The sequence below is a fragment of the Oryctolagus cuniculus genome, chromosome 15 (assembly GCF_964237555.1).
Source record: "Oryctolagus cuniculus chromosome 15, mOryCun1.1, whole genome shotgun sequence".
Taxonomy (NCBI): domain Eukaryota; kingdom Metazoa; phylum Chordata; class Mammalia; order Lagomorpha; family Leporidae; genus Oryctolagus; species Oryctolagus cuniculus.
Window position 1 is genome coordinate 34,902,255 of NC_091446.1, and position 117,430 is coordinate 35,019,684.

Sequence of the window (117,430 nt, forward strand, 5' to 3'; positions counted from 1 at the left end):
ATGTGCTGTACATTGTGATTTAAAGCTATAACTAGTACTCAAACAGTATTTTTCACTTGTGTTTCTATGTGGGTGCAAACTGTTGAAATCTTTACTTAATATATGCTAAACTGATCTTCTGTATATAAAGAGAATTGAAAATGAATCTTGATGTGAATGGAATGGGGGAGGGAGAGGGAAAGGGGAGGGTTGCAGGTGGGAGGGAAGTATTGGGGGGTGGGAAGCCATTGTAATCCATAAGCTGTACTTTGGAAATTTATATTCTTTAATTAAAAGTTAAAAAAAAAAGAAAGATAATACGTAAAAAATCAAAAATCAAAGTTTCAAAGAATTTGGACTCTGAAATTTCCAGTACATTTTGGACTTCGGTTTTTCCAGTTCGGGCCCAACTGAAAAAATTGAAGGACCTATGTCTCTCATCTTATAGAGACACCAACTAATCAGGCTATTTGGATTATATTGTAAGTACTGTCAAGATGTGAAGTGGTGCTATTATATAAAATTGCACTAATACAAACGTCTGAGAATTAAAAAGTCTAATAATCTTGTGTTACTAGACATAATGGTTATCTTAATGAGAAAGCCCCAGAGGCCTAAAAGTGTTACGTGCTTTGTAAAATCCTTCAGGTGCTTTCAGAAATACTGTGTGCAGTAAGCAAATGCCTCTTGTTGGTTAATGAGTTTATAATTTTAAATGTGGCAACTTAAAGTCTTTTGTCATGTACAGTTTGGTATATCAGATTTGTTGCTCATAAAACTAAAGCATTGTTGGTTCTGTGGGTAGCTGTCTTCCTGTAGGTTCTGACGAACTTTTTCCAGGCACATGTATTGTATTCAGTACTTTGGGATGACTCTGTAAACAGATGAGGCCAATAATATATTAAAGGTACCAACTGTGAGAAATTATGGTTAGCTGAGGTTACTAAAACAAAAAGTAATTCGAATCAATTGGTAATTTACAAACAGGAGTTAGGTTTTTAAAAAAGCTATTAAAATTGCTTTATTTGAGTACTCGTTATAGCATTAAATCTCAATGTACAGCACATTAAGGACAGAGATCCTACATGAGGAGTAAGTGCACAGTGACTCCTGTTGTTGACTTTACCAACTGACACTCCTGTCTATGGCATCAGCAATCCCCCTATGCTCCAGTCATGAGTTTCCAAGGCTATGGAAGCCGAGTACTCAAACAATATATTTCACTTTGTGTTTCTATGGGTGTGCAAACTGTTGAAATCTTTACTTAATGCATACTAAACTGATCCTCTGGAAAAAAAAAAGAAAAGAAACTATCAACTCCCAACTTGACTCTCACTGGGATTAAACATGACAATAGGTCTGATCTGATTTCATCATCATTAAAAAAAAATCATCCATTATTTTTCACTTTATGTTTCTGTGTGGGAGCAAACTGTTGAAATCCTTACTTAATGTATACTAAGCTGATCTTCTGTATATTAAGATAATCGAAAATGAATCTTGATGTGAATGGAAGGGGAGAGGGAGTGGGAAAGGGGAGGGTTGTGGGTGGGAGGGACGGTATGGGGGGGAAGCCATAGTAATCCATTATTCGTACTTTGGAAACTTATATTCATTAAATAAAAGTTAAAAAAAATTGCTTTATTGTTCTATCTGTTATGTTGTATGTGTATACATATTGTATGTCCACATGGGAAAATTTACTAAGAATTTTATTTTAATTGGCTTATAGATAAGATTGTCCATAAATTTAAACAGCTAAAATAATTCTAAGATATATTTTAATTTGTGTGACCTGAATCTCTGTATCATATGTTTTAAACTTGTTGATAGAAAGAAACTAAAAACATTTTATATGCTTGTGCTGAAATTTGCTGGTTAAACAAGCAACATCATGTTAGATATTTAAGAGATGTTTCAAGATATATGTATTAATATTTATGGAAGGCATTGGGCCTTCTGGTAAATGTTTTCTTAAGTTGTTTTCTAATGGTTAAAACTGCTAAGTTTTCATGTGATATTGCTATTGTCAGTAAGTGATCTGGGCCTGGCTCCCCCATTTCTCTATTCTAAGCCCAACTTGTTCTCTCATTTCTCTATTCTCTTCAAGGTAGGAAACTAATTCTATTATGAAGGAATCTCCAAGATGCAAAATTTGATTTTAGATCTTATAAAAGAGATGGCTAACACATTTCTGTAATAGCTTAGCCAAAATAAGAGCTTAAATTATAATTTCTTAGTTAGATTTACTTCACCATCAGCGAGGTGAACAGTAAACAGGAAAGACCTCCCTTTCAGAACAAAGGGAAAGAAAGTTTTAAAGTGAGAATATAGTTTTCCTCATGGGCATTGTCTGCCTCAACATAAACTACTATGGAACATGCCTGTGACTACAGACTTCTAGTTTAGGCTACTGAAGATTAGAGATGGGACTTGAGCACCCCCTTGACTTGCATCCTCTGGTCTGTTTTAACAAAAACCAGGAGGAAAAAAAAGCTAAGCATCAGAAGCAATGGGTGGCAGGCCTGTTAATGGCTGCTCTGTACAGTGATCTGCCCTCAAGGAAACCCAATAGGCCAGTCCACTGCAGCGGTTTCAATGTGGTAAGTCTGGGCTTCAGCAGAAGTCAGCTTGTGAAGAGCCCTGGCAGCTCTGCCAAGAGTTGGATCACTGGAAATGGACCTGCCCTGGAGTTGAAGGACGCCCAGGTCAGAGACACAGATCTTATTGGCTCTAAGCTGAAAAGCCCTTCACTCAGCCCAGCTTCCAAAGTGACCACTGCAGCTGAGGGGATGGCCAAGTAGGGTCAGCAACACTGCAGGCAGAGCTGTAAATTTCCTGTTAGAGATGCCACCTGCCTTTACCTGGCCAGCTCTCCTCCCAGGCCAGCTAGGTAATGGAAGTCAACAGGGTGCCTTCCCCAAGGAGGTTCACACCTCCCTTAGGATGTACCCTATGTGAAGAGATATAGGTCTGGGCCTAAAGCCCACCAGATTATTACCAAGCCCCTTCTGTCAGGTTCTATTTGCCTCTCAATCAGAAAACTTATTTGTAGCTTAGACAGCACCTTTCTTAGATCCTCTAATAACAACTCCGTCCTCTGTATCTAGCCCACTTGAGCCTCATTCCTTTGTAACCATAGCCTCTACTCTACCACCAATGGCTCTACTCCAACCTGTGTGTACTGATGGTCCTCTTCCCCACTTAATGTTGTGTGATTGTTCAGAATTTGTCTACAGACCAACCCCACTACCTGCAAAAGTTAGTGGCCTTTCTCCCAGTCTTGGCTAGAATCAGCTTTAAGCTACATCCATCAAACTGTCCCCACAAGGGTCCAGAGACCCCCTCCATTTCCTCTCTATAAAATCCTCTTATTACCTGGTTAATGCTACTCTTAGGATCATTGGTTACTATTCTCACCCTGTCTTCTATACTGCAGTGTCTAAGTGTTTACAGCAGGCTATAATGGAACAAACAAAGGCCTTCAACAACCAGGCAGTCAACCAAATGCTGCTACAAAGATTTACTCAGCTCCCCACCCAGGAGACAACAACTTGAGACATCGCCCCATACCAGCAAAGAGTACATCATAGCCCCATGTCAGCAGGAAGTAGCTCTAAAGACAGATCATCATCCCTCTACCCCTCTTGGACTTTTGGGATTAATGTAATCCTATAGAAACCTTGCTTTATAAAAAACAAAAGGGGGGAATGTTAGGAAACTGGCACAGTTGTAGCCAGGTGGCTGCATGGCCCAGCTACCTGAGCCAGGCTCCACCCCCATCCTAATGGGATTCACTGCTCCTGCTTCCCTGCCCACCCTCAGGCAAAGTTTTAAAAGGGCCTGTTCCTGCACATGTGTTCTCTTGGCCCTTCTCTCCTGCTCTCTTTCAGTTCCTCTCTCTAGCCTCCTCCTCTGGGCTCTTGGCTCTTGGCCCTTCTCTCCTGCTCTCTCTCAGTCCATCTCTCTCCTGTGCCCTCTTGGCCTCTCTTGGCTTCTCTCCTCTCTCTTCTCCCTCCTCTGGCTCTCTCTCACAGTCTCCTTCTCTCTTTTTCCTTTGCCGTCCCTTCACTCTGGTCTGTAGGGTGTTCCCCAATAAATGCTTTCCCTTACTCCGGTGTCCGGTGTGCTTTGCGATGGCTAACATTAAGATATAACAGGTTCCAAGTTGTTTTTTTTTTTTTTTAAGATTTATTTAATTTTTTGAAAGTCAGATTTACGCAGAGAAGGAAAGGCAGAGAGAGAGGTCTTCCATCTGCTGGTTCACTCCCCTGCTGCCACAATGGCTGCAGCTGCCCCAATCTGAAGCCAGGAGCCAGGAGACTCTTCTGGTTCTCCCACACAGATGCAGGGGTACAAGGACTTGGGCCATCTTCTTCTGCTTTCCCAGGCCATAGCAGAGAGCTGGAATATAAGTAAAGCAGACAGGTCTTGAGCCAGTGCCCTTATGGGATGCTGGAACTGCAAGCAGTAGCTTTACCTGCTATACCACAGTACCGGCCCTCCACATTTTACTTTAGTTGAAAAAAATTATTTTTGCTTTTTCTATTTGATTTTTTATCAATAGGAAGAGGATATTAACATCTAAAAAGTAACATAAATTGCAAAACTTAATGTTCATCTTCATTTTAGCTGATCGTCTCAATATTTCACTACAGGTTTGAACAATTCCTAGAATAGTTTGTCTTTCAAAAGCAATGCCTCCAATAACTCTAGGTGACACCCAGATAAGACTCCTTTCTGCTTTCTTCCCTTTCATCCCTCTCTCTGCTTGTCATTATGAAGAGGTGTGTGGCCTCTTGGGATTCTATCTTCTTTCATTTCTTACTCACTTCCTGAATAAAAGAAGAGAATCCAGAGAACTGACCCTGCAAGTACTAATGTTTTTATTTAGAAGATGCAGAGGGGAAAATGGGTCTGTTCTTACCATTTTTTTCTGTTTTAGATTGATTAACATATGGTAAATTGGCAGTGATACAGTAGGGTCATGTCGGAATCACTCTAAATGTTGCAAATATAGGAACAGTAGATATTCTTACAAAATGACCCTATGAAACTACTTTAATGGAGGTTTAAGGGTTCATCTCACAAGGCCTGCATGCTGTTGGCATGGATGGGGAGATGGCGCTCTGTGTCAAAAACCACTTGAGACAAATTTCGGTGAAGACATCCACTTTATTAATGAACATGCACACTTTCTAAAGGGCAGGCAGAAGGGGTGTAACCGATTCAGGGCAGCACTAATTCTTTAGGATAGAGGCGATATTGGCACCGTTGTGCTTCTCCAGTCATCTTGAAGGTCACATAGGCTACGGTAGCTTTCCTGATGGGCCTGGGCCACACCTGGGAGCAGTTTACCTGACTGGCAGGAGTGGAGGATAATGTGCCTGGGAACTTCCAGCACATGCCAGCAGCCAGGCTGTGGGGTCCCTCCCAGGAGGCATGGCACGACCATGTCCTCTCTACCTCCTGCATGGTCAGGGCAGGCAGTCTCGGGGATCACCCACAGAAGTTAGGTTTTCACTATATCTTAAGGGAAAATAAGATGTGAGAAAAGTTAGAGAGGACATCTTGGAAGGGGTTAGGTGATGGGCGATGCCTCTGAAGATGGGGGATTGCAGATGACGGCACAGCTGAAGCCAGCCTGCCCCTTTTCAAACAGGAATGAAGCAGAGCTGGAACGAAGGTGGCACAGAAACAATTCCATTGACAACAGCAGTGATGTCCAGGTCCTTTGGCTCAACCAGAGATTGCAGTTTAAAGTTCTGCAAAATGGAGGTCAGGAACAAAAACAGCTCCATGCGAGCCAGGGCCTCTCCCACACATATCCGTTTTCCTGAAAATAACAGAGAGGGCATTCACTTCCAGTGTGTAACTGTGAATGTAACAAATACAGTATTTTTAACTGTAGAAAGAGAATGTATAGTAATGGATGGGTGGATAGATGAATGAAAATGTCCAGAAAAATGAACAAAAGTTGGACACACAACTGGCATCTGATCTTAACAACTATTTCCATTAACAAATATTTATTAAGCAGCATCTCCATGAGAACAACTTCATTGATTAGTACCACATTATAACTGTTCATTGTAGTTTTTTTTTTTTAAAGATTTATATATTTATTTGAAAGTCAGAGTTACATAGAGAGAGGAGAGGGCCGGCGCCGCGGCTCACTAGGCTAATCCTCCACCTTGCGGTGCCGGCACACTGGGTTCTAGTCCCGGTCGGGGCGCCGGATTCTGTCCCAGTTGCCCCTCTTCCAGCCCAGCTCTCTGCTGTGGCCAGGGAGTGCAGTGGAGGATGGCCCAAGTACTTGGACCCTGCACTCCATGGGAGACCAGGAGAAGCACCTGGCTCCTGCCATTGGATCAGCGTGATGCGCAGGCCGCAGCAGCCATTGGAGGGTGAACCAATGGCAAAGGAAGACCTTTCTCTCTGTCTCTCTCTCTCACTGTCCACTCTGCCTGTCAAAAGAGAGAGAGAGAGAGAGAGAGAGAGAGAGAGAGAGAGAGAAGAGAGGCAGATAGAGAGAGAGAGAGGTCCCCCAACTGATAGTTCACTCCCCAATTGGCCACAACGGCTGGAGCTGTGCTGATCTGAAACCAGGAGCCAGGAGCTTCTTCTGGGTCTCCCACATGGATGCAGGGGCCAAGCACTTAAGCCATCTTCTACTGCTTTCCCAGGCCATAGCAGAGAGATGGATCAAATGTGGGGCAGCCAGATCCCAAACCAACGTCCATATGGGATGCCGGCATCTCAGACCAGGGCGTTAACACACTGCACCATAGCAATGGCCCCTCCCCAACGCCATGTATTTTTCTTTAGAGATAAGTACATCTTTTGCTTTCCTATTCTCGATCTGATGTCCCGTTACCTTGCCTTCCCACTGTCTCTTCTTAGTTCTAGCTATGTACATTCTTCAACAATCTCCAAAGCACAATCAAGTTTCAAGTTTTGCATCATACTGCTCTTTCAAATAAAAAAAACCCCAATCTACTTATATTAAATTCAGAATCAAAGTCAAGTTCCCTTTGTACTTTATACACTTTAAATGACTAAAGATAAAAATTTATGCCCTCTATGTGGACTCATAGCATCATATTCTTAATTTCATTAAAGTATGAATCACCAGAAATCATAATTTGCTACATTTTTATATTGGCCTGACAAGTGAGTCTTGAAAATGTGTATCCTGCCAATATGGTATCTACAGTGTGTCATATATAAAGTAGACCTCAAAGGTCAATAAATAAAGGAAAGAGAGTCCTTGGCCAAGGAAACACATCCAACTTCCAAGACATGCAACAATTACTGGAAAACTAGAAGGGTGCTCTGGAGTCTTGCACAGTATCTTGACAAATTTCCACTGGTTCCACAAATCAATGGTTATTTGGCTGATCTTCTAACACCCTTCAACTAGAGTGACAATTCTGATTCTTTCATTCATTCTCCTTAATACTGTGCTACCATTCTCTTCTGTCCATTATGTCTGTTTCTTTTGGGGCAGACGACATTTCACCTTTACTATTAGTTTGTTGGGTACTCCATTCCATGCCTCACAGTTCAGTCTGAGAGAGCAAGAACCAGACATCTTCTCTCCACATGCTTCCTCTCTAACCCCTGCAGACTATGCATCATTTTCTCACAGCACTAAAAATAATGCATTCCATTTATTTTTACTCAGCTTGTTGCAGCTTGCTGTGAGGTCTCTGAGTATGTTCTGTGCTTGCTTATACTATTATCTCCATGCATGACACTGCACAGTGAAGGACACCACATAGAAGAATTTCAATAAAGTTGTGGAGTTAAATATCTATCATGGTGTGTGAGGAAATTCTAAATCAGTTTTAGCTTCTAGGAAGAACTCTTAGGTACCACCAGTATGCATCTAGAGGAAGAAATCAGTCAACCTATAACTTAGATTTCTCAGTGTGGAAGAAATGTGTTAACAACCCAGAGCCCCAGTAACCTTGTCAATAGTGAGGATGTATTGTGAGCAGGGAAAGTTCATGGACATTGGGAGTGGTGTTCCTGATCACATACAAAGAGGAAATATACCAGCTCCAGTGGATGAACTATGTAGTTCCAGCTGATACCAAATAGCTATCGAGTTCTTGGGGAAGGCATTGTGGCACTGCATGTTAACCCACCACCTAAGAAGCTGGCATCACATATGTAAGTTGGTTTAGTCTTGGCTAAAATAGATGTAGAGAAAACATTAGGTAAAATAAAACACCATTCATGATAAAAACCCTAAGCAAATTGGGTATAGAAGGAACATTCTGTAAAACAATACGGAAATAAATGACAAACCCACAGTCAGAACCATATGAATGGGGAAAAGTTGGATGTATTTTGATTAAGATATGGAACCAGACAAGGAGGGGCAATTTGACCATTTCTATTCAATATAGTTTTGGAAATTTTAGAGCTATTAGGCAAGAAAAAGAAATCAAACAGATTCAAATTTGAAAGCAGGAACTCATATTATCCCTGTTTGCAGATGTCATGATTCTATATATAGGGAAACCAAGAGACTCCACTAGGAGACTATTAGAACTCATAAAAGAGTTTGGTAAAGTTACATGGTATAAAATCAACATATGTAAATCTGTAATATTGTGACACATACGAGGCCATAGTTGAGAAAGAACTTATAATATCAGTCCTATTCACAATAGCTACAAAAAATCTACATATCTCGGGATACATTTAACCAAGGATGTGAAATATTTCTACAATGAAAATTGCAAAACAAAAAGAAAAACAAACCACAAAAACATGGAAACCTTCCCATGTTCATTTATCATAAGAAGTAATATCAACAAGATGTCCATGCTACCCAAAGTAATTTTCAGATTTAAGGCAATCCCAATCAAAATACAAAAGGCATTCTTTCCAGATCTAGAAAAAAATGATCCTGAGATTCATATGGAAACAGAAAAGACCCTGAATAGCTAAAGCAATGTTATACAAAAAACAAACAAACAACAACAACAAAAAAACAAAGTTGAGGCATCACAATACCAGATTTCAAAGAATATTAGAATATTACAGGGCAGTTATAATAAAAAACACCCTTCTCAATGCAAAACAAAAACAAACAAAGAAAAAACAAAAACAGACATGTAGACCAATGGAACAAAAATAGAAACTACAAAAATCAGTCTATGAATCTACAACCAAATTATCTTTGACAAAGGAGCTAAAATCAATCCCTGGAGCAGACAGTCTCTCCAACAAGTGGTCCTGAGAACACTGGATCTCCACATGCAGTAGCATGAAACAAGATCCCTATCTTATACCTTACACAAAAATCCACTCAAAATGTGTCAAGAATATAAATCTATGACCTGATACCATAAAATTACTAGAGAGCATAGGGGAAAATCTACAAGAACTCAGATGCCCATCAATTAATAACCGGATAAAGGAAACGATATATATGTACACTGTGGAATACTACTCAAGCTGTAATAACAAAGCTTGAAATCCTGTCACTTGCAAGAAAATACATACAACTGGAAACCATTGTGTTTAGTGAAATAAGCCAGTCCTAGAGAGACAAATGTATGTTTTCCCTGATTTGTGTTAACAGAGTACCAAAAAAAAATGTAATGTATTTGAACAAAAATCACATTATGAGATTTTCTATTTGGTTTTTCTTCTATGGTTTTTCTATTTACTACTGGTTAAATTCTTTGTTCAGTTGAGGGTTAATCTTGTGAACATAAAATAAACTGAAAGTATGTCATTATAAAAATTAAAAGAAGAGTCAAGGAAGGAGTAGGGAGGGTGGGAGTATGGGAGGGACAGAATGTAGGGTGAGTAGTATCATTCTGCTGTTAAAACTGTACATATGGAATACATGAAATTTGTTCAACTTACATGAGCAAAAATTTTTAATTAAAAAGTTATCTTCTCCTCTGAAGTTGCGTGGAAATGAATTTTATTACCTGCTGAGAAAGGCATGAAGTAGTCACTCTTCTTGAAGTTGCCACTCTCATCCAGAAAGTGTCCAGGGTCAAATACCTTTGGGTTAGGAAATGCTTTTTCATCATGTAGCACGGATGTCAGTGATGTTATGATGTCCGTACCCTGGATAAAACAGACACAGATAATCCAAGTATAAAGAAGTCACTGAGCTGGGTGAAAAAAAAAAAAAAAAAACAGGTGAAATCACTTACGATAATCTTTTTTATGAATAGAAGAGGAAGCTCAAGTGCCAGGAAGGGCAGTGACATCTCCAGCCACAGAGACCAAGTAAAGAGCAGAGATGAGTTTGTGGCAGTAGCATTGATTTTGCTAAAATGCCCTGTGACAGCATTTGAAGATGTGAGCCTGTGAGTGGGTGGGTGCCAAAACCTGTGACTGTGCTCCTCATCAAGCTTGGACTCTGGTTCCTACTGCCACATGCTGCTGTCCTTCAGCTCAGTTTTCACACATCTCACATGTGTGGTTTCAGACAGAAGTTGGTTGGTTTGTGAAAGGCCCAGAAACCTGTTCACAGGATGTACGGAAATAAACATCTGACCTGCTTAAAAATCATCTCTTCTAAACTAAAAACAAGCTCAGTAGCAAGTAGAAACTCATGACTATTTATCATTGTAGAGCAGTTTGTTTGTCTTCATTTAAGAATGAAGGAGATCTTTACTATAGTTTAATCCTAACTCAGGATGATGAAATTAGAAACATCAAAATTTTGGAGCAATTCAGTGCAGGATTATCATTTCAAAAAGGATTATCAATACTAGCTAACATTGTTGAGGGAGACATTTAGGAAATTGCATTTTCATAACCAGTCCTAAGTTAACATGTCATAGATGAAGGTACAAGTGTCTTCAAAAAGTTCATGGAAAATGTACATTATCTTTTGCTTTCTTTTTCCACAAAGTTTTTGAAGTATATATATATATATATATACACACACATACATACATATATGTATATATTACAGTTTATAAAATAAAAAGTGAAGGTATAAAAATATTTTTAACAAATATTACTCAATTGGACATTTATAAAGTAAAAATGAAGCATAATCATTATACCATAAATATGAATCAATTTACTTCTAAACATAAGAGCTATAGCAATAAAAGTTCTACAGAAAGGTAAGGGTAAATCTTTGACACCTTGTACAGACAAACTTTCTTCAGCTAGGATGCAAATCCCCAAATAGACCACACATTATTGCAGATAGTTTTACTGGACAGTAATATCATGAACAATAACATTCACGAGTCCAGTCTCTCACCTGTTTTTTTTATGGTCTTATAGCTAAGACCGTTTAAATGGAAAAGAGGCAAAATAATACTTTTGATGCAAGAAAACTACATTAAACATAAATTTCACTTTCTATAAAAATTGAAAAACATCCTCATTCATTTACACATAGTCTTAGACTGCTTCCTTTCTATAAAGGCAGTCACAGAACCCCCACGGCCTGGAAAGTGGAGCATGTTTGCTATCTGGCCAATTACAAAAAGAGGTTTGCTAACTCCTCTCCTAGATCACTACCTCCACTGAGATCAGTGGCCCTAGCCCATGGTGGAAGAAATCACTCCACTGATTTGTCAGAGAATAGACTCATCCTCGCAATGTTGCAAATTTCTACACCACACTGCCCTGTGCAGAGGGAATAAGTGGCTTGGAGCACCCTTGGAGCACTAAGTCCTCTAAAGACATCAGGCACATAGTAAATATGAGGAATGGGTATCAGCCAGCCAGTACAATAACTTCAGTTACATGGTTTTTATTTTAAAAACTATATATCCTGAATTCAATAGAGTAGCTTGTAACATAGTAGCTAGAAAGCACAAAAATATACCCCCCCCCCCAAAAAAAAGCAGGTGTCAGAAGGCATTGTAAGGATGTTAAGGTGAAAATCACTCTCACGATTCCAGAAATATGTGAACCATAGAAAGATCAGCTAACACCTACCATTAATTTGCAACTGTGTTCATATCTCCTTAGGGCCTATGAATCAGGGCCAGAAGTGTTAGTTACATCATTCATACTACCTAGTAGGAGAGAGAAGATTTCTTTCTGGATAAAGGTAAACATTATCTGATATTCTGCACTTGTTCCTATATAAATATCTGCTATTCCACCAGAACTTCGTTATTACAAAGGTACAATTAAGTGTCCAAAACAACAAGATTGGAGCAGGCTGGGGTGGGGGCGGGGGAAGGTATGTGCGGCAATAATATTATACTACAGTAGTTTTATGATCTGTGATGACTCTAAAATATACACTATATTGGTGAAACGGTCATGTCCCCATTCAATTTTTGTTTATAGCCATTGTCTTTTCCACTAAATTAGGGTCTTTTCACTAGCTAAACTTATTTGCTAAAGTATTAAGCCTTTCATTGTAATGTAAATTTAAAATGTGTTATCTGAAAAACTAAAAAAGGGAGGAAGGAAGGAAGGAAGGAAGGAAGGAAGGGAAAAGGAAGGAGAGAGGGAGAGGGAGAGCTATGAAGGAAGGATAGAGGAAGGAAGGGGTATCATTATGTTCTTAGAATTGTATCTACAAATCACGTTGAATCTGTTAAAAACTAATTAAAATTTAAAAAATTTTAAAAAAGAACCATGTTAGAGAATATTTCTCACATAATTTTATAAGACTACCATTACATTGTTATAAAAAAATCTGAAAATTCTAAAGGAGGAAAATACAGAACAAAGTCTCTTATGAATATAAATACTGAAGTCCAAAACAATGTATAGTATTCAAATACAATTATGTGTATTTACTTGTATTAAAGATATTTGGTGAGGAAAATGAAGCCAATTATACATTTTCAATTTGGTAACATTTATATAAATATAAGAAAAAGACAAGCTTTCCCAATCTTATAAATACAATCTACCAACATCTAATTAAAACATCATTCTCAATACTAAGGACTTAAATCTCTACCCTTTCCTAAAAATCAGGGATGAATCAAGATTTTCTGCTATCAACAATTCTGATAAATGCTATCTTGGAATCCTAGATGGTGCATAATACGATGAGAAACTAAGACAACTGACAGCGGCTCAGCAGTTTAAGCCACCACCTGTCCTGGCTGTTCCAAGCTTCCAAATCCAGCTTCCTGCTAATGCACCTGAAAAGATAGCAAAAGGTGGCCTAAGTACTTGGACACTTGCCAACCACATGGGAGACCAGGGTGGAGTTCCTGGTACCACAGATAGCTGCTGTACCCAATTGAGCATGAGTATAATTTTTTCAATGGATGGAAAAATCTCTGTCACCCCTCATTCTCTGTCACTCTGATTTCAAACAAATAATTTTTTTAAAGAAAAGTTAAAGACACAAGAATTGGAAAATAACACATAAAAGCCATTAACCCAGATAGCAGGATAATATACAGATAAATTGCTAACAATGAATAGTGCTGGGTATAAGATCATCAGAATAAGAAAATCACATGATGTTGGCAGGGGACTGGAACCACACTGCGGGGGAGAAGTTTAAGAGCACTGAGGTTCAATGTAAAAGAAACAAGATTACCTTGGGGATAAAGTAGTTTCTGAATTTAATGTCTCGGGTCACTGCATGGGGCAGGTTAGTGGGAAGGAGGTTGATGAATCTCTGGATCTCATGTATCACAGCGTCTGTGTAGGGCATGCGGCTCCTGTCCTGCATGCAGGGGCTCCGGTGCCTGCCAATCACACGCTCAATCTCCTCCTGCACTTTAGCTGATAAGACACAAGTAAGAAATAACGGGGAAAATTAGAAAATTGGCAAGTTGACATAGCAATTTAGGGTTTCATGAACCTTAATGAAGGTATGTGAACAGAATTATAAGCTACAAGCCCAGAAATAAATACACATGGAAATATGAGTTACTATATTAAAATATACAGTGCACTCTCTTAAAAAGTACTATTATGACATATTGATACATAGAGGGCCATATAAATGGCACACATGAAACTGACATAAATAGAAGTAATTAAGTGCTCCCCCCAAATATTTCAGAATATAATTAAATCAAGAAAACACTGCCTTTGCAAAAATCAAAACAGAAATTAAATATAAATTTGTGAATGAATGGGGATTAAATTGAATTACATTAGGTGTGTCACTGTGTGTGTGTCTGTGTGTGTGTGTGTAAAATGGGTTATTTTTATTTTTTGGACTGTGTATATGTATTTGCATGTTTTGGAATGTGTGTTAATTTGCAACAGTACTCTTATAATACTCCTACGTCCCCAATGTAGCCATTTTGAGAATTCCTGCAATTTATAATCATGTATCTTAAAAATGTCTATTTCTTTTTTTTTTTTTTTTTGACAGGCAGAGTTAGTGAGAGAGACAGAGAGAAAGGTCCTCCCTCTGCTGCTTCACCCCACAAATGGCCACCACGGCCAGTGCGCTGAGCAGATCCGAAGTCGGGAGCCAGGGGCTTCCTCCTGGTCTCCCATGCGGGTGCAGGGCCCAAGCACTTGGGCCATCCTCCACTGCCTTCCCGGGCCTCAGCAGAGGGCTCGACTGGAAGAGGAGCAACCGGGACAGAACTGGCGCCCCAACCGGGACGAGAACCCAGGGTGCCGGCGCCACAGGCGGAGGATTAGCCTAGTGAGCCGCGGCGCCAGCCAAAATATCTATCTTTTTATTACTGATTTTAACATATAGTTAACTATTTCCTTGTAAGACAGATGGGAATTTTCACCTCCATCTCTCTCCCATATACGCACATGCCCATCATGAAAGGAACCCACAGCAGTCACTCCACTTAGCAGGATATATGCAGACCACAGATTTTTGTTATATCAACATTCATTTTTATCATCATACTGAGCACATAAATATAATTTCCTGGTGAGAAAATTCTTTTTGTTTGGATTTTATTACTTTCTGGATTCAAATTACCACTATTTTTTAATTCACAACTTTCTATATCATGGTTAGAATTATTTCACATGCTCAGATAGATGCTTCAAATCAATGATCTCTTCTATTCCAATTACTTTGGGTGCATCGTCTAGTTGAAAAGAAACATCTGTCTTATGCATCTAAACTTTTAAAAAGCTACTCAGACTAGCGTTACTTAAGAAAGCCTCACTGAATTTCAAGTAGGACTTTAGTAAGAAAAGTTTCCTTGTACTTTATGTGCATCAGAGCACTGAATTGTCAGAATGAGGAAAGGTAGCTGCTAGACTATACCTACTACTCAATGGGGTCTTTTTGTTATGAAGAGAAAATGCAATGCTGTGCCTGCCGCGCATCACTCCCAGGAGAGCCAGCACAGCCCCCGAACATCACTGCTCTTCCTCCCCATGCTGTCTCCACTGCTCTCCTCCTGCACTGTGCAACATTGGCCTGTTTTATTCCGATCACTGTTCTGGACAGAGTACAGTTGTTGGCACAGAGTTTTTAAGCAGTGAGACTCCTCTAGCACAAACCAGGGGAGGACAGTAGCCATGGCTCCCAAGCTTTTCTCCTGAATGCACTTTGCTCCTCCCTGAGTCGTACCTGCGACTTCGGGGTGCTTCATCAGGAGCAGGAGGGAGTATCTCAGCGTTGTGCTCGTTGTCTCAGTCCCAGCTCCAAACAAATCAAGCACAGTGATTACCAAGCCCTCAAGAGTGAACTCCAAATTGTTTTCCTAGGAGTGATTTGATGCAATTTGACAAATTACTTGCCAGTATATATTATTACACTAAATCCAGAATAATACATTATTTTTTAAAAAAGAAGAAAGACAACAGGGAAAACTGAAAGTGCCATATTAAGACGACATGCTGTTGGATATGGTAGACTACAGATAAGGTGACATCAAACTCATTGACTACCCACTTACTTACTTCATGCGTAATAATCCCATTATGAGACTCTTCAGTGAGGTATGTCATGAATAATTCACAAAAGGAGGCAAACAGAAGCCTGTTTTCTCCTTTGTGATCAAAACACTTTTGAACAAAACAGACATCATCTTGGGAGAGGAAGATTTAATTAATGAATGAAAGTCTATTTACAAAATATTCTATTATTGCCAGGCCCACTCATCTTGAGACAATTTGCATTTGAGGTAAAAGGACTCAATCTGTGGTTTAAACCATTATTAAGAAATTATCTCTTATTTGTACACAAGCACAGTCTTAATGAATAAATCTATTAGTATGTTAGGAGCATCATGAAATGTAGTATAAGCCCAAATAAGAGTTTGTGATTCTCTTCTCCTGTCAAAAACTGATATGGAATAAATGTTACTGGAAGATGCATTAACAAATCAAAATCGTGCAAAGCAGATATGGCAGCAAAACCTAGAATGATAATGGGTTCCTCAAGAAAAGATGAGGTCAGCACCACTGTGTCCAGAAGGGAGGCAACCGGCAAGATGGACTGGGGACACGTTCAGGAATGAATCAGGAGGCACGAGCTGAAGAGACACTGTGGTCATGAAGACAGATTGAGACATTCACTGTGCCCACAGATGAAGGAGAGAACAGGAGTAGTGCTGATGCCAGAGCTAAATGTCTAATTACATGGAGTTCTCACATACTGAGTGCTCCACTGCTAATGTGCCCAGGTTAGCAGTGGAAAATGGCATGAGTGGTTGGGCCCCTGCACCCACATGGGAGACCTAGATGAAACTCTTGTCTCCTGGCTTCTGCCTGGCTCAGCTCGGGCCATGACACCATGTTAGGAGTGAACCTACAGAAGAAGGATTTCTCTCTCTTTGCTTCTTCCTCTTCTTCCCTGTACCTCTGTCTTTCAAATCAATAAATAAATCTTTTTTAAGAAAAAGAAATTGGTGAAATGATCTATTTAAAGTTCTGACACGAAAATACTGTCAAGGATGAAGTCTGTACTGGTGTGTGTTCGGGGGGCGGATAACCTTCCATACAAAGCGGAAATTAAGACATTGCAGATTAAAACAATGTTAAAGGGATCTCTTCACAGATTTTTCATGCAAGAAATATTAAGGGGATTCAACTTTCACATTGAAAGAAATGGGCACAGGACAACAAGTAAAAGTCTTATTGAGAGATAAATATTCCTGTTAAGAATAACTATACAGGAAATGGTAAATTTAATATTGTTGGATTTTGAATATAAGTGCTTTGTTTCTATGTGATTTTTAAATAAAAATTATTATAGCAGAATCACAAATCTGTGTTACTGGAGATAATATTAAAAGATACAGTGTATAATAACAACATTATGCTAAATAGGAAAAGCCAGTCACTAAAATAGCCAAATTCCAGGAATCAGAAGGTAGAATGGTGGTTGGCAAAGACTGGGGTGTAAGTAATTACTATGTAATGGATATGAAGTTCTGCTTTGCAGCATAAAATAATTCTGGCATGAATGGTGCTGACAGTTACAAAACAAAATGAACGTGCTTAATGCCAGTTGACTTTACATTTAAAATAATTAATACAACTTTTCTGTTATGCATATTTTGCTGCACTTTGAGTCTCTTTATGGATTACACATCCTGATCAAGTGGAAATTATTCAAGAAATGTGTGGGTGGTTAAAAAAATCATTATAAAAGCAATATTTTTAGAATGGGAAAAATTATCTCAACAGCTTTTTTTAAAAAAGTAATTGCGGGGTCGTCTCTGTGGCACAGTAGGTTAAAGCCCCGGACTGCACTGCCAGCATCTCATATGGGCACAATTCTAGCTCTGGAGGCTGCATTTCCAATCCAGCAAAAATAAAGCAGTAGAATATGGCCCAAATCCTTGGGCACCTGCACCCACGTTGTAGATTCTGAGGACGTTTCCTGGCGTCTGGCTCCAGATTAGAACAGCTCTGGCCACTGCAGCCAATTGGGGATTGAACCAGTGGATGGAAGACTTCTCTCTCTCCCTTTTTGCCTCTCCTCCTCTCTCTCTGTGTAACTCTTTCAAATAAATAAATAAATAAATCTTTTAAAAAAAAGTACATGGAAAATTCAATGCTGTTCTTGATTTAAAAAACTCAGAAAATTATAAATAGAAGGAAGCTTCCTTATATTGATATGACATATTAAAAATTACAAAACTGAATCTTAATAATTTGTTAAAGCTTAAAAGCTTGCTCAATGAAATAATGGAGGAAAAAATCCACCAAGGAAGTGTACTTTTACTACTGTCTTTAAACATAGCTTTAGGAGGTTTAGACAGAAAAATTACATACAAAAAATGCAATAAAATAAAAAGGAAGCAAAATTGAAGGTGACAGAGCAGAAGAAAGTATACAGTCAAACCAAAGACACGAAGAGGAAATTAGAAATCTAAAAAATAAAATTGTTGCGAATCTGCAGGATACTACAATAAAACCCAACATTTGGGTTCTAGGAGTTCCTGAAGGCATGGAGAAAGAGAAAGTATTAGAAGGCCTTTTTAGTGAGATACTAGCAGAAGACTTCCTGGGTTTGGAGAAACAAAGAGAGGTCCAAGCACAGGAAGCACACAGAACTCCCAATAGACATGACGAGAAAATATCCTCACCAGGACACATTGTAATCAAACTCACCACGGTGAAATATAAAGAGAAGATTCTAAAATGTGCAAGAGAGAAATGCCAGATTACTTTCAGAAGATCTCCAGGACCGCCGGCGCCACGGCTCACTTTATTAATCCTTCGCCTGTGGCACCAGCACTCCGGGATCTAGTCCCAATTGGGGTGCTGGATTCTGTCCTGGTTGCTCCTCTTCCAGTCTAGCTCTATGCTGTGGCCTGGGAGTGCAGTGGAGGATGGCCCAGTTCCTTGGGCCCTGCACCCGCATGGGAGACCATGAGGAGGCACCTGACTCCTGGCTTCAGATAGGAGGCGCTCACAGGCCACAGCGCACTGGCCGTAGTGGCCATTTGAGGGGTGAACCAACGGAAAAAAGGGAGACCTTTCTCTCTGTGTCTCTATTTCTCTCACTGTCTAATCTACCTGTACAAAAAAAAAAAAAAACACAAAAACAAACAAACAAAAAAACAACTCACAGGAGATTTCTCTTCAGATACCCTGCAGGTTAGGAGAGAATGGCAAGATATAGCCTAAGTCCTAACAGAAAAAAAAAAAAAAAACTGTCATTCCAGAATATTATACCCTGAAATGCTTTCATTTGTGAATGAAGGTGAAATAAAGACTTTTCATAACAAATAGAAATTGCAAGAATTTGACACCACTTGTCCAGCCTTTCAAAAGATGCTTAAAGATGTGTTACACACAGAAACACAGAAACACCGTCATCAATACAATACAAAAGAAGGTAAAGGAAGAAAATCTCTCAGTAAAAGATCATAGGAAGTGGGACCAGATTGTGGTGCAGTAGGTTAATCCTCCACCTGCAGCGTCATCCCATATGGGCGCTGGTTCTAGTCCTGGCTGCTCCTCTTCCCATCTAGCTCTCTTCTATGGCCTGGGGAAGCAGTAGAAGATGGCCCAGGTCCTTAGGCCCCCACAACCACATGGGAGATCGGGAGGAGGTGCCTGGCTCCTGGCTCCTGGCTTTGGATCGGCATAGCTCTGGCCATTGTGGCCATTTGGTGAGTGAACCAATGGAGGGAAGACCTTTCTCTCTGTCTCTCCCTCTCACTGTCTGTAAATATACCTCTCAATTAGAAACAAATAAAATCTTAAAAAAAGATCACAGGAAGTTCAAAGTATAAATTAGAAATATCTTTGGGAAAATGGCAAGGCAAAGTCACTACTTATCAATAGTCACATTAAATATAAATGGCCTCAACTCTACAGTTAAAAGACACAGACTGGCTGAATGGATTCAAAAACAAAACCCATCTATTTGCTATTACAAGAAACACATCTTTCCAACAAAGATGCATGCAGACTGAAAGTGAAAGGTTGGAAAAAGATCTTCCATGCCAACAGAAACTAAAAAGAACGGGCATAGCCATCTTAATATCAGACAAAATAGATTTTAACAAAAATACTCTTAAGAGAAACAAAGAGGGGCACTATATAATGATTAAAGGATCAATTCAATAGGAAAATGTAACTATTATATATGTATATGCACTTAATTACAGGACACCAGGCTATATAAAAGATAAGTTAAGGGATTTAAAGGGAAATTTAGACTCCAATACAATAGTATTAAGGGACTTTAATACTACACTTTCAGCAATAGACAGATGAACCAGACAGAAAATCAACAAGGAAACAGCAGATTTAGTTGACACTATAGAACAAATGGGTCTAACAGATATGTACAGACCTTTTCATCCTACAGTTGCAGAATATACATTCTTCTCAGCAGTGCATGGCACTTTCTCTAGGATTGACCACATACTAGGCCATAAAGGAAGTCTCAGCAAATTCAAAATAATCGAAATCATGCCATGCATCTTCTTGGACCACAATGGAATGAAGCTGGAAATCAGCAACTCAGAAATCTCTAGAGAATATGCAAACACATGGAGACTGAACAACATGCTCCTGAATGAACAGGAGTCATAGAAGATATCAAAAGAGAAATCCAAAGTTTTCTGGAAGCAAATGAAGATAACAACACAACATACAGATAAAGCAAAAGCAGTGTTAAGGGGAAAGTTTATAGCAATAGGTGCCTACATCAAGAAATTGGAAAGACACCAAATAAATAAGCTATCAATGCACCTCAAGGATCTATAAAAACTACAACAAACCAAACCCAAAACTAGTAGGAGAAGAGAAATAATTAAAATTAGAGAAGAAATCAACAAAATTGAATAAAAAATTATAAAAGTTCAGCAAGACCAAGAGCCTGTTTTTTGAAAAAATAAACAAAATTGCCACACCATTGGCCCAACTAAGCAAAAAAAAGGAGAGAGAAAACCCAAATCAATAAAATTAGAGATGAAAAAGTGAATGTAACCACAGACACTGCAGAAATAAAAAGAGTCACAGAAATTACTGCAAAGAGTTGTATGCCAGCAAACAGGGAAATCTATCAGAAATGGATAGATTTGTGGACACAGACAACCTACCTAAATTGAACCATGAAGACACAGAATACGCAAAGAGACCCATAACCAGTCAGAAATTGAATCAGTAATAAAGGCCCTCCCAACAAAGAAAAGCCCAGGACCGGATGGATTCACTGCCAAATTCTACCAGACATTTAAAGAAGAACTAGGGGGCCGGCACCATGGCTCACTTTGTTAATCCTCCTCCTGCGGTGCTGGCATCCCATATGGGTGCCAGGTTCTAGTCCTGGTTGCTCCTCTTCCAGTCCAGCTCTCTGCTGTGGCCCAGGAGGGCAGTGGAGGATGGCCCATGTTCTTGGGCCCCTGCACCTGCATGGGAGACCAGGAGGAAGCACCTGGCTTCTGGCTTCAGATCAGCACAGCTCCAGGAGTGGCGGCCATTTGGGGAGTGAACCAATGAAAGGAAGACCTTTCTCTCTGTCTCTCTCTCTCTCACTAACTATAGCTGTCCAAAAAAAAAAAAAAGGGAAGTTTCCTTCAAGTAAATGTCCCAGATCCTCTTAAGGTGATTCTCATATCTTCCTATTCTTAATAAAAATAAATAAAGAAAAAAAACTAACTCCAATTCTTTTCAAGATATTGAAAACAATTGAAAGAGAGGGAATCCTCCCAAATTCATTCTACGAAGCCAGTATCATCTTAATTCCTATTGTGAAAAAGATCCATCATGAAAAGGTATTATATTTTATCAAATACCTTCTCTGCATCTATTGAGATAACCATATGGTTTTTCTTCTGCAATTTGTTAATGTGGTGTATCACCTTGACTGCTTTGCGAATGTTGAACCATTCCTGCATACCAGGGATAAATCCTACTTGGTCTGGGTAGATGATCTTTCTGGTGTATTGCTGGATTCTATTGGCTAGAATTTTATTGAGGATTTTTGCATCTATGTTCATCAATTAAATAGGTCAATGTAGTGGAACTGATAGCCCACAAACAAACTTAGATTTAGGTTCTGTGGGGAGCAACCCGGACTAGACTGTTACTGGAATTAAGACTTATTCTATGCATCTGCTCTCCCACAATATGGCGCTGGGAGAGAAGAAAACAGCTTCTACACAGCTGCCTCCAGTTCAGCCAATAAACTGTAGGACTTGCTCCTGATTGGAGGAGAGCAGCGAACTCGGCGTGTGGGTAGCCGAGTTGGGATTGGCAGAGGAGGACTATAAAGGAGGAGAGAGACGGCATGCACCAGGAACATCTAAGGGGAACATCTAAGGGGAACACCTGTGCAGCCCCCGAGAGAGCCGACCGGCGGTGTGCCGCTCCCCCGCGGAAGTGGGGAATGTGGCAGGGGGAACCGCCCTTCCACAGAGGTGGAAGGGACAGTAGCCAACCCGGGAAGAACCAGCAGCAAACCCGGGGAGGGCCGAGCAGACAAAAGAACAGCGCAGGGTCCTGTGTCGTTCCTCCACGAAGACAGGGAGCGACATAATGGTGCCGTGACTCGGATATGAAGCCTAGGCAGGGCTTAGTGTCGTTCCTCCATGAAGAGGGGGAGCGACAGGTTCAACTGACCTTTGGCCAGGGTGCCAAGGTAATGCAATAGGGAACAAATAGTCTTGTACACAAACAGCTCAGTGACAACATGACCCACACCTGCAGGTTGCCTCCTAGACACCAACCTCTCTCTCCACCTCTGCACAACTTACTGTGTTACAGTGAGCTAAGTCTTTGTCTTCCTTCCACCTACTCTTTCCCACTGCACACTGAACACCTCCACAGACACCACTCACTCCACCTGAAATTCCCTCTCCTGTCCTGCACTGCAAATTTCTAAAGACCTCCTTCAATGTGCAGCATATGCACAAATCCCTCCCAGGGTAAGTTATGTGCCCCTCTCCCTTACACTTCCTTAGCGATGATGTCATCTTCACACTACAGCATGATAGTCGGTGATTTTTATTTGTTGTAATTGTTTCCAATTCACCTGAGACGTGCACTATGTTCATCCTTGGGTAGATTCTTTTCATATAAAGAATTAATCACAGGTATTCTTTATTTATTCTTTTTTTTTTTTTTGACAGGCAGAGTTAGTGAGAGAGAGCGACAGAGAGAAAGGTCTTCTATCGATTGGTTAACCCCCCAAATGGCCGCTATGGCTGGCGTGCTGCACCGAGCTGAAGCAAGGAGCCAGGCACTTCCTCCTTGTCTCCTATGCGGGTGCAGGGCCCAAGCACTTGGGCCATCCTCCACTGCCTTCCTGGGCCACAGCAGAGAGCTGCACTGGAAGAGGAGCAACCAGGACAGAACTGGTGCCCTGACCAGGACTAGAACCCACGGTGCCGGCGCCGCAGGCAGAGGATTAGCCTAGTGAGACGCGGCGCCAGCCAAGTCCCAAGTATTCTAAACATTTAACAGTTTAATTTTACATTATGTGTCTTTAAAACATTTATGGAAATGTACATTATTTAAAAAATCACAATATTCCATTTTTACACCAATATAAACTTATCTTTTAATTCTTTATTTCCACAAACTTTATATGAAGTACACTAGTATTTTTCATGATAGTTGGAGTTCATTCTTACGATATGTAAAGTGCTTGTCAAACTAGCCTGACCATTTTAACATCCCTTGTGGATTCAGAGTTATTCAATAACCTCAAAATGTAAAAGAAATCAATTAAGGAACTGTTGTGAACGATTTACCTTCTCCATTTTGATCAAGAAACAATCAATAAAATCCCGAGGATCATTAACTTCCAGAGATTTTTGGTGTTCCTTCACTTTTTCAAATATAAAATTTTTCATATAATATTCTTTAGAATGGTCTTATGAATTCCTGGGAAATAATCCATAAGAGCAGGGAAATTATTGCTGACCTAAAACAGAAAATAATAATTTGTTAAATTTTATATATATATATATTTGTATATGTATATATACCCTATTTAGGAGTTATAGATATAAATATGAACAAAATAAGGTGTCCATTTTCAGGGGCAAACTTCTATTGTAAATCTGTGGTAGTTCTATATGCTTATAGACATATTGAGTGAGAGAAGTCTCACAAGAAAATCAAAGATGAAAGTCATTTCCCAAATTCATAATAATTTTCATAGTGTACAATCCTCTTTATATGAATCTTACTTTTTTACATAAATTCTTTGCTGCAAAATTGAAATATAATAGGAAATCCGAGCGTTGTGGTCCAGCAGGTAAAGCCACTGCAGTGAAAGCCAGCGTCCTACATTGTGTGCTCCATTGAGTCCCAGCTGTTCCACCTCCTGCCACTGGGCCTGAGAGGCAATCTGTGATGGCTCAAGTACTTATGTTCCTGCTTCCTCGCAGCTGCCTGGCCTAACCCTTGTTTTTGAGGAATTTAGAACGTGAACCAGCAGATGGAATATCTCTCTCTCTCTCTCTCTCTCTTTCTCTCCCTCTCTGTGATCTTGTCTTTCAAATAAATAAATATTTTACGAATAAAAGGACATGGATATTCTTTGATTGACAATGACATTCTTAGTCCAGTCATCAAAACAGCTTTATAGAAATAGGTCTTCGAGCTTAGTATAAAAATCACAGGACAAGGAGATAATGAACACAAACACTAGCCCAGTATTTGGACACTCGTTTTGCTGTGTGTAAATAAAAGTTTCCATCATCTCTCACAGTGTTCATCGACATCAACTCTGCTGACACTGTGCTGTCTGAACATTCTCTTCACATCTTGGTCCATGTAGATCTTTCCACCTGTCAGATAAAGGAACATAAATGGTTCCTCAGGAACAAAAGATCTCACTCTCACCTGCAACCATGGAGAGCTCAGAATCCTAACATTTTCATTTAATTTTTCCATCAGTTTAAGAAACTCCTCATCTTTATAATCAAAGCAATTATGGAAAATTATGGAGCAGATCACATTGCAGGGAGCACAGCCCAGGATAAAGGTGGGATCACAGGGTGAGGCTGAAGAATTGAAAATGATTTTAAAACACCATTAAAATATACAAATAAAGCACGTTATTTTTGTTCATGGTAATTTAGAAATAGTAAGAAATGTCTTGCCTACAAATTCCTATGTCAGTAAAAAAAATGGCACATATGAAATCAATACATCACTTTACTGTAAGCCTGAGTTGACCATTACAATCTAGCTGACTAAATAATGAGATTTCTTTAATACTCAATTCACATTTAATCTTTTTATGTTCACATTTTATCTGCTATTTGAGAAGGAAAATGAAAACCATTTTAACCTTAATAATTCAAGTTTTCAAACTAGAATCAGTTACCTGTGCAATGTCTATAGACAATAAAGCACGGAAATGGTGAGCAGAAAATAATGTGGGCCAGGAAACTTCTTATAGATAAAATAATGAATAGTCACAAGCAATGAAAAACGATGTGTTGTGTTGAACAAGTAGAGAAGAACTGAAGAGAGAGCTTGTGGGTAAATTCATGTATTTTAAAGAAAAAATGTCAAAGCATGCATATAATATGAGAAAAAAAACTAAAAAAATGAACAGTACAAGCAAGCTATTTCCCTAGTGCTTTTACCATTGAAGACGTCATGCATTCCAGATAGAGTGCTGGGTTCCACATTAGGCCCCACTCCTAACTCTACTTCCTGACAATTCAGACTCTTGGAGGGATCAGGTGATGGTTCAAGTAGCTGAGTTCACGCTACTCAAGAGGGAGATAGGTAGCGGCATTCAGGCTACGGGGAACATATTGCTCTTCAGTCCTTTCAGAAATTACACTCAAAGCTCATATTCATGATTTCTGATTGGAAATTATAGAAATCGACTTGGAACAGAAGAGTATTAAGTGAACTTTCACACCCGCACCAGACGCAGAACCAGGCTATACACACAGCACAGATCTGCACAAACTCCCGGCTTCTCTGCTCCAAACCGAACCTCCCACCATGGAAGAGGCAACCAGGCCTCAAGATGAAGGCTCCGCCCACCCTACCAGGTTTCCCAGGGCAGCATATTCAGGGTGCAGTGTTAAGGTCAGCGATGTGGGGTAAGGGTAACCCACCATTGGTTTCTCTCAGCTCCTCCACCAGGCAGCGGGCCTCCTCTTGAACTCGGTTCTCAATGCTCCTCTTCCCCATCCCGAAATTCCGCAGGGTCATGAGCGAGAAGCGTCGCATCTCCTTCCATGTGTTTGCATTGCTGAAAGTGATTCCTGCCAGAATGAGAAACAGAAACTAGGAGGGAGGGAGATCCCAGCAAGTAGGAAGAAACTGACATGAGGCAGCCACACAGATGGCCAAGTTCTGTCTCAGGAGCTTTTCAAGTCTCTGTTTTCTAACCACTCGATCTCATTACCACTGTTTAACATAGACACAGACACACACACACACACACACACACACACACATAAACACGTACACTTACCGAGTCCCTTATTAACTTTTTCAGCCATAGGGAAGCTGCCTCTTCCAGCAAAATCCTCTCCAAGATCAACCAGGGCCTCCTTCACTGCCTCATATCCATGCAGCACCACAGTGGGCTTCATGCCCAGAAACACGGTGCACACGGGGCCATAGCATTCTGAGAACTGGGAAATAAACAAATATCACCAAAGAAAGTATATGAAGGTCACATAGTGTGTCTGATTCAGATGGAAATTAGCATTGTCTATGTTATCTCTTTATTCTGCCATGGATTCAAATAGTTTTATTTATAACTAAATATGATAGTGATTATTATGGCTGCCACTCATGAATGACCTATGATGAGCCATACAATGTCCCAGGTAGTTGGTATGCAGTTTGCATTTAATTCTGAAATAATACACTCATCAAATTTATTTGCACTATTTTATAAATAAAGAAACTAAGACTGGAATTTTAAATTAATCTCAGTTTCCTATAGCCAGTAATCAGAGGCTATTTGCTGCTTTTTCAAACTCTATGGCTTGAAATTAATACCCAGCTGACTTCAGGATCACATGGCAAGCCCTTCTTATGAGGATCCTGACTCAGTAGACCTGTGATGACACTAGTGATGTATGTTCTTAAAAGACACCCCAAGTAAGTCTAAGGCCCAGCTGAGTTTGAAATCTACTGGCATTAAAAAGACACAAAGAGAACAACAAGAGGTCTTTTTCTGTGTGTCTCTTTCTGTCACTTTACCTTTCAAATAAATAAAATAAATCTTGTAAAAATAATCTGCCACCCACGTGGGAGACCCAGAAAGAGTTCCTGGCTCCTGGCTTCGACATGGCTCAGCCCTGATCATTGCAGCACTTGTGTAGTCAAACAGCAGATGAGATATCTCTCTTCTTAAAGGTTTATTTATTTGAAAGACAGAGTTATAGAGGCACAGTGAGACAGAGATAGTGAGAGAGGTCTTTCATTCACTGATTCACTTATCAAGTGGCTGCAATGGCTGGATCAGGGCCAATCTGAAGCCAGGAGATTCTTCTGGGTCATCCTCGCTGGTGAAAGGACCCAAGCACTTGGGCCATCTTCTGCTTTCCCAGGCCATAGTAGAGAGCTGGGTCAGAAGTGGAGTAACTGGGACTCGAACTGGAACCATCTGGGATGCCAGCACTGGAGGCTGCAGCTTTACCTGCTATGCCACAGCCCCAGCCTGGGATCTCTTTTTTATGTTTCTTTAATTAAAAAACAGAGTTACAGAAAATGGAGGTCAGAAACAGAAAGAGAGAGATTTTCAATCTGCTGTTTCACTACCCAAATGGCCACAATGCTAGGGGTGGGCCATGCTGATTCCAGAAGCCAGGAGCTACATCCAGTTTCCCACATGGGTGCAGGGGCCCAAGAAATTTCACAGTGCTCTGATGCTTTCCCAAGTGCATTGGCAGGTACCTGGATCAGATGTGGAGCAGCCTGGTCTTGAAAAGGTGCCCGTATCAGATACCAGCATCAAAAGAGGAGGCTCAAGCTGCTTTGCTGCAATACTGGGCAGGAGATCTCTTGCTTTGTCTGTCCTTAGTTTCTGTCACTCTGTCTTTTGATTAAATGAAATATATCTTGAAGAAGAATAAGAAGGAGGAGGAGGAGGAGAAGAAGATGATGATGGAGGAGGAGGGAAGAAGAGGAAAAGAAGAAAAGGAGGAGGAGGAGGGGGTACAAGGGAGAAGAGGGCATGAGAAGGAGGAGGAGGAGTAGGAGGAGGAAGAGAAGGAAGAGAGGAGAAGGAGTAGAAGAAGAAGAGGAAGAAGAAGAAACAGCAACAGCACCAGAGGCAGGGCCAGGACATTGCAAGCAGTGTCTCAGGGAGGAGCAGTTTCTTCCATCCTGTAGCATTCTGGGCCACACAGCAGGGTTTCACAGAATCTAAAAGAATTCTGATGCCACCAGGTGGCCACTGAATGTTTACTTCTTTCTTTCATTCACCTAGACTAATCCAGAACCCATAGTGATACCAGTTTTTATTGATTCTGCAAAGAAGTTCAATTTCCATGGATATTCTGAGAAAAGAAACCACATGTATAATACAATAGATGATTTCTTGAATGAAATTTCTATCAGAAGCTCTTCACTTATCACTCATGTTCAGACAAATGGCTAAAAGAAACAAAGGTCAGCAGTACTCCTGATTTTTGTCACTTAGTTATTTTGATTCTATCTGCAGGACCTAAATATTTCTTTACTCAAATCCTGAAATTGGTAGAAGAAGCATCAAAGCTTATAGGGAGCATTTTGATTTATAATCATCTGTTATAAGAGTGTGCATCCAGGAATAGATTTTATTTAAAAAAAAGTCAATCTGTTTACCCTTAGCATGCCACAGGAGGAGCATAATGAATACTTACCTTAGTTAGGGATTTGCTGATGTCCTTAGCATCTATCTGGAGAATATTTCCAATGATGGGGAAAGGAGTGGGGCCAGGAGGGAGCTTCCGCCTCCCAGAATTCTGCTTCCAGAGAGAAAGGAGAAGTAAACAGCAGAGCCCCAACACCAGGACCACAACTGGATCCATTCTCTTCTTCCTGGGATCCCTGTGAGCTGGGAAGCACAGGCTTTATACCACTCTTGCTAATATGCTTCTCTGACAGGTCAAGCAATGGTGCACTTTATCCTCTCTTCTGAGTGGACTTTGCCTCTACGACAGAGATGAAAACAACATATTATTTAGTCACATTGCATTCTTTCCTGTGTTCATTTGGGAAATGGTAATTTCATTGTACTGGGTTGGGCCCATGTATTTGTAACTGAAAACAAAACAAAACAAACAGTTGGTGTCAATGTGCAGTATGATAGAGATTTAATTATGATACAAGAAAATTATGCCAAATTCTATTTCTGTGTTATTATGACCACTTGAGAATTTATGACTAGAAGAAATGACAGTATGGTATGACTTTTATAATTTATTGTATATTATACATGCATATACAATATATATGTGAGTGTGTCTTGAAGCTACATCAAAAACTGAGACACTTTGTACTCAATGATGCCAGCTATTCAAACATTTAGTGTACTCTACTAATATTATAAATAACTAAACATTAGAAAGTAACCATAAACCATAAATATTGATTGACCAGAAATGACCAAGTCACTAGCTAAATCAATTGGCATGATTTTTGCCATTAAATTTTAAAAGGAAAAGTCGAGAAAGCAGAGAATATTAATTTTAATTTTCAAATGAATAGAGATTCATAGGAAATAGAGGACCTGGCCAGGGTCACAGGCTCACAAGTCACAGAAGGGAATTTGTGTTTTTATGTTCAATTTGGTTTGGAGAGTTGTTTTAAATAAAATTTAATTTAGCTTTAAAAACTTTATTTGTCTTTATTGGAAGGCAGAGAGTGGGAGAGCAAGAGAGTGAGAGAGAGAGAGAGAGAGAGAGAGAGAGGAGATATTAGAATATACAGGGTTAGAGAACCATTTCCTGTATCTTGCTTCCCTCCCCCAAATTCCACTGACAGCAAAAGACTGAGACAGGTCAAATCAGAAACCCAGAAGTCAATCCAAGTTACCACATGGGTGAAAGGGGCCCAAGAGCTGAGAAATCTTCTAGTGCCCCCAACTCCCCCCGTATAGCATTAACATAACCCAGTTCAAACAGTGAAACAAGGAATCAAACTCAATCTTCTGACATGGAATGCCTGTGTCAAAAGCAGCAGCTGAAGTTCTATGTCACAGTGTCTATTTTGGGGGATTTCTTTGAGATCTTCTGATGCCCATCTTGTGTACTGTGTCCTAAACACAGGCAACCTCCAGAGCAACTTCAACAAACAAAGGAAACCTAAAATATTAGTGACTCTCAATAAACAACAGACTATGTTCATAATGAAACAGACGTAACACCCAATAGGAACTCCTTTAATTGACTTCAAGGATAAAAAACTACATGTGCTCCCACGAACAGAAAAAGACAGGGTTCTTCCCATTGATTCACTGTAGAGGTAAAATTTAGTCAGTGTAACTAAAGAAAGAGACAATCCCAGAGAATTTGAGGGAAACTCTTGGGAAAGTGAAATTATCCTCACCTCATGTTCAACTCCAGCCGAGGCTGTTTCTGTTGGTTTGGGCCTGTCGTGGTCTGAAATTAAAAGTGAAATAATGCAGCAATTCAGGGAAATAATAGAAAGAATGCACTTGCAGATGAAACAGAGGAGGAGAGGAAGGGAAGTCATTCAATGGACCCACAGCTCAAAGAACCACAACTTGTTGACCTGAACAGGAGGAGACACTGTGTTCACAAGAAGGTAAACCTCAATGAAAGATAAACGTTACTACATCACCAATGACTATGCTATACAAAGGCATATTTTTACAGTATCATCAGATGTTTCTGTAAATTGGCTAGTGCTATTATTTCTGAACTGTATTTGTAAAAATTAAGTCTTGTCGAGAACAACTTAGAGAATGTTTTAGTGGCCATGTATAGAGAGATTCTGACAATTCAAAAAGAGTTTCACAACTTACACATTCTTCAGATTCTGTTACCTTTTCCTAAGGTAAAATCATTCAATTTGAGGGATGAGGAAACTTGTCCTGGAGATTCTGTTCCATATCTGAAGGCACACAAACTGCTGATGTTAGACTTCTGAACTGACATCTTGTGTCCCATGTCTTGCTGTCTTCCTCGAAACAAGGCCTTCAGTTTACCTGGATTCACCAACATTTTTAGAGTATGCTTTGATTCACTATTGTGTGATTCACTCTAACCTGTGGCTTTCAAAGTCAATATGAATTTGGTGAATAATTACCAAAATAATTGATCAAAATCAGGTTCAATACAGTTTAGAACTTGAACAGTTCCACTTCTTGATTCATGCAATCTTCAGGAGAAAGAGAAGAAATGTTCTGCCTAATTCACATAGTTCTAAACCCTTAACAGATCCACAGCAATTTGTTTTGAGTACAATTGTCGCTCTCTGTACAGCAAACACATTACTCCTTGAAGATAAGTGACCCTGCTCTGCTTCTCCTCCTTTCCCATGAGTTGACATCATGCCTGGACTGTTTATATACACATAGTGTTTATAAAAATCATGGATAATCTTTTTTGAAAAGTAGAGATGGACTGGGAAACAAAGAAGAGACAGAGAGACCTCCTATCTGCTGTTTCCCTACTCTAATGACCACAGTGCCTGGTGCTTTGTCATACTAAAATTGAGAGCTGAGAACTCAATGCAAGTCAACCACATAGGTAGCATGGGCCAAGAATGTGAGTTATTGCCTGCTTCCTCCCAGAGTTTGCATTATCAGGACGTTGGAATGGAGAGCAGCACTGAGACTGAAACTCAGGCCCTTCCAGGGAATGCAGGAATCCCAAATGGCTACATAAAACACTAGTCCCACGATCATATATAATCCAAATAAAAGTGATCTCTGAGATCAACTAGTCCAAATTTATTTTGATGTTTAGGGATGAGCAATTCATACCTCAGTGATATATAGTGTCACAAATACTTCAGTAAGTGAGATATTCTTAGAATCCCAGTTTTCCAGGCCCGGTACCATGTCATAGAGGGTAAAGCCACCACCCCCGCTAGGGCATTCATATTGGCTTTGGTTCAAGTCCCAGCTGCTTCATTCTGTGAGTTTGCCATATGGACTGCTTCCTATGTTGGAGCATTCACTCCTTTTTAATTCTATCCACTTTTATCGTGAAACACTTAATTCAATCTGTATGATCACTTTAATGCTTAATCCTATCCAAATGCTCACTTTATCTCTTAAAATGCTATTTTTACCACTGTGCTTTAAGGTATTTGGAAACCCATGGCAAGTTTTTAAACTGTACCCTTAGAAGTAAGTTTTTACAAATGTATGACGAAGTAACAGATTTACATTTATAAATTTCATACATTTCACAGTTACAACAGTGAGTACTTCCCACCATGCTGATCCTCTAACTCTTCGTTTTCTTCCCTCTCTTATTCCCACTCTTATTTTTACTAAAATCTATTTTCAATTAACTTTATGCACATATGATTATTTCTATGTTGAGCAAAGAGTTCAAAATAGTATGAAGGAAAAAAAAAAAAAACTGTTCCTCAACCTTAAAGACAAAGGCTGTTCAAAGTCATTGCTTCTCTGGCACTTTTTTTTTAATATAAGGAACACAGACTTCGTGCATTTCATACATACAAATTTAGGAACTGGTGATTCCACCACACTACCTTCTTTCTCCCAACAATTCATATTTTAATATGGAAACCTCCAGTGTTCCTCAGTTCCAGGTTTTCTATAATCTTGGAAGGTAATCAGCACTGTCTCCTGCAGTCCACCTTCCACCACGCTAGCCTTCTGCTCAGGATAATTGCTCCACAGCACCCAAGGTCCTGAGGCCGCTGCTCCAGTTCACTCACTTCCACCCCCAACAAACTCATGGCCAAGTACGGGGAACTCGATGTGACTGGCGCAAACAGTACACTGGAGTGTGTCTGGTCAATGTTTCTAAATATTTGCCACAGCAATGGGCTAAACTCCTGGAAGAGGTGAAGTTGAGAAACTGCGGATTGTTAAGAATCAAGGAAGGACTGTGGTGTCCTTTACTTTGGATGAAGATATTTCAAATATTCATGATTCTGATGCGAAACCAGCTATAGTCAGTGATCCTCAAGATCATCCCTGTGTCTGGAAAACTGCTGGATGGTAAACGGTATTTACTGAGAGCTCCTTGGAGAGGCTGTCTCTGGAAGGAGCTGGAATAAAGAGCTGAATGCCAACATGTGGCCAGTGAGAATTACATGAGATTGAAGAGATGGTAAACAGAGGACTCCCCCAAAGCAGTAAGACCATCCCAACAACTGGGTATAGTTGTAACAACCAACTACAAACCTGTTGCTAATCATCAATACAACATTGACTATGAAAGGAGAAACAAGATGGAAAACGAGCCTGAGCTGATGAAGAGCAAGTTTTAGCCAGGCTGTTTACAGCCTTTGAGAAGCACTGGTAGTCCAACCTTAGGGACCTGGTGGACATCACAAAACAGCCTGTGGGCTACCTGAAGGAAACCTTGAGAGAAGTTGGTATTCAGAATGTAAAAGAGATCCACAAACATATGTGGGGGCTCAGGCCAGAATACAGACACTAGAGGGGAAAAGAAAAGAAAGATTAAGCCAGTACCTGGGGAGCTGGCTGGTGGAACCCCTGCAGGGTGACACTGAGCCTCAGCCTTGATTCTGAACACTTGAGTGCCTGGGTCTGTAGCAGTAACATGGCTGGTACTGTTGTTTCTGATGGTCAGTTTTTTAAACCTGTAATCCTTACAAAGTTTTATAATTTTTCTTTGAGAAGAAAGAAATTGAGTAACAGATTTGTATCCAACCAGATTATCCATGAATAGGAAAGGGTTGGGGAATTAAAAGGGTTTTTCTTTTTAAAGGATTACCTTCTAAATGTAAAGCGAGGACATTCTTTTCAAGATTAAGACTTTGTCTTGCTCTGTCTCTTGAGGAGCAGAGGTAATGTGGATTCCAAGAGGGGAAAGTCAGCTACAGAAACTGTTAAGAATGAAAAGCCAAAGTTCCATACTCCGAAATTGCTGGAAAACCATTTTTTTTAAATGAGAAGGGGGGAGAAGGTGCCTGTGTTTCACGTTCAGATGCATTAATAAAGGGAATCATAAGTTTGTAGTGAAATGTCAGTTTTCATCCTCAGCTCATTGTACTCTGCTGATATTGATGTGAGAAATGAACAAATACCTGCTCAGTTAGGACTTCTTGGAGCCAGCCTTGTGGCATAGAAGGTAAAGCTGCCACCTGCAATGCAGAATTCCCATATGGGAACCTGTTCAAGGCCTGGCTGCTCTACTTCCAGTCGAGCTGCTTGCTAATGGCCTGAGGAAAGCATCCAAAGTGGTCCAAGTGCTGGGCCTATGCTACTCTCATAGGAGCCCTAGAAGAAGCTCCTAGCTCCTGGCTTCTGCCTAGCCCAGGGCTGACCAACCAGCCAACTAGGGAGTGAACCAGCTGATGGGAAGATCGATCTCTCCTTCTCTGTAACTCTGACTTTTAAATAAATAAATATTTAAAAAGAAACAAAATCATAACCTCCAAGGAGATGGTATTAGAAGATGGATTATGATAGATTTTAGATCATGAGCTTGGTGCCCACATATTTGAAATTTCTGCCTTCTATAAAAGACCCCAGAGAACCCCTTCATCCCTTCTGACACATGAAGACACAGCCAGAAGATGCCATCTGCACACCAGGAAGATCCACACCAGATAACAAATGTGCTGGAGCCTTAATCTTAGACATCCCAGCTTCCAGAAGTGTGAGAACTAAATTTCTGTTCTGTATAAGCCACCAATTCTATGACATTGTTTACATCAGTCTGAACAGACTGAGATTAAATTCCACATGAGTGTACTTAAAGAAATTCTCATGCTGAAAAATGGTCTATCATTTATAAAGGATTCCATCTAAATTCAAATTTACTGATTGATAGACAATCTATATGGGTAGTGGGAAGATAAGTAGGCTGATCTGATAAATAAAATTAACTAAAAGTCAAGTTAAAGATGATGTCTACTGCTCATATTATCCATATTCATATTCATCTGCTTTGTCTGCATAAGATCAGGAATCACAGACTTCTCTCTGCGACCTCCTACCCATAATTCCAAAACCCTAAGCCTGTAGTACTATTCCTCTGCCTTCCTCCTCCCCTGAACACCTTCAAGAATCAGGGGAAGTGCCAGGGACCTGGAGGCTCAGCAGGGATACAGATATCAGGACAGTTGAACTCCAGAAGCTGAACCCTCCCAGGGAGCGCTGTGGCCTCTGCACAGCTCTTTGAACCAGGAATGGAGAGCCTCAAGACTGTGGAAACCCTAAAGAGAGGACAGCTCTGGGAAGAAGATAGGTGGAGACAAGACACATTCATAATAAAGAGCTCTTCCACTCTGCCAGCCCTGGAATACTGGGTCTGATGGTGGGTATGAGAAGTTGCTGACTGTATCTGAGGAAGGGCCACCTTCTGGATGTGATGGTCATGAGTGCCAAGAATGTGAGTCTTCCTGTGGGGTTTGCCTCCATCTGACCTGAGCAAGGCTGTGTGATGCCTCACCATAGGGAAGCTGGAACTGACATAAGAGGGGTTTGGTAACCTCCAGCTTATGCGGTATTTCCTAATTCTAATAATACGATTTGAATCTGCTCACAACAAGCCCCTGTGTGCACCCACTTAACAATTTTTTACTGAACATTTGTGAATAGAAAGGAAAAATGGTGGGTGAGTGAAGGAGGGAAAAAGCAAAGATGAGACATAAAAACAGTCCAGCTCCGCGGCTCACTAGGCTAATCCTCTGCCTTGTGGCGCCAGCACACCGGGTTCTAGTCCCGTCGGGGCGCCGGATTCTGTCCCGGTTGCCCCTCTTCCAGGCCAGCTCTCTGCTGTGGCCAGGGAGTGCATTGGAGGATGGCCCAAGTACTTGGACCCTGCACCCCATGGGAGACCAGGAGAAGCACCTGGCTCCTACCATCGGATCAGCGCGGTGAGCTGGCCACAGTACACTGGCTGCGGCGGCCATTGGAGGGTGAACCAATGGCAAAAGGAAGACCTTTCTCTCTCTCTCTCTCTCACTGTCCACTCTGCCTGTCAAAAAAATAAATAAAAATAAAATAAAATAAAAAAACGGATAGCATGGCCAGCAGTGTGGCATAGCACGTTAACTTTCCTCCTGTAGTGCCTGCATCCCATATGGGTTCTGGTTCAAGTTCCGGCAGCTCCACTTTGATCCAGCTCTCTGCTATGGCCTGGGAAAGCAATAGAAGATGAGGCAAGCCCTTGGGCACCTGCACCTACTTGGGAGTCCCAGAAGAAACTCCTGCCTCATTGCTTTGGATTGACATAGCCCTGGCCATTATGGTCATCTGGGAAGTGAACCAGGAGATGGAAGATGTCTCTCTCTCTCTCTCTTTGTGTATGTGTCTCTCTCTGTCTCTCTCTGTCTCTCTCTCTCTCTCTGCCTCTCTGCAACTATGCCTTTCAAACTAAGAAACAGTTCTTAACTGTTTAAAAAAAAAAAAACACTGGATAGATTCCAAAGGAAGGCAATGGAACAAATGGGAGAAAGGCTTATGGTCAATGCACACAAGTCAGAGATAAGAGAATTTTAGTGGAAACAGGAATGCAAGCTGTGTATCACCTGTCCATGGTCTCAGGTCATGGGGACACAATCAGTTCGTACTAGGATTACTAGGTTAGGACAATGAGAATTCTGAGTAAGCAGCAAAGTCAGTGTCCGAGAATACTAAGAAGGGTTCTTTCCAGTTGTTCCTCTAGATTTTGAGTTGATTTCTTGTGGGACTGTATTCTAGCTCTTCAAACTCACTGCTTTGAAATCTCTGGTTTCAGATTGCCCTGTCTCTGGCTGCTCGTGGGGATCTGCCTTGTCAGACAGGAACTACAATATTCCTCTTTTGCTTTGATGAGACAGTCTTTTCATTTCTTTTCTCTGCAAGTTGTCACTCTGCTCTCTTGATGGATGCTTCCTCCAACTGGACATCTTTATGATGACCTCTAAGGTGCTATTTTCTCCTGTTCTTCAGTCCATGTCAGTGTGAGATGTGTTATTCTTGCACTTTGGAATGTCTAACTGCGCACTCGACTCTGTCCTCTTCCCTGGGTGGTCACATTCTCTACATCTCTTGCTTCTTCTTTTTTTTTAACTTTTATTTAATGCATATAAATTTCCAAAGTACAGAATATTGATTACAATGGCTTCCCCCCCATAACGTCCCTCCAACCTGCAACCCTAACCTTATACACTCCTTCTCCCCTTCCATTCATATCAAGATTCATTTTCGATTCTCTTTATATACAGAAGATCAGTTTAGCATACATTAAGTAAAGATTTCAACAGTTTGCTCCCACACAGAAACATAAAGTGAAAAATACTGTTTGAGTACTAGTTATAGCATTAGATCTCAATATACAGCACACTAAGGACAAAGATCCTACATGAGGAGTAAGTGCACAGTGACTCCTGTTGTTGATTTAACAAATTGACACTCTTGTTTATGGCATCAGTAATCACCCTAGGCTCTTGTCATGAGTTTCCAAGGCTATGGAAGCCCCCTGAGTTCACTGACTATGATCATATTTAAACAAGGCCATGGTCAAAGTTCTCTCCTCCCTTCAGAGAAAGGTACCTCCTTCTTTGATGACCCATTCTTTCCACTGGGATATCACTAGTAGAGATCTTCATTTAGGTTTTTTTTTCCCCCGGAGTATCTTGCCTTTCCATGCCTGAAATACTCTCATGGGCATTTCAGCCAGATCCGCATGCCTTAAGGGCTGATTCTGAGCCAGAGTGCTGTTAGAACATTTGCCATTCTATGGGTCTGCTGTGTATCTCACTTCCCATGTTGGATCATTCTCTCTCTTTTTGATTCTATCAGCTAGTATTTGCAGACACTATTCTTGTTTATGTGATCCCTTTGGTTCTTAGTCCTATCATTACGATCAATTGTGAACAGAAATTGATCACTGGGACTAGTGAGATGGCATTGGTACATGCCACCTCGATGGGATTGAATTGGAATCCCCTGGTATGTTTCTAACTCTACTGTTTGAGGTAAGTCAGCTTGAGCATGTCCCGAATTGCACATCTCTTCCCTCTCTTATTCCTACTCTTATATTTAACAGCAATCACTTTTCAGTTAAGTTTCAGCAGTTAAGAAGAATTGTGTATTGATTACAATATTCAACCAAAAGTATTAAGTAGAACAAACAGAAAAAAATAAAAGAGGGATAACATATTAAGCTGCTCATCAACAGTCAGGGTGAGGGCTGATCAAGTCACCGTTTCTCATAGTGTTCATTTCACTTTAACAGGTTTCCTTTTTGGTGCTCAGTTAGTTGTCACCTATCAAGGAGAACAAGTGGAATTTGTCCCTTTGGGATTGGCTTATTTCACTCAACATAATGTTTTCCAAATTCCTAACAGGGATCACTTTTCAGTTAAAATTTAAACACCTAAGAATAATTGTGTGTTAATTACAGAGTTCAACAAATGGTACTAGAACAAAAAAAAAAATACTAAAATGGATAAAGTATTACATTGTACATCAACAATCAGGACAAGAGCTGATCAAGTCACTGTTTCTCATAGTGTCCATTTCACTTCAACAGGTTTCCCCTTTGGTGCTCAGTTAGTTGTCGCTGATCAGGGAGAACATATGATATTTGTCCCTTTGGGACTGGCTTAATTCACTCAGCATGATGTTTTCCAAATTCCTCCATCTTGTTACAAATGACCGGGTTTCGTTGTTTTTGACTGCTGTATAGTATTCTATAGAGTACATGTCCCATAATTTCTTTATCCAGTCTACTGTTGATGGGCATTTGCGTTGTTCCAGGTCTTAGCTATTGTGAATTGAGCTGCAATAAACATTAATGTGCAGACTGCTTTTTTGTTTGCCAATTTAATTTCCTTTGTGTAAATTCCAAGGAGTGGGATGGCTGGGTCGAATGGTAGGGTTATATTCAGGTTTCTGAGGAATCTCCAGACTGACTTCCATAGTGGCTTAACCAGTTTGCATTCCCACCAACAGTGGGTTAGTGTCCCTTTTTCCCCACATCCTCTCCAGCATCTATTGTTGGAAGATTTCTGAATGTGAGCCATTCTAACTGGGGTGAGGTGAAACCTCATTGTGGTTTTGATTTGCATTTCCCTGATTGCTAGTGATCTTGAACATTTTTTCATGTGTCTGTTGGCCATTTGGATTTCCTCTTTTGAAAAATGTCTATTGAGGTCCTTGGCCCATCTCTTAAGTGGGTTGTTTGTTTTGATCTTGTGGAGTTTCTTGATCTCTTTGTAGATTCTGGTTATCAACCCTTTATCAGTTGCATAGTTTGCAAATATTTTTTCCCATTCTGTCGGTTGTCTCTTCACTCTCCTGACCGTTTCTTTTGCAGTACAGAAACTTCTCAATTTGATGCAATCCCAAATGTTAATTTTGGCTTTGCTTACTGTGCTTCTGGGGTGTTTTCCAAGAAGTCTTTGCCCATACCTATATCTCCAATGTTCTCTAGTAATTTGATGGTGTCATGTCGTAGATTTAAGTCTTTAATCCACGTTGAATGCATTTTTGTGTAAGGTGAAAGGTAGTGGTCTTGCTTCATGATTTTGCACGTGGAAATCCAATTTTCCCAGCACAATTTATTGAATAGAGTATCCTTACTCCAAGGATTGTTTTTGGACCCTTGATCAAATATGAGTTGGCTGTAGATGTTTGGATTGATTTCTGGTGTTTCAATTCTGTTCCATTGGTCTATCCATCTGTTTCTGTACCAGTGCCATGCTGTTTTGATTACAGCTGCCCTGTAGTATGTCCTGAAATCTGGTATTGTGATGCCTCCAGCTTCGTTTTTGTTGTACAAGATTGCTTTAGCTATTTGAGGTCTCCTGTTCCTCCATATGAATTTCAGCATCATTTTTTCTAGATCTGATAAGAAGGTCTTCGGTATCTTGATTGGTATTGAATTGAATGTATAAATTGCTTTAGGGAGAATGGACATTTTGATGATATTGATTCTTCCAATCCATGAGCATGGAAGATTTTTCCATTTCTTGGTATCCTCTTCTATTTCTTTCTTTAAGGTTATGCAATTTTTATCATAGAGATCTTTAACGTCCTTGGTTAAGTTTATTCCAAGGTATTTGATTGTTTTTGTAGCTATTGTGAATGGGATTGATCTTAGAAGTTCTTCCTCAGCCATGGCATTGTCTGTGTATACAAAGTCTGTTAATTTTTGTGCATTGATTTTATACCCTGCTACTTTGCCAAAATCTTCTATGAGTCCCAATAGTCTCTTAGTAGAGTTCTTTGGGTCCCCTAAATAAAGAATCATGTCATCTACAAAGAGGGATAATTTGAGTTCTTCCTTCCCAATTTGTATCCCTTTAATTTCTTTTTCTTGCCTAATAGCTCTGGCTAGAACCTCCAGAACTATATTAAATAGCAGTGGTGAGAGTGGGCATCCCTGTCTGGTACCAGATCTCAGTGGAAATGCTTCCAACTTTTCCCCATTCAATAGGATGTTGGCTGTGGGTTTTTCATAGATTGCTTTGATTGTATTGAGGAATGTTCTTTCCAAACCCAGTTTGCTTAGAGTTTTCATCATGAAAGGGTGTTGTATTTTATCAAATGCTTTCTCGGCGTCTATTGAGATAATCATATGTTTTTTCTTCTGCAGTCTGTTAATGTGGTGTATCGCATTGATTGTCTTGCGCACAATAAACCATCCCTGCATACCAGGGATAAATCCCACTTGGTCTGGGTGGATGATCTTTCTGATGTGTTGTTGCATTCTCTTGGCCAGAATTTTATTGAGGATTTTTGCATCTATGTTCATCAGGGATATTGGTCTGTAATGCTCTTTCAGTGCTGCATCTTTTTCCGGCTTAGGAATTAAGGTGATGCTGGCTTCATAGTAAGAATTTGGGAGGATTCCCTCTTCTTCTATTGTTCTGAATAGTTTGAGAAGAATTGGAGTTAGTTCTTCTTTAAATGTCTTGTAGAATTCAGCAGTGAATCCTTCTGGTCCTGGGCTTTTCTTTGTTGGGAGGGCCTTTATTACTGTTTCAATTTCTGTCTGAGTTATGGGTCTATTTAGGTTTTCGATGTCTTCCTGGTTCAATGTAGGTAGGTTGCATGTGTCCAGGAATCTATCCATTTCTGATAGGTTTCCCTGTTTGCTGGCATACAGGTCCTTGTAGTAATTTCTGATGATTCTTTTTATTTCTGTGGTGTCTGTTGTTGCGTTTCCTTTTTCATCTCTGATTTTATTGATTTGGGTCTTTTCTCTTCTTTTTTTAGTTAGTTGGGCCAATGGGGTGTCAATTTTGTTTATTTTTTCAAAAAACCAGCTCCTCGTTTGGCTGATTTTTTGTAATGTTGTTTTGGATTCAATCCTGTTGATTTCTTCTCTGATTTTAATTATTTCTCTTCTCCTACTAGATTTGGGTCTGGTTTGCTGCAGTTTTTCTAGATCCTTGAGGTGAATTGAAAGCTCATCTATTTGGTGCCTTTCCAATTTCTTGATGTAGGCACCTATTGATATAAACTTTCCTCTTAACACTGCTTTTGCTGTATCCCATAAGTTTTGGTATGTTGTGCTGTTATCCTCATTTACTTCCAGAAAATTCTTGATTTCTCGTTTAATTTCTTCTATGACCCATTGTTAATTCAGGAGCATGTTGTTCAATCTCCATGTGTTTGCATATGCTCTAGGGATTCCTGAGTTGCTAATTTCCAACTTCATTCCTTTATGGTCTGAGAAGCTGCATGGTATGATTCTAATTCTTTTGAATTTGCTGAGACTTGCTTTATGGCCTAGTATGTGGTCAATCCTAGAGAAGGTTCCATGTACTGCTGAGAAGAATGTAAAATCTTTAGCTGTAGGATTGAAAGTTCTGTATATATCTGTTAGATCCTTTTGGGTTATAGTGTCATTTAAATCTACTGTATCCTTGTTGACCTTCTGTCCGGATGATCTGTCTATTTCTGAGAGTGGAGTATTGAAGTCCCCCAGTACTATTGTATTGGGGTCTAAGTCTCCCTTTAAGTCTGTTAACAAATCTTTTAGATAAACCGGTGCCCTGTAGTTAGGTGCATATACATTGATAATTGTTATATCTTCTTGTTGTATTGATCCCTTAATCATTATATAGTGTCCCTCTTTTTCTCTCTTAACAGTTTTTGTGGTAAAGTTTATGTTGTCCGATGTTAAGATGGCTACGCCTGCTCTTTTTTCATTTCTGTTGGCATGGTATATCTTTTTCCAGCCTTTCACTTTCAGTCTGTATGGATCTATGTTGGAAAGATGTGTTTCTTGTAAGCAGCAAATAGAAGGGTTTTGTTCCTTAATCCAATCAGCCAATCCGTGTCTTTTAACTGGACAGTTCAGGCCATTAACGTTCAATGTGACTAATGATAACTGGTAACTTTGCCCTGCCATTTGCCAAAGATAAGTTCTAATATATGCTTTGAATTCCCTGTGATCTTTTGCTGTGAGGTTTCCTTCCTTTACCTTCTTTCATATTGATGGCCGTGTTTCTGTGTTTCTGTGTGTAACACATCTTTAAGCATCTTTTGCAGGGCTGGACGAGTGGACACAAAGTCTTTCAATTTCAGTTTGCTATGAAAAGTCTTTATTTCACCTTCATTCACAAATGATAGCTTTGCAGGATATAATATTCTGGGCTGGCAGTTTTCTCTCTTAGTACCTGGTCTATATCTCGCCATTCCCTCCTAGCTTGTAGGGTTTCTGATGAGAAGCCAGCTGTGAGTCTGATTGGAGATCCTCTGAGAGTAATCTGACGTTTCTCTCTTGCACATTTTAGGATCTATTCTTTATTTTTCACTGTGGAGAGTTTAATTACAATGTGTCGTGGTGAGGATCTCTTTTGGTCATGTTTATTAGGGGTTCTGTGAGCTTCCTGTACTAGGATTTCTCTGTCCTTCTCCAAACCTGGGAAATTTTCTGCTAATATCTCACTAAAAAGGCCTTCTAATCCTTTCTCCCTCTCCATGCCTTCAGGAACTCCTAGAACCCGAATGTTGGTTTTTTTAGTAGTATCCTGCAAATTCCTGACAATATGTTTTAGATTTCTAATTTCCTCTTCTTTTTTTGGTCTGACTGTATCCTTTCCTGTTCTCTGTCTTGTAAGTCTGATATTCTCTCTTCTGCTTCACCCATTCTGTTTGTAAGGCTCTCTATTGTGTTTTTCATTTGATCTATTGAATTCTTCATTTCATTATGATTTCTTGTCACTATCACAGTTTCCTGTTGTACTAGTTGTTTCGTTTCATTTTGATTCCTCCTTAATATTTCATTTTCACGAGAGAGATTTTCTATCTTGTCCATTAAGGATTTCTGTAGTTCAAGAATTTGTTTTTGAGAACTTCTTAATGTGCTTATCAATTTTTTGAGATCTGCTTCTTGCATTTCTTCTAACTCATCATCTTCATAATCTTGAATTGGGGTGTCTTTTTTGTTTGGGGGCGTCATGGTGACTTCCTTGTTTTTATTGCCTCGGTTTTTGCGTTTGGTATTTGGAATATTGGAGCTATTTGGTTTCTTCACTGTGGTGCTTTTTCTTGTTATACTATGACTTTAGATTAAGTGGACTGTCTGTTTTTGATGGAGTCTTAGAGGCTTGAGATGGGTGTGGCCTGGGAGCTCTGTTTGGTGTGCCAAAGGTGACACTCCCAGGTTAGGCGTGGTAGATCTCTCTCTCTCTCTTTCTTTCTTTTTTTGATTCAAACAGCTGAATGAAGTTGGAGGTAGTTAGCAGGCAAATGATATACCCACAGGAGCCAGAGATCGGAAGGTCTTTCCCAAGGACCACACAGGGAATCTGTTCTGCCCTCAGGGTGGGCTCATATTCTCCTTCAGTCTCCCACTGGGTTGCCAAAGTTACGGAATTGTAGCGTCTCTGGAGAGTACTCACGTGAATTCCATGAGTTCTCTCCCCCACCGTCTCTTTTTTCACAGTCTCAGTTCAGTAGCACCACAAATTTACTAGGTCCTAATCTCCTGTTAATTCACCCCGCCCATAGTCAGGTTTTTCTGCTAGGCTCAGGGCCGGTGCACACCTGAGGTCGCTCTACTTATGACGTATGTCCAAGATGGCACCTGCTCTTTGTCTTGCTCGCCCTTGAAAGGTGAGCGGAGAGTGAGAAACCCGTGTCCGTACCAGTCACCTTTTTTTTTTCTCTCTCTCTTCCATTTAGCCTGGTGAACTTTTCCCCCCTGGGGGTCATTCCTTCTAGTTTCCTCTCTCCGCTTGCCTGCCGGTGTCTCGGGCTATTGAGGTTTGGCTCACCTCGTGTTCCAGCGCTGGTGTGTTGAGTCTGCCGCTGGTGTCCCGAACTGTGGGCTCCCACGCTCTCCACGCAGGTCCACTGTGAATCACGCATTCCGGAAGAGTTTCTTCTGCTGTTTCCTCCCCTACTCTTCCTTGAACCTGCAGTATCTCCACTTTTATTAAACTGTCTCTCCCCGGACTATCAGTGTGCTCCCTTCCTATTCCGCCATCTTGCTGCCTACCTCTACATCTCTTGCTTCTACCACGTTTCCTGCATTCTCTTTACCCAGGGGAGCTTCTAGGTCTTTGAATTTGAGCCACTGTCCTGTAGAGAAGTGGCCTGACTCTGCACTCAGGTCCCACAGCTCACTGTGGAAATCCTAAGTTTTTCATCAGTTGCCCTTAGTAGTTTCTATTGTCTTTTGACTTCTGAGTTTTGCTGGAAGTGGTTTCGTATTTTAAACAAAATGTTGTTTTATGAATAATGAGAATTTTCCCAGGATTTTTTGCTGCGTTGCATATAAGAAAATGTATCAGGGGTGTTGCCCTGTCCATGTAAGGAGACACTTCTGAATACTCATTTTCTTGTAAACTTGAGCAAAACTGATTGTGGGTTTCAATTATGTTGCAGCTAATGTTGGTATGCTAATGCCAGGTTTTTGTCTTGCTGTGATGATCACTCTAAAAATGCTGTCTTAATGCAGAGAGAGGTGAATACTTGAATCATGACAGCACCCTCCACTTCAACCATGGACATGGTGTAAGCAGTGAGAAATGCTCCCTTATCACCAGTGAATCTGCATTGAATGTCTTCAGTTCAAGACTTAATGAAACATTCATGTTTGGCCTCAATGAGAAGTTGATTTTTTCAGTATACAAGATTGCCTTCTTGCTACACCTATGCCAATACATGAATTACCACATTTTCATTTTCCTGTCAAGAAGATTTAAAAGGTGCTTAATAGTTTTAATTTGCAATATTTATTTTAAATAAATTTTCATGGTAAGTAACAATATACATTTCTTCTTTTATGTCCTTAATAACCATTTCCCATATTTCTAATATTGTTGGGGGTTTCATGGAATATTGTTAAATGAAAAAAAGAAGCTTTAGAATGTACATGTAGTAAGAGTTCAATGTTACAAAACATTTAATGCTATATGTATGTGTTTATATGCACTGATATTCTCTGATAATATATGACTACACATTCATATATGTACAGAAACATGTAAATCTTTATAGTAGTTTATTAACTGGGCTTAAGCAGGTTCAGCCCCTGCTTTCAACACCAACATGCCATATTGAAATGGCAGTTCAAGTACTGACTGCTCCTCTTCCATCCATCTCCCTGTTAATGCAACCAGGAAGGCAGGAGAAAATGGACCAGGTACATGGGTCCCTGCAATCCACATGGGTACCAGGATATAGTTCAGGACGCCTGGATTTAGCCTGTCCCAGAACTAGCTGTGACAGCCATTTGTGGAGGGAAGCAGAGAATGGAAGATTTTTGTCTCTCCATCTCTCTATGATATTCTACATTTAAAATAAATAAATAAATCTTTATCTACTAACTTAAAGATGCATGACAATGTGTCTTCGTCTGGGAGATGAGCTCAGAAAGGGGAATGAGTGATATCACTTTTAATTTCAGATACAGAAGGAGAAGGAGGGAAAAACATGGTTAAAATACAAGGAGTATTTGATTTTCAGGTACCTTTGGTTTAGAGTGGAAATGAGGCTGATTAATTCAAATAAATAGCCCAAAATTGCCTTCAAAATTATGTTAAGTGTGAAACAGCATGATGGAATGTAGAAAAATGATAACATAGGCTTTCTATGGATTTTGATCATGTTCTGGAAAAAAGCACTGAGAACATAAGATTAGAAATAAAACAATGCACATATATACCTGCCTCTAAATTGAAAATAGGGTGTAAAATAATATTCCAAATTTTTATTCTATGTTCACAAGAGCCCCAAGAAGGAACATGAATTGTAAAACCCAATGATTGTCTTTCTTTAAGCTGATCCTCTCAACTTTCCCTACAGGTTAGAACTGTTCCTAGCATAGTTATTTTTAGGGCCTAGCATTTTGTGTAGCAGACAAAGCCAAGAAAAGCAGTAGAAGATGGCCCCATTGCTTGGGTTCCTGACACCCATATGAGACCTGGATGATGCTCCTGACTTATCTGGCTAAGCCCTAGCCATTGCAGCTTTTTGTAAAATAACCAGTTAGTGGAAGAACGATCTCTCTCTCTCTCTCTCTCTCTCTCTCTCTCTCCATCCTGCTCCTCCTCCCCCTGTTCACCTTCTCCCTTGTGTCTGTAACTCTGACTTTCAAATAAATAAATAAATGTTTAAAAATTTGTTTCTCTCTTCTGAAACCACAACTCCAATAACTCTAGGTGACATTCAGACAAAACAACTTTTTACCATCTTCCCTTTCATCCCTCACTCTGCTTCTCATTATGAAAGCTGGTGTGACCTATTGGGACTCTATATTTGTTTATTTCTTACCTGCTTGATGCACAAATGAAGAGAATACAGAGAACTGACACTAGCATTATTATTTTCCTTTTATTTAGATCATGGAGACTGAAGTATGGGTCTAAATTGTCATATTCAAATATTTATTTCTGTTTTATAGTGATAAGACTTGGTAAAGCAACATTGATATGAATTAGCAAATGCAGAAATCAGTATAGGTGTTGCAGAATGTAGGGAATAGCAGATGTTCTCATGAAATGATGTTATGAAATTCCCTAAATGGAGGTTGTGTGTTTACTGGATCTGAGGGAATAGTAAGATGTGAGAGAGGTCAGAGAGGGTGTCTCTGACAGAGGAGGGGATAGACAGTGCCTGTGAAGATGGGGGATTGCAGATGACGGTACAGTAGAAGCCAGTCTGCCCCTTTTCATACAGGAAAGAAGAAGAGCTCGTAAGAATGTGGCACAGAAACAAATCCATTGACAACTGCAGTGATGTCCAGGTCCTTTGGCTCAACCGGAGATTGCAGTTTGAAGTTCTGCAAAATGGAGGTCAGGAACAAAAACAGCTTGATGTGGGCCAGGCCCTCACCCACACACATCCATTTTCCTGAAAATAACAAACAGAGAGGGCATTCACTTGCAGTGTGTAACTGTGAATGTAACAAACACTGTGTTAGTAACTGGTACAAAGAAAATATACAGTAATTGATGGATGGATGGATGGATGGATGGAAATTTGGAAAGGTGTTTGTATGCACAAATGTATAATGTCTGGCACACTTCTCTCTCCTCTTAGCCCTAGCCATACGCATTTTTCACAAACCTACAGCCAGCATCATATTGAATGGGGAAAAATTGGAAGCATTTCCATTAAGATGTGGAAAAATACAAGCATGTCCACTTTCACCATTACTATTCAATACAGTTCCAGAAATTTTGTCAGAGCTGCTGGGCAAGAAAAGAAATCAAAGAGATACAAATGGGAAAGCAGGAAGTCAAAGTATCCCTGTTTGCAGATGACATGATCCTTTATTTAAGGGAACCAAATGACTCCACCAAGGGACTATTGCAACTCATAAGAGAATCTGCAGGATATAAAATCAATACATAAATACATCAGTAATATTTGGATACAAAGACAATGCCATGGTTGAGAAAGAAATTGTAAGATTAGCTTCATTAACAATAGCTACAAAATTTAAATTTCTTGGAGTAAATGTAACCAAGTATGTGAAATATCTCTAAATGAAAATTTTAAAAAATTAAGTAAAAATAGAAAAAGACATAAAAAACTAAAAATCTTTCATTTTCTTCTATTGTAAGGCATAATATCATAGATGTCCATAGCACCCAAAACAATTTGCAAAATACCAAGGACATTCTTTTTAGATTTAGAAGAAATCAATGCTAAAATTCATGTGGAAGCAAAAGAAAGCCCTGTGTTTATTTTACCTCAATTCATAGTAGATAAATTAAAGACCGAACTCAGCAGTCCATCACCTAATGACTGTATAAAGAAACTGTGATTATAACACACTGTGGAATACAGTGTGGAATACTCAAAAAACATTGAAATCTTGTTTTTTGCAGCTAGATACCTTAAGCTTAGTGATTAAGCCAGTCCCCAAGAGACAAATATCATGTTTTCCTTGATATGTGTTAAGAGAGTACAAAAAAATTTAATGTACATGAACAAAACTCACATAAGATTTGATTATGGTTAATGCCTTTATCAATATTCTTGAGGAAGAGTGGTTTTCTACTGGTTGAATTCTTTATTTATTTGAAGGTTATACTTATGAACATAAAACAGACTGAAAGTATATCATTGCAAAAACTAAAAGACAAAATAAGGAAAGAGGAGGAATTGCAGGAGTGTGGGAGGGATGGAGTATAGGGTGGGTAGTATCATTATGCTCATAAATCTGTACATATGGAATACATGAAATTTGTTCACCCTATATGAAGAAAAAATTCAATTAAAAGAGCTATCTTTTCCTCTGAAGTTCCATGGAAATGAATTTTATTACCTGCTGAGAAAGGCATGAAGTAGTCAAGTAGTCACTCTTCTTAAAGTTGCCACTCTCATCCAGAAATTGTCCAGAGTCAAATACCTTTGGGTTAGGAAATGCGTTTGCATTATGTATCACGGATGTCAGTGATGTTATGATGTCCGTACCCTGGATAAAACAGACACAAATAAGTCAAGTTATTAAGAAGTCACTGAGCTGGAGTAAAAAAACCGTGGAAATCACTTAGGACAATATTTTAATCAATAGAAGAGGAAGCCCAGGTCCCAGGAAGAACAGTAACATCTCTAGCCACCAACTGCATCAAGCATGCAGTGTTGAAGATTTCTACACCACAGTGCCCTGTGCAGAGGGAATGAGTGGCTCATATCCTTGGAGCACTACACTCTGTAAAGACATCTGGCACAGGGTGAGCCTGAGTAATGGGTATAAAACAGCTAGTACAACAATCCCCTCCAGTAGGTCCCCAACCTGATGCAATGGAGGCACAGAGGGAAGAAGAACATATCATTATGTTCTTAGAATTACAACTAGAAAACACACTGACTCTGTTAATAACTAAAATTAAAATTTTAAAATTAAAACTTAAAATTTTTAAAAATTAAATTTTAAAGTTAGAAACATGTTAGAGAATTTTTTTAACTTTCATTTAGTAAATTTAATTTCCAAAGTAAGTTTATGGATCACAATGGCTCCTCCCCCATAACTTCACTCCCACCCACAACCGACCCATCTCCCACTCCCTCTCCCATTCCATTCACATCAAGATTCATTTCCAATTATCTTTATATACATAAGATCAATTTGGTATATATTAAGGAAAGATTTCATCAGTTTGCACCCACACAGAACATAAAGTGTAAAATACTGTTTCAGTACTAGTTACAGCATGAATTCACATTGGACAACACATTAAGGACAGAGATCCCACATGAGGAGTAAGTACACAGTGACTCCTCTTGTTCACTTAACAATTTGACACTCTTGTTTATGGCATCAGTAATCTCCCTAAGCTCTAGTCATGAGATGTCAAAGCCATGGAAGCCTTTTCAGTTCGCTGACTTCGATCTTATTTAGACCAGGTCATAGTCAAAGTGGAAGTTCTCTTCTCCCTTCAGAGAAAGGTACCTCCTTCTTTGATGTCCCGTTCTTTCCACTGGTATCTCACTAGCAGAGATCTTTCATTTAGGTGTTTTTTTTTTTTTTTTTTTTTTTTTTTCCAGAGTATCTTGGCTTTCCATGCCTAAAATACTATCATGGGCTCTTCAGCAAGATCTAAATGCATTAAAGGCAGATTCTGAGGCCAGAGTGCTATCTAGGACATCTGCCATTCTATGAGTCTGCTGTGTATCCCCTTCCCATGTTGGATCGTTCTCTCCCTTTTTTGTTCTATCAGTTAGTATTCACTGACACTAGTCTTGTATGTGTGATCCCTTTGACTCTTAGACCTATCAGTGTGATCAATTGTGAATTGAAATTGATCACTTGGACTAGTGAGATGTCGTTGGTACATGCAATCTTGATGGGATTGTATTGGAATTTGCTGGCACATTTCTAACTCCACCACTTGGGGCAAGTCCGATTGAGCATGTCCCAAACTGTACATCTCCTCCCTCTCTTATTCCCATTCTCATATTTAACAGGTATCACTTTTCAGTTAAAATTTAAACACCTAATAATAAATGTGTGTTGATTACAGAGTTCAACCAATAGTATTAACTAGAACAAAAAAATACTAAAAGGGATAAAGTATTACATTGTACATCAACAGTCAGGACAAGGGCTGATCAAGTCACTGTTTCTTATAGTGTCCCTTTCACTTCAACAGGTTTCCTTTTTGGTGTTTGGTTAGTTGTCACCGATCAGGGAGAACATATGATATTTGTCCCTTTGGGACTGGCTTAATTCACTCAGCATCATGTTTTCCAGATTCCTCCATTTTGTTGAAATGACCAGATTTCATTGTTTTTGACTGCTGTATAGTATTCTATAGAGTACATGTCCCATAATTTCTTTAACCAGTCTACTGTTGATGGGCATTTGGGTTGGTTCCAGGTCTTAGCTATTGTGAATTGAGCTGCAATAAACATTAATGTGCAGACAGCTTTTTTCTTTGCCAGTTTAATTTCCTTTGGATAAATTCCAAGGAGTGGTATGGCTGGGTTGAATGGTAGGGTTATATTCAGCTTTCTGAGGATCTCCAGACTGACTTCCATAGTGGCTTAACCAGTTTGCATTCCCACCAACAGTGGGTTAGTGTCCCTTTTTCCCCACATCTTCTCCAGCATCTATTGTTGGTAGATTTCTGAATGTGAGCCATTCTAACTGGGGTGAGGTGAAACCTCATTGTGGTTTTGATTTGCATTTCCCTGATTGCTAGTGATCTTGAACATTTTTTCATGTGTCTGTTGGCCATTTGGATTTCCTCTTTTGAAAAATGTCTATTGAGGTCCTTGGCCCATCTCTTAAGTGGGTTGTTTGTTTTGTTGTTTTGGAGTTTCTTGATCTCATTGTAGATTCTGGTTATCAACCCATTATAAGTTGCATAGTTTGCAAATGTTTTTTCCCATTCTGTCGGTTGTCTCTTCACTCTCCTGACTGTTTCTTTTGCAGTACAGAAACTTCTCAATTTGATGCAATCCCAAATGTTAATTTTGGCTTTGCTTACTGTGCTTCTGGGGTGTTTGCCAAGAAGTCTTTGCCCGTACCTATATCTTGCAGGGTTTCTCCAATGTTCTCTAGTAATTTGATGGTGTCAGGTCGTAGATTTAAGTCTTTAATCCCCGTTGAGTGCATTTTTGTGTAAGGTGAAAGGTAGGGGTCTTGCTTCATGATTCTGCATGTGGAAATCCTATTTTCCCAGCACCATTTATTGAATAGAGTATCCTTACTCCAGGGATTGGTTTTGGACCCTTGATCAAATATGAGTTGGCTGTAGATGTTTGGATTGATTTATGGTGTTTCTATTCTGTACCATTGGTCTATCCATCTGTTTCTGTACCAGTACCATGCTGTTTTGGTTGCAACTGCCCTTTAGTATGTCCTAAAATCTGGTATGTAATGCCTCCGGCTTTGTTTTTGTTGTACAAGATTTGTTCGCTATTCGAGGTCTCCTGTGCCTCCATATGAATTTCAGCATCATTTTTTCTAGATCTGAGAAGAATATCTTTGGTATTTTAATTGGTATCGCATTGAATGTATAAATTGCTTTTGGGAGAATGGACATTTTGATAATAATGATTCTTCCAATCCATGAGCATGTGAGTCTGTATATTTGCAGGTTTAGGATATGTGTTCATTTGCAGTGGTGCTCTTATCATCTTCCTACCCCCCCAGATGTAGCCTTTTTGAGCATTCCTGCAATTTATAATCACGTTTCTTAAAAATCTCTATTTCTTTATTACCGGTTTTAACCTTTATTTATTTTCTTGCAAGACAGATGGTAATTTTCATCTCTATCTCTATCCCATATACATACACGCCCACAATGACAGGCGCACAGTAGTCACTCCATTTAGCACAATATATTTAGATCACATATTTTGATCATATTAGCATTCACTTTTTCATCATTCTGAACACATAAATATAGTTTCCTAGTGAGACAATTCTTCATCTTTAATTTTTATTAATTCCTTCAACATTATTAACTTTGTCATCATTTTTCATTCACAATTTTCTATCTCCTGGAATGAAATATTTCCCAATGCTTTCATAGATGTTTCAAACACCTGGTGATAATTCTCTGGTTATTGTGAAACTTTAGGTTATTAGTCACATCATTATTGTTCTTCATGTCTCTGCTCATGTCTGCCTATCCATCTGGTCTACTCTGCAGTGAATATGTCCAGTGCCTGGTACCAGAAACCCCCAACACTTTATCCTCCTGTGGGAGCTTTCAGTTCCTAGAGCCCACGACTTCTCACTTGGTTTCTGACATTTGGATGGAGAACCACATACTGTATTTTTTCTGAGAAAATGGGATAAGTAAGTTTTTTGCAAACATGAAGGTTTAAAGATACCCTTTTGTTATTAATGATATAATAGTTATTCTTGAGAATTCTGATGCTTTTCTTTTTTTATTTTTTATTTTTTATTTTTTTATTTTTTTTTTATTTTTGACAGACAGAGTGGACAGTGAGAGAGAGAGAGACAGAGAGAAAGGTCTTCCTTTGCTGTTGGTTCACCCTCCAATGGCCGCCGCGGCCGGTGCGCTGCGGCCGGTGCACCGCGCTGATCCGATGGCAGGAGCCAGGAGCCAGGTGCTTTTCCTGGTCTCCCATGGGGTGCAGGGCCCAAGCACCTGGGCCATCCTCCACTGCACTCCCTGGCCACAGCAGAGAGCTGGCCTGGAAGAGGGGCAACCGGGACAGAATCCGGCGCCCCGACCGGGACTAGAACCCGGTGTGCCGACACCACAAGGCGGAGGATTAGCCTAATGAGCCGCGGCGCCGGCCTGAGAATTCTGATGCTTTTCTAGGTCCTAATCTTTTAATATGATCTTTCTTATCTCTCTGAAATTGATCATAATTTTCTTTTATTCTTCTGTTCTGAAACTCCATGGCCTTGTGTCTTGTGCAGATGTTTTTATTTCATTTACTTTGTTGGATACTAGGAAATAATATTCTATGAAGAAGGCAAAATATGGAGGTCTCCATTAGAGCCATTTGCTCTCTGGAGGGTTCATGCAGCAGCTGAATTTCAGGAGACAAGATGGAGAGAAGAGCCAAGGTCTTGGAACACCAGGAGAGCCACACATGCCTTTGCACCTTTCACCTCAAACTTCTGTCCCGGAATACAGGGCTTCTGAGGCTTGGTGTCCCCAGAAATTGAACTCCCTTTTCCTGAGGGGAAATTCACTTAGCTTAGAAGAGGAATTGTGGGGGGAACTGGGACAGGGATAACCACGTGTCTCAGCCTCTTGTTCTACCCTCTTTGACTCTTGGGATTTCCAAATCCTGACCCTTGGGGATGTAGGGACACAGACTAGCTCCTCTTCCTTGTTGACCCTTCCTCTGCTATGTTTGGGTTACAACTTCTCCCTCTCTGCAAGCTAATGATCATCTCTGCAACTGCTCTGGGAGTTTCAGGCATTTACGAGAGAGTTATGAGCTGGTTCCTGTACTCACTCACTTCTACTTTTAAAGTACTATTTCTCATTTGTAATTGTGCAGTTGTCTGTTAAGTGGGAGCTTGCTCAAGGGAAAAAGTGTGTTATCATACCTCCTACAAAAGTAAACTTCTCCCAGATAATTTCCCAAATGAATTTGTCTAAGAAATATAAAATTATTTCACCTCTCTCAATGTTGTTTTATTCAAGGCCAGCTTTAGGGCAATAGATTTCTGTTGTAATAGCACTACTTTGCGTGCATTTTCTGACTGAAAGGAACACCTGACTTATGCATCTAAGCTTTTTGGGTACATCCCACACTGGAATTAGCTAAAGAAGTTTCAGTGAATTTCAGTTGATTTTCAATAAGAAAAGCTTCCTTGTCCTTTTCCCTGCAATAGAGCACTGAATTGTCAGAATAAGGAAAGTTAGCTTCAAGACTCTACCTACTCCTCAATGGGGTCTTTTTGTTAGAAAAGTAAATGCCATGCTGTGCCTGCTACACATCACTCCCATGAGATCCAGCACAGCCCCCAAACATCACTGCTCTTCCTCCTGCCATGCTGTCTCCACTTTTCTCAGATCTCCTCCTGCATTTTACCCTGGGATGTTTCATCAGGAGCAGGAGGGAGTATCTCAGCGTTGTGCTTGTTGTCTCAGTCCCAGCTCCAAACAAATCAAGCACAGTGGTTACCAAGCTTTCAAGAGTGAACTCCAAATGGTTTTCCTAGGAGTGATTTGATGCAATTTGACAAATTACTTGCCATCATATATTATTACACTAAATCCAAAATTACACAATTATTTTAAAAGATAGCTAACAGGGAAAACTGAAAGTGCAATATTAGGAAAAACTCTTTAGAAGTGTGTGGACACTATTGATAAGATATCCCCAAACTTCATACTATACCATTAATCTCATCTTCCTAAACATTCCATTATGAGTCTCTTGAGCGAGGGGTCATGAATATTTCTTTCACAGAAGAATATCAGCAGAAGCCTAGTGATACCACAGCCTCTATTTCCTTCTTCTTACTTGAAACATTGTTGCAAAATGGCATCACTTGGAAGGGGAGGTTTTAATTATGAAAATGAGGGTTTATGTCCTAAATATGGCAAGGAAAATGGAGGTCACCCAACTCAGATGCTTAGTGATCTATTATTGCCAGACTGGCTGAACTTGAGTCACTTTGTATTCGATGTAAATGAACCATTTGCTTAAGCAAGTATTAACTACATTTTCTTATGTATAAACAAAAGACATTAATATAAATGAAAGCATAAATCTATTAATATGTTAGAAGCATACCATGAAATATATTACATGCCCAATAAAGAGTTCACAATTTTGTTTTCTGCCAAAACTTGATATGGAATCAATTGTACCTGCAGATTCTTTAAGAAGCTACAATTGTACAAAGCTGGTATGGCAGCAACACCTAGAATGATAATGGGTTCCTCAAGAAAAGATGAGGTCAGCACCACTGTGTCCAGAAGGGAGGCAACCGGCAAGATGGACTGGGGACATGGGCAGGAATGAATATGGAGGTACAAGATGAAGAGAAACTGCTGTCATAAAGATAGATCTGAGACCTTCACTGTGTCCACAGACAAAGGAGAGAACAAGAGTGGTGCTGATGCAGAGATAAGGGACTACTTACCTGGAGTCCTTATGCAATGTGAGTTAGGAGAGAGTAAGCCATTGAAAAGGTTATGTTGGGCCTGGCCCTGTGGCATAGTGGGCTAAGAGTCTGCCTGCGATGCTGGCATCCCATATGAGCACTGGCTTGAGTCCTGGCTACTCCACTTTTGATCAAGCTCTCTGATGTGGCTATGGGAATTCACTAGAAGATGGCCCAAGACTTTGGACCCCTCATCCGCATGGAAAAGCTGTAAGAATCTCCTCTTTTCTGGCTTCAGATCAGCTCAACTCCAACCATTGTAGCCATTTGGGGAGTGAGCCAGCAGATGGAAGATGTCTCTCTCTCTTCCTCTGCCTCTCTGTAACCCTGCCTTTCAAGTAAGTAAAATACATAAATCTAAAAAAAGAAGAAAAAGGAAAAGACAAGTGAGTTTGGTAAGGACTGAAAAAATTATGTGACAGAGAACTGACAATAAGAGGAAATTTTTAAATATTGATGACAACAGATAATTTATATTTATAGTTTTCTAACCAGTCCCTAAATAAGCATTTTTATCACTAAATCCCAGTCCTTAAATCAAATGTTTTCATAACATCAAAATGACCTGTGTAATGTCAGTGTTATATAATCATCACACAGAAAATTAACTAAATCCTCTTAATACATACATTTGACACTAAAAGACACTCATATCGCTTGGTAATCATGTTTTCAGAGAGTTTTCTAAATTCATCAAGTTATACTTTCTCTTGAATCAGTAAGACAAGCAGTGTCCTCACAAACCAACACTAACATTTCCATTTTTGAAGTGGATTTGAGATTCACTGGGTACTAGCACATAACCTGTCATAATTAAGCTAGACTCTAAGAAACAATAGCAAAGGGGTAGACTTTCCATATCATAGAGCAGTGATACTACTATGATGGCCATTCTGGAGCAATGTCACAATCATGCTAGATCAGGAAGTTCAGGAATCAGTCCCTGCAGGAAAAGAAAATCACTGAGCTTGAAGGATCTGTCTGGAGAAAGTATTTCAGGACTGGATGCTTGTCAGACTCTTGCAGCTTCCGGCTAGTGCTTGATGAAGAACTTGTCTGCTGTATTTCAGGGAACTTTGGTGTCTCTCATACAAATAGAGGCCAACATACGTTGTACCTCAGCTCTGTGGCAGGCAATTTTGGAGCCAATGTCCTTCGCTGCTGTGTGGCTTTCTGATCACAGACTGGGCAAGGGTAATATTTCCTTTAAAAATAAGGAGTTGAGGCCGGCGCGGCGGCTCACTAGGCTAATCCTCTGCCTAGCGGTGCTGGCACACCGGGTTCTAGTCCCGGTCGGGGCGTCGGATTCTGTCCCAGTTGCCCCTCTTCCAGGCCAGCTCTCTGCTGTGGCCAGGGAGTGCAGTGGAGGATGGCCCAGGTGCTTGGGCCCTGGACCCCATGGGAGTCCAGGAAAAGCACCTGGCTCCTGGCTCCTGCCATTGGATCAGCGCAGCGCGCCGGCCGTGGCAGCCATTGGAGGGTGAACCAACGGCAAAGGAAGACCTTTCTCTCTGTCTCTCTCTCTCACTGTCCACTCTGCCTGTCAAAAAATTAAAAAAAAAAAAATAAGGAGTTGTGCCTTATGGTTGCTGATGGGCTGGCACTGTTTCAATCCCACGTGCTCCAACAACTTCTCCAGGGCATTAAGTGAGGAATTTAAAGAAGCAGAATGACTTTAGCATTTTTCTTTCTTTTTTTTATGTATTTTATTCTTTCCCCTCTCCCACTCCTTCTCCCCTTCCCCTTCACATCAGAATTAATTTTCAATTATCTTTATATACAGAAGATCAATTTAGCCTATGTTAAGTAAAGATTACCACATTTTGCTCCCACACAGAAACATAAAGTGTAAAATACTATTTGAGTACTAGTTATAGCATTAATTAAACACCTAAGAGTAATTGTGTATTAATTACAGAGCTCAACCAATAGTTTTAAGTAGAATATAAAATGCATCTTTTGCATTGTTGTGGCTTCCCCCCCCACCTCCCTCCCTCCCGTGGCCCTCCCCTCACCCACTTCCTCTCCCCTCCCCACCCTTCATCACGTTTCATTTTCGGTTACCTTCATATACCGAAGATCAATTTAGTATATACTAAGCAGGGATTTCAACAGGTTGCACTCACACAACCGAACCAGGTATAGGGTATTGTTCGACTAGTAGTGTTGTATTTGAGTTTCATAGATAAACATATTAAGGACAGAGATCCTGCGAGGGGAGCATGAACCCAGTGACTCCCGTTGTTGATTTAACAATTGGCACTCTTATTTATGACGTCAGCAATCACCCGAGACTCTTGCTATGAGCTGTCTAGGCTATGGAAGCCCCTTGAGTTCACCAACTCTGAATTTGTTTAGTCAAGGCCATATCACAGTGGAGGTTCCTTCCTCCCTTCAGAGAAAGGCGCCTCTCTCCTTGATGGCCTGATCCTTCTGCTGGAGTGTTGTTCACCAGGATCCTTCATTTAGATTGTTTTTTGCCACCATGTCATGGCTTTCCATGCCTGAGAGACTCTCATGGACCTTTTAGTCAGATCCGAATGTCCCAAGGTTTGATTCTGAGGCAGGAGTGCTGTTTTGGGCATTTGCCATTCTATGAGTCTGCTGTGTGACCTGCTTCCCCCGCAGGATCATTCTCAACCCTTTTGATTCTATCTTTCATTATTTGCTTACACTGGTCTTATTTGTGTAATCTCTTCGACACTTACCCTGTCTTTTGGATCAGTTGTGTATTTATATTTGTCTCTTTACCAAGTGTGCTGGCATTGGTACCTGCCTCCTTGGTAAGATTGAGTTGAAATCCCCTGGCACATTTCCAGATCCACCATTGGAGGTAGGTCTGAGTGAGTATGTGCCGACCTATATATCTCCTCCCTCTCTTATTCCCACTCCCATGTTCCACAAAGATCAATTTCCTATTAATTTTTAAACGCTTAAGAATGGTTGTGCATTGATTGCAGAGTTCAACCTGTGGTCTTGTGTAGAGCAAACCGAGCAACAACAACAAAAATATTAAAGGAACAAAATAGTAAGTTTTTCCTCAACAGTCTAGACAAGGGCTGCTCATGTCATTGTCTCTCATAGTGTCCATTTCACTTCAATGGGTATCATTTTAGGTGCTCGTTTAGTTGCCATCGATCAGGGAGAACATGTAATATTTATCCCTTTTGGACTGGCTTATTTCACTCAGCATGATGTTTTCCAGCTTCCTCCATTTTGTTGTGAATGCCCGGATTTCGTTGTTTTTTACTGCTGTATAGTGTTCCATAGAGTACATATCCCATAGTTTCTTTATCCAGTCATCCGTTGATGTACATTTAGGTTGATTCCATGTCTTAGCTATTGTGAATTGAGCTGCAACAAATATTGACGTGCAAATGGCTTTTTTCACCCCTTTAATTCCATTTGGGTATATTCCAAGGAGTGGGATGGCTGGGTCCTGTGGTAGTGCTATGTTCAGGTTTCTGAGGACTCTCCAGACTGTCTTCCATAGTGGCTTTACCAGCTTGCATTCCCACCAACAGTGGATTAGTATCCCCTTTTCTCCACATCCTCGCCAGCATCTGTTGTTGGTTGATTTCTGTATGTAAGCCAATCTAACCAGAGTGAGGTGGTATCTCATTGTGGTTTTGATCTGCATTTCCCTGATGGCTAGGGATCCTGAGCATTTTTTCATGTGCCTGTTGGCCATTTGGATTTCCTCTTTTGAAAAATGCCTGTTAAGGTCCTTGGCCCATTTTTTTATTGGGTTGTTTGTTTTGATTCTGTGGTGTTTTTTGATCATTGTGTAGATTCTAGTTGTTAATCCTTTATCTGTTGTGTAGTTTGCGAATAACGTCTCCCATTCTGTTGGTTGCCTCTTCGCTTTCCTGACTGTTTCCTTTGCTGTTAAGAAACTCTTCAATTTTAGGTAATCCCATTTGTTTATTTTATTTTTGATTACCCGTGCCTGTGGGGTCTTCTCCAGGAATTCTTCGCCTATTCCGATATCTTGGAGGGTTTCCCCTATGCTCTCAATTAGTTTCATGGTGTTGTGGCGCAACTCTAGTTCTTTGATCCATGTTGACTGGATTTTTGTATAAGGTGTAAGGTAGGGGTCTTGCTTCATACTGCGGCATGTGGACATCCAGTTTTCCCAGCACCATTTGTTGAAGAGGCTGTCCTTGTTCCAGGGGTTGGTTTTAGGTCCTTTGTCAAATATGAGTTGGTTATAGATGTTTGGATTGATCTCCGGTGTTTCTATTCTGTTCCATTGGTCTATCCATCTGTTTTTGTACCAGTACCAGGCTGTTTTGATTATAACTGCCCTGTAGTATGCTTTGAAGTCTGGAATTGTGATGCCTCCGGCCTTCTTTTTATTGTAAAGGATTGCTTTAGCTATTCTGGGTCTCCTGTGTCTCCATATGAATTTCAGCATTGTTTTTTCTAGGTCTTTGAAGAATGACTTCGGTATTTTGATTGGTATTGCATTGAACTTGTAAATTGCTTTTGGGAGAATGGACATTTTGATGATATTGATTCTTCCAATCCATGAACATGGTAGGTTTTTCCATTTTTTTGTGTCGTCTTCTATTTCTTTCTTTAGTGTTTTGTAATTTTCATCATAGAGGTCTTTGACCTCCTTGGTTAAATTTATTCCAAGGTACTTTATTGTTTTTGTGGCTATTGTGAATGGGATTGATCTTAGTAGTTCTTCCTCGGCCCTGGCATTGTCTGTGTATACAAAAGCTGTTGATTTCTGAGCGTTGACTTTGTATCCTGCTACTTTACCAAACTCTTCTATGAGTTTCAGTAGCCTCTTATAGGAGTTTATTGGGTCCTCTATATATAGTATCATGTCATCTGCAAACAGGGATAGTTTGACTTTCTCCTTTCCCATTTGTATCCCTTTAATTTCTTTTTCTTGCCTGATGGCTCTGGCTAAGACTTTCAGGACTATATTGAATAGCAATGGTGAGAGTGGGCATCCCTGTCTGGTGCCAGTTCTCAATGGAAATGCCTCCAACTTTTCCCCATTCAATATGATGCTGGCCTTTGGTTTATCATAGATTGCCTTAATTGTGTTGAGGAATGTTCCTTCTAACCCCAATTTGCTTAGGGTTTTCATCATGGAGGGGTGTTGTATTTTGTCAAATGCTTTCTCTGCATCTATTGAGATAACCATATGATTTTTGTTTCTCAATTTGTTAATGTGCTGGATTACGTTGATTGACTTTCGAATATTGAACCATCCCTGCATACCAGGGATAAATCCCACTTGGTCCGGGTGAATGATCTTTCTGATGTGTAGTTGGATTCGGTTTGCCAGAATTTTATTGAGTATTTTTGCATCTATGTTCATCAGGGAGATAGGTCTGTAGTTTTCTTTCTCTGCTGTGTCTTTTCCGAGCTTAGGAATTAAGGTGATATTGGCTTCGTAGAAGGAATTTGGGAGGATTCCCTCTCTTTCAATTGTTTGAAATAATTTGAGAAGAACTGGGGTTAGTTGTTCTCTAAATGCCTGGTAAAATTCGGCAGTGAAGCCATCCGGTCCTGGGCTCTTCTTTTTCGGTAGTGCGTTTATTACTGATTCAATTTCTTCCATGGTTATGGGTCTGTTTAGATTTTCTATATCTTCACGGCTCAGTTTAGGAAGGTTGCATTTGTCCAGGAATCTATCCATTTCTTCCAGGTTCCCCAATTTGTTAGCATACATCTCTTTGTAGTAGTTTCTGATGATTCTTTTTATTTCTATTGTGTCAGTTGTTACATTTCCATTACTATCTTTGATTTTACAGATTTGGGTCTTCTCTCTCCTTTTTTTGGTTAGTTGGGCCAATGGTGTGTCGATTTTGTTTATTTTTTCAAAGAACCAGCTCCTGGTTTTGTTGATCTTTTGTGTTGTTTTTTTGGTTTCAATTCTGTTTATTTCTTCTCTGATCTTTAGTATTTCTTTCCTCCTTTTGGATTTGGGCTTGATTTGCTGCTGTTTTTCTAGTTCCTTGAGGTGCATGGAGAGTTCATTTGTTTGGTTCCTTTCCAGCTTCTTGATGTAGGCACTAATTGCTATAAACTTTCCTCTTAGCACTGCTTTTGCTGTGTCCCACAGGTTTTGATAGGTTGTGTTATCATTTTCATTTGTTTCTAGAAATCTTTTGATTTCTCTTTTAATTTCTTCGATGACCCACTGTTCATTTAGGATCATGTTGTCCATTCTCCATATATTTGCATATGGTGTAGAGATTCTTGGGTTGTTGATTTCAAGTTTCACTGCACTATGGTCTGAGAAGCTGCATGGTATGGTTTCAATTTTTTTGAACTTGTTGAAGCTCCCTTTATGGCCTAGTATATGGTCAATCCTAGAGAATGTTCCATGTACTGGGGAGAAATACGTGAACTCTGTGTCTGTGGGGTGGAGGGTTCTGAAGATATCTATTAGGTCTATTTGGTCTATGGCATCAATTAGCTCAGTTGTTTCCTTGTTGAATTTCTGTCTGGTTGATCTGTCCATTGGTGAGAGTGGGGTGTTGAAGTCCCCTGCTACTATTGTATTTGAGTCTGTATCTCCCTTTAAATCCTTTAGTAATTCTTTCAGGTAGCCAGGCGCCCTGTAATTAGGTGCGTATACATTTATAATAGTAATGTCTTCCTGTTGGATAGATCCTTTAATCATTATATAGTGCCCTTCTCTGTCTCTTTTAATAGTTTTTATGTTAAAGTCTATTTTGTCTGATATTAGGATGGCCACACCAGCTCTTTTTTGATTTCCATTAGCTTGGAGTATCTTTTTCCATCCTTTCATTTTCAGTCTGCGTGCATCTTTGCTGATGAGGTGTGTCTCCTGAAGGCAGCATATAGTTGGATCCTCTTGTTTTATCCAATCCGCTAGTCTGTGCCTCTTTGTCGTGGAATTAAGACCATTCACATTCAATGTGATTACTGTTAAGTACTGTCTTTTTCCCTTCATGTTTCCTGAAACGAGCTGTTTATGTATTTTGAACTTTGTTTGTGGGTTATTCTACATTCGCTTTTTTTTTGCAGTGAAGTTCTTGTTTTTGTATTTCTGTGTGCAGCACGTCTTTGAGCAAGTGTTGTAGGGTTGGACGCATGGATACAAATTCTTTCAGTTTCTGTTTGTCGTGGAAGATCTTTATTTCCCCTTCATTCATAAATGATAGCTTTGCAGGATATAGTATTCTAGGTTGGCATTGTTTGTCTTTTAAAACTTGAAATGTATCATGCCATTGTCTCCTTGCCTGTAGTGTTTGCGATGAGAAGTCTGGGGTGAGTCTGATTGACTTACCCCTGAATGTGATTTGTCGCTTTTCTCTGGCACATTTTAGGATTTGTTCTTTGTGTGTCACTGAACTGAGTGTTGCCACAATGTGTCGTGGTGAATTTCTCTTCTGGTCTACTCTGTTCGGAGTCCTGGCTATCTGTTGTATTTGTGTGTTGTTATCCAGCTGCCTTTGTTTAAAGTTTTCTGATATTATTTCGTTGAAGACACCGTCTAATCCATTCTCTCTTTCCACCCCCTCAGGGACTCCTATTATCCGAACATTACACCGTTTGATTGAATCTTGTAGGTCTCCGACCGTGTTTTTTAATTTTTTAATTTATTCTTCCTGCGATTGAACTGACTGTATTATTTCTGGAAGTTTGTCTTCGAATTCTGATATTCGGTCTTCTATTTCATCTGTTCGATTTCCGAGGGATTCCACAGTGTTTTTTATATGGTCAATTGAGTTTTTCAGTTCTAGTATCTCATTCTGGCTTCTCTTTAAGATCTCTAATCCTTGGGCTTGTTTTTCATTCAGCTCTTGACATTGTTTCTCATTATTTCTAAGTATTCTGATTATTAATTTTCTGAATTCTTTTTCTGGCATGTTTTCAACTTCTTCTTCTGCCTCTGTTATGGTTGGTTTAGCCTGCTCCATTGGCAAATTTATATTATCTTCTATTTTTTTTGGTTTTTGGTTTTGTTTTTTGGCATTCCATCTGGGTGATTTTTCAGGTTGATTTCCCTCTACTATAGGCTGCTGTGAGTCTCTACCAATATCCAGTGTAACCAGGCTGCTCTACACAGCCCACAGGTAAACCTAGCATTTTTCTATTCTCTCCGGACCCAAGATTTTAGCAAAATCTGTGTCACATCACTGACTGATAGCAGAGAAAACATAACAAGAATCAAGTGATCACATGACAGGAAATATAACCTTGCTAACACAATTTATAAAAATATCTAAATAAATAGATAGCTGCAGGCTTTCTCAAGGATAAATGGCAATTTGTGCAAGGCAGAAAGTCTCATTTCCAGAATTGTTACGTTATGATATATTAAATGTCCAGTTCTCAACAAAAATCTACATGGTATACAAAGAAGCATTAAATATTGTCCATTAAAAATTTTAAAAATGATTTAAAGGAAGTCATTCCTGAGGAAGCCAAAACAGACATATGATAAAATCTTTAAGTTAAATTTCTAAAATGTTCAAAGAGCTGAAGGATATTATGTAAGAATGAAATACAATTACAAAAATATGTGGTTAAAACTAGAGTATACCAATGAGAAAGAAAATACAGAACAAAAAACAAAGAATCTCAGAAATAAAAGTCATATTGAAGGATAAATATTCCTGTTTAGAGTAACTATATAGTGCTGGTGCTATGGTGTAATGGGTAAAGCCGCCGCCTGCAGTTCTTGCATCTCATATGGGTAACAGTTCAAGTCCCTGCTGCTCTACTTCCAACCCAGCTCCCTGCTAATGTGCCTGGGAGAGTAGTGGAAGGTGGCCCAAGTGCTTGGGCTCCTGCCCTCTAGTGGGAGACCTGGTAGAAGCTCCAGGCTCCCTGCTTTGGATTGGTGCAAATATCTGGATATTGCAGCCATATGGTGAGTGAACCAGTGGATGGAAGATCTCTCCCTATGTCTCTCCCTTTCTCTGTCTGTATCTCTGCCTTTCAAATAAATAAATAAATATTTTAATTAAATAAATTAAAAAGAATAACTCTACAGGTAATGCTAAAATTAATATTTTTATAATTTTAATTTAAGTGTTTTGTTTCTGTTATTTTAAAAAAAAATTATTATAGCAGAATTATAAGTCTGTGTTCCTGGAGGTAAAAATAGAAGATACAGGGTCTAATAGCAAAAACATTATGCCAAGTAGGAAAACCCAGTCACAGAAGGAGAAATGTGTGTTTCCAGTTATAGGTAACTAGAATAGCTAATTTTTCATTCAGTCCCCCAAAATATAGAAGAAATTAAAAAAATTAAAAACAGTGTTGTAGATTCATGGGATACCATCAAATGACACAACATATAAGTCATAGGAGTTCCTAAAGGTATGGGAAGAAGGAATGGATTAGAAGTTCTCTTTAGTGAAATAATTACAGAAAACATCCCCAATTTGGAAAAGAAACATCCAAGTACAGGAAGCACACAGAAATACTTAGTCAGGACCAGAAAAGATCTTTACCATGACCCGTTGTAGTCAAACTATCAACAGTACACCATAATGAAAAGACCCTAAAATTTGCATGAGAGAAATGCCGGATTACTTTCAGCAGACCTCCAGTTAGACTCATAGATGAATTCTCAACAGGCTCTCAAGAGAAAGAGAGACATAGTTCATCTCTAAGAGAAAAAAGCCATCAGCCCAGAATATTGTACCTGGCAAAGCTCTCATTTATGAATGAAGGTTAAATAAAGACCTTGACTAACAGAAATTGAAAGAATTCATCAACAGTCACCAGCCTTACAAAAGACGGTTAAGGATCGCTATACAGAGAAACACAAAAAATAACCATTGCCATGAAATAATGTGAAAGCTGATAATGTCTCAGCAATGTACAAATAAAATCCCAGTAAACACTAGGAATATTAGTGGAAAAATTGCAGGGCCAAGTTGTTACTTATCAATAGTAACCTTGAATATAAACAGCATATATTCTCCCATTGAAAAATATAGACTTGCTGAATGGATTAAAAAACAAGATCCATCTATCTGCTGCCTGCAAGAAACACATCTCAGTAACAAAACATGCAGATTGAAAGCAAAAGGGTGGAAAATATATACCATGTTAATGGAAAGCAAAAAGGGGCAGGTTTACACACACTAATATCAGAAAAATAAGCTTTAACACAAAACCTGTTAAAAGAGACAGAGAGGGGCACCATATAATGATGAAGGGATCAAGTCAACAGGATAATATAATGAATGCTTATGCACCCAGCTATAGGCCACCTAGCTATTTAAAGTGAATGTTAATTTTTCTAAAGGGAGACATAGACTCAAATACAATAGTAATAGGTGACTTCAACAACTCCCTTTCATCATTGGACAGATCATGCAACAGAAAATCAAAAAAGAAACAACAGAGCTATTGACACTATGGACCAAATGGACCTTATGCATATCTACTGAACTTTTCATCCCACAGTTGCAGAATGCACATTCTTCTCATCAGTGCAAGCTACTTTCTCTAGGATAGACCAGATGGTATGCATAAAGCAAGTATCAGCAAATTAAAAAAAAAAATTGAAATCCTGCCATGCATCATCTCTGATCTCAATGAAATGAAGCTGGAAATCAAGAACTCAAGAATCTCCAGAACATATGCAAACACATGGAGACTGAACAATGTGCTCCTTAATGGGCAGTGAGTCATAGAAGAAATCAAGAGAAAACAAAAATTTATGGAACTGAATGAACAAAATACAATATCAAAACCTATGTGATACAGTAAATTAGTGTTATTAGGGAAGTTTATAGCAATTGGTACCTACATCAAGAAATTGGAAAAGCATGGAATACATGAACTATCAATGCATCTCTAGAAAAACAACAATAAAGCAAACCCCAAATTAGTCAGAGGGAAGAACAAATTAATATTAGAGAAGAAATAAATAAATTGAATACAAAATGAAATGAAAAGTATCAGAGAATTGAATAACTGTTTTTTTTAAATAAACACAATCAATAGGCAATCTGCCCAACTAACCAAAACAGAGAAAGAGAGAGAGAGAGAGAGAGAGAGAGAGAGAGAAATGAGAGAGAGAGAGAGAGAGAGAGAGAGAGAAAGAGAGAGGAGACTCAATTCAAACAAATAAGAAATGAGAAAAGAAATAAAAAGAATTGTCAATTATTACTACAAAGAGCTGTATGGCAACATATCAGGAAACCTAGAAGAAAAGGATAAATTCATTGAGACATAAAATCTACCAAAATTGAGTCATGAAGGTATAAAAAACCTAAATGGAGCAGTGACCAAGACAGAGATTAAATTAGTAATAAAGACCCTCCCAACAAAGAAAAGCCCAGGACTGGATGGATACACTGCTAAATTCTACCAGACATTTAAAGAGAAACTAATTCCAATTCTTCTCAAGCTATTGAAAACAATTGAAAGGGAGGGAATCCTCCAAACTCCTAGTATGAAGCCAGCATCAGCCTAATTTTTAAAGCAGGAAAAGAAACAATACAGAAAGAGAATTATTGACAATATCCCTGATGAACATAGATGCAAAATCCACAACAACATATTAGCTAACTGAATCCAACAACACATCAGAAAGATCATTCATCTGGACCAAGTGGGACATATCCCTGGTGTGCAGAGATGGTTCAACATTCACAAATCAATCAATGTGATACCTCATATTAACAGCTAAGTAAAAAAAAGTATGATTTTTTCAATAGATGTAGACAAAGCATTTGATAAAATATGGCATCATGTCGTGATGAAAACATTAAGCAAATTAGTTGTAGAAGAAATATTCTTCAACAAAATCAAGGCAATTTATGACAAATGACAAATCCACAGTCAGATTCTTATTGAATGGTAAAAAAATGGAAGCATCCCCACTAAGATCTGAAATGAGACAAGGATGCCCACTCTCATCGTTGCTATTCAGTATAGTCCTGGAAGTATTAGCCTGAACCATTAGGCATGAAACAGAAATCAAGGGGTACAAGTTGGAAATGAGGAAGTCAAACTATCCCTGATTGAAGATTATATGATTCTTTAATCCATGTTGAGTGAATTTTTGTGTAAGGTGAAAGGTAGGGGTCTTGCTTCATGATTCTGCACGTGGAAATCCAATTTTCCCAGCACCATTTCTTGAATCGACTGTCCTTACTCCAGAGATTGGTTTTGGATCCTTGATCAAATATGAGTTGGCTGTAGATGTTTGGATTGATTTCTGGTGTTTCTATTCTGTGTCATTGGTCTATCCATCTGTTTCTGTACCAGTACCATGCTGTTTTGATAACAACTGCCCTGTAGTATGTCCGGAAATCTGGTATTGTGATGCCTCCAGCTTTGTTTTTGTTGTACAAGATTTTTTCACTATTCGAGGTCTCCTGTGTCTCCATATGAATTTCAGCATCATTTTTTCCAGATCTGAGAAGAAGGTCTTCGGTATCTTGATTGGTATTGAATTGAATGTATAAATTGCTTTTGGGAGAATGGACATTTTGATGATATTGATTCTTCCAATCCATGAGCATGGAAGATTTTTCCATTTCTTGGTATCCTCTTCTATTTCTTTCTTCAAGGTTTTGTAATTTTCATCGTAGAGATCCTTAACATCCTTGGTTAAGTTTATTCCAAGGTATTTGATTGTTTTTGTAGCTATTGTGAATGGGATTGATCTTAGAAGTTCTTCCTCAGCTACGGCATTGCCTGTGTATACAAAGGCTGTTGATTTTTGTACTTAAATCTATGATGCGACATAATCAAATTATTAAAGAACATTGGAGAAACCCTGCAAGATATAGGTACTGGCAAAGACTTCTTGGAAAATACCCCAGAAGCACAGGCAGTCAAAGCCAAAATTAACATTTGGGATTGTATCAAATGGAGAAGTTTCTCTACTTCAAAAGAAACAGTCAGGAGAGTGAAGAGGCAACCAACAGAATGGGAAAAAAATATTTGCAAACTATGCAACAGATAAAGGGTTGATAACCAGAATCTACAATGAGATCAAGAAACTCCACAACATCAAAACAAACAACCCACTTAAGAGATGGGCCAAGGACCTCAATAGACATCTTTCAAAAGAAGAAATCCAAATGGCCAACAGACACATGAAAAAATGTTCAAGATCACTAGCAATCAGGGAAATGCAAATCAAAACCACAATGAGGTTTCACCTCACCCCAGTTAGAATGGCTCACATTCAGAAATCTACCAACAATAGATGCTGGAGAGGATGTGGGGAAAAAGGAACACTAACCCACTGGTGGGAATGCAAACTGGTTAAGCCACTATGGAAGTCAGTCTGGAGATTCCTCAGAGAGCTGAATATAACCCTACCGTTCGACCCAGCCATCTCACTCCTTGGAATTTACCCAAAGGTAATGAAATTGGCAAACAAAAAAGCAGTCTGCACATTAATGTTTATTGCAGCTCAATTCACAATAGCTAAGACCTGGAACCAACCCAAATGCCCATCAACAGTAGACTGGTTAAAGAAATTATGGGACATGTACTTTATAGAATACTATACAGCAATGAAAAACAATGAAACCCAGTAATTTGCAACAAGATGGAGGAATTTGGAAAACATCATGCTGAGTGAATTAAGCCAGTCCCAAAGGGACAAATATCATATGTTCTCCCTGATCAGCGACAACTAACTGAGCACCAAAGGGGAAACCTGTTGAAGTGAAATGGACACTATGAGAAACAGTGACTTGATCAGCTCTAGTCCTGATTGTTGATGTACAATGTAATACTTTATCCATGTTAGTATTTTTTTGTTCTAGTACTATTGGTTGAACTCTGTAATTAACACACAATTATTCTTAGGTGTTTAAATTTTAACTGAAAATGATCCCTGTTAGGAATTTGGAAAACATTATGCTGAGTGAAATAAGCCAGTCCCAATGGGACAAATATCATACGTTTTCCCTGATCAGTGACAACTAACCGAGCACCAAAAAGGAAACCTCTTAAAGTGAAATGAACACTATCAGAAATGGTGACTTGATCAGCCATTGCCCTGACTGTTGATGAACAACTTAATATGTTATCCCTTTTAGTATTTTTTATGTTTGTTCTACTTAATACTTTTGGTTGAATACTGTAATCAATACACAGTTATTCTCAAGTGTTGAACTTAACTGAAAAGTGATCGCTGTTAAATATAAGAATGGGAATAAGAGAGGGAAGAGATGTGCAATTTGGGACATGCTCAAGCTGACTTACCCCAAACGGTAGAGTTAGATACATACTCTGGATTCCAATTCAATCCCATCAAGGTGGCATGTACCAATGCCATCTCACTAGTCCCAGTGATCAATTTCTGTTCACATTTGATCATAATGATAGGACTAAGAGCCAAAGGGATCACATAAACAAGACTAGTGTCTGCAAATATTAACTGATATAATTAAAAAGGGGGAGAACGATCCAACATGGGAAGCAAGATACACAGCAGACTCATAGAATGGCAGATGTCCTAAACAGCACTCTGGCCTCAGAATCAGCCCTTCAGACACTGGCAAAAAAAAAATGACCTAAATGAAAGATCTACACATGTGAGATCCCAGTGGAAAGAACAGGTCATCAAAGAAGGAGGTACCTTTCTCTGAAGGGAGGAGAGAACTTCCATTCTGACTACGACCTTGTTTAAATATGATCAGAGTCGGTGAACTCAAAAGGCTTCCATAGCCTTGGCAACTCATGGCAAGAGCCTAGGGTGATTACTGATGCCATTAACAAGAGTGTCATTTTGTTAAGTCAACAACAGGAGTCACTGTGCACTTCCTCCTCATGTAGGATCTCTGTCATTAATGTGTTGTACAGTGTGATTTAATGCTATAACTAGTAGTCAAACAGTATTTTACACTTTATGTTCTGTGTGGGTCCAAACTGATGAAATCTTTACTTAATGTATGCTAAATTGATCTTCTGTATATAAAGAGAATTGAAAATGAATCTTGATGTGAATGGAAGGGGAGAGGGAGCGGGAAAGTGGAGGGTTGCGGGTGGGATAAATGGTATCGGGGGGAATCCATTGTACTCCATATACTGTACTTTGGAAATTTATATTCATTAAATAAAAGTTAAAAAAAGATTATATGATTCTATATATACTGGATCAAAAAGATTTCACTAAGATATTGTTGGGATTCATAAAAAATTTTGATAAAGTGACAGGGTAGCAAATTAACACAAAAATCAGTATCCTTTTTATACAGAAACAATGCCATGGCTGTGAAAGAACTTCCAAAATCTATCCCATTCACAATAACTCTAAGAAAATTAAGAGCTTGGATTAAATGTAACCAAGGATACCAAAGATCTCTACAATGAAAATTACAAAACATTAAAGAGAAACAGAAGAAGGCATGATGCAATGGAAAAATCTTCCATGTTCATGGATTGGAAGAGCCAATATCATCAAAATGTCCATACTACCAAAAACAATTTATAGATTCAATGTGATCCCAAGCAAAATACCCAGGACATTCTTCTCAGATGTAGAAAAGATGATTTTAAAATTCCTATGGAAATACAAGAGACCCCTAGTAGCTAAAGCAACCTCATACAACAAAAACAAAGAAGAAGGCATCACAATACCAGATTCAAGTCATATTACATAACAATTTTATTCAAAACAGCCTGGCACTGGACTTGCAGACCAACAGAACTGAATACAAACTCCAGAAAGAAGTCCATGCTTCTACAACTAGCAAACCTATGACAACAGGAGCTAAAATCAATCCCTGGAGAAAGGACAGTCTCTTCAACAGATGGTGCTGAGAAAACTGGATCTCCATATACAAAAGTAAGAAACAAGATCCCTACCTTATACTTTATACCAAACTCCACTCAAAATGATCATGGACAGAAATTTATGACCCCATAGCATCAAAGTACTAAAGAACATTGGGGAAGCCCTACAGGACAATGGCATAAGCAAAGATTTTTTGTAAAACACCCCAGAAGCACAGGCAATCAAATCCAAAATAGACAAATGGAATTACATCAAGCTGAAAAGCTTCTGAACTGCAAAGGAAACACTCAGTAAAATGGAAAGGCAACTGACAGCACGGGAGAAAATATTTACAAGCTACCTAACTGACAGGCTTGATATCCCAGTAGCTATAAAGAGCTCAACAAATTCCACAACAGCAAAACAAACAACCTGGCTAAGAAATGGGCAAAGGAATTGAACAGGCATTTTTCAAGAGAGGAAATTCGTATGGCCAACAGACCCTTGAGCAAATGCTCAGGATCACTAGCCATCAGGGAAATGCAAATCAAAACCACAGTGAGTTTTCATTTCACCCCAGTTAGAATGGCTCTCATAAAGAAATCAACAAACAATAAATACTCATGAGGGTGTGGGGGAAAAGGCATCCTAATCCACTGTAGATGAGAATGCAAACTGGTACAGCCACTTTGGAAGACAGTATGGAGGTAACTCAGAAATTTGAATACTTACCTTCCATAAGACCCAGTCATTCCACTCCTGGTAATATACCAAAGAAAAAGAAATTAGCATATGAAAGAGTTATATGTACTCCCATGCTTATTGTAACACAATTCACAATAGTGAAATAAATGGAATAAACACAGATGTCCATCAACTGAAGACTGGATAAAGAAATTATGGTATATATACACTATGGAACATTACAGAGCAGTTAAAAAAACAGAATTCCTGTATTTTTAATAAAATGGATACAGCTAGAAACCATTCTCAGTGAAATAAGCCAGTCCTAAAAAGATAAATAGTAAATGTTCTCTCTGATCTGTGGCAACTAATAGCATGCCTAAACATAATCATACATGTGAAATTGACACATTGAGAAGCAATGGTTTTCAACAGTTCTTGTCTTGATTGTTGAGAAACATTTTTTCCTTCACACTATTGGTGAACTCTACTTAGTGCAGGGTTAATCTTATGAGTATAAAATTAACTGAAAATAGATGTTTGAAAAAATAAGAATGGGAATACTAGTGGGAGAAAAAGAAGTTGGGAGTGCAAGTGGAAGGCAGGGTAGGTTGGGAAAAATCACTAGGTTCGTATTCTTGCATATATGAAATGCCTTAAAATTTTGAAAAATGCAATATTATTCATGATAAAAAATGACTAAGAAAATACAAATAAAGTGGGCGGTACCGTGGCTCACTTGGTTAATCCTCACCGTGATGCCAGCATCACATATGGGCACTGGGTTCTAGTCCTGGTTGCTCCTCTTCCACTCCAGCTCTCTGCTGTGGCCATGAAGGCAGCAGAGGATTGCCCAAGTGCTCGGGTGCCTGCACCAGAGTGGGAGACCAGGAAGAAGCACATGGCTCCTAGCTTTGGATTGGCATGGCTCCGGCTGTGGCCATTTGAGGGGTAAACCAATGGAAGGAAGACCCTTCTCTCTGTCTCTCTTTCTCACTGTCTAACTCTATCTGTCAAATAAAATTGAAAAAAAGAAAACACAAATAGAATAGAAAACTTTCCTTATATTGATATGGCCTATATTAAATGTTAGAACGCTAAATTTTATTAAATTCTTAAAGCCAAAAAGTTTATTCTCTGAAATAATGGAAAAATAAATACAAAGAATATGTACTTTCAGTACTGCTATTCAACATATCTCTGGAAGTTCTAGCCAGAGATATTAGACATGAAAGAGAAATAAATGCTTTCAAATAAAAAAGTAAGATTATTTCCTGTTGCAGATCACACACACACACACACACACACACACATATATACATATATATGCACACATATATTTTATTCATGAAACTCCCAAATGACAAAGAAAGGAATGATGGAGTAGATAGGGGCAGAATTAATGAAAGCAATTTGAAGTTTATTGATATCAAATCAAAGTAGACTATTGTAGATTTTGGATGTTAACAGTATTCCCATGGTAATCAGAAAGAAAATAAATTACCATATAACCCAGAAATTCCACATTGAGGAGTATGCAAGAAAAGTGAAAGTGTGTCCATAAAGAAACTTAAATGTAAATGTTCATAGCAGCATTATTTCTAATAACCAAAAGGATAAAATAATACAAACATCCATCAATAGATGAATGATCAACAAACTGTGGTATGTGAACATACAAAATGGAATATTACTCAGCTACAAAAAAAGAATGAAGCACTGATACAAACCACATCTTAGATGGGCATTTAAACAATGTGCAAAATTAAAGGGGCAAGAAACAGAAGGGCACATACATTGAGCCTTTTTACATTAAGGACTCATAATATGCAAATCCACAGAGACAGAGGGAGGATTACAGCTCACTACCTGACAGGGTATGGAATAGGGAGTGATCATTTAAAGGGTAGGATAGGTTACTGTAGAGTGATGTAAAGGTTGTGAAAGTAGAGAGAGCTGGTGTTTGCACAGAATTGGGAATACATTAAATAACACTAGTGGAAACTTGCAAAAGGCTCATTTTATGTTACATGAATTTCCCTTCAATTTTTATATGAAATAACAAAAAAGACTATGGATTTAATGCAACTGCTCCAAATATTCACTGGCATCTTTGTGGAGATGTACAAGCTTATCCTAAAATTGATATCAGCATTCAAGGGATTAAGATAGCCACATTGGTTTTGAGGAACAACCACTTTAAAGGTCTCACACTCCTCTACTTGAAAACTACAGTAATTAAATTATGGGACATGTACTCTATAGAATACAATACAGCAGTCAAAAACAATGAAACCCGGTCATTTGCAACAAAATGGAGGAATCTGGAAAACCTGGAGGAACAAAATGGAGGAATCTGGAAAACATGATGCTGAGTGAATTAAGCCAGTCCCAAAGGGACAAATATCATATGTTCTCCCTGATCGGTGACAACTAACCAAACACCAAAAAGGAAACCTGTTGAAGTGAAAGGGACACTATAAGAAACAGTGACTTGATCAGCCCTTGTCCTGACTGTTGATGTACAATGTAATTTAGTATTTTTTTTGTTCTAGTTAATGCTATTGATTGAACTCTGTAATCAACACATATTTATTCTTAGGTGTTTAAATTTTAACTGAAAAGTGATACCTGTTAAATATGAGAATGGGAATAAGAGAGGGAGGAGATGTACAGTTTGGGACATGCTCAATCGGACTTGCCCCAAGTGGTGGAGTTAGAAATGTGCCAGCAAATTCCAATACAATCCCATCAAGATTGCATGTACCAACGACATCTCACTAGTCCAAGTGATCAATTTCAATTCACAATTGATCACACTGATAGGTCTAAGAGTCAAAGGGATCACACATACAAGACTAGTGTCAGTGAATACTAACTGATAGAACAAAAAAGGGAGAGAACGATCCAACATGGGAAGGGGATACACAGCAGACTCATAGAATGGCAGATGTCCTAGATAGCACTCTGGCCTCAGAATCAGCCTTTAATGCATTTAGATCTGGCTGAAGAGCCCATGATAGTATTTTAGGCATGGAAAGCCAAGACACTCTGACAAAAACAAACAAACAAACAAACAAAAGAACAAAAAAAAAAAACCCACCTAAATGAAAGGTCTCTGTAAGTGAGATCCCAATAGAAAGAAGGGGCCATCATGATGGAGGTAACTTTCTCTGAATGGAGGAGAGAACTTCCACTTTGGCTGTGACCTTGTCTAAATAGGATAAAAGTCGGTGAACTCAAGAGGCTTCCATAGCCTTGGAAACTCATGACTAGAGACTAGGGAGATTTCTGGACCCATAACCAACTGTGTCAAACTGTTAAGTCAACAAGAGGAGTCACTGTGTACTTTCACCTTATGTGGGATCTCTGTCCTTAAGGTGTTGTCCAATGTGAATTAATGCTATAACTAGTACTCAAACAGTATTTTACACTTTACATTCTGTGTGGTTCAAACTGATGAAATCTTTACTTAATATATACTAAATAGATCTTCTGTATATAAAGAGAATTGAAAATGAATCTTGATGTGAATGGAATGGGAGAGGGAGCGGGAGATGAGAGGGGTGCGGGTGAGAGGGAGGTTATGGGGGGGGGAAAGCCATTGTTATCCATAAATTGTACTTTCGAAAATTATATTACTAAATAAAAGTTAAAAAAAGAAAACTACAGTAATTAAAACTTCAAGTACTGCTGGCATAATGACAGAACCATAGGTCAATGTAGTAGAACTGTTAGCCCACAAACAAACTTAGATTTAGGTTCAACTGACCTTTGGCCAGGGTGCCAAGGTAATGCAATAAGGAACATATAGCCTTGTACACAAACAATGCAGTGACAACATGATCCACACCTGCAGGTTGCATCCTAGACAACAACCTCTCTCTCCACGTCTGTACCACTTACTGTGTTACAGTGAGCTAAGTCTTTGTCTTCCTTCCACCTACTCTTTCCCACTGCACACTGAACACCTCCACTCACACCACTTACTCCATCTGAAATCTCTCTCTTGACCTGCACTGCAAATTTCTAAAGACCTCCTTCAATGTGCAGGATATGGGCAAATCCCTCCCAGGCTAAGCTATGTGCCCTCTCCCTTACACTTGTTCAGTGATGATGTCACTTCACATTACACCATGATAGTCAGTGATTTTTAGATGCAGAACCATGCTGTACACAGAGCACAGATCTGCACAACCTCCCACTTTTGTGCTCCAAACCTCCCCACATGGGAGCCGGCAACCAGGCCTCAGGATAAAGGCTCCACCCACCCTGCCAGGTTTCCCAGGGCTGCAGTGTGAGGTCAGCGATGTGGGGTAAGAGTCACCCACCGTTGGTTTTTCTCAGCTCCTCCACCAGGCAGCAGGCCTCCTCTTGAAATTGGTCCTCAATGCTCCTCTTCCCCATCCCGAAATTATGCAGGGTGATGAGAGAGAAGCGTCCCATCTCCTTCCATGTGTTTGCATTGCTGAAAGTGATTCCTGCCAGACTGAGAAACAGAAACTAGGAGGGAGATTCCAGCAAGTAGGAAGAAGCTGACATGAGGCAGCCACACAAATGGCCAAGTTCTGTCTGGGGAGCTTTTCAAGTCTCTGCTTTCTAACTACTCCATCTCATTACCACTGTTTAACACAGACACACACACTCACACACACACACACACACTTACCGAGTCCCTTATTAACTTTTTCAGCCATAGGGAAGCTGCCTCTTCCAGCAAACTCTTCTCTATGTTCAACCAGGGCCTCCTTCACTGCCTCATATCCATGCAGCACCACAGTGGGCCTCATGCCCAGATACACAGTGAACACGGGGCCATAGTGTTCTGAGAACTGAGGAGAGAAAGAAATATCACCAAAGAAAGCACATGTCAGCCACATAATGTGTATGATTCAGATGAAAATTAGCATTGTCTATGTTATCTCTATATTTTGCTATGGATTTAAATAGTTTAGTTAATTTAAAATAGCAAATCATAACTGTATTTATTATTTTTAACATGGAGAAAAGTAGACTCTGACAGGATACAACTTTCCAGGGTCATAAATACCATAGGTACCAAAAATGAGATTCAAATTGGTATCTTTTGATGTTTTCTGTGGTGCATTATCACCTAATCCCAGCTATCTAAGAACAACTTCAGTAGAACACATAAACAAACAAAACACTCAAAACATTAGTTACTCTGAATGTGTACCCCACTGACCCTCTTTACAAAAAGCAAAGCAAAGCAAAGCAAGGTGTCACATTGAGAAGGAGCCCTTTTTCACTCCAGGACAAAAAGGCCATAGATCCTCAAGAGACATCAGTGCAGAATGAAACTTGCTCAATATAACTGAAGGAATAGCCAATCTCAGAGAATTCTTGGGTAGCATTTGAGAAACCATGGCTTTTCTACCTCCCACATGCCTGCAAGACATGGCAGTCTCTGTGGCCATCATAAGAAATAAAGAAATTAAGTAATGATTAGCAAGAAAAGGAGATTATAAACATAACAAGGGTGTGCTTCAGTACTGAATGGGAGGCAGGGACTTATTTTTTAAAAGATTTTATGTATTTATTTATTTGAGAGGTAAAGTTACAGACAGAGAGAAAGGTCTTCTATCTGCTGAGTCACTCCCCAAATGGTCACAATGGCTGGAGCTGAGTCGATCTGAAGCCAGGAGCCAACAGCTTCCTCCAGGTCTCCTATGTGAGTACAGAGGCCCAACCACTTGGGCCATCTTCTACTGCTTTCCTAGGTCATATCAGAGAGCTGTATCAGAAGAGGAGCAGCCGGGACTTGAACTGGCACCCAAATGGAATGCTGGTGCCACAGGCAGAGTCTAAGCTACTAAGGCACAGTGCTAGCCCAAAGCAGGGACTTAATCAAAGTGACCCACAACACAGAACACAAATCTGCAATGCCAGAGAAGACTTAGTGATCATGAGGATCTAAGATGACAGGAATTACATACATTAATATATGACTCATGATAATGCCTCTACAAAGGAATTTTCTGTATACATATCATCATATTTATTACAAATACATTAGTCCAACTATTTCATGTATTTTATTAAGGGGATTGTTTTCAAGATGTCAGTTACAAAATGATTATCACTCATATTTACAGAGAGGTTGATAACTTACAGTATCTTACAGTATCTTAGCACATCCTCCATACATCTTTTAATTCTCTCAATTACCTTTCCCAAGATAAAATTGCTCCAAGTATAGACACACAAATTGCAAGGTCACAGAACTGATTCTGCAACCCAAACTTCCTGACCCTGGCACATTTCCTTCCAATGAAAACATTTGCTTCCCTTGAAGCAACATTTACTGAATGTGTACTGTGATTCAGTATTTTGATATTTACCCCATCAAACATTCTCAAAGTGGACACTGAATTAATAATTACAGCATCAGAGGGTCAGAGAAGTTTGATTCTGTAACCTTTGGAATTTTAATGAGCCCATATCTTGGTAAACTCTTTCTCTCAAACAAAGAGGAACAATTTGACCCCTGATCACCTAGCTCTAGATGAAGAAAGAATAGCACAAGCTTATGTTGGACAAGACAAGTTCAATTGCTGACTCTGAAGAAATGATTTTTTAAAGATTTATTTTATATATTTGAATGACCAAGGTTCAGAGAGAGGCAAAGGCAGAGAGATAGATCCATCTGCTGGTTCACTCTCCAAATGGCTGCAATGATTGTCACTGGGCCGATCTGAAGCCAGGAGCCAGCTGCTTCTTCTGGGTCTCCCACATGGGTGCAGGGGCTCAAGGACTTGGGAGTCCTCCACTGCTTTCCCAGGCCATTTGCAGAGAGCTGGATCAGAAGAGGAGCTGCTGAGACTCAAACCAGCACCCATATGAGATATGTTTACAGGCTGAGGCTTTAACCCACTGGGCCACAGCGCTGGCTCCAGAAATGATTTTTTTAAGATTTATTTATTTGAAAATCAGAGTTACAGAGAAAGAACTTCCACATGCTGGTTCACTGCCCTAGATAACCACAGATGTCAGGGCTGAGCCAGGTTGAAGCAAGGAGCAGGGAGTTTCTTCCAGGTCTCGCATATGGGTAGTAGGGGCCCCAGCTCTTGGATCATCTTCTGCTGTTTTCCCCAGACCATTAGCAGGAAGCTGGATCAACAGTGGAGCACCTGAGACATGAACTGGTGCCCATGTGGGTCACTACCCAATGCCACCCACACCTTTCAGCCACTTGTGGTACTGACTGAGGTATAAAGCTACCCAACCAGGACCACATAACTCTGTGATACATGTAGATACAGAGGCTCTGTCTGCAGCCCTCTCCTGGTTTCAGGGGCCTTTAAAGTATGCTCAATGTTGGGTATTACAAACCTGGGTATTACCTCAGAGATTCCTGTAGCTCCTTGTTGTAATCCAAAGGCTTTGGAAGAGGTCATAGCGGCAGCCTACACAGCTGCAGACACTGGGTGGGTCATAGCTAAACCCCACAGTAAGCAAGTCTTGTACAATCTTGGGGATATAAACCAGGGCCTTGAGAGGCTGGTCATGTTGCATAGCAAAGAGATTTTTTTTTCAGGTTACAAGTTTCAATTTGATCCCAGAGCAAGTGGAGACTTTGTCCACAAGAACTTGCCTAGGAACAATTTTTTTTTTTTTATTGACAGGCAGAGTGGACAGTGAGAGAGAGAGAGAGAGAGAGAGAGAAAGGTCTTCCTTTTGCCGTTGGTTCACCCTCCAATGGCCGCTACTGCCGGCGCGCTGTGGGTGGCGCACCACGCTGATCCGATGGTAGCAGCCAGGTGCTTCTCCTGGTCTCCCATGGGGTGCAGGGCCCAAGTACTTGGGCTATCCTCCACTGCACTCCCGGGCCAGAGCAGAGAGCTGGCCTGGAAGAGGGGCAACCAGGACAGAATCTGGTGCCCCAACTGGGACTAGAACACGGTGTGACGGTGCCGCAAAGCGGAGGATTAGCCTAGTGAGCTGCGGCACCGACTAGGAACAAAATTCTTAAGATCTGTCCAGCTTTGGGCTTTTACATCCCAGCACTGAGCCCCATGACCATGATCTATGGTTTTTGCTATTTTTTATAGGCTAAAGGAGAGTCATGAAACAGGCCTTGGCCACTCAGACTGGCCTCAAATAGTTCCACTCTTAGTCACCAGTTCCCATTAAGACCCGATGATGTCTGCCATCCCCAACTGAGACCAGGAGTCACACACACCAAAATGAGTTGAACATACCAGAGTGCAGGTATCAGCCTAATGCTGAACACATGTAGTCTCAATCTGAGCACTGGCCCATGGGTAGAGGCCTTTGTTTTTATCAGGTGATGGATCTCAGGAAGGCATACCAGTGATCATACCTTGTGAGTTACAAGGCCTGATCCAAACCTCCCTCTCCTGAGTTCTCCATACAGCTACAGTTTCACTTTTGGCCCAGTGGTTCAGGGGGGAGAGGCAGAAGGCTTCTTACTGTAGAAGATCCAAATACTCAGATGTGTGGGCCTTACATAGGGCTCATAGTCTCAGTCCAGCTGCATTGTTTTCACAGTGGGCCTGGAATTTGTATTCAATTTGCTCTTTTCCCAAACAAGAGAAGCCTCTCTCCAAGCCATGATCCTTGGAGCTAGAAGAGGGATGACAAGTAACTCTTTCCTTCTTGCATTTCAATACTTTTCTTATTACACCCAGAAGAGGCATTTTGGTAATTTGGTATGTGAATAATTGTTCAAACTGATGTCTCTGTGGTAAGGTGGTTTCCAGAGCATCTTACTAAACTACAATCTCAATTTCCACCAGATTCCTCTTTAGATAATCTCTTAGTTTAAAGTGGATTCCTTTATATGAGACTTCACAATTTTTTCCTGGTGTATTAAAAATTCTCACCTTTTCTCTGACTTTTCATACTTTGACTCTTACATCACCCAACTAGAACTTTGTGTTAAATCTGTTTCTGGGTCACTGAATCTCTGGTGAGTCTATTTCCAAATACCTACCCTAAGGCTTACAAATATTTATTTTGCTTTGTATAGTCAGTTGTTGAAGCCCTCAACTCTATTTTTATTTCATTCATTGAATTATTCAAATCCAATAATTGAATATTTTACATTCTATATCTCCTTGCTGAATTTCTCAATCATGCCACATGTTATATGCTTAATTCCATTGAATTGGCTATCTGTATCCTCTTGCATCAAATTGTCAATATTTCCTCTTGATGGAGTGATACTTCTTTCTTTAACCTCTCATTTCAACTGGGAAACAAACCATCTACAGTAGGCATTTTATGCCTCCTATAACGTTCAGATTCCTTTGATCCCCAGAACTTAAAAAATGTGCACCACCAAGCTAGAGAATGGAAAAATTTAGCTTAAGTGAGTTGAGGTCTTTTCGCCCAAGCTTGCTTTGTGCAAAACTCTCCCTGAGAGATCACAAGCCACAGAAAAATTTCCCTGCCTTCTTAGAATGTTTGAGAGAGACTTTAAAGAAATATGGTCCATTAGATCCCGACTCTGTAGATGCATAGGTGATTTTATTTTTTAAAGATTCATTATTTATTTATTTGAAAGAGTTATACACACATAGAGGGAGAGAGAGAGAGATAGAGAGAGAGAGAGAGAGAGAGACCTTCTTTTTTTTTTAACTTTTATTTAATGAATATAAATTTCCAAAGTACAGAATATGGATTACAATGGCTCCCCCCCATAATGTCCCTCCAACCCGCAACCCTAACCTTATCCACTCCCTCTCCCCTTCCATTCACATCAAGATTCATTTTCGATTCTCTTTATATACAGAAGATCAGTTTAGCATACATTAAGTAAAGATTTCAACAGTTTGCTCCCACACAGAAACATAAAGTGAAAAATAATGTTTGAGTACTAGTTATAGCATTAAATCTCAATGTACAGCACACTAAGGACAAAGATCCTACATGAGGAGTAAGTGCACAGTGACTCCTGTTGTTGACTTAACAAATCGACACTCTTGTTTATGGCCTCAGTAATCACCCTAGGCTCTTGTCATAAGTTGCCAAGGCTATGGAAGCCCCCTGAGTTCACTGACTCTGATCATATTTAGACAAGTCCATGGTCAAAGTGGAAGTTCTCTCCTCCCTTCAGAGAAAGGTACCTCCTTCTTTGATGACCCATTCTTTCCACTGGGATCTCACTCGCGGAGATCTTTCATTTAGGTTTTTTTTTCCCCCAGAGTGTCTTGGCTTTCCATGCCTGAAATACTCTCATGGGCATTTCAGCTGGAACCACACGCCTTAAGGGCTGATTCTGAGGCCAGAGTGCTGTTAGAACATTTGCCATTCTATGGGTCCGCTGTGTATCTCACTTCCCATGTTGGATCATTCTCTCCCTTTTTGATTCTATCAGCTAGTATTTGCAGACACTATTCTTGTTTATGTGATCCCTTTGGTTCTTAGTCCTAACATTATGATCAATTGTGAACAGAAATTGATCACTGGGACTAGTGAGATGGCATTGGTACATGCCACCTCGATGGGATTGAATTCGAATCCCCTGGTATGTTTCTAACTCTACTGTTTGAGGTAAGTCAGCTTGAGCATGTCCCAAATTGCACATCTCTTCCCTCTCTTATTCCCACTCTTATATTTAACATGGTGGGTTCACTCCCAAATTGGCCACCATGGCTGCAGCTGTGCCAATCTGAAGCCAGGAGCCAGGAGATTCTTCTGGGTCTCCCACAAAGATCCAGGGGAACTAGGACTTGGGCCATCTTCCACTGCTTTCCCAGGCTGTAGCAGAGAGCTAGATCATAAGTAAAGCAGAAAGTTCTTGAACCAGCATCCACATGGGATACCAGCACTGCAGGCGGCAGCTTTACCTGCTACACCACAGTGCCGGCCCTCCAAATTTTATTTTACTTTAGTTGAAAAAAATTATTTTTGCTTTTTCTATTTGATTTTTTATCAATAGGAAGAGGATATTAACACGAAAAAAGTAACATAAGATGTAAAACTTAATGTTCATCTTCACTTTAGCTGATCCTTTCAGTATTTCCCTACAGGTTTCAACAATTCCTAGAATAGTTTTTCTTTCAAGCAATGCCTCCAATAACTCTAGGTGACACCCAGACAAGATACCTTTCTGCTTTCTTCCCTTTCATCCCTCTCTCTACTTGTAATGAAGAGCTGTGTGGCCTCTTGGGATTCTATCATCTTTCATTTCTTTCTCCCTTCCTGAATAAAAGAAGAGAACCCAGAAATATGTCCCTGCAAGTAGTAATGTTTTTATTTAGAAGATGCAGAGGGGAGATGTTGGCATCCCATAAACAAGTCATAGACAAATCAAGGTCAGTCTTGGCTTGTGGAATTCCTGGGATGAAGAAAGTCACATACTCCCATGTTGAAGGAGAGTGATCAAACAAGAACACTCTGCTAAAATTAACTATGTGTGTCAGTGTGGTAGAAAGTCTGATAAGTTGCTTGCATGTGTTGTTAACTTCTGAGTTGCCATGAGCTACACCTAGTTATGCATAAGTGTCTTGGAGATGCTGGAATAAACAAGCCTTGATCAGCCTTGTTGTCTTGGCTCTATTCTCTGTGCCCTTGTCCCTCTTTCCATTCCCGCTCCCTCCTTCAGGTTCTGTTTGACTGGTGTGCCAGGCCTGCACAAGTAGCGCCCAAACAGGGACCTGAATATGAGGGACAGAAGTGAGGAACCCTGCCATAAAGGCTGCAGGGACAACAGAATAATGAGAGGAAGATGGTTTGCCTGTGGATAGGTGTGAAAGGGGCAATTGTGGGACAAGAACAAGCTAAGCAGGTCATGAGAAAGGCTATACAGACTCCATTACAGACAGAGGGAATAGGGTTAAAAAAAGCAAGCCATAGAACCGTTCACTGATGCTATAGGAATAGTCAGTCCTTGGTTTGCAGAAGAAGGAGTCATGGATGAGCAACATTGGGATTTGCTTGGAAAAGATTTAAATGTGCATTTACAGAAACAAAGCAAGCTGTGATAAAGGCTATAAAAACAAGGTAAGCAAGCAGTAAAGGCTGTAACAACGTTATTGCAGATGTAGAGAATAGGGTTAAAGAAACAAACTGTAGAGCAATTTATCAGTGCTGTTGAGAAAATTAGTCCTTGGTTTGCTGAAGAGGGTGTTGCGGATAAGAAACACTGGGACTTAAAAAATATAGATCAGTGTACACTGGATACCCCCTCCCTGCATTTTAATATTTCACTTGAAGGAAATGTTATCTGCTGTAAAGTAAATCTTACTATGTGAAATGAGAAACTGTGGTGACAAAGTGTCCAAACTGCAGTAAAACAATGTAATTCTTCCATCACTGAATTCAGTATTACCCATTCTGTTTTTGTATTATGTACTAACTCTGCCTCTATTATTGCTAGGAATGCTTGGACAGATTATGCTTGGTTTGCTTTACAAAAAAATGTAAATCAAAATATGCCGCGAATAGTTAAGATTCCACAAACCTGCAAAAATGTAACAATTACAGGTAATAAGAGGCTAATTCCCCCTCAGATATGTTTCAATTTATCCTTAAAACACATTGAATATGATTGTGTTTGATTGCTGGATGTATGCTTGTATGAAAAATTTGTATTGTATTCTTATGGTGTGTTAATTACACCTACACTTCAATGCAACCATAGGGCCAAATGTAAGGACAGATTTTTGGGATGGAGAGGCTTGTATCTAGGTTCAGCTCTGATAAACAAGTAACTTGTCTGCTGGATGACCTTCTGCTCCATGGGAGCCTGGCGAGTTCCTGGGGCGGGGATAAAGGAATGTTTCTTATAAACAGGTGAGCATTCTTCGTGTCTCTGCTCTCTGGCCAAGATCTGGGATGGGACAGGGACACAGTGCTTGCCTAAAATCTTGGCAATGAGCCACCCTTGTATTTGAGGCCTTTAAGAGGGAACTGAAGTAACCCTCTGCTACTGCTGTTTCATCCTGGGGAACTCAGTCAAGCTGAACATTAAACATGCCCGTGATGATTACTAATAATGTTTGATTCTCAGTATGGAGCTTTTTCCAGTGCTGTGTGAAGATTGCCTAGTGATGCCCACAGTACTGTAAATTCTGCAAAACATAAGTACAATGCAGGCATGGATCAATTGGCTTCTGTGACTGACATGTTCTATGACAGTCCCTTTGATGAAGGATTAACAAAATGGATTCACTTAAAAACAGGACATTCAGGACCTGCCACTCTACATGGTATGTCATTACAAAAATCAACAAGGAGGGTTATGCCCCCAAAATGAAGGTGCTCTAAATGTGGGCAGCAGGGGCATGTACAAAAATTGTCCAAAAGACAAAAATCAAAAGAAGGCTCCTCCTGGGATTTGCCCCTGGTGCTAAAGGGGAAGGCATTGGGCCAACGAATGCCACTCCAAAACTGATAAAGAAGATAATTCATTAAAAACAGAGTTTGGGAAACTGTCAGCGGGGCCAGCCTCAGGCCCTCCCTACAGGGATCAGTGGATTGCTACCTAAGGGATTTTTTGGCTTTTGTTAGAAAGAAGTAGCACTACTATGACTGGATTGCAAGTTTTCCCTGGGGTTATAGATGAAAATTTCATGGGAGAAATTAAAATGATGGCCCAAGCTAATGGTACTATTGTCACACTTTCTCCTGGACAGCACATTGCTCAGCTGGTCCTTCTTCCTCTTGCCTTATTTGGAGCCACATTGGGGTATTCCTGTGGGGAAGGAGGTTTTGGGTCTTCAGATGCTTATTGGGTCCATCCTATAACAAAGGACAAGCCAAAATTTCAATTAAAATTGAATGAAAAATTGTTTGTGGGGTTACTACATACGGGAGATGATTTTTCTGTCATTTCTGCAAAAAATTGGCCTAAAGGATGGAAAAAAGAATTAACTATGACTCAGTTATGAGGTATTGGTCAGAGTCAGAGTCAGAGATTAGAACAAAGTTCCAAATTGTTGCAATAGGAAGATGAAGCAGGCAATACAGGCACATTCCAACCATATATTTTAGAAGGACTGCCCATGAATCTCTGGGGGCAAGATGTTTTAACACAAATGGGGGCTTTAATGTGTAGTCCAAATGAAGTTGTTACCACTAATATGCTTCAACAGGGTCACTTGCCAGGTAAGTGTTTAGGTAGACAACAACAAGGCATTACATCTCCTGTTACTTTAACTGTTAATCCTGATTGAAATGTTTTAGGATTCCCATGATGACCACTGATCAACCTGTGCCCCATGAGGAAAAAATAAAATGGAAATCAGATGATCCCATGTGGGTGGATCAATGGCCTTTACTGCAGGAAAAGACAAATGCTGCAGATATTGGTGGAGGAACAATTAACAGCAGGACATATAGTTCCTTCTAATTCTTGGAATGGTCCTATTTTTGTTATCAAAAAGAAATCTGGGAGATGGCGGTTGCTTCAGGACCTTAGGGTGGTTAATGTTACTATGGAAATTATGGGGGCCTTGCAACCAGGTTTACCGTTGCCTACTACAATTCCAAAGGACTCTTATATTGTAATAATAGATTTAAAAGATTGTATTTATACAATACCTTTACATCCAGAAGATTGTCCCCAATCAACTATGACAAAGGTAAACAAAAATATATACATTTGTCTATTGATACCTGTTCTAAATTTAATTTTGCTTCCTTACATACAGGTGAAACTACAATACATGTTATTGCCCATTGCTTGCAAGCTTTTGCTTCCCTAGGAACTCCAAAGCAGATTAAGATGGTTAATGGACCTGCTTGTATGTCTGCCTCTTTTAAAACTTTTTGCGCAACCTTTTTTATATTTCATGTTACTGGCATTCCCTATGATTCTCAGGGTCAAGGCATTGTTTCATAATACTTTAAAGCAATATTTAAATAAAATAAAAAGGGGGAGTTTGGGGTTTCTGCCCATTCTCCTAACAAATGGCTCTCACATGCTTTATTCATTTAAAATTTTCTCACATTGGAAAGATGGTCGTTCTGCAGCTGATTGACACTTGCATCCACAAACACCTGGGAAAAGAGCAATGGTGAAATGGGGATCCTGTCACCAATCAATGGAAAGGACCTGATCCAGTACTGGTATGGGACGTGGGCTCTTAAAGGATGGTTTTTTTTTATGCAGCTAATATACTTTTACATCGTTAGCCCCTGATGATTTCCGCAACTGCTCGCTGGGCCCTGTGGCCCCGATGCTGACATCTGTATTTCCAAAGACACGACAGTGACGCTCATTACCTGAGAACTGTTATGATAATGTCATCTTAATTGGAGATGACATTGCCTTTACCATGGATATATCGCTAGTAGGAGTTCCTGGATTGGCATATGGAAATAATCATGGACTACGAAGGCTTGCATGTTTGGTGACCATGACAATTAATCTTACTGCTTCTGCGCTATCCAACATAGCTGAAGAATTGGATCAAGTTCACTCAGAAGTACTTTTAAACTGTGCAGCTATTGATTACTTGCTGTTAAAAGATCATAAAAGCTGTGAATCTGTACCTGGGGGATGTTGTTTTAATATTACTAACAATGTGCCGTATATAGAGTCTGTTATTGATAAGCTTAAAAATGAAATGCAACACATGTTCATTAACAACCCCCTATCATTTGGAGGGTTCCAATGGATTCATTGGTTATTAATGTTGGCTGGACTGCTACTGCTTTTCCTACTTTGTCTGGGATGTTTTCTGTGTGCTCTGCAACTTGTGTTAACTTCACTACAGTCTATTTGGACTGAGATTCATCATGTAAAACTTTGTACCAAGCCTCCTTTCTAATCAAAATAATTGATATTTGGCTGTATATTTCACCTTTCACCTAATATCAAGCTGGAATGGTATGCAATGATGGGTAAGACGCTCAGCAACCTGTACCAACCTAAGACAGGGATCTAGGCCAAGCTGCTAGAGTTACCGATGATGGGTAAGGACAGAGATGACTGAGGGCAACCTAAGACAGAGGCCATTGTCAATTAAATAAAAAAGGAGAGATTAGGCAGCCCATGAACAAGTCATAGACAAGTCAAGGTCAATCTTGGCTTGTGGAATTCCTGGGAAGAAAAAAGTCACATACTCCCATGTTGAAGGAGAATAATCAAACAAGAACACTCTGCTAAAATTTACTATGTTGTGTCAGTGTTGTGGAAAGCCCGATAAGATGCCTGCATGTGTTGTTAACTTCTGAGTTGCCTTGAGCTACACCTAGTTATGTATAAGTATCTTGGAGATGCTGGAATAAACAAGTCTTGATCAGCCTTGTTGTCTTGGCTCTATTCTCTGTGCCCTTGTCCCTCTTTTCATTCCCACTCCCTCCTTCAGGTTCTGTTTGACTGGTGTGCCAGGCCTGCACAGGAAGAATGCTTCTATTCTTACTATGTTTTCTGTTTTAGATTAACATATGGTAAATTGCCATTGATACTGTTAGTTCATGTGGGAATCAGTCTAAATGTTGCAAAATATAGGGATAGCAGATATTCTTACAAAATGACCCTATGAAACTACCTTTTTTTTTTTATTTTTTTATTTATTTTTTTTATTTTTTTTTTAACTTTTATTTAATGAATATACGTTTCCAAAGTACGAATAATGGATTACTATGGCTTCCCCCCCATACCGTCCCTCCCACCCACAACCCTCCCCTTTCCCACTCCCACTCCCCTTCCATTCACATCAAGATTCATTTTCGATTATCTTAATATACAGAAGATCAGCTTAGTATACATTAAGTAAGGATTTCAACAGTTTGCTCCCACACAGAAACATAAAGTGAAAAATAATAGATGATTTTTTTTAATGATGATGAAATCAGATCAGACCTATTGTCATGTTTAATCCCAGTGAGAGTCAAGTTGGGAGTTGATAGTTTCTTTTTTTTTTTTTTTTTTTTTTTTTTTTTTTTTTTACAGAGGATCAGTTTAGTATGCATTAAGTAAAGATTTCAACAGTTTGCACCCCCATAGAAACACAAAGTGCAATATATTATTTGAGTACTCGTTATAGCATTAAATCTCAATGCACAGCAATGAAACTACCTTAATGGAGATTTAAGGGTTCCTCTTGCAAGGCCTGCACACTGTCAGCATGGATAGGGCAACGGCGCTCTTTGGCAAGCAGCACTGGAGACAAATTTCAGTGAATGCATCTACTTTCTTAATGAGCATGCACACTTTCTCAAGGGAAGGCAGAAGGGGTGTAACCAATTCAGGGCAGCACTAATTCTATAAGATAGAGGCAATATTGGTACCGATATGCTCCTCCAATCATCTTGAAAGTCACATAGGCTACAGTAGCTTTCTTGATGGGCTTGGGACACAGCTGGGAGCAGTTTACCTGAGTGGCAGGAATGGAGGGAAATGTGCTTGGGGCTCCCGCCACCTGCCAGCAGCCAGGCTGTGGGGTCCCTCCCAGGAGGCATGGCACGACCATGTCCTCTCTACCTCCTGCATGGTCAGGGCAGGCAGTCTCAGGGGATCACCCACAGAAGTTAGGTTTTCACTAGATCTTAAGGGAATAGTAAGATGTGAGAAAAGTTAAAGAAGATGTCTCAAATGCAGTAAGGTGATGGACAATGCCTTTGAAATGATGGCACAGTAGAAGCCAGTCTGCTCCTTTTCAAACAGGAATGAAGCAGAGCTGGAACGAAGGTGGCACAGAAACAAATCCATTGACAACTGCAGTGATGTCCAGGTCCTTTGGCTCAACCAGACATTGCAGTTTAAAGTTCTGCAAAATGGAGGTCAGGAACAAAAACAGCTCCATGCGGGCCAGGCCCTCTCCCACACATATCCGTTTTCCTGAAAATAACAAAAAGAGAGGGTAATCACTTCCAGTGTGTAACTGTGAATGTAACAAATACAGTATTTTTAACTGTACAAAGAAAATTTACAGTGGTGGAGGATCTATGTAGTTCCAGCTGATACCAAATAGCTATCAAGTTCTTGGGGAAGGCATTGTGGCACTGCATGTTAACCCACCACCTGAGATGCTCGCATCACATATGAAATTTCGTATAGTCTTGGCTGCTCCACAACCAATCCAGTTCCCAATAATATACCTATAAAAGCAGCACAAAATGATTCAAGTGTTTGGTCTTCTGCCACACACGGGAGCCTCAGATGCAGTATCTGTCCCATGGTTTTTGCCTGACCCAGGCTTTCCTGGCTTTTGTGACCATTGGTGAGGGGAACTCTTAAAGGGAAATCTCTACCTTTCTCTCTACCTATCTCTATGTCTCTTTCATGCTACCAAAAACAACAAGTGTTTCAACAATTGCCTACAATTAAATGCAGAAATACGAGAAACATGAACAAGGAAGAAAAAATAACTCCCCCAAAGAAACACAACACTTCAATATCCGAATGTGAAGATTAAGAAATTGATTAAATTCCTGAAAAGAAATTCAAAAGCAGAATGGATCATAAGATTACTCAAAAACAATGAGAAGCAAATTCATGAGATAAAGAAATCCATACAAGGCATGGATGAAAAATTTTCCTGGGAATAAAGTGATTGAGGAAAAATCAAGCTGAAACATCAGAAATCAGGAATTCAACATGTCAAATAAAAAAACACACTGGAAAACTTTAGAAAAAGATTTGGTGAGGTAGAAGGAAGAATTTCTGAGACTAGAAGACAAATTTTTGGAAATATCTAGTCAGACCAAAAAGAAAAAGAGGAGGAAGTGGAGGACAAGAAAGAGGAGAAAAAGAAACAACAATGACAAAAACTAAAATTAGTGTTTGAGATTTATGAGATACTCTCAAATTACCTAACTCATGTGTCTTAGGAGTTCCTAGAGGTGTGGAAAGAGACAATGGATTAGACAGCATATTCAGTGAAATAATAGCAGAAAACTTTACTAATTTGGAGAAAAAGAAAAGATCTTCTCTATGACACATTTTGCTTAAGCTTTCAAAAGTAATGAATACAGGAAATATTGTTAAATGTCTAAAATCTCCATGAGGGAAATGCCAGATTTCCTTCAGAGGAGAGGATCTCCAATTAAACTGCCAGTTGCTGTCTCTTCAGAAACCCTACAGGGTAAGAGAGAATGGAGAGACATAGTTTAAGTCCAAAGAGAAAAGAAACTGTCAGTCCAGAGTACTGTGCTCGGCAAATCTCTCAATAAAATGAAGGTGCATGCCCCATAATTTCTTTATCCAGTCTACTGTTGATGGGCATTTGGGTTGGTTCCAGGTCTTAGCTATTGTGAATTGAGCTGCAATAAACATTAATGTGCAGACTGTTTGTTTGCCAATTTCATTTCCTTTGGGTAAATTCCAAGGAGTGGGATTGCTGGGTTGAATGGTAGGGTTATCTTCAGCTTTCTGAGGAATCTCCAGACTGACTTCCATAGTGGCTTGACCAGTTTGCATTCCCACCAATAGTGGGTTAGTGTCCCTTTTTCCCCACATCCTCTCCAGCATCTGTTGTTGGTAGATTTCTGAATGTGATCCATTCTAACTGGGGTGAGGTGAAACCTCATTGTGGTTTTGATTTGCATTTCCCTGATTGCTAGTGATCTTGAACATTTTTTCATGTGTCTGTTGGCCATTTGGATTTCTTCTTTTGAAAGATGTCTATTGAGGTCCTTGGCCCATCTCTTAAGTGGGTTGTTTGTTTTGATGTTGTGGAGTTTCTTGATTTCTTTGTAGATTCTGGTTATCAACCCTTTATCAGTTGCATAGTTTGCAAATATTTTTTCCCATTCTGTTGGTTGCCTCTTCACTTTCCTGACTGTTTCTTTTGTAGTACAGAAACTTCTCAATTTGATGCAATCCCAAATGTTAATTTTGGCTTTGACTGCCTGTGCTTCTGGGGTGTTTCCAAGAAGTCATTGCCGGTACCTATATCTTGCAGGGTTTTTCAAATGCTCTCTAATAATTTGATGGTGCCAGGCCATAGATTTAAGTCTTTAATCCGTGTTGAGTGCATTTTTGTGTAAGGTGTAAGGTAGGGGTCTTGCTTCATGCTTCTGCACATGGAAATCCAATTTTCCCAGCACCATTTATGAATCGACTGTCCTTACTCCAAGGATTGGTTTTGGATCCTTGATCAAATATGAGTTGGCTGTAGATGTTTGGATTGATTTCTGGTGTTTCTATTCTGTGCCATTGGTCCATCCATCTGTTTCTGTACCAGTACCATGCTGTTTTGATTACAACTGCCCTGTAGTATGTCCTGAAATCTGGTATTGTGATGCTTCCAGGTCTGTTTTTGTTGTACAAGATTGCTTTAGCTATTCGAGGTCTCCATTGTCTCCACATGAATTTTAGCATCATTTTTTCCAGATCTGAGAAGAAGGTCTTCGGCATCTTGATTGGTATTGCATTGAATGTATAAATTGCTTTTGGGAGAATGGACATTTTGATAATAATGATTCTTCCAATCCATGGGCATGGAAGATTTTTCCATTTCTTGATATCCTCTTTTATTTCTTTCTTTAAGGTTTTGTAATTTTCATCATAGAGATCCTTAATGTCATTGGTTCAATTTATTCCAAGGTATTTGATTGTTTTTGTAGCTATTGTGAATGGGATTGATCTTAGAAGTTCTTTCTCAGCTACGGCAAAGGCTGTTGATTTTTGTGTGTTGATTTTATACCCTGCTACTTTGCCAAAATCTTCTATGAGTTCCAATAGTCTGTTAGTAGAGTTCTTTGGGCCCCCTAAATAAAGAATCATATCATCTGCAAAGAGGGATAGTTTGAGTTCTTCCTTCACAATTTGTATCCCTTTAATTTCTTTTTCTTGCCTAATAGCTCTGGCTAGAACTTCCAGAACTATACTGGATAGCAGTGGTGTACTCTATCGAATACTCTACAGCAGTCAAAAACAACGAAACCCGGTCATTTGTAACAAGATGGAGGAATTTGGAAAACATCATGCTGAGTGAATCAAGCCAGTCCCAAAGGGACAAATATATGTTCTGCCTGATTGGCGACAACTAACTGAGCACCAAAGGGGAAACTTGTTGAAGTGAAATGGACACTATGAGAAACAGTGACTTGATTAGCTCTTGTCCTGACGATTGATGTACAATGTAATACTTTATCCATTTTAGTATTTTTTTTTTGTTCTAGTACCATTGGTTGAACTCTGTAATTAACACACAATTATTCTTAGGTGTTTAAATTTTAACTGAAAAGTGATCCCTGTTAGGAATTTGGAAAACATTATGCTGAGTGAAATAAGCCAGTCCCAAAGGGACAAATACCACTTGTTCTCCCTGATAGGTGACAACTAACTGAGCACCAAAAAGAAACCTGCTAAAATGAAATGAACACTATGAGAAACGGTGACTTGATCAGCCCTCACCCTGACTGCTGATGAGCAACTTAATATGTTATCCCTTTTAGTATTTTTTTTGTTTGTTCTACTTAATACTTTTGGTTGAATACTGTAATCAATAAGAAAGGGAAGGGAAAAATCTCATATTTTTACATAAATCCTTTGGTACAAAATTGAAATATAATAGGAAATCTGTGATGGCTCAAGAACGTATGTTCCTGCTTCCTCGCAGCTGCCTGGCCTAACCCTGGTTTTGGGGCATTCAGAACATGAACCAGCAGATGGAAGATCGATCTCTCTCTCTCTCTCTCTCTCTGATCCTGCCTTTCAAATAAATAAATATATTAAGAATAAAAGGACATGGATATTCATTGATTGACAAAGACATTCTTTGTCTAGTCATCAAAGTGGGCTTTGTAAAAACAAGACTTGAAATTCAATGGAAAAATCATAGGACAAGGGGCCAGTGCTGTGGCTCAATTAGCTAATCCTCCACCTGCATTGCCGGTATCCCATATGGGTGCTGGGTTCTAGTGCCTGTTGCTCCTCTTCCAGTGCAGCTTTCTGCTGTGGCCCAGGAAGTCAGTATAGGATGCCCCAAGTGCTTGGGCCCTGCACCCTCATGGGAGACGAGGAAGAAGCACCTGGCTCCTGGCTTCTGATCAGCGCAGCGCGCCGGCCGTTGCAGCCATTTGGGGAGTGAACCAATGGAAGGAAAACCTTTCTCTCTGTCTCTCTCTCTCACTGTCTAAATCTTTACCTGTTCAATAAATTTTAAAAAATCACAGGACAAGAAGATAATGGACAGAAGCACTAGTCCAGTATCTGACACTCATTTTCCTGTGTGTAAATAAAAGTTTCCATCACTTTTACAATATTCATTGACATAAACTCTGCTGGGGCTGTGCTGTCTGAACATTCTCTTCACATCTTGGTCATGTAGAACTTTGCGCCTATCAGATAAAGCAGCATAAATGGTTTCTCAGGAGCAAAAGATCTTACTCTCACCTGCAACCATGGAGAGCTCAGAAGCCTAAAATTTTCATTGAATATTTCCATCAGTTTAAGAAACTCCTCATCTTTATAATCAAAGCGATTATGGAAAATAATGGAGCAGATCACATTGCAGGGAGCACAGCCCAGGATAAAGGTGGGATCACAGGGTGAGGCTGAAGAATTGAAAACAATTTTAAAATACCATTAAAATATAGATATGAAGCTTGTTACTTTTGTCCATGGTAATTTAGAAATTGTAAGCAATACATGATGCAGTACAGGACATTAGGAGACTTGAGTTAGTTGTTTCTATGTCACACATTTTAAATATTTTTAACAATTACAGAAATTTAAGTTGTTAGATGAAATTTCATTTTACCCCAGTGAGGTAGAGGATAATCTGGAAAACCTTGACCTGGGTATTTGTGTGTGCACCTATGTATTATTTACAAAATACCTGACTTTCAGTATTTCTCTTTGCTTAGAGGAGAGCATTATTAGACAAGGCAATTTTTATGTGACTGATAATCAGAAACATTGTGAACAATGCACCACGGAGTAGTAGACTTTTTGGATGTGGAGAAATAATAATCACAATTTCTGACTCAGATTCCAAAGACTAGAATGAGAAAAGCAAAGTAGAAAAGAGACACTCTCTACTTCTGAAAATGAAGTTAAGAGCTGTTATAAACTCCGGAAATCTTTTTAAATAAATCATTTTATGGGAGAGTATTTGTGTATTATGCTACAGGATATACTTACTCAAAATATAAATTAATAAAGGGAGTATATACAAAAAGTACAGCGATTTTTAAAAATATTGATAATAGAGAATAGTAAGTGACAGGAATTTGTTAGTATATGCCTAGGGAGTTAAACTGCACATAGCACCACTGGTGTCCAGCACTAGGCACGGGCCTGGGGAAACCTCAGACATGTCAGTGAAGCTGAGCATGCAGATATGAATGCCCGCGGGAGTTGGTTCTTGTCCCTTAAGTGGCTGATGGGTCATTGCCACCATATGCCTTTGCCAAGTTTCCACCTTGAAATGTTCTGCAATAAGTAGCAGCATTCAGGCTATGGGGAAAACATTGCTCTTCAATTCTTTCAGAAATTACATTCAAAACTTACTTTCATGATTTCTGATTGGAAAATAAAGGAAACTGATTTGGGACAGGAGAGTACTAACTGAACATTCACACCCGTACCAGATGCAGAACCATGCTGCACACACAGCACAGATCTGCAAAAACTCCCCACTTCTCTGCTCCAAACCGAACCTCCCACCATGGGAGAGGCAGCCAGGCCTCAGAATGAAGGCTCCGCCCATCCTGCCAGGTTTCCCAGGGCAGCATATTCAGGAGAGCAGTGTGAGGTCAGCGATGTGGGGTAAGGGTCACCCACCATTGGTTTTTCTCAGCTCCTCCACCAGGCAGTGGGCCTCCTCTTGAACTTGGTCCTCAGTGCTCCTCTTCCCCATCCCGAAATTCCGCAGGGTCATGAGCGAGAAGCGGCGCATCTCCTTCCATGTGTTTGCATTGCTGAAAACAATTCCTGCCAGAATGAGAAACAGAAACTAGGAGGGAGGGAGATCCCAGCAAGTAGGAAGAAGCTGACATGAGGCAGCCACACAAATGGCCAAGTTCTGTCTGAGGAGCTTTTCAAGTCTCTGTTTTCCATCCTTTCCACCCTATTACGACTGTTTAACACACACATACACACACACACACTTACCAAGTCCCTTACTAACTTTTTCAGCCATAGGGAAGCTGCCTCTTCCAGCAAACTCCTCTCCAAGATCAACCAGGGCCTCCTTCACTGCCTCGTATCCATGCAGCACCACAGTGGGCTTCATGCCCAGAAACACGGTGAACACGGGGCCATAGTGTTCTGAGAACTGGGAAATAAACAAATATCACCAAGAAAGCACATGTCAGCCACATAGTGTGTCTGATTCAGACAGAAATTAGCATTGTCTATGTTATCTCTTTATTCTGACGTGGATTCAAATAGTTTTATTTATAACTAAATATGATAGTGATTATTATGGCTGCCACTCATAAATGAACTATGATTCACCATACAATGGCATAGGTAGTTGGTATGCAGTTTACATTTAATTCTCAACTAATACATTCAACAATTTAATTGTACTATTTTATAAATAAAGAAACCTGGACTGGAATTCTAAATTAATCTCCAGTTTCCTGTAGCCATTAATCAGAGGTTTTTGCTGCTTTTTCAAACACTGTGACTTGATATCAATACCCAGATGACTTCAGGATCACATGGCAAGCCCTTCTCATGAGGATCCTGCCTCAGTTGGGTTCCAATGTCATTAGTGTTGTATGTCCTTAAACGTCACCCCAAGTAAGTCTAATGCCCAGCAAAATTTGAAATCTACTGGCAAATTTATTTTTTTTACTTTTTTTTTAAGAATTTTTTTTTTTTGACAGGCAGAGTGGATAGCGAGAGAGACAGAGAGAAAGGTCTTCCTTTGCCGTTGGTTCACCCTCCAATGGCCACCGTGGCCGGCGTGCTGCGGCCGGCGCACCGCGCTGATCCAATGGCAGGAGCCAGGAGCCAGGTGCTTTTCCTGGTCTCCCATGGGGTGCAGGGCCCAAGCACCTGGGCCATCCTCCACTGCACTCCCTGGCCACAGCAGAGAGCTGGCCTGGAAGAGGGGCAGCCGGGACAGAATCCGGCTCCCCAACCGGGACTAGAACCCGGTGTGCCGGCGCCGCTAGGCGGAGGATTAGCCTAGTGAGCCGCGGCGCCGGCCGACTACTGGCAAATTTAGACAGAAAGAGAACAAACAAGATATCTTCTTCTGTGTATATCTTTCTGTCACTTTACCTTTCAAATAATTAAAATAAATCTTATAAAAAATCTGCCACCCATGTGGGAGACCAGGAAGAGTTCTTTGCTCCTGGCTCTGACCTGTCTCAGCCCTGATCACTCCAGCACTTTGTGCAGTCAAATAGCAGATGGGATCTCTCTCTTAAAGATTATTTATTTATTTGAAATATTTAAAGAAGCAGAAGGAGAGAGAGGGAGTGAGAGAGGTCTTCCATTTAATGATTCACTTATCAAATGGCCACATTGGCTGGATCTGGGCCAATCTGAAGCCAGGAGCTTCTTCTGGGTCTCCTACTCCATTGAAGGAACCCCAGCACTTTGGCCATCTTCTACTGCTTTCATAAGCCATAGCAGATAGCTGAATCGGAAGTGGAGTAGCCAGACTCGAACTGAAGTCCGTTTGGGATGCCAGCACTGGAGGACTGGAGGCTACGGCTTTACCTGCTATGCCACAGCCCCAGCCTGGGATCTCTTTTTTATGTTTGTTTAACTAAAAGGCAGTGATACAGAAAGTGGAGGGGAGAGAGAAAGAGAGAGAGAGAGAGAGAGAAAGAGAGAGACCTTCAAACTTTTCTTTCACTACCCAAATTGCTGATTCCAGAAGCCAGGAGCTTCTTCCAGTCTCCCATGTGGGTGCAGGGGTGCAAGAAATTTCACAGTGCTCTGATGCTTTCCCAAGTGCATTAGCAGGTACCTGGATCAGATGTAGAGCAGCCTGGTCCTGAACAGGTTCCGGTATGAGATGGCGGCATCACAAAAAGAAGCTCAAGCTGCTTTGCTGCAGTGCTGGCCAGGAGATCTCGTGCTTTGTCTGTACTATGTTTCTGTCACTCTGTCTTTTGATGAAATCAAATAAGTCTTGAAGAAGAATAAGAAGGAGGAGTAGAAGAACAAGAAGAAGATGATGGAGGAGGAGGAGAAGAAAAGGATAAAAAAGAAAAGGAGGAGGGTAAGGAGGGAAGAGGGACAAGGGAGAAGAGGGGGTGAGACGGAGGAGGAGCAGTAGGAGGAGGATGAGGACAAGGAAGAGAAGGAGAAGGAGTAGAAGAAGAGGAAGAATAAGAAGCAGCAGCAGCACCAGAGGCAGGGTCATGACATTGCAAGCAGCATCCCAGGGAGGAGCAGCTTCTTCCATCCTGTAGCATTCTGGGCCACACAGCAGGGTTTCACAGAATCTAAAAGAATTCTGATGCCACCAGTTGGCCACTGAATGTTTACTTCTTTCTTTCATTCACCTAGACTAATCCAGAACCGATAGTGATGCCAGTTTTTATTGATTCTGCAGAGAAGTTCAATTTCCATGGCTATTCTGAAAAAACAAACCCCATGTATAATACAATAGATGATTTCTTGAATGAAATTTCTATCAGAAGCTCTTCACTTATCACTGATGTTCAGGCAAATGGCTAAAAGAAACAAAGGTCAGCCGTACTCCTGATTTTGGTCACTTAGTTATTTTTATTCTATCTACAGGGACCTAAATATATCTCTACTCAACTCCTGAAATTGGTAGAAGCAGCACCAAAGCTTATAGGGAGCATTTTGGTTTATAATCATCTGTTATAAGAGTGTGCATCCAGGAATAGATTTTATTTTAAAAAGAGTCAATCTATTTTCCCTTTGTATGCCACAGGAGGAGCATAATGAATACTTACCTTAGTTAGGGATTTGCTGATGTCCTTAGCATCTATCTGGAGAATATTTCCAATGATGGGGAAAGGAGTGGGGCCAGGAGGGAGCTTCCCTCTCCCAGAATTCTGCTTCCAGAGAGAAAGGAGAAGTAAACAGCAGAGCCCCAACACCAGGACCACAACTGGATCCATTCTCTTCTTCCTGGTATCCCTGTGAGCTGGGAAGCACAGGCTTTATACCACTCTTGCTAATATGCTTCTCTGAAGGGTCAAGCAATGATGCACTTTATCCTCTCTCCTGAGTGGACTTTGCCTCCATGACATAGATGAAAACAAGATACTCTTTAGACACATCATACTCTTTCCTGTGCCCACTTGGGAAATTGCAATTTCATTGTACTGGGTTGTGCTCATTTATTGGTAGTTGAAAAAAAAAAAGCAAAGCAGGTTGTTTCAATATGGAACCCTGATAGAGAGTTAATGATGACACAAAGAAATTATGCTAAATTCTTTTCTGGGAAAAATGACCACTTCTGAAGTTATGAGTGAAAGAAATCACAATATGCTATGACGTGTATATCCATGTTTTGTATATGCATATAAAATATATGTCATTGTGTCTTGAAGCTATGTTAAAAATTCAGATACTATGTACTTAAATGTCAGCTATTAAAATATTTAATATACTCTAATAGTTTTATAGATAACTACACATTAGAAGTAACCTGAACCATCAATATTGAAAGACCAGAAATAACCAAATCACTAACTGAACAAATTGCCATGGTTTTCAACATTAAATTTTAAAAGAAAACCACTAGAATTCAGAGAATATTAATTCTTACTTTTCAAAAAAATAAGTAGCGATTCCTAGAAACAGAAAACTTGGCCAGGGTTACAGGGCTCACAAGTTACAGAAAGGAATGTGGGTGTTGTGTTAAATTTTGGTTTTGGAGAGTTTTTTAAATAAATTTTTTTAACTTTTATTTAATGAATATAAATTTCCAAAGTACAGCTTATGGATTACAATGGCTCCCCCCCCAATAACTTCCCTCCCACCCGAAACCATCCTCTTTCCCTCTCCCTCCCATTCCATTCACATCAAGATTCATTTTCAATTCTCTTTATATAAAGAAGATCAGTTTAGCATATATTTAGTAAAGATTTCAACAGTTTGCACCCACATAGAAACACAAAGTGAAAAATACTGTTTGAGTACTAGTTATAGCATTAAATCACAATGTACAGCACAATGACAGAAATCCTACATGAGGAGTAAGTGCACAGTGACTCCTCTTGTTGACTTAACAAATTGACACTTTTGTTTATGGCATCAGTAATCACCCTAGGCTCTTGTTATGAGTCGCCAAGGCTAAGGAAGCCTTTTAAGTTCACCAACTCTGATCATATTTAGACAAGGTCATAGTCAAAGTGGAAGTTCTCTCCTCCCTTCAGAGAAAGGTACCTTCTTCTTTGATGACCTGTTCTTTCCACTGGGAACTCACTCGCAGAGATCTTTCATTTAGGTCATTTTTTTTTTTTTGCCACAGTGTCTTGGCTTTCCATGCCTGAAATACTCTCATGGGCTTTTCAGCCAGATCTGAATGCCTTAAGGGCTGATTCTGAGGCCAGAGTGTTCAAAGCCATTTTTGTAAAATTAAGTCTTGTTGAGAACAACTTAGAGAATATTTTATTTGCCATGAATAGAGATCTGAAAACTAACAGAGTTTCACCCCCATAAAATTCATTGAATTCTGGTACTGTTGCCTTAGGTAAAATCATTTTCATTTGAGAGATGAAGAAACTGGGCTTTGAGATTCAGTCCCAAGGCCAAAGACACACAAACTGCTGATGTTACACTTCTGAACTACCTATTTTTCTTGTGTCTTTTCTCTTCCTCAATGAAATATTTTACTTTCACTTGTTTTCAGGAATATTTTCAGAGTGTGCTTTTATTGACTATTGCGTGACTCACTCTAATCAGTATCTTGCAAAATAAACATGATTTATTTAATGATTACCACAACAATTGATTGAAATTAGGGCCAAAAAACTTAGAACATGGACAATTCCACTTCTAGGTGAATTCTACATCCAGGGCAAAGAGAAGAAATTTTTTTGTTTAATTCGCAGAGTTCTAAACTCTTAACAGAACCACATCAATTTGTTTTAGGTATAATGAGCTCTGTCACTCTATGTACAGCAATCACATTACTCCTTGAAGATTAGTGGCCCTGCTGTGCTTCTCCTCCTTTCCTTTGAACTGAGGTCCTGGCTTTACCTTTTATACACACATAGTGTTTAAAAATATCCAGTGCAATTTTTTTGAAAAGTAGAGAGATGGACTGGGAAAGAAAGATGAGACAGAGAGACCTCCCATATGCTGGTTCACTCCTCTGATTCCCACACTGACTGGTGCTTGGCCAGACTAAAACTGAGAGCAGGAAACTCAATGCAAGTCAACCACGTAGGTAGCATGGCTCCAGGAACGTGAGTCAAGCCTGCTGCCTCTCAGGGTGTGCATTCTCAGGACGTTGGAATGGAGAGCAGCACTGAGACCGAAACTCAGGCCCTGCGAGGGAATGCAGGAGTCCCAAATGGCACATTAAGTGCTACACCAAACACTAGTCCCATGATCATATATAATCCAATGATAAAAGTGATCTCTGAGATCAGCTAGCCCAAATGTGTTTGTATGTTTAGAAATGAGCATTTGATACCTCAGTGAAAGATAGTGTCACCAATGCATCAGTAAAAGACCTTGTCTTAGAATCGCAGTTTCCAACCTTTAGTTCAGTGACTTGTCACATCCCGTTACAATGATTTCTGATCTCAATTCAAATATTCAAGTGATTAATACTGTTAAACCTACAATAGTAGAATATGCTACAATAGTAGAATAATTCAAATTCAGCTTTGCTAAAACTGTTGGGTAGAACAAGCATTTCATTGCTAGAATTTATTTCTAAAACTCAGGGTAAGTTTCACAGTAAAACTAAGTAGAAAATATAGACAGTGACCACATATACACTTCCCACACTCACACTCAGACTTTCCTACAGTTAATAACTCGCATTTGTAAGGTTTCTTACATGCATTGAAAGAACATCAGCATGAGTTCATATTTTATATAACATTCACTCTTGCATTGTTCATTCTATCAATTTGACCCATTTTAATGAGATATGTGCACAATTGTGGTAATTTGATGGTATTGGTTGTGATTTAGGCTCTTGACCCATTTTTGGGTGGATTTTTGTACAAGATGTAATGTAGGGGTCATGTTTCATTCTTCCTGCATGTGAAGATCCCAGCACCATTTTTGAAGAGACTGTCCTTGTCCAGGGATTGGTTTTAGCTCCTTTGTCAATGATAAGTAAGCTGTAGAAATGTGGAATGATTTCTGGAGTTACTATTCTGTTCCATGGTGTTTTTTTATGTCTTGAGATCTGGTATTGTTATGCCTCTGGCTTTGTATTCCTCATGTCAGATTACTTTAGATATTCAGGGTCTCTTGTGATTTCATATGGTTAAAAAATAGATTTTTCTAAATCTTTTTTTTTAACTTTTATTTAATGAATATAAATTTCCAAAGTACAATTTATGGATTACAATGGCTTCCCCCACATACCGTCCCTCCCACCCACAACCCTCCCCTTTCCCACTCCCTCTCCCCTTCCATTCACATCAAGATTCATTTTTGATTATCTTAATATACAGAAGATCAGCTTAGTATACATTAAGTAAGGATTTCAACAGTTTGCTCCCACACAGAAACATAAAGTGAAAAATAATAGATGATTTTTTTAAATGATGATGAAATCAGATCAGACCTATTGTCATGTTTAATCCCTGTGAGAGTCAAGTTGGGAGTTGATTTTTTTTTTTTTTTACAGAGGATCAGTTTAGTATGCATTAAGTAAAGATTTCAACAGTTTGCACCCCCATAGAAACACAAAGTGAAATATATTGTTTGAGTACTCATTATAGCATTAAATCTCAATGCACAGCACATTAAGGACAGAGATCCTACATGAGGAGTAAGTGCACAGTGACTCCTGTTGTTGACTTTACCAATTGACACTCCTGTCTATGGCATCAGTGATCTCCTTATGCTCCAGTCATGAGTTTCCAAGGCTACAGAAGCCCTCTGAGTTCTCCGATTCTTATCTTGTTTAGACAAGGTCATAGTCAAAGTGGAGGTTCTCTCCTCCCTTCAGAGAAAGGTACCTCCTTCTTTGAAGACCTGTTCTTTCCACTGGGATCTCACTCACAGAGATCTTTTGCCAGAGTGTCTTGGCTTTCCATGCCTGAAATACTCTCATGGGCTTTTCAGCCAGATCCGAATGCCTTTAGGGCTGATTCTGAGGCCAGAGTGCTGTTTAGGACATCTGCCATTCTATGAGTCTGCTGAGTATCTCACTTCCCATGTTGGATCACTCTCCCCTTTACTTATTCTATCGGTTAGTGTTAGCAGGTACTAGACTTGTTTATGTGCTCCCTTTGACTCTTAGTCCTTTCATTATGATCAATTGTGAACTGAAATTGATCACTTGGAATAGTGAGATGGCATTGGTACATGCCACCTTGATGGGATTGAATTGGAGTCCCCTGGTATGTTTCTAACTCTACCATTTGGGGCAAGTCAGCCTGAGCAGGTCCCAAATTATACATCTCTTCCCTCTCTTATTCCCACTCTTATGTTTAACAGGGATCACATTTCAGTTAAGTTTCAACACTTAAGAATAACTGTGTGATAATTACAGAATTAAACCAGTCATATTAAGTAAGAAACACAATGAGTCTTTAAAATGTCACAATGTAGTAGAATCCGCAACATGAACACAGTATACCCCCCAAAAAATTTTTTTCTAATTCTGACAAGAATGTTCTTGGTGTTTTGGTTGGAATCACATTGAATTTGTAAGTTGCTTCCAGTAGTATGGACATGATGATACTGATTCTGCCAGTCCATGAACATGAAAGATTTTTCTGTGTTATTGGTCTGTTTAATTGTTCTATATCTTCATGACTTAATTTTGGCAAATTTCATGTGTCCAGGAATATATCCATTTTTTTCTAGGTTCCTGATTCATTAGAAAACAGCTCTTTGTAGTTATTCTTGATGATTCTTTTTATTTCTGTGGTATCTGTTATTACATTTCCTTTTTATCACTGATTTTTGATTTGGGAATTCTATCTCATTTTTTAGGTTGAGCTAATGTTGTGTAAATTTTGTTTATTTCTTCAAAAAACATCTTTTCCTTTCACTGATCTTTGTATTGTTTTTGGTCTAAATTTTGTTTATTTTTCTGAAATTTTATTCATCCTACCAATTTTGAGTTTGTTTTGTTGTTTTTCTAGGTGTTTGAGATGCATTGACAGCTCAGTGATTTGGAATTTTCCCAATTTCTTGATGTAAGCACCAGATTGCTATAAACTTCCCTTATAACAGTTCTTTTGCTATATCCCATAATTTTTGATGTTTCATTGTCTCACTCATTCATTTCCAGAAATATTTTGATTTCTCTTTTGATTTCTTCTAGTGCTCACTGTGCCTTCAGGGTATGTTGTTCAGTATCCAGGTGTCTGTAAATGATCTAGAGATTCTTGAGTTGTTGATTCCCAGCTTCATTCCATTCTGGTCAGTCAGTGATGATGCATGGCATGATTTCAATTACTTTGAATTTGCTAAGTGTTGTTTTATGGCCTAGCATGTAGTCCATCCTACAGAACATTCCATGCACTGATGAGAAGGTGTTTTCTGCAACTGTGGGATGAAGAGTTTTGTAAACATCAATGAGGTTCTTCTGTTCCATGTGTTTATTATCTGTTGTTTATTGATTTTCTGTCTGATTGCTCTGTCCATTGATGAAAGGGTGGTATTAAAGTCCCTCATTAATATTGTATGAAAGTCTATGTCTCCCTTTAGATCTGTTAACATTTCTTTTAAATAGCCAGGTGCTCTGTGATTGGGTGCATATACATTTATTATAGACACATCTTCCTTTTCAATTGTTCCTTTAATAATTAAATAGTGCCTTTCATTCTCTCTTTTAACAGTTATTGTGTTAAAGTCTGTTTTTCTGTTATTAAGATGGCTACAACAACTCTTTTTTTGGTTTCTGTTAGTATATCTTTGTCCATCCTTTCACTTAGATTCTCATGTGTCTTTGTTGTTGAGGTGTGTTTCTTGTAGGCAGCAAATAGATGAGTCTTGTTTTTTAATCCATTCAGCCAGTCTGTATCTTTTAACTGGAGTGTTGAGGCTATTTACATTTAAGATTACTACTGATAAGTAATGACTTGGCCTTGCCATTTTTCTGTTAATATTCCTATTTTTTACTTTGTATTTCTTTTGTACTTTTACTGGGACATTTTCTGCCTTTACCTTCCTTTATAAATATGACTATTTTGTTGTGTTTCTGTGTGTAGCATATTCTTAAGCATCTTTTGTGAGCCTGGATGAGGGGTGACAGATTCTTTCAATTTCTTTTTGCTATGGAAGGTCTTTATTTCACCTTCACCAATAAGTGAAAACTTGACAGGGTACAATGTTCTTGGTTTACAGTTTCTTTTTCTTATGACTTGGACTATGTCTCTCCATTCTCTCCTAACCTGTAGAGTTTCTGTGAGTCTAATTGTAGATCCTCTAAAATTAACCTAGCATTTATCTCTTGCACATTTTAGATTCTTTTCTTCATGTTTTACTGTTGAAAGTTTGACTACAATTTGTCATGGTGAAGACATTTTCTGGTCTTGTCTATTGGAAGTTCTATGTGCTTTCTATACTTAACCTCCCTTTCCAAGTTGGGGGGATTTTTGTATAATTATTTCACTGAATAGGCCTTCTAATCCATTTTTTCTATCCATGCCTTCAGGAACTCCTAAGACCCACATTTTGGCTCATTTGATAATATCCCATAAATCTCCAACACTGTTCTTAACTTTTCTAATTTCTTCTTCATTTTGGGGTCTGACTGAAAAATTTCATAGGTTTGTCTTCTAGCTCATATATTCTTATCTTCCTCACCATGTCTGTTTTTAATCAGCCCTTGTCCTGACTGTTGATGTACAACTTAATACTTTATCCCTTTTAGTATTTTTTGTACTACTTAATACTATTGGTTGAACTCTATAATTAACACACAATTATTCTTACATGTTTAAATTTAACTGAATAGTGATCTCTGTTAAATATAAGAGTGGGAATAAGAGAAGGAGAAGATGGACAATTTAGGACAAGCTCAAGCTGACTTTCCCCAAATGGTAGAGTTAGAAATGTGCCTGGGAATTCCAATTCAATCCCATCAAGGTGGCATATATCAATACCATCACTAGTCCAAGTAATCAATTTCAGTTCAAAACTGATCATAATGATAGGTCTAAGAGTCAAAGGGATCACATAAACAAGACTAGTGTCTGCTAATACTAACTGATATAATTAAAAAGGGAGAATGATCAAACATGGGAAGCAGGATACACAGCAGACTCATAGAATGGCAGATGTCCTAAACAGCACTCTGGCCTCAGAATCAGCCCTTAAGGCATTCAGATCTTGCTGAATTGCCCATGAGAGTATTTTAGGCATGGAAAGTCAAGACACTGTGGCAAACAAAACAAAACAAAAAAAACCCTAACGAAAAGATCTCTGCAAGTGAGATCCCAGTGGAAAGAATGGGCCATCAAAGAAGGAGGTACCTTTCTCTGAAGGGGAGGCAAGAACTTCCACTTTGACTATGACCTTGTCTAAATAAGACCAGAATTGGCGAACTCAAAAGTCTTCCATAGCCTTGGAAATTCATGACAAGAGCCTAGGGTGATTACTGATGCCAAAAACAAGAGTGTCAATTTGTTAAGTCAACAAGAGGAGTCACTGTGCACTTAGTTCTCATGTGGAATCTGTCCTTAATGTGTTGTCCAAGGTGAATTAATGCTATAACTAGTACTCAAACAGCATTTTACACTTTATGTTCTGTGTGGGTGCAAACTGATGAAATCTTTACTTAATATATGCTAAATCTATCTTCTGTATATAAAGAGAATTGAAAATGAATCTTGATGTGAATGGAATGGGAGAGGGAGTGGGAGATGCGAGGGGTGCGGGTGAGAGGGAGGTTATGGGGGGGAAAAGCCATTGTAATCCATCAATTGTACTTTCGAAAATTATATTACTAAATAAAAGTTAAAAAAAAGAAAACTACAGTAATTAAAACTGCAGTCTGATCTCACCTTGCTTTTCAAAGTCGGCACTTTCACCAGCTCAGGGTGCTGGGCTCATTTGTTGTATTCAAGCTTTCTGCATGTAACACCTTCCATACTTATTCTCGGCATCCCTCCTGCTTCCTCAGAATCTCCACTGCAGCTTTCCCTCTAACGTTCCCCTGAGAATGCACTTTCTGTACTTTTTTTTTTTTTACTGTTTTGGCCTAGCCTAGAACAGATAACGCTGTTGCTATTCCACCCTATTGGAGTCTCTCCCAGTTTATTTTCTAATGTTGAACCAGTATAGCATGCCAGGAACAATTTCAAGTACATGAATTGTGAGCTGTAAGAAAATGAATCTTAGATATAGAACCAACATGGGAAAGAGCCTTTTCTTCTCAGCATTGATTCTGGCCATGTATCTAGAAAGCTCAGGAACAATGGATGTGGGATTAGGAGGCAAAATGAAACCTCATCATCTACAGAGAGGAGGTGCAGATATGAATCCAAGAATTGCACAACTGTGATTTAATTCCAGTTTCCAGATATGAATGCTCACACAGTTTCTTCCAATGGAACATGTATTAGGGAGCATTTGTTACCTACTCTCTGGGCACAGTATGCTGCTTCTCCTGAGGTTGGAGGGCACCTCACTCCTCATTTCAGAATTTAACAGTGTCTTCCATGGTGTTCTCCAAAATCATTTCCAAATCTATGTGCACCCAAGGTCCATAGGGGCTAGTCTTAATTAAAAAAAAGAGGGTCCTTATTTCCCAAAAACTTGAATCTTGCTCCCTATCCTTCTTAGAATCAATCTCTGGAAGGCACAGTGTCCCAGGAATACATTCCTAGGATTAGAGATTTCACGAGAAAACTTGTGTTCAGGTAGCATCTCACTGCACTCTTTAGTGAGACTAATGCAGTCACCCCACCATGAGCAGAAGGATTAGTTTCCTCACTGCATCCTTGAAATTAAATTAAGGGATCCCACTTGCCCTCTAGCTCCACATTGCCTATCTCAAATTGAGTCCTTGCAAGCAGGATTGTGTAGTTTTTCTTGATTTCAATACTGTGATCTGCACAGATCCTTCAAACAGTGAAAGGTGAGAAGGAATCCAAGAACCCAGAACTCCATCTGGGTCTCCCACATGGGTACTAATGATGCAAGTAATTCGGCCATCTTTTGCTAGCTTCCTAGGTGCATCAACCAAATATTGGATCAGAAGTATTGCATCTAAGACCTGAACTGGCACTTCAATGTGGGATGTCTGTGCTTCAAGAGGCTGTTTGACATGCCGTGCCCCAACGCCTGTACTAGTTATAATCATTATGGGCAATAACTGAGGGTTTTGGTTTCTAAAAAGATATTTTTATGTATTTGGAGGCACACTTAGAGAGAGAGAGAGAGAAAGAGAGAGATCCTCCATCCAATGTTTCACTTCTCAATGGTCACAATGGCCAGGACTGGGCTGGGCCAAAGCTAGCATCCAGGAACTTCATCCAGGTCTCCCATGTGGGTGTCAGGGGCCCAAGCACTTGGGCCATCGTCTGTTGCTTTCCCAGATGCATTAGCAGGGAACTGGATCAGGAGAAGTGCCGCCAAGGCTTGAATGACAATCATTTTGAATGTTTGTTTGCGTCACATATATATATAACCTCTTGATCCACAGTGTCAGCACCCATGTCTGTGGGTATCTTAATGGCCCAGAATGCATGAATTGTGAAATTGTACTGCCAGTTGCAATACAGATCCTTTAGATAATATGAGTTTATTGGCATCTCCGAGCATTGTGTTCCTTGAAATAGGTGTGGGGTGGTCATTAGTTTCTACTCTGCTGTTGTGGTCATCTGGAGAGAGAACCAGTGGATGGAAGTCTCTCTCTCTCTCTCTCTCTCTCTCTCTCTCTAACTCTGACTTTCAAATGAAAAAATAAACCTAAAACAGAATGTTCAAACACATTCAATAGTTTTAAATTGATAAGAATTACTAATTTTGATGCATCAGTTATCTCCTAATGAATGGATTCTATGTCCTTCTGACAGTCCACCTTGATCATTGAGTAATTCCTGTTTTTTAGCTCAGTGAGAAGCCATGCTGTGCAACAGACCTTGAGTATACCCAGGGCCTGAAATTGGCCTGACCAGTATCCACAGGACCTAGCAAACACATTCCAGAAAGGGCTTTGCTGACATAGTGTCATGTTCTACTTTACCACCCTCTGCATCCAGAAGGGCCAGGTGGAAATGAAATATCTGCAAAGCTGCTGGAGACATCAAGGGGTGGAGAATGCACACAAGCCTTTGCTGTAACCCTAGCAGAGTGCTACAGAAATTTGCTTTGTTTCCATTAACACCAGTTGTCTCGTGTTGGGGAAATTCACACCCTTTTATTTATGGGAAATTGACACACAATTTCTTATGAAAGGAGCAATGGAAGGCATTACTCCTAAGGATATCAGGACATTCACACCATGAAAAGACATAAACATACATTACATGCATCTTTCTAAGAAAAAGAAGTCAGACTTCAAATCTACATACTTAAAAATGTCAGTGCTATGAAACTTGGGGAAAGGTTTATGGAGTAAGTAAAGAGATTGCTGATTGGCAGAGATTGTGTCAGAAGGAAAGTGAATGTGTAGATGAATTAACCACACCAAATGAATTCAATCATTCCATGATAGTAATATGGGAAAATATGATTGGGGGAAAAGTTGGTGAAAACTCTCCAGACATGCTGATAGGGGTTTATGCTTAACCAAAAATGTGTCCAAGAGACATAGCTCATGAATTAAAAAAAGATTTTCTGCAAGTGAAAAAAAAATGGGATGGTTATAGAAAAGAGGACACTGAAAACCAAGGTAGAACGCAATATTAAATAATTGTGATTTATGCTGGTGCCACGGCTCACTAGGCTAATCCTCCACCTTGCAGCACTGGCACACCAGGTTCTAGTCCCGGTCGGGGCGCCAGATTCTGTCCCGGTTGCCCCTCTTCCAGGCCAGCTCTCTGCTATGGCTAGGGAGTGCAGTGGAGGATGGGCCAAATACTTGGGCCCTGCACCCCATGGGAGACCAGGATAAGTACCTTGCTCCTGCCATTGGATCAGCGCGGTGTGCCGGCCGCAGTGCGCCAGCCACGGCAGCCATTGGAGGGTGAACCAACAGCAAAGGAAGACCTTTCTCTCTGTCTCTCTCTCTCACTGTCCACTCTGCCTGTCAAAAAAAAATTGTGATTTATAAATACATATATATATATATATATAAATATACACATGTAGAATAAAAACACTAAAATATTTGAAAACTAGTCCAAACATCCCACACAAGGATCAAGATACAGGAGAAAATGCAACTTCTCAAAAGCAGCATTAACTAAAAATAAGGAAATGCCTTAAACATTGTAAGATAAATAGTTTACAAGTTAGAAACCTATAACCAGCCAACTTGTAATTAAATAAATAGCCTCAACTTTGCAACTAAATAATGATCAGGAAATGAGAAAAATTACCTCTGCTGCAATTTTGTCAGAAATAAGATTGTGTTTTCTGTCCAACAAGAGAGTACAAGAAGTAAAAGGAAAAGCTGGATCCAGAAATGGAGGGTCAACTATGAGAGTCCAAGGGAAAACCACAGATGACAGTGAAATCTTCCAAGGAGAATCAAACTCAAGGAATGAAGAACAACCAGAGAAAATGAAAATAGTGAGAAGGTTTGAAGAACTTTCCTCAAGAGGATAAAATGTGCAGAATATGTCATGTATTTCATTGTATTGTTGATTTTCACAACTCAAAGAGGATTTAGAGTGGAATCAATGAAAAGTATGTAGACTCTTCTAAAAACTAAGCTCAGTGGTGAATAGATGCTATCACATCAAGAGGAAACAAAAATATTATAAAAGATAAGGACGAGAAATCATAATCTACATGGTGTTTTAGTCCTAGCAACATGAGCACTGAATATGGCTCCAACAACTGCTGTGTGATGGCTCTCCTGGGAGGATTTTGGAATTTTGGAGGGGAGAGGAACATGCCGAGTTTCTGTGGTGAAGCACTAAGATGAAGTAAGACAGTGACTAGGAAAGCACTCTAGTAAATTGCCTGGTTTCCTCTGGCTGGTATAGCCCTCACTCCTCTCTTGCTCTAAATTTTGACCTGGCAAGATATTTAAGACTTTGTCCTGGAAGAGGCTACTCATGCAGACATCACATCAGGATACCAACACCTGCACAGCAATAGTCAAGCAGCCCCCAACAATCTTTGGAAACATGAAGTGTCCTGGACCTGGGATCATATTTCAGGACAGTTGATGGAAGGTCAAAGTGTCCTCTCCCTACACAGTATAGTGAATTCATCAGCAGGAGGAGCACCCCCTGGAGGTGGCCTGTGGGTTCTACATCAATCTCCAACCCTTACTCACTGGAAATCCACGAAGGGAGGTAATATTTTGCTTCTGAGAAATGGAATCCTCTTCTTCCTAAACATATTTCTCTGTTCCTTGAGTCTCTGTCTCACTCTTTCCACTCTGAGGTATGGATTTCTATAAAATACTCATTTAATCTCTGTCCCTCTTATGCTCATGGTCAAGTTCTCTATTTTATAATGGTTGCACATTGATTTTTAACTTGCCACACACTAGCAGTGGCCTCTCTCTTGACACATGCTGGATTTTCTATAAAAGGGTAAAAGCTAAGCAAGGGCCATGAAAATAGCAAATAGACCATAGCTTAATGTAGTGATGACTCCCAGAAATTGGGATTAAAATGAGCCTAACCACACCATGTACATAGACACACACACACACACATACACACACAAACTCACAAGTTTAATGACACACACTCTTGTGCACACATATGTACACACTTCTCATAATTACATCATCATATTTATATTCATGCATGAACATTCTTGCATGAAACCACATGTGTTTCTTCATCCACTCATACTGATGTTCAATCTTCATGGCACTGGAGGAATCCTCCCAAAGAAATTCTACTCTGTTGGGGGAGACCAGGCAACCTTGAATCAGGAGAGACTGATGTGATTGGAGTAAGCCCAGGGACAGGAATTCCATCTATGAACCTTGTTAGTAGAGAAGTCAGAAGCTTGTAAGCTCTCTTGGCTGGGGTGATGTGAGCTGGTGGAGAGGAGGTCAGGGATAGAGTTATCCTTTGTGAGGATCTGCAGTGCTGAGGTATTTCTATTGTAAATTTTCTCAATGAAAGCAATGCTCTAAATCAGTTTGTAAGGGCCTAATTGTAGGTATTTCCCCAGCAATTCATATGTTAATGTGGTAACTCCAAGGAGATGATATTAGAAGATGAATTATTTGGGTCGGAACTGTGGCTCACTAGGCTAATCCTCCACCTGTGGCACCGGTACTCCAGGCTCTAGTCCTGGTTGGGGCGTCGGTTCTGTCCTGGTTTCTCCTCTTCCAGTCCAGCTCTCTGCTGTGGCCCGGGAAGGCAGTGGAGGATGGCCCACGTGTTTGGGCCCTGCACCTGCATGGGAGACTAGGAGGAAGCACCTGGCTCCTGGCTGTAGCAGCGATTTAGAGGTGAACCAATGGAAGGAAGACCTTTCTCTCTGTCTATCTCTCTCACTGTCTAACTCTGACTGCAAAAAAAAAAAAAAAAAAAAAAAAAAAAAAAAAAAAAAAAAAAAAAAAGAGAGAGATGGATTATTTGGCTCATGAGGTGGGTGCCCACGTAATTGAAATTTCTGACTTCTATAAGAGACCCCAGAGAATCCCTTTATCCATTCTGACATATGAAGACACAGCTAGAAGATGCCATCTACAAACCAGGAAGATTCACACCAGATAACAAATGTGCTGGAGCCTTAATCTTAGACTTCCCAGCTTACAGATGTATGAGAACTAAATTTCTGTTCTATATAAGCCACCAAGTCTATGACATTTTATACATTCCTCTGAACAGACTGAGATTAAATTCCATATGAGTGTACTTAAAGAAATTCTCATGCTGAAAAATGGTCTATCATTTAAAAGGATTCCATCTAAATTCAAATTTACTGATTGATAGACAATCTATACTGGTCGTGGGAAGATAAGTGTGCTGATCTGACTAATAAAATTAATAAAATTTCAAGTTAAAGGTGATGTTTCCTGCTCATATCATCCATATTTATATTCATCTGTTTTGTCTACACAGGATCAGGAGAACCTCATTCCTACAGATGCAACTGACAAATGACCTCAGTGTCTCTTCAAGCTCCACTGTAATCATAGACTTCTCTTGAGGTTCTAGATCCATAATTCCAAAACCTGAAGCCTATAACTCACTTCTCCTGCCTTTCTCCTCCCCTGAAAAGCTTTAGGGGGTAGGGGCAGAGACTATGGACCTGTAGGCTCAACAGTGATCTGAATTCCAGGACTGCTGAACTTCAGAAGCTGATACTGCTCAGAGAGAGGTGTGTCCTCTGCACAGCTCATTTCAAACCTGGAACCAAAGAGCCTCAAGCCTGCAGAAGCCCTAAAGAGAGGACAGCTCAAGGAAGATAGGTGGAGACAAGAACATTCATAATGAAGGTGTTCTTCCTCTTTGCCCAACCTTGACATACTGTCTTTTGCTGGTGGGTATGAAATGTTGCTGACCTGTAATAACTGATGTGCCTCTTTTCAGTAATGTGTGGTCATAAGTGCCAAGAATGTGATTCTTTTGGCGCCGCGGCTCATTACGTTAATCCTCCACCTGCAGCGCTGGTATCCCGGGTTCTAGTCCCAGTCGGGTGCCGGATTCTGACCCAGTATCTCCTCTTCCAGTCCAGCTCTCTGCTGTGGCCCAGGAATGCAGTGGAGGATGGCCCAAGTGCTTGGACCCTGCACCCTCATGGGAGACCAGGAGAAAGCACCTGGCTCCTGGCTTTGGATTGGTGCAACACGCCTGCGATAGCGGCCATTTGGGGGTGAACCAAAGGAAAGACCTTTCTCTCTGCCTCTCTCTTTCACTAACTCTGCCTGTCAAAAAAAAAAAAAAAAGAAAGAAAGAAAGAAAAAAAGAATGAAAGAAAGTGATTCTTCCTGTTGGATTTGCCGCAATCTGACCTGTACAAGGCTGTTTCATGTCTCACCATAGGGAAGCTGGAACTGAGATAAGGTGGATTTGAAGAACCTCCAGTCTGTACAATGTTTACTAATTATAATAATAGGATTTGAATCTGTGCTCACAACAAGCCCCTGTGTACACCCAATGGTCAATTTATCAGTGAACATTTGTGAAGAGAAAGGAAAAATGGTGGGTGAGTGAAAGGAAGATTAAAGAAAAGATGAAACATTAAAACACAGGGAGATTCTGAGGGCAATGGAACAAATGGAGAGACAGACAGGTGGTCAAAGCACACAAGTCAGAAATAGGAGATAGTATCTTAGTGAAAACAGGAATGCAAGCTGTGTAGCTCCTGTCCATGGCCTTAGGCCATGAGGACAAATTCCACAACCAGCCAGTACTTGTATTACTATATTTAAAGTAATGAAAATCTGAGTAGAGGCCAAGGTCAGTGTCTGAGAAGTCTGAGAAGACTAAAAAGTGGCTTTTTCCAGTTGTCTTTCTAGGTTTTGAGTTATTTTCCATGGAATTTGGAATTTTCCATGGCATTTGGCTTTGCAAACACACTGCTTCTAGAGTTGGTTTCAGACAGTCCTGTCTCTTGCCTCTAGTGAAAGTCTGCCTAGCCAGAAAGTGCCTACAACTTTCCCCTTCTGCTTTTCATGAAAATGTCATTTTATTTCCTCCACCCTCAAGTTGTTCCTAAGACTGGACATCTTTATAATGACCAGTAGGCTTTTTCTCCTGTTCTTCAGTGCATGTCACTGTGAGATGTGTTCTTGTACACTGGAATGTCTAAATGCAGACTAGACTCTGTGCCCTTCCCTGAGTGGTCAACATTCTCTGCATCTCTTGCTTCCACCACGTTTCCTGCATTCTCTTCTAGGTCTTTGAGTTTGAGCCACATCCTGAAGAGAAGTGGCCTGACTCTGCACACAGGTCCCACAGCTCACTGTGGAAATCCTGTCTTTTATCAGTTGCCCTTAATAAATTCTATTGTGTTTTGACTTCTGTGTTTTCATGAAGTGGTTTTATATTTTTATATTTACTGTCCACTCTTCCTTTCAAAAAATGATAAATAAAAGACAAATTATTCTAGAAACTGTTCAAACCTGTAGGGAAATATTGAGAGGATCAGCTAAAGTGAAGATGAACATTAAGTTTTACAATTTATGTTACATTTTTGGTCGTAATATTCTCTTTCCATTGATAAAAAAACAAATGGAAAAAGCCATAATGCTATAACTAGTACTGAAACAGTATTTTACATTTTGTTTTTCTGTGTGGGTGCAAACTGATGAAATCTTTACTTAATATATACTAAATCGATCTTCTGTATATAAAGATAATTGAAAATGAATCTTGATGTGAATGGAATGGGAGAGGGAGCGGGAGATGGGAGGGGTGTGAGTGGGAGGGAAGCTATCGGGGGGGAAAGACATTGTAATCCATAAACTGTACTTTGGAAATTTATATTTGCTAAATAAAAAAAGAAAAAGAAAAAATAATTTTTTTCAACTAAAGAAAAATAAAACTTGGAGAGCAAGCACTGTGGAGTAGCAGGTAAAGCTGCCGCCTGCAGTGCCAGCATCCCATGTGGACGCTGGTTCAAGACCTGGCTGTTTTACATATGATCTAGCTCTCTGCTACGGCCTGGGAAAGCAGTGAATGATGGCCCAAGTCCTTGCACCACTGCATCTGTGTGGGAGACCGAGAAAAGCTCCAGGCTCTTGGCTTTTATTGGTGCAGCTGCAGCCACTGTGGCCATTGGGGAGTGAACCAGCAGATGGAAGTCCTCTCTCTCTGCCTTTCCTTCTCTCTCTGTGGAACTCTGACTTTCAAATAAATAAATAAATCTTTAAAAAATAAAATTTGGAACTTCCCCTATATCTACATCTTCCCTCATCAGAAAACAAAAAATAGCAATTACCATTACTCTGCTGTTGGCCATAGGCATATTTTCTGTTACTTAATCCTTCCAGTAAATCTAGGAGACAAATAATGTTTGTGCTAGTTCCCATTACTACTATTACAAGTTACCATGAGTTGAGTGACTTAAAACAATGCAGATGATTATCTTACAGTTCCAGAGTTCCAAGTTTCAATACCAGCATCATTGAATTAGTATCAAGGTGTCAGCTGAGCTGGATCCTGAAGAAGAATTTAACAGATAATCCATTTCTCTTACTCTGCATATGTTTATATATCTGTAGTCTGCCATCACTTTTGGCCTTCAGGAGAGGTAAAATCTCCATTGATAGCCAATAGGACATATCCCTGAGTGTCATTTTTACCAATCCTTGAAAAAGTGTCTATTGCATTTACAACAAAAAACACTTGAGAGCATCTGGGGATTTGCTTGGGATGAGACATAATCAGGAGTGCATTCCTCCTCTTACCTTTACACCACTGCTTTCAGTCCCCTCCTGATCTGTTATAAAAGACCATGGTGCCCACCTTTAAGAGGTCGTCTAGATTACCCTCACGTCCTACTACAAGTCCCTGGAGTTTATCCTAATGTCTGAAACAGACTGGGTTAGGAAACTGCCTTTTAAAATCACTTGTTGGTGCTGGTACTGTGGCTTAGCAGATAAGGCTACCTTCTGCAGTCTGGCATCCCAAATGGGTGCCGGTTTGAGTCCCTGCTACTCTACTTCCAATCGAGCTCTCTGCTATGACCTAGGAAAGCAGTAGAAGCTGGTCCAAGTGCTGGGGCCCCTTACCCATGTGGGAGTCCTGGAAGAAGCTCCTGGTTCCTGGATTTGGGTCAGCACAGTTCTGGAGTGAACCAGCAGATAGAAGATATATATCTTTCTCTCTCTCTCTCTCTCTCCATGTGTGTGTAACTCTTTAAAATGAATAAATAATGAATCTTTAAAAAAATAAAATCACCTAAGCATCTACAGAGTCGGGATCTAATGGACTATATTTCTTTATAGTCTCCCTCAAACGTTCTAAGAAGGCAGGGAAATTTTTCTGTGGCTTGTGATCGATCAGGGAGAGTTTTGCACAAAGCAAGCTTGGGCGTAAAAGACCCCAACTCATTTAGGTAAAATTTTTCCTTCCTCTAGCTTGTGGTGCATCTTTTCTTTATGTTCTGGGGATTAAAGGAATCCCAATGGTATAGGAGGCATAATGCCTACTGTAGATGTTTTGTTTCCTAGTCGGAATGAGAGGATAAAGAAAGAAGTACCACCCCATCAAGAGGAAATATTGACAATTTGATGCAAGAGGATACAGATAACTAATTCAATGGAATTTAGAATATAACATGTGGCATGATTGAGAAATTCAGCAAGGAGATAGAGAATGTAAAAAAATCATTTCTTGGATTCGAATAATTCAATGCATTTCCCTTTCATGAAGACCAGTGTGATTACAGGAGGCCCACCTAGTCAAATCAGTATTATCTAACCCTGTTATGATCCCTCATACAATCACATTTGCAATGCCCCTCTTAGCATTTAAACAACATATTTAGAAGTTCATAGCTTCAAAGAATTAGGACATGAGCACCTTTGCTCAGGAGATGAGCTCTTTATTCAGATTATCCTGCTAT

General features: G+C 39.8%; 1 protein-coding gene and 2 pseudogenes across 1 annotated transcript; 1 reads left to right on the forward strand and 2 right to left on the reverse strand.

Annotated features, from left to right (window-relative positions):
• Nucleotides 1-4,399: 4,399 nt before the first annotated feature.
• On the reverse strand, nucleotides 4,400-30,990 carry LOC100351092 (cytochrome P450 2C5-like; annotated as a pseudogene).
• A 1,699-nt stretch (nucleotides 30,991-32,689) lies between these two features.
• LOC100352194 (general transcription factor IIF subunit 2 pseudogene) lies at nucleotides 32,690-33,425 on the forward strand (annotated as a pseudogene).
• A 13,626-nt stretch (nucleotides 33,426-47,051) lies between these two features.
• On the reverse strand, nucleotides 47,052-98,831 carry LOC100351945 (cytochrome P450 2C5-like). Its single transcript, XM_070057142.1, has 8 exons — nucleotides 98,623-98,831; nucleotides 95,843-96,005; nucleotides 95,513-95,662; nucleotides 94,121-94,281; nucleotides 76,508-76,670; nucleotides 56,203-56,273; nucleotides 48,657-48,806; nucleotides 47,052-47,162 (listed from the first exon to the last, which is right to left on the reverse strand). The coding sequence occupies exons 1-8, from the start codon at nucleotides 98,788-98,790 to the stop codon at nucleotides 47,052-47,054; spliced, it is 1,137 nt and encodes a 378-aa protein (XP_069913243.1). The 5' UTR covers nucleotides 98,791-98,831.
• Between the last annotated feature and the right edge of the window lie 18,599 nt (nucleotides 98,832-117,430).

Bases quoted from the DNA above. Each gene is read 5' to 3' on its own strand.
- LOC100351945 (XM_070057142.1), bottom strand. From the start codon at position 98,790: ATGGATCCAGTTGTGGTCCTGGTGTTGGGGCTCTGCTGTTTACTTCTC. The intron at 96,006-98,622 runs GTAAGTATTCAT...TTTATTTCCCAG, and splicing joins TCAGCAAATCCCTAACTAAG to TTCTCAGAACACTATGGCCC. The intron at 48,807-56,202 runs GTTAGTGTTGGT...TGTTTTATCCAG, and splicing joins TCCACTTCAAAAATGGAAAT to GGTACGGACATCATAACATC.